The 144,179-nt window shown below is 39.8% G+C and overlaps 1 protein-coding gene across 7 annotated transcripts; it reads left to right on the plus strand.

Annotated features, from left to right (window-relative positions):
- The first annotated feature begins 629 nt into the window (after positions 1-629).
- Positions 630-64,037, plus strand: MACIR (macrophage immunometabolism regulator). Of its 7 annotated transcripts, none has more exons than XM_066381957.1 (4): positions 630-770; positions 53,193-53,282; positions 56,427-56,548; positions 61,566-64,037. In XM_066381957.1, exon 4 carries the CDS (start codon positions 61,589-61,591, stop codon positions 62,210-62,212), a length of 624 nt encoding a protein of 207 aa, XP_066238054.1. In that variant the 5' UTR covers positions 630-770; positions 53,193-53,282; positions 56,427-56,548; positions 61,566-61,588; the 3' UTR covers positions 62,213-64,037. The 7 variants fall into 7 exon arrangements, with proteins under 7 accessions (XP_066238054.1, XP_066238051.1, XP_066238049.1 ...); XM_066381952.1 differs by lacking the exon at positions 630-770 and adding an exon at positions 47,049-47,378; XM_066381956.1 differs by lacking the exon at positions 630-770 and adding an exon at positions 47,504-47,647.
- The last annotated feature ends 80,142 nt before the right edge of the window (positions 64,038-144,179 follow it).

A 144,179-nucleotide genomic window follows, 5' to 3' on the forward strand; every position in this document is an offset into this window, starting at 1 on the left:
TTTGTCTTTTTATTCTGTCCTTATTGTCTTTAGCTGTGCAGAAGCTTTTTAGTTTGATAAAGTCCCATTTGTTTATCCTGTCTTTTATTTCACTTGCCTGTGGGGACAAATCCGCAAATATATTGCTGTGAGAGATGTCGGTGAGCTTACTGCCTATGTTTTCTTCTAAGATGCTTATGGTTTCATGGCTTACATTTGAGTCTTTTATCCATTTTGAGTTTATTTTTGTGAATGGTGTAAGTTGGTGGTCTAGTTTCATTTTTTTGCAGGTAGCTGTCTAATTTTCCCAACACCATTTGTTGAAGAGGCTGTCTTTACTCCAATGTATGCTCTTACCTTCTTTGTCAAATATCAGTTGTCCATAAAAGTGTGGGTTTATTTCTGGGTTCTCAGTTCTGTTCCATTGATCTATATACCTGTTCTTATGCCAGTACCAGGCTGTTTTGAGTACAATGGCCTTATAGTATAACTTGATATCTCATTTGGTTTTTGTAATTCATGAAAACGTATGTTACAAATTAGAAGTATTTTAGTTAGTTCATGGAAATTCTGGTAGCTTGATTGGATTCCGGAAGTCTTCATTCAAAGAAAAATATATAGCTCAATTTGTCTTTTATTTATTCAGCCAATGTCACAACTCTTTATAGTATGTTTGTGGGAAGAGAAGTGCATGAGGATCTGGAAGGCCTGTCTGCCTTGGCCCTGTCCTCTACTGGTCCACAGCCCAGTGGGCAGATCAGCCACCCTCCTCTACCCACAGTTGCCTCAAGGTAAGACTGAGAATAACATCTACTTTTCTTGCTTTACCAATTTTTTGTTTATTTGTTTGTTTGATAAGCAAAAATAAGATGATACTCAGGAGAGTGCTTGGTAAATTGTAAAACACAACACCAAGGTAAGATACTATTATTTCATCAATACACAGAACAGGTGAAGTGATATCTCTCAGACTAATGTAAGGGAGAAAGTGAAACGACATTGAAGACACTTCAGCCTTACCTGATGTTAACGTTTATTTGCTTGAATGGGTGATACAAGTTGTTGACCTTATGTAAAAATTTCCACTACAAAAGCAACTGAAAGGTGTGCATTTACAATTAGCTAGGGGTGTGTTTCCAGAGTACAAAAGTACACCAGTTACAGCAAGGTCACATTTCTAATCCTCAAAGATAAGAGTAACAGGGAGCAAGCAGTAGGATTAATTCCAAATTCACTATAATTTGGTAATTTACTAGTTGTTTTTAGACTTTCTATCTTGTTTCTGGGTTTTCAAATTTTCTTACCAATGAACAGCATTTTTGGAAGAGAAATGACTAAACTCGTGTGTGTGTGTGTGTGTGTGTGTGTGTGTGTGTGTGTGTGTGTGTAAACACAGGCAAGAATGAAATGTTTAGAGAAAATTTTAATTGTTCCAGAGTTATCACTCATGGAAAATTCATGGAGCAAAGAATAGCATGTGGTGCCCAGCCTGAACTACTCATCTATAAGGCCTGACTAAAATGTGATACAATAGAAGTTTTAAAAAATTTAAGTTTTCTGCTCCACTTTGGTGCAGGGAGAAGGGAGCAGGCCACCAAAGTAACATGCATCTGTGTGATGGGGTCCTACTCATGGCTGTCCAAATGTCCCCCAGTGCTTTTGCAGTACTGAAGACAATGTCACCCTACCTATATATCTTTGGTCACCCTACCACCGTCCCTGGCTTTTGAAATTCTTTTACTTAATAGTTCTCAGATAAGAAATTTAGATCTATAAAAATAGATAGGAGTGAATAGAAAAGACAGAAAAAAGAAAAGAATTGATTTAAAAAAAATTTTTTTTTCTGAAGTTGGAAACGGGGAGGTAGTCAGACAGACTCCTGCATGCACCCAACCGGGATCCACCTGGCACGCCCACCAGGGCGCGATGCTCTGCCCACCAGGGGGCGATGCTCTGCCCATCTGGGGCGTCACTTTGTTGCATCCAGAGCCATTCTAGCGCCTGAGGCAGAGGCCACAGAGCCATCCTCAGTGCCCGGGCCAACTTTGCTCCAATGGAGCCTTGGTTGCGGGAGGGGAAGAGAGAGACAGAAAGGAAGGAGAGGGGGAGAGGTGGAGAAGCAGATGGGCGCTTTTCCTGTGTGCCCTGGCCGAGAATTGAACCTGGGACTCTTGCAAGAATTGATTTTTAAATTGAAATCGTACCATAGAAAACAATTATTCTTCCAATTGCAAGATAACTTTTTTTTTTTTTTTTTTTTTTTTTTACAGAAACAGAGAGAGAGAGTCAGAGAAAGGGATAGACAGGGACAGACAGACAGGAACGGAGAGATGAGAAGCATCAATCATTAGTTTTCTGTTGCACATTGCGACACCTTAGTTGTTCATTGATTGCTTTCTCATATGTGCCTTGACTGTGGGGCTGCAGCAGACCGAGCAACCCCTTGCTCGAGCCAGTGACCTTGGGTCCAAGTTGGTGAGCTTTTACTCAAACCAGATGAGCCTGCACTCAAGCTGGCGACCCCAGGGCCTCAAACCTGGGTCCTCAGCATCCCAGTCCAACGCTCTATCCACTGTGCCACTGCCTGGTCAGGTGCAAGATAACTTTTATTAATATATTTTTTATTTTTTTATTACAGTTGACATACAATATTATGTTAGTTTCAGGTGTACAGCATAGTGGTTAGACATTTATATAACTTACAAAGTGATTACTCACATCAGTCTAGTACCCACCTGACACTATACATATCAATACTTATTACAATATTATTGACTTCACTTCCTATGCATACAACTCTTTTTGTTCTTTCTTTTTTTTAGACAGAGAGAATTTGGGTTTTTTTTGTCATTATTATTTTTATTTATTTATTCATTTTAGAGAAGACAGAGAGAGAGAGAGAGAGAGAGAGAGAGAGAGAAGGGTGGGGAGGAACAGGAAGCATCAACTCCCATATGTGCCTTGACCGGGCAGGCCCAGGGTTTTGAACCGGCTACCTCAGCATTCCAGGTCAACGCTTTATCCACTGTGCCACCACAGGTTAGGCTCTTTTTGTTCTTTCAAGACCACCTTCTTACTTTAATTTTTTATTAAACACTCATCCAAAATACGGTCTCTTCACATGAAGTGTTGGTAGCACCTACTAGGCCTGTTTGAATAGTTGATAATAAACTGTTCATTTACAACAGTTATTAATGCAGCTCCTCTGGATGTTAGTAGCAATTACTTGGAAAAAATTTTCAATGATTAATTAAATCTTGGAATAAGCTTAGATTAAACAAAGTTAAATGGGCTTCCTTAATGTAGGAACCCTCACAGCCTTTAAAAATTATTACAAGTCTGTGATTCTTTCAATGGAGAATTTAATAGACAGTATTCTCCAAATATATTTGACCATAAAATACCTTTCTCTTGGGAAAGATAATTTAGTAATTGACATTAGCATGGTTATTTTCTAATGGCCTTTAAAATAGGCTGGATCTGAATTACAATCCAAGTTTTAGTCCTAGCTCTGCTATTATTACTATGTCCCTGGACATGCCACAAAAACCTTTCTGAGCCTCAATATCCTTATTGTAAATGAGAATAAGAATACTGTACTTAACTTCCAATAGTAATTATCAGATAATAATAAAAAAAAAAACCTCTGTGAAAGTGTCCTATAAATTGCAAGGCATTTTAAATATATAAGCATGGTGAAAATAATGGGCACAGCATTTTTTTTTTACCTATGCATTTTGGAGAGAGGAGAGAGAGAGAGAGAGAGAGAGAGAGAGAGAGAGAGAGAGAGAGAAGGGGGAGGAGGAGCAGGAAGCATCAGCTCCCATATGTGCCTTGACCAGGCAAGCCCAGGGTTTCAGACCAGCGACCACAGCGTTCCAGGTCGACACTTTATTCACTTGCCACCACAGGTCAGGACTGTACAGCATTAAAAGTCAGTCTCGCCAAGAAAGTTTGACCTACCCTCTCTTTTTAAAAAATGTTCTTTGACATTAGATTAATGCTGTATAATAATCAGATTTCCTGATTCAGCAAAGGAGAGTTGTTCTCTTCCAAACTATTCAGGTAATGAAGTATTAATTTTAGGAGAAATAACTATAAAGTAATGAGGCAAATGTTTCCATGTGGTTCACTTTTTTATAACAATATCAAATGTGAATTCTTGCATAGTGCTTGACTTAGAAATGATGAATATTAAAAAATAGGCTTCATCATTGTTGATTAAATACCAGACGATCATTTTCCTCACTTGGGTCAGCAGTCAAACATTAAGAAATGAAGGGAAATAATTATATGAGTAAATAATAAAATGATTTTAGGCTTCATCCTCCTAGCATCAACTAGTTGGAAAGTGGAGATATTATTAGCCCTGTAAAAGACCAATAAGCAGGTTGTAGAAGAGTGAAGAAGCAGAGGTCCTAAGACATTTAGTTAGCATTACTGAAATAGAGTGAGTTGGTTGATAATATTCCCTTAAACAAAATATAATTGATATCGGCTGATTTTTTCCCTTACTCTTGAATTCATCTGTTGAAGTACTAATCCTCAATATGTCAGAATGGGACTGTATTTGGAGAGAGGGTCTTTAAAGTGGTAATAAAGGTAGGCCCTGGCCGGTTGGCTCAGTGGTAAGAGTGTCGGCCTGGCGTGCAGGAGTCCCGGGTTCGATTCCCAGCCAGGGTACACAGGAGAAGCGCCCATCTGCTTCTCCACCCCCACCCTCCTTCTTTCTGTCTGTCTCTTCCCCTCCCGCAGCCAAGGCTCCATTGGAGCAAAGTTGGCCAAGGCACTGAGGATGGCTCCATGGCCTTTGCCTCAGGTGCTAGAATGGCTCTGGTTGCAACACAGCAATGCCCTGGATGGCCAGAGCATCACCCCCTGGTGGCATGCCGGGTGGATCCCGGTAGGGTGCATGCGGGAGTCAGACTGCCTTCCCATTTCCAACTTCAGAAAATACTAGAAAAAAAAAAGATAAAATGGTAATGAAGGTAAAATGAGATGATATAGGTGGGCCCTAGTCCAATATGACTGATGATCTTCTATGAAGAAGAGACATATGAATACAGACTCTACATAGACTAAGAGGAGAATCTCTGAGAACACAGTCAGAAGACAGCCATTTATAAGCCAAGGAGACAAGCCTTAGAAGAAAGCAAACTTGGCAAGAGTTTGATCTTGGAAGAACAAAAGAAAATAGTTATGAATAACTTCTGTATGGTTATACATGATTCATGTTTTAGGCAAATCTAATCTTTTACATACCATTGCTTTCTGTTCTTTTCTTTTTCAGGTGAGAGGAGGGGAGATAGCAAGGCAAACTCCTGCATGCACCCCAACCGGGATCTACCTGGCAACCCCATCTGGAGCCGATGCTTGAGCATCAAGCTATTTTTTAGCACCTGAGGCTGATGAGCTCCAGTGGAGCTATCCTCAGTGCCCAGGGTCACACTTGAACCAATAGAGCCACTGGCTGTAGGAGGGGAAGAAGGAGAGAAAGGGGAGACAGGAAGGGGGAGAAGCAGATGGTCACTTCTCCTATGTGTGCTGACCAGAAATTGAACCTGCGACATCTATACACTGGGCTGATGATCTATCCACTGAGCCACTGTCCAGGGCCTACCATGGCTTTCTATAAAAGTTTATGTGGCTACCTCTTAAGTGAGTTCCTGACTCTGAAAGTCTTAGTTGTTCCTTCATTAGAGACACAGTAGAATACAATAGTTAAGAAAAAGATTTGTAGCTAGAAAGCCTGGAATCCACTCCTGGTCCCGCTACTGTATCAATTCATTTTTTTTTATTTTTTATTTTTTTAATGAGAGAGAAAGGGACAGACATAGACAGATAGGAAGAGAGAGAGAGATGAGAAGCATCAGTTCTTCATTGTGGCTCCTTATTCTCCTTAGTTGTTCATTGATTGCTATCTCATGTGTGCCTTGGTGGGAGGGGGCTGGGGTAGTCTATAGCTGAGCCAGGGACCCCTTGTTCAGGTCAGCAAACTTGGGCTCAAGCCAGTGACCATGGGGTCATATCTATGATCCTTCGCTCAATCTAGTGACCCCACGCTCAAGCTGGTGAGCCTACACTCAAGCCAGATGAACCCACGCTCAAACCAGCAACCTCAGAGCGTTGAACCTGGATCCTCAGCATCCCAGGCCAACGCTCTATCCAGTGAGCCACCACCTGGTCAGGTTCTATCAATTCATTCTTAAGTTTCTATACAAATAGTTTCCATTTTGTAGTTGTTGTGAAAGTTAACTGAGTTAATGGATGTAAAGTTTGGCTATGGTCCTCAAGGACTATAATACAGACATTGAATTTGCAATTCATATATTGAACACCAGATGGCAGTGTGGTCATCCAAGGTTAGGTCGTTGTGTTGTCAGGTTGATGAGCTAATGTGAATGAATATCCCAACCAAATTCTAGAAGGGTAACCAAATTGTAGAAGATTTCTATGGAAGTCAGATAAATTTAAAACATCCATGAAAATAACTATATAGAAGCTCACAGAAATATGCATAAACAAAGCTTTAATAAAATACATCTAATTAACATTACTTGCTTTATATCACTAATTATTCAAATCATTGCTTCATGGTTTATTAGCTGAATAACCTAGGTCAAGTTACTTATTTTTTCTAAGCCTAAGTTTTCTTATCTGTAAAATAACATATATACTTAACCAAATTTTGTGGAGCTCCTACCATATGTCAGGCATTATTCTCAGAGCTGGGGATAGAGCACTTAGAAAAAGGACAGAAATTGTTGCCTTCATGATGCTTATACTCTAAGTTACTAGAATATAGTGAATAATCAGAGAACCTCTATTATATAAAATTATATACTGGTTGTTTACCAGGATGTTAAAGACTACCTTAGTCTTCACTGAATCCCCAAGGGAGGCCTGTAACAAAAAAATAGGTATCTTTACATTTTGTCGCAACGTATTTGATAGACTGTCGATGCAGCAGTATCTGCAGACAGAGGGGTCAAAGCTGCAAAGCTCAGCTCAGTGCTTCTCTGAAGCATGTAAGAGAACCTGGGTAGGTTGGGGGAAAAAGGATTGTTTTTAAAGAGCATTTATTTGGAGAAAGTTATTGAAGGACTGTGTATCCACACCTTTGTGAAGATTGGGTGATGTTTCTTGTCACCTGAGTGAGAAAGGGGTCTTCAAGAGAGTCACTGGGAAGGCTTGGCAGAAGTGCCCTGGAGTTGAGGCACATACGGACTGCAGGAGGGGCTGTGGCTGCGCAGGCCCGAGGACGCAGAGTGGAGGGGAAGGAGCTGCGTTGGAAACAAGGTGCCCTCCTACAGCTGACCGGCAAAAGGGACCAGAGCTGCTCACGGGCCGGATGTGACCTCTGGGGAATGCCTATCTGGAAGGACAATGTGATACCCACTGTTAAAAGATAAACTGAGGCACATTAATATTTTCAAGAGTTCATTTGAGCAAACCAATTGGAATCGAGCAGTGCCAAACTGGAAGTGGGTAGCAGTTCTCTGTGGACAGGCGCTAGGGGGGAGGCTATTCCTAGAATAGACCCAGAAGCAAAGCAAGGAAATTATTTGGAAAAACCTAGTCAGTTGCTTGTGATTGGTTAGTTTTCAATTTAATTTTCTCAATGAGTGCATTTATAGAAATTGAATCTGGCTTACATTTCTGTTTACTTACATAGGCTTCCAGGACATCAGAGCCACCTCTAAGGGCCTCCTTGTTTAATGCCACTAACACCGTAAAGAAGATGGACGGCCAGATAGCTGCCCAGAGCATGAGGGAGGAATGAGGACTACTCGGGGTGAGGCGCTGGGACATCAGAGTGTGGGGGCCCCAGCAGCCCTGTCTTTGAGGAGCTAGATTAGAGAAAGAATCAGCACTGGGGACCCCCCTCGCCAAGAGGGGCCAGAGGTTACGTCAGCCAAGTAGCGCTTTTCTGTCCTTTCTTCTGCCACTCACACTTCAGTTCTGAAGTGAGGGTGACAGGCGTTGCCCACAGAGGTCAGTGGGAAGAAGATAGCCCCCACTGGGGCAGGGATGGAGCACTGCCGGGAAAGGAAGTTTGGAATGTTAATCATTATACAGCACTCAACATATTAATGGTTAAAACGAGACTATTCATGTGCCTAGAAGGGATTACAACACTTACATTATTATTAAGATTCTAAACATTAATATAGGATTTGCCTGAGATTCCATGCCCAGATGGGGAAATACAATACTTAGGTCTCCGAGTGAAAGTAGACTTAACATATAAAGCGCTTACCACAGTCAATGTTTTTGATTTTCATCATTGTTTTAAAATCAACCCTTGTAATTTGTTTGACTCTAAGTGGTACAGCTTTTATACTGAAGACAGGAAGGTTGTCAAAATAGTGTCCCATGAAGAGTGGACCAAGCAGAACTCACACCATTCCTCAGTTCCTTCGCATCCATCCACAGCTAGACTGGCTCTGCTCTTTAGGCTCCAAAGGAGGGAAAGTTTCTTACCTGAATGTCTGGTTCAGACCTCCTGGTCCTCAGCACGTAGTCCTGTGAGCTGTGGGGATGATGGCTCACCTCCACACACCTGGCCGTCCGTGAGTATTGGTAGAATGAGTATACCCATGAAGTTCTCCAGCAATATGAGGGGGATTGTATTACTTCTAGGATTTGGGGCATGAACAAACTCGGGTCACGAAGGTAAAAATGGTGTGATCTGAATCATGCCTTCAGGACTGTTTCTTTCCCACAAGACTGTGGGGCGTTTTCACCAGAGTGTCAACACTTTCAGGGAAGGCAGCAGTTTTCAAAGCGGTGTTCTGCCAACTCTTCCAGTTCAGAGGAACAGAGAGAGAGAGAGAGAGAAACATGGCTTCACTAGTCAAATCACTTTGAGAAATGCTGCCCTTTGTCCTCCCCATTAAACTACACACATTAGCATAGTATAGTCTCCAAAGCTGCATAGGTTAATTTTGCTAAGCCCGGCATATTTACCAACTTTATAGGAGTTCAAAACACCTTTTCCCTCGGCACTCTAGTTGACATCTCTCGGACCAATGTGTCACACCATACTGGATGCACAGGGTGGAGGCATTGTTTCTAAAAAGGCTCTTGAAAAGGAACAATATGTAGATAAATTAGGGTAAATAAATAAGCCATGATTCTGAGAAGTAGAGAGCAGGGCTGCCAGGAAGTGGGAGTCAAAGGGAGAGAGATTTGATGATGTGATGGAGAAAGGATTGAAAAGCTCTAAGCTCTGTATCTGGAAGATTGGGAGGTCAAAGGGAGCAGGAACCTAATGGAGAAATGCAACATATTTCACACAATGTATGACAAGCTACAGAAATGGTGTTATGTTACTGTTGGTCAAATAAGTTTGTAAATATAGTATATATGTTTGCTTGCTTATAGTTTGCATTGGTGTGCGAGACAGGCTGTAAGCTAGCAAAGTCATTATAGCCTAAGGCTTAGTTTTAAAACTAAACCTTTCCCCACACCCTTGACTGTTGCATGATAGGGGTGGTGCACACTTATGAGGAATCCCATTATGGCTCAGATAAGTGACTTTGTATCAGAGACTTCTTTGTTTGTATATTGGATTAAAAGTTTTGATTTCTACACTATAAAATGGGGCAGAGGAGCCCATGCTGAAGGAGAGCAGAGAAAGGCCACGTGGAGGAAATAAGAGGCAGCCAAGATGGCGGAGTGCTGAAGGAGAAGCCAGTTTGTGCAGAGTTTGTGCAGAGAGAAGGAGATGGGGAACAGAGGTGAATAAGGCTAGTGAGGTAGATACCTTTGATTCTAGGAAACTCAGATAAGTCAGTGGCTTTGGGAGCCCTGAATGGAAAGGGAAGTGTTTTCCCACTGTGTGTATTTCTTGTCCGCTGGGTGCAAGCTAGGATTAAAGCTAATGGCTCACCAGTTCTTGGCTCTGTTGTTTCGTTACTGTCTGTCCATTAAATGCAAACCTGCACAGGCCAGGCAGCTGTGATGGTGGCCGTGGCTACTGGCTTTACAGTTACTAAAGGGGATAAAAGACTTGAGGCAGATAAAATGCCACAGCCTATAATTTAGAGTGAATTTTACCTATTTGATTAAGACTTCTATACCACTTCCTAAGTACTGGGCTGTGTTTCAGAACATGTTACAAATATTAGTTCATTAAATTCTCAAAATAACTTTAAGATAGGTGTTATTATCCTCCTCATTTTACAGATGAGGAATCTAAGGCACAAAGATATTTACCAACTTGCTCAAGGGCCTGGACTCAGGTCTAGATCTTCTGTGTCCAGAGTCCCACATTCTTAATTTCTGCTCCCCATCACCTTTGAGAGGCCATGAAATGGAACAGGATGCTGATGGAGGTGATCCTGAATCATTCAAGAGTACAAGCAAATGTACATGTAAAGGAACAATTCCCCATCTGAAAGGGGAGAAATGGCCCTGGCCAGTTGGCTCAGTGGTAGAGCATCGGCCTGGTGTGCAGGAGTCCCGGGTTCGATTCCCAGCCAGGGCACACAGGAGAAGCACCCATCTGCTTCTCCACCCCTCCCCCTCTCCTTCCTTTCTGTCTTTCTCTTCCCCTCCCGCAGCCGAAGCTCCATTGGAGCAAAAGTTGGCCTGGATGCTGAGGATGGCTCTGTGGCCTCTGCCTCAGGCACTAGAATGGCTCTGGTTGCAACAGAGCGATGCCCCAGATGGGCAGAGCATCGCCCCCCTGGTGGGCGTGCCAGGTGGATCCTGGTTGGGCACATACGGGAGTCTGTCTGACTCCCTCCCCGTTTCCAACTTCAGAAAAAAATACAAAAAAAAAAGGGGGGGGGATAAATTGCTCTACTTTAATCAAAACTGACATTAATATTTATTCCTGTAACTTCTTGACATGACCTTTTGTATACCCAAGATGAAACTAAAATTGATGTGAGGGATAGGATTTCAGGTAAAACAACTTACCATATTTTTTGCTCCATAAGATGCACTTTCCCCCCCCCCCCAAAGTGGAGGGAAAAATGCCCAGGCATCTTATGGGGTGAAAAATATGGTATTTTACTAAATATTTTAATACATCATTTGGTTTAGAATATTTTTTTTTCTTATTTTCCTCCTTAAAACCCTAGGTGTGTCTTATGGTCAGGTGCATCTTATGGAGAGAAAAATACAGTAAGTGATAAAACTTGTGTTGGTCAAATAAGTTTGTAAATATGATATATATCTTTGCTTGCTTACAGTTTGCACTGGGTATGGGGGACAGGCTGTAAGCAGGCAGGGTCCTTATAGCCTTTCCCACCTTTTTTTTCCCCCACCCTTTTAATACTAAGATCTTTTCAACACTAAGCTTGTCCCCACACCCTTGACTGTTGCATGATGTGGGGTGGTGCACTCTCATGAGGAATCCCATTATGGCTCAGATAAGTGACTTTGTATCAGAGACTTCCTTGTTTGTATATTGGATTAAAGGTTTTGATTTCTACGCTATAAAATGGGGCAGACCAGGGCTTGCTCTCTCTTCGGTTCCTAAAATTAGCATTGCAGGGAGAGCAGAGAAAGGCCACGTTGAGGAGAGGTGAAGCAGCCAAGATGATGGGGTGCTGAAGGAGAAGCCAGTTTGTGCAGAGAGAAGGAGATGGGGAAAAGAGGTGAATAAGGCTGGTGAGGAAGAAACCTTTGATTCTAGGAAACTCAGATAAGTCAGTGACTTTGGGAGCCCTGAATGGAAAGGGAAGTGTTTTCCCGCTGTGTGTATTTCTTGCCTGCCGGGTGCAAGCTAGGATTAAAGCTAATGGCCCACCAGTTCTTGACTCCGTTATTTCATTACCATCTGTCCAAATCAGATGCGAAGCTTCATGGGCCAGGTGGCTGTGATGGTGGATGTGGCTACTGGCTTACAACTTGTTACCACAGCAATGTTGCCCAAGGGGCAGACTTACATTTCTCATGAAAAATGTTAAGCAGAAGATCTTGATGTCATTTCATGCACAATTTAATAAGATTTAGCTCTAAAAACAAGGATAAATGGAAATTTATATTTTCCTTTTTTAAAAAATATAACTCATGCCTGACCAGGCAGTGGCGCTGTGGATAGAGCGTCGGACTGGGATGCGGAAGGACCCAGGTTCGAGATCCCGAGGTCACCAGCTTGAGCGCGGGCTCATCTGGCTTAAACCAAAAGCTCACCAGCTTGGACCCAAGGTCGCTGGCTCAAGCAAGGGGTTACTCGGTCTGCTGAAGGCCCGCGGTCATGGCACATATGAGAAAGCAATCAATGAACTAAAGTGTCGCCACGAAAAACTGATGATTGATGCTTCTCATCTCTCTCTGTTCCTGTCTGTCCCTATCTATCCCTCTCTCTGACTCTCTCTCTGTCCCTGTAAAAACAAAAAACAAAAAACAAAAAAAACACATAAAAAATATAACTCATATTTTGGTGGGAAAGTAATTCATACTCACATAAATTATAATGAAGAAAATACAAATCACTCATGATTCCACTGCCCAAAGACAAGCACTTCAATGTATTTGATTCCCTTTGTTTTCTATGTTGAATTTATGTGAGGTTATTCTGAATACATTTTACATCTTACATACCTTGCTTAACATTAGGTGTAAACATCATCCCTATCTCTAAAACTGTTTGTGTTAACTATCATGTCTGTTTTGTCTGTCATCTTGCTTTAAGGGTTTTATATTTCTGTATTGGTGCCCTGTCCTGTGTTCCCTCTTTCCATACAGGGAATATGGTTCTTTTGCTATCTCTTCTGTAGTAATTTATCTGGTTTTCACTTCTCCTTTTTATTATACTTCTGTTAAACAAAGAGGCCTCTAATTATGCAAATCAAGATTGAAACTGACTTTTTTCCACTCAGCCCACCTCAACAGATGAGAAGTTTTCTAAGTTTCTATTTCTTCATATCTGTCCTCCTCCACTTGTTAATCTTCATTAACAACATTTGGAGTTTATAATATACAGTAATGCCTCAGTTTTCGTTGACTTTGGTTATCATCAGTTTCGGTTTTCTTTGATTTTTTTAGCGAAAAATTTGTCTTGGTTTTTATTAGTTGTCTCGGATTTCGTTAGCATGCCCTAATGACCTCGCTGCTAATTTTGCAAAAACAAAAGGCAACCCATGCATTCTTCTGCTCAGTGTGGCTTTGTTTCTCGTTGTGTGAGCATAACCCTGCGTGTCTAGCCAAACAATTCCATTGCTTTCTAGTGTTTTGTGCTTTTTAAATTGATTGTGAGTGCTAATACAGTAATACATTTACACTGATTCATATGGAAATAATTGCCTTGGTTTTTGTCAGTTTCAGATTTCTTTTTTTTTTTTTTTTTTTTTTTTGTCAGTTTCAGATTTCACTGGTAGTTTTCGGACAGATTATAGACGAAAGGGTATTAATAATATAATATAATATAATATAATATAATATAATACAATACAAAACAACACAACATAACATAACATATCATAGGCCCTGGCTGGTTGGCTCAATAATAGAGCATTGGCCCAGCATGTGGATGTCCTGGGTTCAATTCCTGGCCAGAGCACACAGCAGAAGTGACCATCTGCATCTCTATCCCTTGCCCTCCTCTTTCTGTCGCCCCTTCTTCCCCTCTCGATTGATTTGAGTGCATCAGCCCTACGTGCTGAGGATGGTTCTAGGGAGCCTCCACCTCAGGCAATAAAAATAGCTCGGTTGCAATCATGGCCCCAGATGGGCAGAGCTTTGACCCAAACAGGGGTTGCTGCATGGATCCCAGTTAGGATACATGTGGTAGTCTGTCTCTCTGTTTCCTCTCCTCTGACTTGGAGAAAGAAGGAAAAGTTAATTAATTAAGAAAACATAGTATAACATGATAGATCACATATTACAATATGATATATTGTAATTATTAATATAATATATATTTAAAGATGATTTGACATTTATACTTCTGTGACCATATTTATAATATTATTTCTTTTTTACCTTTTTATTTAGAAATAATTTTAGACTTTTATTTTTTATTTATTTTAAAGTAATTTTATTTTTTTAATGGGGAGACATCAATAAATCAGGATACATATATTCAAAGATAACAAGTCCAGGTTATCTTGTCGTTCAATTATGTTGCATACCCATCACCCAAAGTCAGATTGTCCTCTGTCACCTTCTATCTAGTTTTCTTTGTGCCCCTCCCCTCCCCCTTTCCCTCTCCCTTTCCCCCTCCCCCCGTAACCACCACACTCTTATCAATGTCTCTTAGTTTCACTTTTATGTCCCACCTACGTATGGAATAATGCAGTTCCTGGTTTTTTCTGATTTACTTATTTCGCTTCGTATCATGTTATCAAGATCCCACCATTTTGCTGTAAATGAACCGATGTCATCATTTCTTATGGCTGAGTAGTATTCCATAGTGTATATGTGCCACATCTTCTTTATCCAGTCATCTATTAACGGGCTTTTTGGTTGTTTCCATGTCTTGGCCACTGTGAACAATGCTGCAATGAATATGGGGCTGCATGTGTCTTTACGTATCGATGTTTCTGAGTTTGGGGGGTATATACCCAGTAGAGGGATTGCTGGGTCATAAAGTAGTTCTATTTTCAGTTTTTTGAGGAAGCACCATACTTTCTTCCATAATGGTTGTACTACTTTACATTCCCACCAACAGTGGATAAGGGTTCCTTTTTCTCCACAGCCTCTCCAACATTTACTATTACCTGTATTGTTAATAATAGCTAATCTAACAGGTGTGAGGTGATATCTCATTGCAGTTTTGATTAGCATTTCTCTAATAGCTAAAGAAGATGAGCATCTTTTCATATATCTGTTGGCCATTTGTATTTCTTCCTGGGAGAAGTGTTTGTTCATGTCCTCTTCCCATTGTTTTATTGGATTGTTTGTTTGTTTATTGTTGAGTTTTATGAGTTCTTTGTATATTTTGGATATTAGGCCCTTATCTGAGCTGTTGTTTGAAAATATCATTTCCCATTTAGTTTATTTTGTTATCAGTTTCTCTTGCTGAGCAAAAACTTCTTAGTCTGATGTAGTCCCATTCATTAATTTTTGCCTTCACTTCTCTTGCTTGTGGAGTCAAATTCATAAAATGCTCTTTAAAACCCCGGTCCATCGGTTAAGTACCTATGTCTTCTTCTATGTACTTAATTGTTTCAGGTCTTATGTTTAGATCTTTGATCCATTTTGAGTTAATTTTAGTACAGGGGGACAGACTGTAGTCCAGTTTCATTCTTCTGCATGTGGCTTTCCAGTTTTCCCAGCACCATTTATTGAAGAGGCTTTCTTTTCTCCATTGTGTGTTGTTGGCCCCTTTATCAAAAATTATTTGACTATATATATGTGGTTTTATTTCTGGACTTTCTATTCTGTTCCATTGGTCTGAGTATCTATTTTTCTGCCAATACCATGCTGTTTTGATTGTCGTGGCCCTATAATAGAGTTTGAAGTCAGGTATTGTAATGCCCCCAGCTTCATTCTTTTTCTTTAGGATTGCTTTGGCTATTCGGGATTTTTTATAGTTCCATATAAATCTAATAATTTTTTGCTCTATTTCTTTAAAAAATGTCATTGGAATTTTGACCAATATTGCATTAAATTTGTATATTGCTTTGGGTAATATGGCCATGTTGATTATATTTATTCTTAGTAACCAAGAACAAGGTATATTCTTCCATCTCATTATATCTTTTTCGATTTCCCTTAACAATGGTTTATAGTTTTCATTATATAAGTCCTTTACATTCTTTGTTATGTTTATTCCTAAATATTTTATTTTTTTTGTTACAGTTGTGAAGGGGATTATTCTTTTGAGTTCGTTCTCAATTGTTTCATTGTTGGCATATAGAAAGGCTATTGACTTCTGTAAGTTAATTTTGTATCCTGCGACCTTACTGTATTGGCTTATTGTTTCTAGTAGTCTTTTTGTGGATTCTTTGGGGTTTTCGATGTATAGGATCATATCATCTGCAAAAAGTGATACCTTTACTTCTTCTTTTCCGATATGGATGCCTTTTATTTCTTTGTCTTGTCTGATTGCTCTGGCTAGACCCTCTAGTACCACATTAAATAAGAGTGGAGAGAGTGGACAACCCTGTCTTGTTCCTGATTTAAGGGGGAAAGCCTTCAGTTTAGTGCCATTTAATATGATGTTAGCTGATGGTTTATCATATATGGCCTTTATCATGTTGAGATATTTTCCTTCTATACCCATTATGTTGAGAGTCTTAAACATAAAATTGTGTTGTATTTTATCAAAAGCCTTTTCTGCGTCTATTGATAAGATCATGTGGTTTTTGTTCTTTGTTTTGTTGATATGGTGTATTACGTTAACCGTTTTACGTATGTTGAACCATCCTTGAGATTCTGGGATGAATCCCACTTGATCATGATGTATTATTTTTTTAATATGTTGTTGTATTCGATTTGCTAGTATTTTGTTTAGTATTTTAGCATCTGTATTCATTAGAGATATTGGTCTGTAGTTTTCTTTTTTTGTGCCATCCTTGCCTGGTTTTGGTATGAGGGTTATGTTGGCCTCATAAAATGTGTTTGGAAGTATTGCTTCTTCTTCAATTTTTTGGAAGACTTTGAGTAGAATAGGAACCAAGTCTTCTTTGAATGTTTGATAAAATTCGCTTGTATAGCCGTCAGGGCCTGGACTTTTATTTTTGGGGAGGTTTTTAATGGTTTTTTCTATTTCTTCTCTACTGATAGGTCTGTTTAGGCTTTCTGCTTCTTCTTGACTCAGTCTAGGAAGGTTGTATTGTTCTAGGAATTTATCCATTTCTTCTAGGTTGTTGAGTTTAGTGGCATAAAGTTTTTCATAGTATTCTACAATAATTCTTTGTATATCTACGGTGTCCGTGGTGATTTCTCCTCTTTCATTTTGGATTTTGTTTATATGAGTTCTTTCTCTTTTTTCCTTGGTAAGTCTTGCCAAGGGTTTGTCAATTTTGTTGATCTTTTCAAAGAACCAGATCCTTGTTCTATTAATTTTTTCTATAGTTTTTCTGTTCTCTATTTCATTTATTTCTGCTCTGATTTTTATTATCTCCTTTCTTCGGCTGGTTTTGGGTTGTCTTTGTTCTTCTTTTTCTAGTTCCTTAAGGTGTGAAGTTAAGTGGTTCACTTGGGCTCCCTCTTGTTTTTTCATATATGCCTGAAGTGATATGAACTTCCCTCTTATCACTGCTTTTGCTGCATCCCATAGATTCTGATATGTCATATTGTCATTTTCATTTGTCTGTATATATCTTTTGATCTCTGCACTTATTTCTTCCTTGACCCATTCATTCTTTAAAAGTATGTTGTTTAGTTTCCACATTTTTGTGGGATTTTTTCCCCTCTTTTTTGCAGTTGAATTCTAGTTTCAAGGCTTTATGATCAGAAAATATGCTTGGAACAACTTCGATTTTTCTGAATTTGCTGATGTTGTTTTTGTGGCCCAACATATGGACAATTCTTGAGAATGATCCATGTACACTGGAGAAAAAAGTATACTCAGTCACTTTGGGATGAAATGTCCTGTAGATGTCTATCATATCCAGGTGCTCTAGTGTTTTGTTTAAGGCCACTATATCTTTGTTGATTCTCTGTTTGGATGACCAATCTAGAGCCGTCAGTGGTGTATTGAGGTCTCCAAGTATGATTGTATTTTTGTCAGTTTTTGTTTTAAGGTCAATAAGTAGCTGTCTTATATATTTTGGTGCTCCTTGGTTTGGTGCATATATATTAAGAATTGTTATGTCTTCTTGATTCAGTGTCCCCTTAGCTATTATGAAATGGCCATTTTTGTCTCTGAGTACTTTTGCTGTCTTGTAGTCAGCATTATCAGATATGAGTATTGCTACGCCTGCTTTTTTTTGGATGTTATTTGCTTGGAGTATTGTTTTCCAGCCTTTCACTTTGAATTTGTTTTTATCCTTGTTACTTAGATGAGTTTCCTGTAGGCAGCATACAGTTGGATTTTCTTTTTTAATCCATTCTGCTACTCTGTGCCTTTTTATTGGTGAGTTTAATCCGTTTACATTTAGTGTAATTATTGACACTTGTGAGTTCCCTATTGCCATTTTATAGATTGCTTTCTGTTAGTTTTGTGTCTTGTTTGATCTTTCTCTTTTGTTTTTCTATCTTTTGTTTTTATTTGGTTGTATTCCATACATCTTTCCTCTGTTGCTATCTTTTTTATCTCATGTGCTTCTGTGGTGGTGTTTTCAATGGTGGTTACCTTTAAGTAATGAAAAGGGTTCCTACCCTGTTCATTGTAGTGAACTATTTTGTGAGTACTTTTGCACTCCACCGTCCTTTGCTACTGTTAATCTCCATCCTCTCTCTCCCTTTCTTTTTGTTGTTGTCACAGTTTAAATTTGGTTTTATTGTGTTCTTCTTGGAGCTTTGACTTGTGGCTTTGTTTTTTTTTGTTCTTTGTATCTGATTGGAGAACCCCCTTTAGTAATTCCTGGAGTGGGGGTTTTCTGATGATAAATTCCCTCATCTTTTCTGTATCTGTGAAGGTTTTTATTTCTCCTTCATATTTGAAGGATAGCTTTGATGGGTATAGTATTCGTGGCTGGAAGTTCTTCTCTTTCAGGACTTTAAATATTGGGGTCCACTCTCTTCTAGCTTGTAGAGTTTCTGCTGAGAAATCTGATGACAATCTAATGGGCCTTCTTTTATATGTTGTATTCTTCTTTTCCCTGGCTGCCTTGAGAATTTTGTCTTTGCCGTTGGTTTGTGCCAATTTCATTATGATATGCCTTGGAGTAGGATTGTTGGGGTTAAGAAAACTCGGAGTTCTGTTTGCTTCTTGAATTTGAGGCTTTAGTTCTTTCCACAGGCTTGGGAAGTTCTCATCTATTATTTGTTTGAGTATGTTCTCCATTCCATTTTCTCTCTCTTCTCCCTCTGATATACCTATTATTCTTATGTTATTGTTTTTGATGGAGTCAGACAATTCTTGTAGGGCTATCTCATTTTTTTAAATTTTTGAGTCTCTTTCTTCTTCTCTCTGTTGTGCCTCAAGTTGCTTGTCTTCTATTTCACTAATCCTCTCTTCTATCTGACCTGTTCTATTAGCTAAGCTTGTTACTTCTCTTTTCAACTCGTGAATTGAGTTTTTCATCTCTGTTTGATTTGTTTTTATAGTTTCAATTTCCTTGGACATATATTCTTTGTGTTCATTGAGTTGTTTTCTGAGCTCCCCAAATTGCCTTTCTGTGTTTTCTTGTATATCTCCGAGGATTTTTAGGATTTCTATCTTGAATTCTCTGTCATTTAGCTCCAAGGTTTCCAATTTATTAAATTTTTTCTCCATAGATTTTTCCTCATCTAGCTGTGTTACCTCTCTTTCTTTTGTATCTATGATATTCGATTTTCTCTTCCTTAATGGCATCTGAGGGTGGTTTTGTTGATAGTATTAATGAGATTTAATAAAGAATAAAAAGTTAAAAAAATAAAAAATCGAAAAGAGTTGGTTTTTTAAAAAAAATTAATAATGAAATAAAGAAAAATAAAATATAATAAAAATTTGAAAAAAAGGAAATTATTCCCCCCCTCCTTTTTTCCTCTCCTCTCCTCTCCCTTCTTTCTTGAGAAAATCTTGTGCTGAACTGTGAATTATAACAAACAATGCCTGTAATGGAGGGCCTGAATTGGGGAAAAGTAATAAAGGGGCAAAAAAAAAAAAAAAAAAGAAAAAAGAAGGGGGTATGGACCCACAAAAAGCAAATAAGGAAAAAATTTGGGTCAAGAATAAAATGATTTGTTTTTAGGTGTTGGTTGTCTAAGAGTTATGATGAGAGGAATAAGAGGGAAACAGGAAAATGGGGGGACAAATTAAAAAATTACTATTGTATTTAGTGGAACAAGAACTAGATAAAATGGAGAGCCAGGGATGGGAGCACTGCTAGTGAGTTAATAAGGTGAAGTAAAAAAACCCCAAAATGCCACAAACATAAGTTTGAGTCCCAGATAAGATAATTTGTTTGTTATTGAGGTTTGAATGAGAGGAGATGTAAAGGAGAAAGGAAGAAATTAATATAGAGGGAGAAAAGAAAGAGAGAGAGAGAAAAAAAGAGGGAACCACTAAAAGAAGAAAAAAGAAAAAAGAGGAGAGAGAGAGTTAAGGGTTTTGGAGTGCAACCCTCATAGAGAGAAAGGAAGAGGAAAGAAAAGATAATGGGAGATGTAACACTTATAGGTAGTTTCAAGGAGAGGAGAGAGTAAGACCGGCAGAGAGTTAATTGGCCAAATTGGAGGAGGAAAAAAAAAATATCAAGAATGAAGATAAGAGAAACAAACGAACAAATATAATAAAATGGGATAGGTTATAAAGTCTGCAGATTATTCTTGATTTTGAGAGGTTATCTTCTTGCTTTTTCTTTTCTCTCCCTCTTCCTGGTCGGTGACTCTGTACCCCGGGTTCTGCCCCTTTGGCACGCTCAGTTAGAGGTTTGCAGTTGATAAGTCTCTATGGTGATGTCATGTATTGTGCTTTAGTCTCGTTGGCAGACGAGGCTCATTAGCATTTATAGGCTCCGACAGTGAGAGAGTCCGTGTTCCTGGAGCCTTTCTCCTAGTCTTTCCTTCCTCAATTAGTAGCCTGATAATCCAGCTATGGGGTCGCTGCTGCCTCTGCCTGGATAGTAAGAGGCTCAAAGAGCTGGCAACTCCCCACTCTATTTCCACTCAGCACAGGGCTCTGGGTAAGGCTCAGTCAGTCAGAGCTGCTAGCATAATCAGGCGGGGCTTCCGCCCACTCAAAGACCTCTGGCTCTGCCACTCTGTCCGGTAACATGGGGGGGCGCCCACTCTGGGGCGCTTGGAGGAAACTCTCGCTCACTATCTGCGTGCGCAGACCAGGATATCAGGCCGGCAGTCTCACACTCTGAGTGAAACCCCCACCTGCATGGAAAAGTTCCAGCGTTGGAATTGGCTCTCGCTCCATCCCCGTGCGCAGCTTTTGCAAGGCGCTGGGGCGGCCCGAGATTCCGATTTTGGACCACACAAAGGCCCCTGACTCTGCCCCTCTGTGCGATAACACGGGCGCGCACTGCTGAGGCACTCGGAGGAATCTCTCGCTCACTATTTGCGCACAGAAACCAGGATATCAGGCCGGCCGCGTCTCCCTCTGAGTGAAACCCCCACCGGCATGGAAAAGTTCCACCGTTGGAATTAGTTCTCGCTCCCTCCTGTGCGCGGCTTTCCCAGGGTGCTGGGGCTGCCCGGAGATTCTGCTTTCAGCCCACACAAAGGCCTCTGACTCTGCCTCTCTGTGGGATAACACGGGCGCCCACTCCCAGGGCTTTGGAAGGAATCTCTTGCCCACTATCTGCACGCGCCGACCAGGGGATCGGGGAAAATGGCTGCCCCACTTGTCTTTCTTTGTCTGGGTTTGGCACGAGTGTTAGCTTGTATTGCCTGGGTTGCCACAGGAACAGTTTTTCCTCGGCTTGGATCTCCGTGCCACAGCCTGGTTCGGCCGTTTGTGCCGCGGTCTGGATTTATTCACCCCCTTTGCCCGCCTCAGTTTCTATATTCACAGTTCCCAGTGAAAGCCGCCTTGTTTAGGTTAGTGAGGAAGGCGGAGCATTTCTTACTCCCTATTTCCTTCGGGGTTTGGTTATATATTTAGCCAATTTTTCGCTCTACCATACGTTCAGGTGTATTGCAAAACATCTGGAGGCTCCAAGGATAGGTTTTTCTGTTTCTTGTTGAAGATCTTGTTGAGTTTTCGGGGAGATTTATCGGTATTGCTTCCTACCCCGCCATTACTCTGACGTCAATCAATTTTAGACTTTTAAAATATTGCAGAAACAGGCCCTGGCCAGTTGACTCAGCGGTAGAGCGTCGGCCTGGCGTGCGGGGGATCTGGGTTCGGTTCCCGGCCAGGGCACATTGGAGAGGCGCCCATTTGCTTCTCCACCCCCCCCTTCCTCTCTGTCTCTCTCTTCTCCTCCCGCAGCCAAGGCTCCATTGGAGCAAAGATGGCCTGGGCGCTGGGGATGGCTCCTTGGCCTCTGCCCCACACACTAGAGTAGCTCTGGTCGCAGCAGGGCAATGCCCCAGAGGGGCAGAGCATCGCCCCCTGGTGGGAAGAGCGTTGCCCCTGGTGGGCATGCTGGGTGGATCCCGGTTGGGCACATGCGGGGGACTGTCTGACTGTCTCTCCCCGTTTCCAGCTTCAGAAAAATACAAAAATAATATTGCAGAAACAAATACAGGGGTACCTTGAGATACGAATTTAATTCGTTCTGTAACTGAGCTCGTAAATCAGTCAACTTGTATATCAAACTGCTGATACTGGACCTGTGTGCCAATGCACCAACTAGAGGCAGCTTCCCGAATCATTACTCATATCTCGGAGTTTCGCTCGGATCTCAAACAAAAATTTGGACCGAGTCACAGCTCATACCTTAAAAAATTTGTATGTTGGTCTGTTCGTATCTTAAGGTACCACTGTAGTATAAAAAACAACCACTCCATAACCTTCACTCAGATTTGCAAAATATTTCAATGTATCTTAATATATCCTTCTCCAAAAAGATGTATGGGCAACAAATAAGCATATGAAAAATGCATAACATAATTAGTCATTAGAGAATGTATATATACAAATACATGTATATATATTCATACAGATATATTGCTTCACTCAGTTGTGTAGTTTTTGGTTGCTCTGCATGTGTGCCCTGACAGGGGATTGTCATACAGCTATATTGCACAGAGAGAAATGCAGACATGTAAATACATCTAAAGAGATTAGGTAGATTTTTAGGAATCTATTCTTTGGTACCTAAATGCCAGAAATACCAATTTATTAACAATATAAATATATAATATAACCCCAATTAATTCAATAAAAGTATTTTTAAAAAAGAAGTAAAATTTTGTAGTTGCAAAATAGTCATAAGGAAGATGATGCCAGAGTAATGGCAGTGTAAGAGATACTCCTGATTTTTACCCTTGAAATGTCAACTAATTGAACAACTATAATGCAGCAAAGGAATCCCAGCTGGGCTTGCAGGCACACCTGAAAGATCCACATACTGAATAGACTAAAGGGTTCTTAACAATACCACTCTGAAATGCCATCAAGGAAGAAGAAATGGAATACTATGACTATACAAGACAGAGATGTAGTTCAGAAAGAAAATTAAAAATCTCCAGAAAAAAATCTCAATCACATGGAAGCCTTGGAGTTAAATGCTAGAGAATTCAAAATTTATGTTCTGAAAATACTCAAAGAGATGCAAGAAGACACCAATAGACAACTTAATGAGCTCAGAAAACCAATTAATGAACAAAACAAACACCTCACCAAGGAGATTGAAACTTCAAAAACAGAGATGAAGAATTCAATACATGAATTGAAGACTGAGGTAGCAAGTTTAGCTAACAGAACAAGCCTGATAGAGGAAAGAATCAGTGACATTGAAGACATACAACTAGAGATGTTACAGAGACAAGAGGAGAGAGACTCACCAATTTAAAAAACTAAGAAAGCTATACAGAATTTTCTGACTCCATCAGAAAGAGCAATATAAAAATAATGAGTATATGAGAAGAAGAGAGGGAGAAGGGAATGGAGAGCCTATTCAAACAAATAATTTATGAGAATTTTCCAATCCTATGGAAAGAGTTAGAGCCTCGAATCCAAGAAGCAAACAGAATGCTGTTATTGTAACCCAAACAGACCTACTACAAGGCACAGTGTAATAAAATAGTCAAAAATCAATGACAAAGAAAGAATCCTCAAAGCAGCAAGGGAAAAGAACATAACATATAAAGAAAGACCATTAAGTTATCAGCAGAATTCTCAACAGAAATTTTACAAGCCAAAAGACAGTGGACCCAAACATTCAAAGAATTAAAAAAGAGGAATTATCAGCCAAGAATATTGTATCATTAAAGTTATCCTTCAAATATGAAGGAGAAATGAAAACTTTTACAGACATACAGAAGCTGAGGGAATTTATCACTAGAAAACCCCCACTGCAGGAAATACTCAAGGGGGTTATTCAACGAGGTACAAAGAATAAAACAAATCAAAACTACAAGTAAAAGCTCCAATAAGGTCACAATAAAAACAAGGATAATCAGTGACAACAATAACATAAAGATCTGCAGTAGCAGAGGAGGATGGAGTGCAGAAGCACTCATAAGACAAAGGACCCTTGTACACATGAACATTTTCTTTTTTTCTTTTTTTTTTTTTTTGTTGTATTTTTCCAAAGCTGGAAACTGCGAGGCAGTCAGACAGACTCCTGCATGCACCCCACTGGGATCCACCCGGCATGCCCACCAGGGGGCGATGCTCTGCCCATCTTGGGGCATCGCTCTGCCGCAATCAGAGCCATTCCAGCGCCCGAGGCAGAGGCCACAGAGCCATCCCCAGCACCCGGGCAAACTGCTCCAATGGAGCCTTGGATGCGGGAGGGGAAGAGAGAGACAGAGAGGAAAGAGAGGGGGAGCGGTAGAGAAGCAGATGGGCACTTCTCCTGTGTGCCCTGGCCAGGAATCGAACCCAGGACTCCCGCATGCCAGGTCGATGCTCTACCACTGAACCAACCGGCCAGGGCCAAACATTTTCTATTAATAACCTAATGGTAACTGCCCACAAAAAAAGCCACTACTGAAACACACAGCTTAAAAAAAGAAGGAACAAGAAAAAAGTATGGAATACCACCAAACAAAAAGAACTTACAGAAACAAAAAAAAAAAAAGAGAGAAGAATCAAAGAAGATACAAGTTACCAGAAAACAAAACATAAAAAGGCTATCGGAAATCCTCAAGTGTCAATAATTACCCTAAATGTAAATGGACTGAACTCACCAATAAAGAGGCACAGAGTAGCAGACTGGATCAAAAACCAAAGCCCAACCATATGCTGCCTTCAAGACACATCTACGCTGCAAGGACAAAAGTAGATTCAAAGTGAAAAGTTGGAAAATGATTCTCTAAGTAAATAATATCTAAACAAAAACAGGTGTAACCATACTCATATCTGACTATGCTAACTTCAAGATAACAAAGGTAACCAGAGACAAAGATGGAAATTTCATAATGATAAAGGGGACACTGTATCAAGAAAACATAACACTCCTTAATATATATGCACTTATCCAAGGAAAACCAAAATATATAAGACATCTACTAACTGATCTAAAAACAGAAGCAGACAAAAACACAATCGTACTTGGAGATTTCAACACACCATTGATGGCTTCAGATAGATCACCCAAACAGAAAATCAATAAAGAAATATCAGCCTCAAATGATACTCTGGACCAAATGGACATAATAAACATTCATAGAACATTTTATCCCAAAATGTCAGATTATACATTCTTCTCCAGTTTGCATGGAACATTCTAAAGAATAGACCATATATTGGGCAACAAAACTGACATCAACAAATTCAGGAAGACCAAAATTATACCACACACGTTTTTTCATCATATGGTTTTTAAAGTTCTATTTATTTATTTATTTATTTATTTATTTATTTATTTATTTATTTATTTATTTATAAAGACACAGAGAGAGAGCCAGAGAGAGGGATAGATAGGGACAGACAGACAGGAATGGAGAGAGATGAGAAGCATCAATCATCAGTTTTATGTTGCGACACCTTAGTTGTTCATTGATTACTTTCTCATATGTGCCTTGATCATGGGGCTACAGCAGACCGAGTAACCCCTTGCTCGAGCCAGCAACCTTGGGTCCAAGCTGGTGAGCTTTGCTCAAACCAGATGAGCCCGCATTCAAGCTGGTGACCTCAGGGTCTCGAACCTGGGTCCTCCGCATCTCAGTCCGACACTCTATCCACTGTGCCACCACCTGGTCAGGCTATGATATGGTTTTGAAATTAAAATTCAACTGTAAAAAGAAAGTAAAGAAACCCACAAAAAATGTGGAAATTAAACAACATACTTATAAAATATATGACTGGGTCAAGGAAGAAATAAAAGCAGAGATAAAAAAATATATACAGACAAATGAAAATGACACACAACATGTCAAAATCATACATTATGATCAAGTGGGATTTATTCTGAGGAGGCAAGGCTGGTACAATATTCGCAAAACAATCAATGTGATTCATCACATTAACAAAAAGAAGGAGAAAAATCACATGATAATATCAATAAATGCAGAAAAAGCATTTGATAAAATCAAGCACCCATTTATGATCAAAATCCTCAGCAAAGTGGAAATACATGATGAAAGCCATCTATGACAAACCCACAGCCAACATCATACCCAATGGGAAAAAATTAAAAGCAGTCCCCTTAAGATCAGGAACAAGGCAAGGTTGCCCCCTTTCACCACTCTTATTCAACATAGTTCTGGAAATCCTATCCACAGCCATCAGACAACAAGAAGAAATAAAAGGCATCCAAATTGGAAAATAAGAAGTAAAACTATCATTATTTGCTGATGATATGATAACTGTACATAGAAAACCCTAAAGACTCAGTCAAAAAACTACTGGAGCTAATAAGTGAATTCAGCAAAGTGGCAGGATATAAAATAATATTCAGAAATCAGAGGCATTTTTATATACCAACAATGAACTGTCTGAAAGAGAAATTAAGAAAACATCCCCTTCACTATTGCAACTAAAAAAATAAAGTACCTAGGAGTAAATTTAACCAAGGAGTTTAAAGACTTTACTCGGAAAATTATAAGATATTGATAAAAGAAATCAAGGAAGATACAAACAAGTGGAAATATATACCATATTCATGGATAGGAAGAATAAACATCATTAAAATGTCTATATTACCCAAAGCAATTTATAAATTCAATGCAATACCAATTAAAATACCAATGACATACTTTAAAGATATAGATAACATATTCCAAAAATTTAAATGAAACCAAAAGAGAACACGAATAGCCTCAGCAATCTTAAAAAGGAAGAACAAAGCGGGAGGTATCACACTTCCCGATATCAAGTTATACTACAAGGCTGTTGTACTTAAAACAGCCTGGTACTATAAGATCTATAAGAACAGGCATATAGAGGCCTGACCTGTGGTGGCGCAGTGGATAAAGCGTCAACCTGGAAACACTGAGGTTTTTGGTTCAAAACACTGGCTTGCCTGGTCAAGGCACATATGGGAGTTGATGCTTCCTGCTTCTCCCCCTTCTCTCTCTCTCTCCCCCCCTCTCTAAAATGAATAAATTAAAAAAAATTAAAAAAAAAAGAACAGGCATATAGATCAATGGAACAGAATAGAGAACCCAGAAATAAACCCACAGCTTTATGAACAACTGATATTTGACAAAGGAGGTAAGAGCATACAATGGAGTAAAGACAGCCTCTTTAATAAATGGTGTTGGGAAAACTGGACATCTACCTGCAAAAAAAATGAAACTAGACCACCGACTTATACCATTCACAAAAATAAACTCAAAATGGATAAAAGACTTAAATGTAAGCCGTGAAACCATAAGCATCTTAGAAGAAAACATAGGCAGTAAGCTCTCTGACATCTCTTGCAGCAATATATTTGCTGATTTATCTCCACGGGCAAGTGAAAAAGAAGACAGGATGAACAAATGGGACTATATCAAACTAAAAAGGTTTTGCACAGTTAAAGACAATAAGAACTGAATAAAAAGACAAACTACACAATGGGAGAACATATTCGACAATACATCTAATAAGGGGTTAACAACCAAAATTTATAAAGAACTTGTAAAACTCAACACCAGGAAGACAAACAATCCAATCCAAAAATGGGTAAAAGAAATGAATAGACACTTCTCCAAAGAGGACATACAGATGGCCAACAGGCAGATGAAAAAATGTTCAACATCACTAATCATTAGAGAAATGCAAATTAAAACTACAATGAGATATCACCTCATACCATTCAGAATGGTGCTCATTATCAAAACAACACATAATAATAATAAGTGCTGACGAGGATGTGAAGAAAAGGAAACCCTTTTGCATTGCTGGTGGGAATGCAGACTGGTGCAGCCACTGTGGAAAACAGTATGGAGATTCCTCAAAAAATTAAAAATGGAACTGCCTTTTGACCCAGCCATCTCACTTTTAGGAATATATCCTAAGATCACCATATCACTGATTCAAAAGAAGAAATGCACCCCCATGTTTATTGCAGCATTGTTTACAATAGCTAAGATCTGGAAACAGCCCAAGTGTTCATCAGTGGACGAGTGGATTAAAAAGCAGTGGTACATATACACAGTGAAATACTATGGGGCCATGAAAAAGAAGGAAATCTTACCTTTTGTGACAACATGAATGGATCTGGAAACTATTATGTTAAGTGAAATAAGCCAGGCAGAGAAAGGAAAATATCATATGATCTCATTCATTTGTGGAATCCAATGAACAATGTGAACTGAGAAATGGAATAGAGAGAGAGGCGGGATCAAAGGGACCAGAGGGAAAGTGGACAGAGGGGAAGGGGATGAGAGGATGGGATCAGAGAAGGGAAAGAGATTGGTGAAATTATATATATATATAACACAGTGTAACAGAGAGCAGAAAAGTAAATCCTGGAAAGAAGGGAGGAGGTCATTGGGGGGTGGGCTAGGGGGATGTTGAGGGAACACAGGGGTGGGGGGGAATGTATTCGGTGCTACACTTGAATCTATTGAATATGTAAATACAATAAATTTAAATCAATAAAAAAAAGGAGAGATCAAAAGATATATACAGACGAATGAAAATGACAACATGAAATATCAAAATTTCTGTGATGCAGTGAAAGCAGTAATAAGAGGGAAGTTTATATCATGTAGGCAGCATATAGTTGGATTTTCTTTTTTAATCCATTCTGCTACTCTGTGTCTTTTTATTGGTAAGTTTAATCCATTTACATTTAGTGTAATTATTGACACTTGTGGGTTCCCTACTGCCATTTTATAGATTGCTTTCTGTTAGTTTTGTATCTAGTTTGATTCTTCTCTTTTGTTGTTCTATCATTTGTTTCTGTTTGTTTGTGTTCCATACTTCTTTCCTCTGTTGCTACCTTTTTTAAGTCATGTGTTTTTGTGGTGGTTTTTTCTAGGGTGGTTACCATTAAGTAATGAAAAAGGTACCTACCATATTCATTGTAGTACCCTATCTTATAAGTATTTCTGCACTTCATCGTCCTTTGCTACTGTTAATCTCCATTCTCTCCCCCCTTTTTTTCCTTTGTTGTCACAGTTTAAGTTTGGTTTTATTGTGTTCTTGGTGGAGCTGTTACTTATGGTGTTGTTTTCTTTTGTTCTTTGAATCTGGTTGGAAAACCCCCTTTAGTATTTCCTGGAGTGGGGGCTTTCTGTTGATAAATTCTCTCATCTTTTCTGTATTTGTGAATGTTTTTATATCTCCTTCATACTTGAAGGATAGCTTTGATGGGTATAGTATTCTTGGCTGAAAGTTCCTCTCTTTCAGGGCTTTAAATATTGGGGTCCACTCTCTTCTAGCTTGTAGAGTTTCTGCTGAGAAATCTGATGATAATCTAATAGGCCTTCCTTTGTATGTTGTACTCTTCTTTTCCCTGGCTGCCTTGAGAATTTTTTCTTTGTCATTGGTTTGTGTCATTTTTATTATGATGTGCCTTGGAGTGGGTTTTTTGGGGTTAAGAAAACTCGGTGTTCTGTTTGCTTCTTGAATTTGAGGCTTTAGTTCTTTCCACAGGCTTGGGAAGTTCTCGTCTATTATTTGTTTGAGTATATTCTCCATTCCATTTTCTTTCTCTTCTCCCTCTGATATACCTATTATTCTTATGTTATTCTTTCTGATGGAGTCAGATAATTCCTGTAGGGCTTTCTCGTTTTTTATTACTTTTGAGTCTCTTTCTTCTTCTCTCTGTTGTGCCTCAAGTTGTTTGTCTTCTATTTCACTAATCCTATCTTCAATCTGGGCTGTTCTGCTAGCTAAGCTTGTTACCTCGTTTTTCAGCTTGTGAATTGAGTTTTTCATTTCTGTTTGATTTGTTTTTATAGTTTCAATTTCCTTGGTAATATATTCTTTGTGTTCATTGAGTTGTTTTCTGATCTCCCTATATTGCCTTTCTGTGTTTTCTTGTATATCTCTGAGTATTTTTAAGATTTCTATTTTAAATTCTCTGTCATTTAGCTCCAAGGCTTCCAATATGTTAAGTATTTTGTCCATAGATTTTTCCACATCTATTTGTGTTACCTCTCTTTCTTTTGTATCCATAATATTCGATTTCCTCTTTCTTATTGGCATCTGAGGGTGGTCTTGTTGATAGCACTAATTAGAATTAATAAAGAGTAAAAAGTAAAAAAAAAAAAAAAAAAAGGTAAAACACCCCACAAAAAAAAGCAGTAATAATTTATTATTTCCCCCTTTTTTTCTTTCTTCTCTTTCCCTCCTCTCCCCTCCTCAGGGAAATATCGTGCCTATAATGGAGGGCCTGATTTGCGGTGAAGAGTTCAAGGGGCAAAAAAAAAGGGGAGTAGGGACCTACTAAATGCAAAAAAAAAAAAAAAAAAAAAAAAAAAAAGGAAGAAAATCTTAGACAAGCATAAGATGATTTGCTTGTGGGTGATGGTCAACTAAGAGATATAATGAGAGGGATAAGAGGGAACCAGAAAAAAGGACAAAAAAAGGAATAATAAAGAAGAAAAAAATAAAAATAATAAGTAAAAATCTGTTGTATTAAGTGGAGCGAAGACTAAATACAATGGAGACCTTGGGTTGGGAGGACCCAAAATGCCACAAAAATAAACAAACAAGAAAAAAACAAAAACAAAAGCGAAAAAGAAAAATAAAGCCAAAAAAAGCCTTGAGTCCCAAACTAACTAATTTGTTCGTGATTGAGGATTAAATGGGAGGAAAGTAAAACGAGAAAAGAAAAAACGAATAGAAAGGAAAAAATAAGAAAAAGAGAAAAACGAAGGAAGAAATAAAAAAGGAAGAGAAAAAAAAACAAAATAAAGCAAAACAGCAACAACAAAAAAAAAAACAAAAGAGGAGAGAGTGAGAGTTAAGTGTTTTGGAGTATAACCTTAAAAGAGGGTGAGGATGAAGAAGAGAAATAAAATGTAACACTTATGGGTAGTGTAGTTCAAGAAAAGGGAAGCATAAGATGGGCAGAGAATAGAAGGACTGAGGTGGAGGAAATAAAGACAATAAGATAGAAGAAACAAACAACAACAACAACAACAAAAAAAATTAGTGGAACAAGTTGTAAAGTCTGTGGATTTTTCTTGATTTTGAGATGTTAACTTCTTCCTTTTTCTTTTCTCTCCCTCTTCCTGGTCGGTGACTCTGTACCCCAGGCTCTGCCCCTGTGTCACACTTAGGTAGGGATTTGCAGTTGATGGGATTCTATGGCAATGTCATATAATTGGCTTTAGTCTTGCTGGTAGTCAAGGCTTGTTGGCGTTTGCAGGGTCCAACGATGAGAGAGTTTGCTTTCCTGGATTCTCTCTCCTAGTCCCCCCTTCCTGAATTAGCAGCCTGGTGATCCAGCTATAAGGCTGCCACTGCTTCTGCCTGGGGAGTAAGAGGCTCAAAGAGCTGGGAAATCCCCACTCTATCCCCACTCAGTGCAAGGCTTTGGGAAAGGCTCTGGCAGTCAGGGCCTCCAGTGTAATTAGGCGGGGTTGGGAGTCAATTGTTGTCAAGGTGACTGTTCAGCGCCTAGCATTCAGTTGGACCTCTCAACCCAGGCTTTCCACACTTTGTAGCCTGTTTTGGCTGGGAAGAAGAGGCACTAGTCTCTGCTTGCGACCAGTGTAGTATAGATCTTATTATCTGCCAAGTCCTTCTTGTTAGCGTTTATCCCTGAATATGGAGGCTCTATCAATCAGAAGTTGCCCCCGCCCCTTTAGCGAGAGGCACTAAAAAATATCACGCCTCTTGTCTTGGGTCGGTGAACTGAGAGAGATCTTATCAATTAGAACCGAGGGTTCGCAGATTTCACTGGTTAAGTTAATTTCAGTAATTGGGTCGCAGCTGTGCTCCCGAAGGTATTTCAGGCTGCCTGCGCGCGCCCCTCCCCCAACGCTTGATTGTTAGCTTGAATGGCTGGGTGAGGTGCCCCGCCCGCGGAGAGAATCTCCCAAGTAGGGAATACCGCCCTGGGGCCTCTCCCGCTCCCCGTGCGCGGGCCGCTGGGAACGTTAGGGGTGCTCGGTCTGCAACTGGACCGGGCGCGCGCCAGCGGCTTCTCGCCGCTCTGGAGTGTGGGCGGTGCTCGCTCTGCAACCGACCCGGGCGCTGCTCGCGGCGGCTTGCGACTCGCGGCGGCGGCTCGCGGCTCCCCAGTGTGGGCTTACTCACCACCACCACAGGCGCACTTCCTCGCGGCTTGAATGAATGTCCCTGCAGTAGCTTCCTCCACACCCTCGTCTCTCAGATTCAAGTGATAACAGTCCTTTCGCTTTCAGTTTGTGTGGAACCCCGGAATGCTCCAAAGATAAATTTTCCTGTTTCTAGTTGATAAATTTGTTGTGATTTTGGGGAGATCTGTCGGACGCGCTGCTCACGGCACCATTTCCGTGACGTCACCCGAATCTGGAAGTTTATATCATTACAGGCTTATATCAAGAAATAAAAGCCATCCCAAGTAGACAACCTAACATCACACCTTAAGAAACTAGGAAAATAAGAACAAAGGCAACCCCAAGTTAGCAGAAGAAAGGAAATAATAAAAATTAGAGCAGAACTAAATGATATAGAGAACAAAAAAATAACTATAGAAGAAATTAATAAAACAAAGAGCTGGTTTTTTGAAAAGATCAATAAAATCAACAAACCACTGGGTAGAATCACTAAGGAAAAAAGAAGAAAGACTTATATAAACAAAATCCAAAATGAAAGAGGAGAAATTACCACAGACATCATAGATACACAAAAGATCATAGTAGAATATTATGAAAGATTTTATGCAACTAAATTCAACAACCTAGAGGAAATGGATAAATTCCTAGAACTATATAATCTTCCTAGACTAAGTCATGAAGAAATGGAAAACCTAAACAGACCTATAAGCAGGGAGGAAATAGAAACAACTATCAAAAACTTCCCCCAAAATAAAAGCCCAGAACCAGATGGCTACACTAGTGAATTCTATCAAACATTTGAAGATAATTTGGCTATTGAAGCAATATGGAAATACCAAGACAGCAAAGAAATGTCACTTGTATATTTGTAAGTTTGATTTGAAGAACACTATTTTAGTGTGATGGAACTACTGTTCTGTTGATGCCCTCTCAAGTAAGATGAATGCACGTGTAGCTATGACACATTACTGGTGTTCATTTGCTGGTTTAATAGGAACTCACCTGTTAAAACAGGCTCGGATTGATTTGTTGTCTTACTCGGTTAGGTGGCCATGTAGCTGACAGTGCTCTGACATTGGAAGTTTGCCTGTAATGCAAGAAAGTACCTGTGATAAGGAGAGAAGACTGGACTCTCTCTTTCTGAGGTTTGCCAAGGAGAAGATTCATTTCACATTTATTCCCGTGCCCTCAGTTTGGAAAGTGCTTTGCCACACTGCATTTCATCCACTGCTCCCAGCTCCACCACAGGCAACTACCTTTTAGAAGTCACAACTGTTCTGCATGCTAAGGTACAGTGCTGGCCTGCATGTTTCTGTGATGTGGAAATGCCACATTTTCTTTTGCTACTGTGTGGTCTAAGCCCCCAGAGAACCAGCAGTCAAATCACCCAGCAGGTTGTATGGGTGAAACAGTTTTCCCTGAAGAACTATAAGTAATTTAAGAAAATTAACTTCAACAGAGAAAAAATGTTTTAATATTATATACCCCAAATGTATCTGTTCCTAGTCCAAGGTAACACCCTCAAAAGTGGTCATTTAAGTGCACACATTGTTTCTGTCTTACTCTCCTGCCTTCTTTTTCCTTGCCTCCAATGTTCACCCCTCCATTTTTAGTAAAATGCTATCTATTGCTGGCTCCCACAGGGACTTGTCTTGCCCTAGTTTCCATCCTCCTCCTTCAAAGAGTTCAATCTGGAAAATGAAATCGTCTTCAACCACAGATTTTCAATGCAATATTCAATCATGAGCATCAGCCGACTGCAGCAGAAAGTCCAGGTGGGTTTTGGCACTCTTAAAATCAAGTATCCTTAAGATTTAAGGTAAAGCTATGCCTTTTTATCCTTCCAAGTGGTAACTGATGAATAACACACACATACACACACACACACACACACACACACACACACACACACACACACACACACGTCACGGATAAACAACAAATCTCAGAGCAAAAGCATTGTGGGAAAAAACAGCTGTGTTAGGCTTGCTTGCAGGCTTACTGGCTGCAAGCACTTTGCATGATTGGTGCATGGGTGCATGGCAGTGCCATGTGTATGCGGTCTGTGTAGGGCTGCGGGTGCTTTGGCCTGGGTGGCGATTCTCCCAGATCGCCCTCCGCCACCGTGACGGGTGGTTTTCCCTGCTCCCTTGCCCTTCAATTTGCTTACCTGTCTTTGGGAGCCTCCAATAAACGGGTATGACCCTAAGTTTTCCGGCTCCACAGTTCCTTTACCATCTTGAGCCCGAATCCAGTGGGAACCTACCTGGCCTCAACCACCAGCATTACAAGCATCTAAATTCATGTTGAGAATTAGAAACAGTTTCCTGACTGTAATATATATGGGCTGATGAAATACACTTTACATTGTTATGGAGCCATGTTAGTTCCCTCTAGCTTACTTCAACAGGTACATTACATAGATTCCTCATCCTTCAAGGTCCACTTCTTTGTACATAACAGTCTATCAACAGCTTTGAAATTATACTTTTATTTTTATCTACTGTACTTATTTTTTATTAAGTGAGAGGCAGGGAGGCAGAGAGAAAGACTGCTGCACACTCCCTGACCGAGACCCACCTGGCAAGCCCCCTACGGGGACTCTTCTGACCATCTGGAGCCACTGCTCTGTTGCTTAGCAACCGCTCTACTTCAGCACCTGAGGGGAGGCCATGGTGCCATCCTCAGCACCCAAGGCCAACTTGTTTGAACCATTTGAGCTGTGGCTGTGGGAGGAACAGAGAGAGAGAGAGAGAGAGAGAGAGAGAGAGAGAGAAAAGGGGGAGGTGGAGGGGTTGAGAAGCAGATGGTTGCTTTTCTTGTGTGCCCTGACTGAGAATCAAACCTGAGACTTACACATGCTCGGCTGACACTCTACCACTGAGCCAACTGGCCAGGGCCTTGATTTTTTTTTTAACCAGAGGTTATTTCAACTTCTGACCCAAGTTGGGGAAAGAAGGTTTGGTTTTTCTCTTACAATTAGATAATAGTTATACTGTAGCTCAAACTATTTTGACCAATAGAAGCACAATGATCTAATCAAAATACATTTCAAAATGGCCAGAAGATACTATAATAATTCAAAATGTTACATTTTTGTAACTGTGCTCTAGAAAGGTTACACAGAGTAGGTAATTATAGGAAGCAACTGTCATCCCTAGGAGTGAGATGACCAAGTGAGGAGGGTGGCTGGGATTCTTGCAACCTGGGAATTCAGAGAAGGGGACTTGTTGGTCTTGACTTATACCTTGGAGGTTGGTGGTGCTTGTGGTGGGAAGTGTGCTGGGAAAATTGGAACTGCAACTAACTGCTGCGAGGGGGGAGAGAGCTCCTGCTACAGAGATACTGACAGACACAAAATGCAAACAAGGAAGCAGGGAGTCCTTTCTTCCTGAAATTTTCCAGTTTCGTTCTAGTGCCCCCTACTGGCAGAGGTCACCAAAAAAAAGCAGAAATGTTTACAGTGCCCCAACCTTACAGCATGAATGGTGGGGTTTAGAGTTGAGACTCATATGTCTACCTACTATCATTAAATTGAAAAATAAAGTATAATTTTTAGTACAAATATGTGGAAATGATTTTTCATCAAATAGCCTGAGTTAACAAATAAAGTAAATGAAGAAAAGATTGAAGACCACAGTAGGACAACTCTGAAAGAAAATTTGAGAAGTAAAGCTAGAATTAATGGAATACATCACAACATGTGATTTCTAAAGGTCTGAGATATAGCTAAACAACAGAGGTTTCTGTTTATGATGAGTGAGAAAATGGAAGGTCCAGAGAATTTTTTAATCTAATCAATAAATATTTATCAAGAGCTTGTACCTATCTAGCTGTTTGTCTCAGTGGAAAGAGCATCGGCCTGGTGCATGGATGTCCTGGATTCAAATCCCGATCAGGGCACACAAAAGAAGTGACCATCTGCTTCTTTCCCTCTTCTTTCCCCCTTCTCTTCCTCTTCCCCTCCCACAGCCAGTGGCTTGATGGGTTTGAATGTAGGCCGTGGGAACTGAGGATAGCTTGTTTGGTATGAGTGTGTCAGCCTCAGGTGATAAAAATAGCTCAGTTAATTTGAACATCAGCCCCTGACAGAAATTGCCAGGTGGAACCTGGTTGGGGTGCATGCAGGAGTCTGTCTCACTATTTTCTTTCCTATCACTTAAAAAAAAAATCTTAATATGTGTCCAGAACATTTAAAGTGCTAGGAACTACAGCAGTGAATAAGTGGGATAAAGATCTGTGTCTTCACCAAGCTTACATTTTAGCTGTGGAATCAGATGCCAAACAAGATCCATTAAATTAATGAGTTGAATGCCATAAATACTTACATGACAAACAAAATAAAAAAGGGTATATAAAGAGGTTGGAGGGGGCAGAGAACTAAAGTTTTAAATATTGTACTGACGGGAAATGGTACATTTATAGATACTGTGAAAAAATGTTTATGAAAGAAGAGCCAGCAATGGCCATACATGGAAGCATGAGTATCTACATAAAACAATGTATCTGCTATAATGTAACAGAAAAGGTGACCTTACCTCATGTCTCAAATATTCTAGAGTCTCCCCTTTACAAGAAGAGTATCATCATTGTGTTACATAAAACATGGCTTCCTCAAGGTGAGATTAGGTTGTCCCTGCAACAGATTCCCATAGAACCTATGTTGCAGGAGCCTCTATCATATTGGCTTGAAGGGAAAGTTTAATGTAATCATGAGGCCTCTGACAGACAGGAAAGACATCTAAAGCTCTTGCTAACTTTTAAGTTGCCATAAAGTTAGTGGTACTTTGTTTCCTGCCCTTGTTTTCTGAGATCGGTGTCCATAAAATATTCACACCCTTAGTTATTTTGGTGGATTTATGTTTTTAGCAACTAAATGTTTCCTTCACTAATGTTAGCTCTTAAGCCACTATGACATCTCAGGTACTGGGTATAGGTTATATTAATACTAAGAGCAATCTGGAAAAATAGGTATCATGATTGTTTTGTAATTGAGGAAATGCACAGGGTTAGGTAGGTCAAATAATCTGAGGAAGGTCATATGGTTAGAATCTGGGGCTATATGATTTCAAAGTCTGTGCCATATCTTTTTAATCACATCGTGTCTTATAAAGTAATTCTGTCAGAAGGTAGGAGGATGTCAAGGCTGCTCCAACTGACCCATAAGTGTGTAAATCATTCACAGCAATAGTTACATACAGAGACAGTTTTCTTCCATAAACTGCTCTTTATTCTGGAAAAGAATGAGTATGTAGAAGTGAATCTTCAAAAATAAAGATAAGGATTTGGGCTAAGTGTTTGGGAATAACAGGAAATTATAATACTGCAGTAAGTTAATGATTAGAAAGGTAAAGTTGGCCATGTCAGAAAATGACTGAGAAGAGCCTGACCTGGCAGTGGTACAGTGGATAGATTTTCAGCCTAAGATTCAGAGGACCCAGGTTTGAAACCCCAAGGTTGCCAGCTTAAGTTTGGGCTCACAAGCTTGAGTGTGGAGTTGCCATCTTGAGCATAGGATCATAGACATGACTCCTGGTTGCTGGCTTGAGCCCAAGGTCACTAGCTTGAGCCCAAGGCCACTGGCTTGACCAAGGGGTCACTGGTACATCTGGAGCCCCTGGTCAAGGCACATATGAGAAAGCAATCAATGAACAACTAGGATGCCGCAATGAAGTATTGATGCTTCTCATCTCTCTCCCTTCCTGTCTGTCGTCCCTGTATGTCTCTCTGTCTCTGTCTCTGTGTCTCTCGCTAAAAAAAAAGTTACTGAAAAGAAATTAATAGACTAATGAAGACTGTCAACAATTGGAAAGCATCAAAATTCGATTGATGAATTTAAATATTGATAATTAAAATTTTATTTCTTGACTATGCATTCATTTTGCATAACTCAAAATTCAAAATATACAAAAGAATACCTAGTGAAAGGTCTACCTTGTACCTCTGTTCCTGGCCACCAATTTTCTTCCTAGGGCCAATTAATATTTTCCATTTCTTGGGTATGCTTCTAGATATATGTTCTAAATTATGTAAATGTTGCTTTTAAACTGCTTCAATTTTCAAAAACTTGTTATTTGGAGGTAATTGTATGTTCACATGCAGTTCTAGGAAATCACACAGAGAGATCCCATGTCCATGGGCAATATCACACTCCCATAATTACAGGATCCTTCATGTTGCCTACATGTCCCTTTTACTCTGTTTCCCGCATTGGTAACTTAGAGTGTAGTACTACAGAGTACTATGTGATGGGCATTATCTCACTCACATAATTATAGGATCCTTCATGTTGCCTACATCTACATCCTTTCCACCCCCATTCCCTTATTTGCCATTAATCCATTCTCCATTTCTATAATTTTACCATTTTAAGAATATTCTAGGCCCTGGCCAGTTGGCTCGGCGGTAGAGTGTCAGCCCAGCGTGTGGAAGTCCCGGGTTCGATTCCCAGCCAGGGCACACAGGAGAAGTGCCCATCTGCTTCTCCACCCCTTCCCCTCTCCTTCCCTCTCTGCCTCTCTCTTCCCCTCCGGCAGCTAAGGCTTCATTGGAGCAAAGTTGGCCTGGGCTCTGAGAATGACTTCATGGCCTCCACCTCAGGTGCTAGAATAGCTCCTGCTGCAACGGAGTATCGCCCCCTGGTGGGTATGCCAGGTGGATCCCGGTCGGGCGCATGCGGGAGTCTGTCTGACTGCATCTCTGCTTCTAACTTCAAAAAAATACCAAAAAAAAAAAAAAAAGAATATTCTATAAAGTAATAGAATCATGTAGTTTGTAGCCTTTTGATATTGGCATTTTTTTGTCTCAGCATAATTCTCTGGAGACTTATCCAAGTTGCAGCATGTATCAATAATTTTTTCCTTTATCCTGCTGATAAATATTTCATGAAATGGATGCAACACAGTTTAACCATTCACCCACTGATGGACATCTGGATTGTTTCTTGTTTTTGTTTTTGACAATGGTGAACAAAGCTGAACATAATCATTATGAAAGTTCCCAGCATTCACGTACAGGTGGGTGGGTGAAAATAAGTTTTATTTCTCTGGAAAAGTGTTCAGTAGTATAATTGATCGGTCATATAGAGTTGCATATTTAATTTTTTTTCTACAGTGTTTTTCCAAAATGTTTGTGACTGTGCCATTTTACATTTTTACTAGCAATGTATGAGTGATTCAGTTTCTCCACATTCTCATCAGCATTTGGTGTTCTCATTATTTTTTATTTAGCCAGTGGTATTTCATTATGATTTCACTTTGCATTCTTTTAATGGCTAATGATCTGGATCATCTTTTCATGTGTTAATTTGCCATCCATATATCTCCTTTACTGAAATTTTTCTTCCTATAATTTGCCCATTTTTGAATTAGATGAATAGATTTGTTTACTTTTGAGTTTTAAGACATTTATTATATATTCTAGATACTAGTTTGTTGTTAGCTGTTTGATCTGCAAATATTTTCTCCCAGTCTTCTGCTTGTCTTTTGATTTTATTTTATTGATTTTAAAGAGGAAGGGGAAGTGAGAGAAAGAGGAAGGGAGAGAGACACACACACATAAACATCGATCTCTTCCTGTATGTGCCCTGACTGGGAATCAAACCCATAACCTTTGTATACTGGAGTGATATTCTAACAAACCAAGCTATCCCCTAGGGCAGGGGTCGGGAACCTTTTTAGCTGAGGGAGCCATGAACACCACATATTTTAAAATGTAATTCTGTGAGAGCCATACAACGACCCATGTATGTTACGCAGTATCCAATAAAAATTTGGTGTTGCCTGACCAGGTGGTGGCGCAGTGGATAGAGTGTCAGACTGGGATGAGGAAGACCCAGGTTCAAGACCTCGAGGTCGCCAGCTTGGGCACAGGCTCATCTGGTTTGAGCAAAGCTCACCGGCTTGGACTCAAGGTTGCTGGCTCCAGCAAGGGGTTACTCGGTCTGCTGAAGGCCCATGGTCAAGGCACATATGAGAAAGCAATCAATGAACAACTGAGGTGTTGCAACGAAAAACTGATGATTGATGCTTCTCATCTCTCTTGTTCCTGTCTTTCTGTCCCTATCTATCCCTCTCTCTGACTCTGTCTCTGTAAAAAAAAAAAAAATTTGTGTTGTCCCGTAGGACAGCTGTGATTGGCTCCAGCCACCTGCAACCATGAACATGGGCAGTAAGAAATGAATGGTTTGTAATACATGAGAATGTTTTATATTTTTAACGTTATTATTTTTTTATTAAAGATTTGTCTGTGAGCCAGATGCAGCCATCAAAAGAGCCACATCTGGCTCATGAGCCATAGGTTCCCGACTCCTGCCCTAGGGCATTTTGATCTTAACAGAGTTTTTAGCAGAGGAAATGTTCTTAATTTTAAAGAAGTCCAATTTATCCATTCTTCCTTATATAAATCATGTTTTTCTTGTTGTATCCAAGAAAGTTTACCTTTTCTTTCTTTTTTTTCTTTATTTTTTTAAGTGACTAGTGGGGAGGTAGAGAGAGGTAGAGAGACAGATTCCTGCATGCACCTTACTGGGATTCACCCGGCAAGCCCACTAGGGGGCAATGCTCTGCCCATCTGGAGCTGTTGCTCCGTTGCAACTGGAGCCATTCTAGAGCCTGAGGTAGAGGCCATGGAGCCATCCTCAGCCCCTGGGCCAACTTTGATCCCATGGAGCCTTCACTGCGAGAGGAGAAGAGAGAGATAGGGAGAAGGGAGAGGAGAAGGGTGGAAAAGCAGATGGTGGCTTCTCCTTTATACCCTGACTGGGAATCAAACCCGGGACATCCAAACAATGGGCTGATGCTCTACCCCTGAGCCAACTGGCCAGGGTAGAAGTTTACCTTTTCTAAAAGGTTTTTAGTTTATGTTTTAAACTTAAGTCCATGATTCACTTTTAGTTGTTTGTGTAGAGTGTGAAACTAAGGTGGAGGATCAAAGAAATTTATTTTTGCCTGTATATTTCCAATTGTTCCAGTATTATTGTTGTAAAGGCATCTTCCTTCCATTGAATTGCTTTTGTTTCTGTGTCAAATATCAGTTTGGCATATGTCTGTAAGTCTATTTCTGTGTTCTCTATACTGTTCTACTGGTCTTGTTTATAAGATGCAATTGGATAGACTGATTCCTCACATTTTATTCTTGCTTTAAGTATTGATGAGGTCATATGCATTTTCTACTTTAGTCTATTACTGTGGTGGATAACATTGATTGATTTTTGAATATGAAACCGACCTTGCATCCCTGGAATAAACTAAGTCATAGTGTATATTTCTTTTTATATATGGCTGAAATTTATTTCCTTATATTTTGTTGGGCAGTTTTGCCATCTATATTTACCAAGAGATATTTGCCTGAAGGTTTCTTTTATAATAGTGCCTTTTTCTAGCTTTGTATCAGAGTGACATTAGCTTCATAAAATTAATTAAGAAGTATTCATTCTAGCTCCAGCTTCTGTAAAAGATTGTGCAGAAGTGGTGTTAATTCTCATTCAAATATATGTCAGAGTTCCTCAAGAGTTCCCCTGGCCCAGGTATTGTCTCTGTCTGGGGTAAAGTTTTAAAATTATGAATTAAATTCCCTTGATAGTTATATGGCTGTTTATATTATCTATTTCATGTTGGATGAGTTGTGGTAGTTTGTATTTTTCAAGGAATTGGCAATTTTTATTTGAGCTATAAAACTAATGTGTAGAGTTGTTCATAATAGTTCCTTATTGTCCTTTCTTAAAATGTCTGTAGGGTCTGCAGTGACATCTGTTTTATTCTGATATAGGTCATGAAGGTCTCCTCCGTTTTGTTGTTAGTTTTGTCAATTTTATTGATCCTTTCAAAGAACCAGCTTTCTGTTTCATTTATTTTCTCTATTATTTTTCTATTTCAATTTCATTGATTTCTGCTCTTATCTTTACTATTTCTTCCCTTCTGCTTGCTTTGGATTTATTTTGCTCTCCTTGTTTCAGGTTCTTGAGATAGGAACTTAGGTTATTGATCTGAGATCTTTCTCTTTTCTAATGTACCCATTCAATGGGATAAATTTCCTTCACAGCACTGCTTTACTTGTGTGCCACACATTTTGACATGTTGTATCTTGACCTTTGTTCAGTTAAATGTATATATTTTTTATTTTCCTTGAGACTTCTTCCTTGACTCATGAATTATTTAGAAGTTTGTTGTTTTATTCCAAGTGTTTGGGCATTTTCCTCTTATCTTTCTGTTATTCATTTGTAGTTTGATTCCATTGTAGTTGGAGAAGATACTGTATAATTTCAACTCTTAAATTTGCTGAGATTTGTTTTGTGAACCAGGATATGGTCTATCTTGGTATATATCCCACAAGCATTTCAAATATGGTGCATTCTTCTATTCTTGGAGGAAATATTCCAGAGATGTCAGATATACTGCTCACAAAAATTAGGGGATATTTCAAAATGAATATGAAGCAATAGAATATCCCCTAATTTTTGTGTATATCCTCTTGGTTGATGGTATTGTTGATCCTTGCTGACTTATTATCTAGGTATTCTATCAATTGTTAGTAGAGGGGTGTGGAAATCTTCAACTACAATTGTATATTTGCCCATTTCTCTGTTCAGTTCTATCAGCCTTTATTTTACATATTTTATAACTGCAGTTTTGTGTATATACATTTGTCTTCTGGGCATATGGACCATTTGATCATTATATAACATCCCTTTCTGTTTCTAGTAATTTTCTTTGCTCTGAAATCTAATTTATTTGATATTAATATAGCTACTCTTGCTTTGTTTACAACAGTGTTTGCATGACATATCTTTTTTCCATCCTTTCTCTTTGAACTTACCTATATCATTATATTTGATCTAGGACTCTATATATAAATGACTGACAGAGCTTATCAGGATGGCCCCAGACCATAGAGACATTCTTTAGTGTGGTGGTGGAGCAGGAGAGAGCTGAAGGGAGGAGCTAAGAACCACCCCATCCATGGACCTGTTGTGCACTGCAGCATTTAGCCATAGGTGGCAGCCCTGGGGAAGAACAGAAACCTCTGTCGACAGATGAGTATAAACCAGGGGTCAGGAACCTTTTTGGCTGAGAGAGCCATGAACGCCACATATTTTAAAATGTAATTCTGTGAGAGCCATACAACGACCCGTGTACGTTACGCATTATCCAATAAAAATATGGTGTTCTCCCGGAGGACAGCTGTGATTGGCTCCAGCCACCTGCAACCATGAATATGAGCGGTAGGAAATGAATGGATATACATGAGAATGTTTATATTTTTAACATTATTTTTTTATTAAAGATTTGTCTGCGAGCCAGATGCAGCCATCAAAAGAGCCACAACTGGCTTACGAGCCATAGGTTCCCGACCCCTGATATAAACCAAGACTTCTTCTTACTGCCTGTCTTCACCACCTACTCAGGGCCTGGCATGACATATGCTCTTGGAACTTTGACCCTACCCGAGAGAGTGTGGAAAAATCTTGGAAAGACGGATGTCTTGAAAGTGAAATAAAATGCTGTACTGGTCTGGGGCCAGTCTGCCCTCACATTCACATTCTCTGCCCTTCTTCTACTCGCCTCTATGTTGCAGGCTTGCAGGCTTTCTTCCTGGCTGTTATGGCAGCTGGTGTCCAGGTCTGGCTAACTGGAAGGCGCTGGCAGGATATTGGAGGGCAGGAGGAGAAGAGAGTCTATGGTATGTTTCGCCCTTTTCCGTGCCATAGACAAATCCTTCGGCATTGGCTGTCTCTCCTCTGCCCAGCGGCTCTCACCATGTGGGCCATACTGCCTGACCACGTGGGCCATACTGCCTGACCCCTGGTTTCCAGGAGCCCTGCCTCCTCCCTTTATTTCTCCAGCTATGCTAATTTCTGGACTACCTCACCAGCCCCTTTTTAGCTTCTGAGTTATTTCATTGCCTGTGTTATTAATTCCTTGCATTTAATTTTCTTTGTAAATACTTAGAGTAGTCTCTAATTTCCTGGTTAGTCCCAGCTTGAAACAAGTGGGTTTAGAGAAAAGGTAGAGATGTGGTATCTCTTGCACAACTGGCTTTGTAGTTTCTGTTTTATATTCACTATATTATCAAGTCTACTCAACCTGTTCTTCCTAGCTGACTGTTTGCTAGGTGACACTATTTACACTGATAGACAGAAAATCCGATTAGACATTTCTCCTAAGAGGACATACAAATGGCCAGAAGATATATGAAAAGATACTCGACATTACTAATCATCAAGGAAATGCAAGTCGAAACCACAATGAGATATCACCTCACACATCAGAGTAGCTTTCATCAATAAATCAACAACAAGTGCTGGCGACGAAGTGGAGAAAAGGGAATTCTTGTACATCGTCGGTATTGTAAATTAGTGCAGCCACTATGGAAAACAGTATGACGGTTCCTCAAAAAATTATAAATAGAGATGTCATACAATCCAGAAATTCTACTTCTAGGTATTTACCTAAAGAAAACAAAACCACTGATTTAGAAAGATATATGCACCCCTATGTTCACTGCGGCATTACTAGTAAGTGATGTCCAAGGTGTGTGTGTGTGTATGTGTGTGTGTGTGCGCACGCGCACATGAGTATAAAATGGAATATTTTGCAGCAGTAAAAAACAAAACAGAAACAAACCCATAAATATAGAAAATAAGCTGGTGGTCAGGGTCACTGGCTTGAGCATGGGATCATAGACATGACCCCATGGTCGCTGGCTTGAGCTCAAAGGTCGCTGGCTTGAGCAAGGCATCACTCGCTCTGCTGTAGCCCCCCTCCCTGTCAAGGCACATATGAGAAAGCAATCAATGAACGACTAAGGTGCTGCAACAAAGAGCAGATGCTTCTCATCTCTCTTCTTCCTGTCTGTCTATCCATCTCTCTGTCTCTGACACACACACACACACACACACACACACACACACACACACACACGGCATTAAAAAAATAAAAAGAAAGAAAATAAGCTGGTGATTGCCAAAGAGGAAGAAATGGGGAATGGGAAATTTAAAAAAGTATGATCCTTTCCAAAAAACCATCATTTTAAAATGATTTTGTGGGAAGGATGTCTTGAGACAAAGATGGAAGACAAAAATGGAACTTACACAGGGGCATTGGAGCTGGAGTATCTGACTCCCCTGACTCAGAAGGCCTTTCAGATCACAAGAATTGTTCTGTTTGTTCCTAATTCTTTATAAGCATGCCTTAAAAAAATAGATTGAATAGATCTTCACAGAACATACAAAAGCCCTGGGAAGGGCTTATGCTTGACTCTCGCCACCCATACACACCTCAGACGCAGCCTTTGCAAGCCACAACCTATCTGAATGAAGACAGTACTCATTCAGAGTCATTGTTGGCACAGATATGGAAGGCAGGGCCTGCACATAAAGCTGTTATCAGCCATTAACTGCCTGGTGAATTGGTTTATTAGGTGTTCTTTGTGACACTTCAGGACTGACTGAAGTTGTGCCTGGGTGAGTAGTCAGAGCTAGAATGCATGGAGCACCACCCAGAAGGAGATGCAATTTGGTGACAATGCCCTCTCAAGAGGGCTAACCCTGAGCCTAATAAACTTAAAGGCAAAGCAGAACTTTATTGCTTTTGGCCAAAGAACAATGCCAAACTTTCAGAGCAAAGTGCAAGTACAAGGCAGTCTTCTGAAAAGGTTACAAAATTCCAGACAGGGCAGAATAAAAGTAAATTTCTGAATATAATACATTCAGTGTTTTGGAGATGGTTTTATGAAAATGATCATTAGATTATAATCTGAAATAACTTTCAGTGTGTTCTCCTAAATTATAGATGCAAAACAAAGTCCATTCATTTATTCAACACATATTATGTAGTATCAGGTTCTAGGTTAGAGAAGTTATATACTTATTGATATTGGAAATAAAGTGATTTATGTTTTCTAAAATTATTCTTTAGAGAATATTAATCAAAATTTCCTTCTCCCTCTATATTCCCTTACTTATTTTAGGACACACATAGTACTATAAAATGTCTTCTAGATAAGAAGCCTTCAAGCACCATGTTGTTCAAGTAGGAGTGTTCAGATTTATTTATTTGCATATATATTATCAGGGGCATATATAGATTTTGGAACATGTTTGAATCAAGATTTGTCTAAATTTGTATTAATTTACACCAAATTTATGCCTTTTATTTTAGATAAATCATTTTATTAAAAAATAAAAAAGAACAACAAAGTCTCTTGGATTGAGAATGGTACATAAATTAGCAACATAACCAATTCTAAGGTTCCACTGCCTAGGTGTGTGACCTCAAGGAAGTTACTTCAGTTTTCTCTGTCTTTAAAATATGAATCAAAATTGGTCACTAACTTATAGAATCGTTGTGAGTTGTAAATTTGAAACCACAAGTAATAACTTCTGGCACACAGTGAGAGCTATATAGACATTAGTAAATATTCTTATTGCCGAGTTTATTTACTGGTTTGGCAGAGGAGATGTAAAGGAACTGGTAATAGAAAATCTGGATCAGAGAAAATAGTTTCTTATAAGAATGGAAAAAATCAAGTCTGAAGATTCAAGAATAGCTAATCCACTCGGTATCACTTTGAATTCCCTCCCCTTTCCCTACATATTTAGCACTTTCCTAAAATTGATTTTATAATTTGTAATTTCATGGGTCTCTAGTCTTCTCCACTTCTGCTCAGTGCTGAATTCTTTAAGTAGAAACCCATAAATGACAATCACCACACGACTTATCTGGGGAAAGCTGAGTGGTGCTGGGTCGGTGAGTTGATGAGTTGGTATGGCCATGCTCCGCAGTTGGATCGCCAGGTCTGGGCTGGGTAGGGGGTGTGACGACTCCGCCCCTCGAGCCAACTTCACCAGGCCTCCCGGGTGCCTGGGCCCGGCGCTGGAGGCGGGCTCGGCGCTGACGGGCTGAGCCTCTGCAGCCCGCGGGAGGAGGGCGGGAAGCGGGCGGAGGGGGAGAAGGAGGCGGGGACTGCGCCGGGCGGTAGCTGGCGCTGAGCGCTGTGGGAGAGGAGAGGGTACCCGGCTGGCTCCGCTGGCGGCCTCCGCCCGGATCTCGGCACCGTAGTCCTGCGCTTCTCCCGCCCTTGTCTCGGGCTCCGCGGCCCCGGGCACGGCGGGGCGGCGAAGCTGTGACCCCTCGGTAGGTTGCACGGGGACAGCGGTTCCGTCTGCAACCTTTTGTGCTGCAGAAAAGGTGGTGACGGGTGGGGTGGTGGTGGGGGGTGCCCCAGTAACCGATCCTCGGTGTCAGCCCCAGTCGCGGCGCCGCCCCTTCCTCCCAGCCTCGTGCCGCGGCCGGGCGCGCGGAGCCCGCGCCGTGCTGGTGCACCGCGGCCGGGCGGGCCTCCGGGATGGGCGGCCGCAGCGAGCCCTCGGCGGGCCGCTGCCTGGAGCCGTGGCTGGGGTCTGGTGAGCTGGGTGGGGTCCTGGCCGGGAGCGTGCGGGAGGGCAGCCCGCGGTGCCCCGCACAGGGGTGGGGCCGGAGACGCCGAGTGTGCGGCGGGCGTGAGTGCGGGGGCGTGCGCCCCGTGTGCGCGCGGCGTGCTCGCCGGAGCTCCGGGGACTCGGCGACCTGCCGTCTCCCGGGGTGCGGCGGCGCGGAAGTCGGGGCGCTCTGGCGCGCACGCTCGCCGTTTGACCGCCGTCCCCGCTCCGCAGGGGCAGCAAGCCTGGGGCCCCATTGAAAAGTAGCTCTTTCCCGGGCCTGCTGCTCGGTGGCCGCGTGCCCGGCCGCCCGCCCGGTGCGACTGCCCGGGCCAGATAGTCCCTGTGGGCGAGCCCTGCGGTCTTATCTCGCCGGCCCCTCGCGCGCAGCAATCTGGGCGGGGGGCGGCTGCCGCGGTCCGCGGGGGCGGCGGGGCGGGGTACCGGCCTGGGCCGGCGGCGCGCGTGGGGTTTGGCGTCGGTGCTGGCCTGAAGCGAAAGCGGCAGATGTCGCTGGGCATCGTCGCCCTCGCCCCACCTGTCGCGGTGGACCTCGGGGCGGGTGGGAAGCGGGGGAAAGGGATTTCCAGGCGAACGACAGTCAGACCTTGAGCAGGCGGCCCCATTGTGAAGCTGCCAAACTCTCTCTAGTGGTGGAATCTGCAAATTTCTGTCAGAAAGATGAGAACACTAAGGAAATGATGGCCCCGTCCTTTTCCCCTTGCAAGTGTTTGAGGTCCTTAGGATCTTCCTGCTTCTTTCCCCACGCCAGTTGGCCCCCAGTGGGTTAGTAATTTGTGTCGAGTCAAGATGCTGAGTGTGTATATGTATGGCGCTGGTGCACTGGCAAAACGGGCTGGGAAGTTTTTAGTCGTTTGAGGAATTGGAAGAATGGAGGCAGAAGCATTTCATAGCGTGCTTGTTACTCCTAGCTGAAGGAACAATTCTTGCACAATATTTTTGATGTTAGTAGACTCTTCATTTTATTTTATTTTCTCAGATGAGTTACACAACAATTTAGAGTTGTTACTTGGTTTGATTTTAAGGCTGTGTAGAGCATGTTAGACACTAGAGAGATAGAAATGACCTCTTCCTAAAGTTTATTTGTCCAGTTATGTTAAAATACAGTACTGGTTATTATTGCAGAAGCTTTTGGTACTTTAATTCAGGACCATGATTTATGCTTACATAATTATGTTTAATGAGTGTTTCACAGATTTCTTAGAGTTTATGTACCTGTGTATGCATTATAAACTTAATAAAATGACCAAAATGAAATGTAAGGCAGTAATCTCTTTATTTGACAAGAACTGATGAGTAGAATATGCTTCTGCCAACAGTTTAATTGCAGATGAGCCTGTTTAGTAGCAACAATTATTAGGTATAGGACATTTATTGACTTTACAGATATAGTCAGTTACTTTCTTTTTTCTGTGTAATTGTATATACCTGGAGAGGCATTGTACACATTAACTTTTAAGTATTTTGTGGGAATAACAAAACTGTATATACAGGATTTAAGTTTTCTTTGCTGATTTTTATCCTGGGAAGATGGGTGGTGATCAGGTCTTCTCTTCCAGAGACAACTCAGATTTTGTCACTGGTCTACAAAGATAAGTTCCCAGTTCTAAGCTTTCATCTGGAACTTTAGCCAATTCTACTGTGTACAACTGTCCCATTTTGGTCATACTTCCAAAGAGGCCAATTTCTTGGAAAGATTTCACGTAGACCTGCAGTTCTAGTTACCCTCAGCCATATTTGTAGTGAAATTGAGGATTTTCTAAAATAGGTAGAAGGATGATTTCATCTAATGATAAGACAGTGATAATCTAGCTTTAATTTCTACTAGCAGAAATAGAAAATGCATGTTGCACTTTAAGGGGTTGCTGTGAAAAGTACTGATATTAGAGAAACACGTTTTTGTCTTATTGAACTTGTTACAAGTTGTCTTACCCACCGTTGGAGGTTAATGATTTGTTTGTAAGGTCAAGAGTGGTTTCAGGAAGTTACACCCTACTTAACTCTTCTTAAAACATTACTGCTGATTTAGTTTTTATAAATTATAAATGAAAAAGTAAGAGTAATTTAAAGTAAACTTTAAGATGAGCATGTATGCAACAGCTCAACATTTTGTCTTCATTGCTCGTGTTGTTAAATCATTTTATTTCTGCTCAGTGTTTGTTACTTGAGAGTGTTTTGCTCCTTCTCCCTTTTAGTGTTTTAGAGTGCTCTTTGAGATGAGTGAGGACAAAATGTTTTCATTAGTCTCACTGGAACTTTTGAAAATTATCATTTTTTTTTTTCTAAGTGATTTTTCGTTATTGGTCTCTTTTCAAATAGCAACTCTGACAAGTACTACCTGTTTTCATTATTTTCACTGTGTGTTGTATGGGTTCTAGAACCAATAACTTCTCTATCAGTTTTCTTTGCCTGAAATTTATCTTACTTTTCATAATACGATTTTTAATGATTAGTGGGATTTATTTACCAAAATTCACAATGACTGTGTGCTGGGATTCCTTTGTAATTTGCAAATGATAGATTTTGTTAAAATATTTTCTCATTGCTGTTTCGTTAGTAGATCTATACTGAAGCCTGAGTTTTATGGCTTATTTTGTATGGGCTTAAACATTTCCATCTGGAACTTTCTATATTTTTGGGAAAATCACACCCTTCTCTGGGTTCCCAGCGCCATTTGGGTTTGCTGTGATCGCTGTTAGATTTGTGTATTCCTGTGTCTGTCTTCCCCTCTTGCCTAGTGTCCCCGTGCGTGTACAGTGCTGGGGCATAATAAGACTCAAAATATTGTTGAATGAGTAAGTGAATAATTAAATGGCTAAGTGAATACACCCAAACAAATACTCCTCAAACCTGTATGGGAAGCCATTATGCAAGCAGAGGGTCCTTCCTTCCTATTAAGGCATTGCTTTACCATTGTTATGTGTTACTTTTGAGTAGGATAGAAATGTAATTGCCAAACAGGGACACTTTTGTGACATAAAGGGGGTGCTGTAAATAAATTATGCCAGGGCCCTAGTATATGACCTGAGATAGGTGGCCACTTTACTTTGGAAGGGCATTCTTCTTTATTTACCTCTGGTGATATCTATCATCTTGCCTGAGAAATTTGACACACTTGCTAGTTAATGTTTGCAAACTTTTCTATTTGTGGAAGCCTCATTTACAGTCTAAGGTTGATGTCTTTTGCTGAGTCACATGGTTGTCCTATCCAGAGGCCTGTGGACAGCTCTTGACCATGCTTAATTTTCCCATTTTCATCGCTTACAGGATAAAGTCACAGGGCTTTCTGGTTTTTTTGTTTGCTTATAGCTGGAAGCATGATATAGTCTAGCCTTTGCTCTATTTGAATTTGGATTTCCATGCAGCATTTAGTTCATCTGGTGGGAATTTCCCATGAGTTCTTTTACTTTTCGCCGATTGTTTTTGAGAGGAGATCCGTTGATACCTTGCCAAGCCTTCACGTTCAAAACATTGCCCAGAATCAACTGCAAGTGTTAGAGATTTATAGATGTTTAAAGTGTTCTAAAAATGTTATTTCAAAAGTATATTTTGGGCACTTTCATAGTACAATATTTTGTTTCTGATGGGAGATGGGGTTACTGTAATTTTTTACTGGATTCTTTTATAGGCAGTCTCTTAAAGAAGGAATATTCTTTTATTAGTTTCTGGCCTTGTTCTTTTAATTTTCAAATTTTTTTCTTTATTTCACCATCACCATTTTCTTAGCGCCTGTGTACAGGTAGCAGGTAGTTACACACAAAACAGTGAGCAGAGTGAGAAATGAGTAAAAATGAGACGTGGAGTCGAGCTCCTGCACCTTGGTTTCGCCCAGCTGTGGCTCCCTTGGACTCTGTGTTTATGTTCTATTTTTGGCTTGGCACTGGCATAATAGGGATAATCAGTTACTATATTTTGTTTACTATGAAATTACCGACCATTGCCTAAGCTGCTACGTCAGCTCCAGTGCAAGAATTATTAGATAATTACTGTAAGACTTCTCTGCTTTCAAATCTGGAATGACCTTTCATATATAAAGCAATGTCAACAGGCTCTGGAGACAGACGGATTGGGGTTCAGATTCCTGCTCTGACTCTCAAATGGTAGTACTTGATCAAATACTTGGCAGTGGGGATAATATTTTTCTCATGGAGTAGTAGTTAAGATTAAATTGAGTACAACATTTGACATAGAGAAGGTGCTTGAAAATATTAGTTTGTTTTTATTTCCCTTCCTCATTAAAAATCCATTTACTTAAATAAGAAGCCAACTTGAACTTTATAATTTATAACATTAGTATTGGGAAAATTCTTTGGAAGTGATTATTTCAAATGAAAATTTTTATTGTTAGGGAACCATTATTGTCACATTACAGTTCACTTTATGTTTAAACCAGAGGCTTTGCTGATGAAGTAGAACCAAGTCTTAATATGTCAGATTCTTGAAATGACGGTTCCTGTCCCTTAGCTGTGATTGTGCGTTTCCTTTGAATAAAACTCTTCTGGGCTGGTAAGGAAAGGAATGAAATGGCAGACTCCTTGCCTTTCCCTTGCTATTTCTTTTCTTTTGGATTGTTGCCACTTCTGACTCTCTACACTGATGTAGGTAAAATATGTCCACTTGGTTGGAGGCCTAGCCCCCACCCCCATCCCCAACGTTAGACACAAAAGGAAACCCAACAACCAAAGAAACCTTTACAAGAGGAAAGGACTTGGGGGAGTTCTCTTGGTCTAAGAAACTAACCCAAACTAGGTGATAACGATAGAGTCTTTGCATTGTTATCTCCCTAGGTAAGGGGAAAAGCACAGGGAAGATGCTAAAAGCATCTAAAGAAGTGTTTTTTCAAGTTCTTTTTTCTTTTTAACGCCTTCCAAGAGCCTTCCGATCATTTGCCTCAGAGCAGTCTTATGAAGGATTTTTATTGCTATTTTGTGGCTAGAATGAGTAGACACCAAAAATTAATTGCACAATAACATCACACACCGTAAAGGGCTCTGTGACATGCGGAGTGCTTGCGTTCACCTGCTGCACCTCGTTTGGTCCACGTGACTGTACGATGGGGGAAGGGTGCTGTTGTCCTCATTTTGAGGATTGCTGTTTATGCGAGGTCGAGAGGCAGAGAGGCCTTAGCAAGGCTGTTCTTTTGACCCATGCTCAGGGCTATTTTTTCAGGGGACTGAGTCTGTTGAACCCATGAATATGACTAGGGCGAGTGGAACCAATATTTAAATCCCTAAGATTTAGCACAGTTAGCTGCTCTTACTCTCCAAGGAGAGCTTAAGCAACAGAACACAAAGGAAACAAGCTTGATAAAATGTTTGAGGTTTAATTTAGCTGAACAAATTCAAAAGTACTTTAAATGAATTAATTAATATTGTATCCTGTATAACCTGTAGCTGCTATTAGTATTTCCTGCTAGTTTCATCCTGGTTTGCAGTTAGAATTGATGTAATTGCTTTATAAGTTTTGTTATTTGTTAAATTAAAGGTTTATTTTTGTATCTCATGTTTAGTATCTGGAGTAGAACAGAAGAATTATTATGCCTGTGTTCCCTTGGGATTCATTGGAAATTGTACAGTGACATCTTCGGGGATTTAGTCTGGTAAGTTATGTTTTTATTTTGCTTTTTCTGTTTGTTAACCAGTTGTATGAATGTAATACCATAATGTGTTTTAAGGACTACATGAACAGATAAGTGTGAAATCTCAGTGTATTATTGCAAATATGCGTGCTACAGTTATGAAATTTTTAGTGGTGATAACTGAAATTGTTGCAAAACGCTTACCTTCATGTTTGAAATTTTTGACGTTTTGATTGAGTAGATTTCCATTTTTTTTCATTTTCATAAGATGAAAGTTTTATGGAATATTTCAAAATATAGTAGTTAAGAGGTATTTGCTCAAGTCTCAGGGAAATTTTAGTAAAAACATTAGTCTCCAAAGCTTGGCAAAGCAATTTGCAAAAGGTTCTAGTTGTATATTATTGTACATAATGAATGGCAAAGAGGTAACTGAAAGGAATATGATTTTCACTTAAGTCAAATAACCAAGTATAACATTCCTTTTATCACATCATGAATTTAAACTGTTAAAAATATGCAATGCTGGCCCTGGTTGGCTCACTGGTAGAGCGTTGGGCCAGCATGTGGATTTCCCAGCTTCTATTCCCGGTCAGGGCACACAGGAGAAGCGACCATCTGCTACTCCACCCCTTCCCCTTCTCTTTCTTTCTTTCTCTCTCTCTCTCTCTCTCTCTCTCTCTCTCTCTCTCTCCTGCTCCTACAGCCATGGCTCTGTTTGAGCAAGTTGGCCCGGGCGCTGAGGATAGCTCCATGGCCTCTGCCTCAGGTGCTGAAAAAATTACTGTTGCCGAGCAGCGGAGCAGGGCTCTACATGGGCAGAGTATCAGCTCCGAGTAGGCTTGCCGGGTAGATCCTGGTTGAGGAGCATGTGAGAGTCAGTCTTTCTGCCTCCCTTCCTCTCACTAAAATTGAAAAAAAGAAATATGCAATGCTATTGTTCTCCTTTAGTTGTCCTTTTTCAGTATGTCATCTGTATCTGTGCTGACATAATGGTTCATGTGGCTCCATATCTTTGAATGGCAAAAAACTTGATAATCTTTTAAATTCTTTAACATTTAGAAACTAGAGTGAGTTTATATTTTGTTATGTGATTCTAAATGGCCAATATCTTTGTAGGTACTTCCTTAGAACTATTTAGATGGCCATAATCCTTGAAAAAAGGCAGTTTTATAAAAGTGATTCCATATTATCAGTCAGAAGTAGAATGATTCAAAGGGATGATGGAGAAACACAGTTTTGTTTATTAAGTAGATGTAGCCTGGTAAATCTATGAAAATTCATCCTAAAACATTAAAGAATTGGAAACATTACTACAATTTTGTTTTGAAGAAAAGAGCAAGGAGTTTGAAAACCATAAGCACAAAGTACTTTTTTTTAGGGGATATTTAATGAGAATGTAACTGAGTCACTAACTCATACAACTGAAATAAAGCACAAAATTTGGCCCTCCAGTTTTTAAAATTCTTCAAATTGTATATTCTCAGAATCAGAAGGTATCTTAATGGTTATCCAGTCTAAGTTTGAATATGTTAAGTGACAAGTAAGTTACTATTTCAGGTTGGTTCATTTCCCCTTTTGTAGCTCTGTTAGACTGTCCTTTTATTTCTGTATCTAACTATATATGTATACCACATACATCTGTACACATATGCATATAGATACAAGCACGCACACACATTCCTGTAGCTACAGGAATAGAAAAATTCAAAAATTTGGAGAACCATTGAATACTTGGAAATATATGAAAGCTTCTTTTACTTTTAAAGTCAGAGTTATCAAAGTATAATTTATACACAGTAAAATTAACCCTTTTGAGGAATGGAGCTTGATGAGTTTTGACAAATATATCCAGTTGTGTGATAACCACTACAGTCAGTCAATATATAGAATGTTTTTATCACCTTCCAAAATTCCCTTGTACCCCTCTGGAATGCGTCCCCTTCCCCCAGCCTTAGTCCTTAGCAGCCATTGATTTCTGTCCCAATAGTCTTGCCTCCTCCAGAATGTCATGTAAGTGGAATCACTCAGTACGTAGCCTTTTCTGTCTGCTTCTTTCCCTCTCCGTGCTCCTGGTTTGCTCCTTTCCATTGCCGAGTGGCGTTGTAGTGTATGCATGGAGTACAGTTTATCCATTTTCCTGCTGGTGGACATTTCCATTGTTTCTCGTTTTTGGTAATTATGAAGGAAGCTGTTAAAAACATTTACATTCAGGTCTTCGTATGAACGTATATTTTCATGTTTCCTAGGTTACTATCTACAAGTCAGGTACGTGGGTAGTTTAAGCATTTATTTAAATTTTAAGAAATTGTCAAACTGTTTTCCAAAGGGGCTGTACCTGACAGAGGCTTCTAAAGAAGCTAAAATAACTACCAGCATGTATGCAGATGAAGGAACATGATTCTCATTCAGTACAGATTTAGTTTTATTTTATATCTAGTTTTAACAAGTTTGGTTGGCAATATTTTTAAAGCCCACAATGGTTTAGGAACAGTAAACTTGAAGGCCTTAGGGATAGGATAGGTTGTTAGCAAGTGGAAGCAGCAAAACTGCTGGTCACTAGCATGACTATAATTATTGATTTTTTTGTTTGTTTTAAGAAGGCAGTAACCTGGCCCTGGCTGGTTGGTTGGCCCAGAGGTAGAGCTTTGGCCCAGATTGTGTATGTCCTGGGTTCAATTCCCAGTCAGGGAAGACAGGAGAAATGACCATCTGCTTCTCCACCCCTTCCCCTCCCCCTTCCTCTTCTCCTCCTGCAGCCATGGCTCAGTTGGTTTGAACTCATTGGCCCCAAGTGCTGAGGATGGCTCTGTGGAGCCTCCACCTCAGGCACTAAAAATAGCTTGGTTGTGAGCATGGTCCTAGATGGGCAGAGCATTGGCCCCAGATGGGGGTTGCCAAGTGGAACCTGGTTGGGGCACATGTGGGAAGTCTGTCTATCTCCCCTTCTCTCACTTGGAAAAGAAGAAAAAAATAAAAATAAAAAAGGCAGGAACTTGCAGGGGTGAAATTCTTTTGTCAGGTAAGTTCTATCTGACAAGTTCCCAGTCATGTCTGCATCTTAGAATCACCTGAGGATCTTTTAATAATTTCTGAGCCCAGGCTACACCCCAGACAAATTATATCACAAAGCTGGGATAGAGCACAGACATCAGTATTTTCTTGCAGCTGCCTAGATGATGTCAGTGAGTAGACAAGTGTGGAACCATGTGGTAGAAGCCTAGCTGGATGAAATCAGAGGAGCACTCAGCCTGGAGCCAGGAGACCTGGAACTGCCCACAAGGCTCTGGGTAAGCCCTTGCCTTCCTGGCTTCGGGGTGGTTTTTTTCTATAACTGGAGGTTCCAGATAGATAAACTCCAGGATGATTCTGTACTAAAATTTGATGGTTCTTGATATCATTAAACTGATAATAGGCATGCTTAGGGGATTCCATTTCCCCAGGAATGGCTCTGTTCTTAATGGCTTGTTTTCAGGTACCTCTTGAAAAGAATTCTGTTCATGGGATGGCATTTTTGTTCTGTATATTTAGACAGTTATATCTGGTTTTTTTTCTTAAGTTTTATTGCTGTATGTTTCTAAAAACAGTTCAAGCATATGGAGCAGTATTTTGATTACTGAGGGTTGACTTTTTTTGATAAGTCTGATTTAAAAAAGAAACATTCAGTACTTCTCAGAAGGAATTCTTTATAAAGCAGTTGTGAAACTTATCAGCTATTTTCAGAGATGGTCTGAGGAGCTAGGGCATCTAGGTTGTATTTTCAAAGTGTTACTGCTTTTGCCAGCTGTGTAGGAAGTTTGGCCTCCTGGAGAATGTTCAGACCTGAGCAGCTCCATCCAGGTCCCAGTCTTAAATGTGTTCATCTTGGTGCATCAGGTCCCACTGTGTGTGTATTGAGATTCGGATCAGTTAGCTGTAGTTCCAGCCAAAAATCTCAATTGCATGATGCACCCCTTGTTTTTAAAGTGTGCACTGTGTACATTTATTCTGGTAAATTGTGAAGTGTTTGCTTGTCTCATGTCTAGTTTCAATCCTCATATATTTAAATATATGTATATATAGTGGTACTTATGAACATGGCCAAGTCTTTTTTATTTATACGTTTTATAAAAATACATCGGTGCCATTGTTACTGGTTGGATAGTGAGAGAATGTGATATTGAAAACCCTTAGGTGTCGTTTGAAAAACTACAATTGTTCCGGTACTTGTTTAAGAAACTCAGTTTTAAAAGCATTGTTCAACTACAAGTTGACTTTTTTATTCTTATTGAATTTTCTGGTTTAGACTCTTCTATCCACTGAAATTTTGCTACTTCTGTTATTATAACAACACTTTTTCTATTTTGTTTCCTGTCTTTGTTTTTGTTTTAAACTGTATATGAAAGGCATTGATGGAAACAATCAAGGTATTTCTGGTTTCTAATTTTTAGTACCCTGCAGTGCAGAACTTAGCATTGGACCTGAGTTAGCATTGGACCTGATTTCTCAGTTCACATGGATTCTTGTTGATGCAGTAGAAGTGGTGCCTGTTGCACACATCTGCTTTGTATACCAGAGTGCTTTGTAGTCATTTATCTTGGAAGCATGCTTTTTGGTACAAGGTTATTTTAGAATATGAAACAAAATGCTTAGTCATGGATAAGTATGTTAAACACAGCAAACGCAGGAGCAGATTTTTTATGGTAAAATATGAAGAATTACTTCTAAATACAGGTAATCTCCAATTGTCATTCATTACTAATGAGTGATTTTTAATAATAAAGTTTTCAGAGTATAATATTGGACAGCCATATATCTAGCAAGATACGCTGACGTTGAGACCATTCAATCTTTATTGCTTATAGCATCACCCCTCCCCCCCTTTTTTGCTTTTTTATGGACTTCCAGAATTAGATAGTACCTAGACGATCTGTTGGACAGTATTTACACCACTTTGGCCAAGTTGAAAAGACAACCTGAGAAAGTTGATTGTGTAATGCTCTCAGGATCTTGTTTTAATATTTAAATTCAATCAGGAAATTCTCAGGAATTTAACAGCATAAAAATGTTGTTTTGAGTCACATTGAAGACTGGAAAACATGCTGCTTAGTCAGCATTCCACCCAGCCAGCTAAAAATGAAATATTTGCCAATCTTTGCTCCCGTGTTTGAAACCCAACCTCCACCTAGCTTTCTTAGTGCCACACAATAGATGTTCTTAGAAAGGCAGTATTTAAGTAGAAAAGGACCTTAAAAAAATCTAAGCAATTTGTAGGAGTCCTGGTTGCCCCATTCACATTCCTACTTTAGTATCAAGATCTGAAGATGTTCTTATACATATGACAGTACACTGCAGAGACCTGTGAAACCATGGAAAAGACCTGTTAATTTCAAGACTGTGCTGTTGCTTGGAGCAGCAGAAGTATTGATGTTTTATAGCTAAAAAATACAACAGTTTTCCTACCCTTAGAATTATTTATTAGAGAAGTTTATCAGGAAACTGCTATAGATGTAATATGTTTAAAATAAGAGTTTTTGTGTTTCAGTGCAGCAAGACTGATTGAGAGATTTTACATATTGGCTTTAGTTATTTAGTTAAGTATTTGTTAGAAGATATTAGAAATGCTTATTTCTTTAACTTTCAGGTTAAGTAGTGTTTTCTACCAACAGTATGTTCATGTCATAAAAACGTGTATAGGTTTTTTACACTAGGCTGCTTGGTAGAAATTTTCAGAGCTCTTAAATCACATGCAGTTAAGTCTGTAGGTTACTATCAGGTTGCCTGAAGGCCATGTTGGTTAGTTTTACCCATGCCCAGGTGATATTTTTATGGTTTATTGGCTGCTGAAAACTTAATCTGTGATAGTCACTCATCTAACAGTCATGTCTATTTCCTGTCACATCAGAATTTGACCTTTATACATTGTATCATCACTCCACTTTTTTAATTTTCTAGGTACTTATTTTCTAGCTAATATATAATTTTCACATTTTCCTCTCAAACCTTTAGATCCTACCGTCCTTTATCCTGAACCCCTTGAGTTTCTAAGAATTCTGGATGTTCTGCTTTCATGCAGCAGGATTGGCTTAGAGTGGGAGCCAATTTTTGATGATCCTGTTGACCACGGAAGCCAGTGCCCACCCCTCTTGGCTGTGACTTTGTACACCGTTAACTTGCTTGGCAGTTTTTATCCCTCATAGGCAAAAAAAAACCAAAACAAAACCCCGACTTTCAGCCTTTGTTTGAATGATTACCTAATTTAGAATGGATGGGGTGTGCGTCGTGGATTTTAGAAAGTTCATAGTATGCCAGAGGCAGGTTCTGTACAGGGGCTGGTGGGAATCCCTGGGCTGTCATGGACTGCCAGATTCGGAAGAGCCCTGGACCAGGGTGGCACTTGCTGTGACGAACTGCATGAGTGTCACCACCTGGGTACCTCTGCCTGGTGGGGCCCACTCTGTGTGTGTGCTGGGTTTCCTCCACAGCGCTGGTTACTTGGGCTTCACTGACCCTCCTCCACTTGTCCTTTCAGAGTCAAGTATCAGAATCACTTCCTGTCTGTCAGGTTATGTAGGTTAGAGGCCTTTCCTAACCCTTCCTCTTGTGCTCTTTTGGACAACAGAATTAGTGAGAAAGGAGGGATTAGTTTGTCATTCGGCTTAGTGTAAACATTCGTTTCTTCAGCATCCAGTTTGATGAAGCTTCACAGAGCCCTGCAAAGTTGATTAGATGGGAAATCTTGAGGTTTTGGTATGCATATCAAAGTAGCCAGTAGTCACCTACTTCCAGCCTCTTCACAGAGAAATAAATTACGCAACCCCATACAGACTTATTTTTACATTAATAAAATAGAATTAAGCCAGGAACCTGAAATCTAGAAGGGTTGAGGAGCTAAGGTATTTTGGTTAAGTTAAAATTAGAAATAGTCTTATGATTTAGAATAAAAAGTAAGTGAAACAGTATTGATCCCTTCAGCGTTTGTTTTATCTCAGGAATTGTTATTAATGTTAGTTTTCAGTTGTGCAGAGATGTGGATCCTCGTGAGGACAGGGTGGCACCTGGGATCTTTATTTCCCAGCGCAGGAAGGGTAACATGCAGACAAAGGCACAGGCTGTGGTTTTAACTGTCTAATTGCTTGGATTTAACACTCAAATTTTAGGAAATGTATCAATTAGGAGAAGATATTGTTTTACAGAATTCATAAGAATTCATAAAAATTGTCAGTATTCATAAGAATTATTTAATATAATAGCCCTCCTCAATAAATATTTAATCTTAAAATCAGTTATTACTTGACATTATTTTGGTTAGCGATCTGAGATACCTAAAACTGTTATCTACTTCTAATTGAGGATCAAGTAGAAATAAATTTCCTCAAAAATGGCATTGTCATTCAGGTCCCCTTAGTATATTATTTCCCAAAATTTGACTTATCAGCAGTTTTCTAAGAATCCGGCCATTATTTGTGGTACTTCTTGTCAGTGAGGTTTTCCAAACAATGTAATGCAATTATGGTAATGAATAATATTATTCATTATTAATTCTCTGCCATTTACTAAACTGTTTAAAAAAGTGTAATCTTAGATGGTATATTTTATGATTAAAGGGTCAAATAAAATAACATCTGATATTTTATATATGCTTAATATTAAAAATGATTTATTGGATTTAGGATTAACTTTTAAACTACAAAGTGGTTATCTTTAAACAAGTCATTGGGGATATGGAAGGAAAACCATTAACAAGGATTGGGGGAGCCTTCCCTTAAGACGTATCCATATTGTAAGAAAACATTTTTAGGCCTGAATTGGAGTCTTTGCAGAAATGGAGCAGCTTTTATCTTCTTTAGTGGGTACCCCTTCACCACAGCTGGAAAGATGTGCTGGTGGGGAGAGCTCAGCACTTACTCTAAATCAAATGGGGAAAAATGTGAAGATGTTGGAAAGATATTACGGATTCTTGTGAAACTATGTATGATTATTTTTATTTGCTTAATGTTCTGTATTTGATTCGCTTAATATTTCATCAAGGACTAAACTGTGCCTGATTGAAGGGAGCTCTGTATTTGGAGAAGTCGTGTGTTCTATGGGTTTCTCCGTCTGAACCGTTTGCTAGCGCTTCAGACTTGAACCTGCCTTTGGGTTCCTGAAGACAGAGAAGGTGTGGTCCTCTCGTGCTCCATTTAGGAGCCAGATGAAAACTGTCAGTTGTACATTGGCATTTGTTCAGGCCAGGGTGATTTCATGCTCCTTGAGCCTTCTCAGATGATCTAGCTTGGCTCAAGGTTCTGTGCGTTCCATTCTTCTAATCTGTCTGTCTCCTTTTAGGAGTGTGCAGACTGGTGCCTAAAATGGAAGTAGATGTTAATGGAGAGCCCAGAAGTACCCTGAGCACCCTGCCGTTGCCTGTGGCCGAGGTGGGCTCCCCAGGAAAGGCAGAGGCAGAGAAGCCCCGCTGCTCCAGCACGCCGTGCTCGCCGATGCGCCGGACTGTGTCAGGCTACCAGATCCTCCACATGGACTCTAACTATTTGGTTGGCTTTACAACTGGTGAGGAACTGCTGAAGTTAGCCCAGAAGTGCACAGGAGGTGAGGAGAGTAAGGGAGAAGCCATGCCTTCCTTACGTTCCAAACAGCTGGATGCAGGACTTGCTCGTTCCTCTCGCTTGTATAAAACCCGAAGTAGGTACTACCAGCCATACGAGATTCCGGCTGTCAATGGCCGGAGGCGAAGGCGGATGCCCAGCTCAGGAGACAAGTGCACTAAATCTCTACCTTATGAACCTTATAAGGCCCTCCATGGGCCTCTGCCTCTCTGTCTTCTCAAAGGTAAGAGGGCTCACTCCAAATCTCTGGACTACCTCAATCTAGATAAAATGAACATCAAGGAGCCAGCTGACACAGAAGTGCTACAGTACCAGCTTCAACACCTAACCCTCAGAGGGGACCGCGTGTTTGCTAGGAATAATACATGAAGGGCCTGCAGAGTGTGCAAACCAGTTTAGGGCAGCCTGCACGTGGCTAGAAAAACCCACTGTTGTACTCTGTACAGGACTCTTCACATTATAGATGGTTATATCAGCTAAGTGTTCCAGGAACATACAAATAGTTTGGATCAAATTTCCAATACAGAAATAAAATCACAGGTACTTGGGGAGAAATCGTTCTAGAGCACGCAACTACAAAGAATCAGAATGTTGACCGTTAGTTTGTATAGCTTCTTAGCTAGGAAAAAAGGCTTTGGTACAGTAACATCTTCACGATTCTGTCGCTTGAATTGGGAATGCTATCTGCTTGAGTTGTTGCTGACTTGGTATGATTCATTAGAAATTTATATCTTAAGTACTCAAGTACTTCTTTAATCTCTGTATTTTACTATAAAATGTATGTAATGATTTGTTTTAAGAAATTTAGAACTTGAACATTGCTGAATTGGACCACTTTTTATTTTTAAATATTGAGTTTAAATATTTTATAACTGGTTTTGCACTGAAAAAAATTAACATTTCAGATTGACAAGAGAGTAATCTTTCTTCACTTGCCTCAATAATATGATTGAGCAATGAACTTTTTATTTCCGCATGGAAAGTTATTGATCTCTATGGCTGTAAAATATTTCTTTATAGCGTTATTAACGTGTGTCTTAATAAAATAAAATTTGGAATACAAAGTATTTATTTTACAATAGGTGGGAGGGAAGCTTTTCCAGAAAGTTTCCAATACAAAGTTTTCATAAATTGAAAAAGTTTTCTTCTAGTTTATTTTCTAATTTAAAACTCATCTGGAACTTTAACATGGAAAGGGTTCTTTTAGTTGTGGATTATAGGCATAATACTGTTTGCATCTGCGTGTTCTGTAAGTGAATGGAACTTTAATAGAGGAGCTCATGATTTCCACTATTGAATGCTTAATCTCAGTAAGAAGTGATACTATTCAGCATGGCGCTGGGTCATTCCAGTTTTAGTTTTTTGCAGCACAAGCACTCATTGAAATTCTAGTTTCTAGGATTTGTGTAGGAGCCTAAAGTGCTTCTACAGTTTTAATGGGTTAATCCTGGATTACTTAACAATTTATGTCAGTTGCACTGGTTTAATTTGTTGCTAAAGAAATATTGCCCAGGCTTTAGTAACAAATGCGGCTCAACTATTCTTGAATATATTTTGGGGGAAAAAATGTATGTAACTTACCTTTTGTAAAAGTTTATATTTCTTTTCTTTTTAGACTCTTGAAGGTGCAATTTATTACTGAATTGGCATTTCTGGCAGCATAGAGCTGCTTATTTTAAATTTTATTTTAGGGGTTGTGAGTTTCTTAGGTGTTAGCAGTCTTGCTTATAAAATAAGAACATCTTCTAATTAATTAATGGGCCGTTCCTGGTGCAGTTGCGACTTTTCTTTAGCCAGAATGAATGGCAAACTATTTAGAGCAGAATAAATATTAGAGAAACCTAGGAACTCTTAATTAACGTTTATTATGCTTTCACTGCGGCAGACCCTGTGAAAGAACCTTGGTAAAGCTGGCCCATATCTTACTGAGTTGATTAAATTTCTTGGTAGGCTGAAAATTTCAGCTGTTGATACTTTAACGTAAATTGCACCTTTGTAACATATTGTATTGACAAATGATCACTAAGATGAACTATATCTATACAGTCATTAGTTTGACAAGAAATAGAATCCTGTCAGATGCCAAAGAGTTGGGATTTTTACGTTTAATGATTAAACATCGTTATTTATTGATGATTTACCCTGTGGAACTGTATTATTTCTAACTATGAAATAAAAGGGTGATGTAAACACACATTGTTGTGTGATGCTTTAAGCGAGATCCACCATCCAAAGGCTGGTTACTGTTCAAGAATTCCACCTAAGCACTTATTTTTAGGCTCCTTTTTATTTAAAAAAATTATTTTTGGTGCTCATTCACAGTTCAAGGTAAAGGATGTATTCATTGCAATGACTCTGTTCCATCCATTAGGAAACACAACTGTGTACCTGCCTATACAACTAAATAATTTCTCGAGCTAGATAAGAATATGTAGCCTTTCTTTTTGTTTTTAGTTAGAGACAGGTAAAGCTATGGCAAAAATGAAAGGGTTAAAAGTTGGCGATGCAGTACATTTGTTATGTCTAATTAATAAAGATACATAATGTTAAGGTTTGTTTCCTAGAAAGAGAATTTTAAAACTTGAGGTCAGTGGTTTTTAAAACGTGTTTGCAGAGCCTTTCATTAATTCATTCTTGCTTTCTCTGCACCCCACGGACTGGACTCCTATGTAGCAGGTGCTGTCCTGTAGAGAAACGAGGACGAGGTTAGGCTGGATCTCTCGGCTGAAAAGGATGCATTTCCTTCAGTCTTTTTGAATTTTGTTCGCCCATTTTTATTCGATTTAATATTCCAAATGAAACGGCACACTTTTGGCCATATACCTGATGATGTTATCTTGTCCTTAAATACATTGCAGCACCGCATAACTTCATAAATCTTTTTTTCCAAAAATATGTTTTAGAGGCTCAGCTGATGCATGAGGTAACAATAGAATGTCAGTCCTTGTCTCGGCCCAAGGTGAGCTGCTTTTGCTTTTCTGACTTGTGTCAGCTGCAGTTGTACCTCTGGTTCCTGGGCCCCTGTAGTCTGAAGTCAGGGAAGAAGGGATTATGGGGATGGATTAAAATGTTAACTCATTCAGAATCCCCAGACACTCTGGACTCGGGTTCAGCCGGACTACCGATTCAGGCCCGTCGAGAACTGTCAGTCAGTTGCCCCATATGCCCTGTAATGCCCATGTGTGGTTCACTGTCCTTTCCGCCTCCTTGAGATGTTTATTTAAATTATTTCAGTATTTGTCAGTATTTGGGGCATGGGGACCTTTTAGAAGATTCTACATTAACTTTGGCCTTTCACTAAATAAAGACTATTTCTTGAGATCTTAAGAAAAGCAGCCCATTTTTACTTATTTTTTTATTTTAACATACTTTTATCTCAAAAGCTTTTATTCCATTATAACCACTGAAACTTTTTAAAGGGAACTTTGAAGTGACCCTGACCTAAGTGGCTGTTCGCAGTCACAGGACAGAAGAGAGACTGTCAAGCAGTTTATTAATGGCACGAACGCTGTGGAAGAGTTGGGGTGGAGAGAAAACAGGGATGTGTGTGAGTGTGGTGCAGCAGGGCCAGCAAGTATTAAGTAAAATTGGCTTTTAAACAATATAATTTGATTAGAGAAATGGAAATTGGTGATGATTGCCTTGGAAATATAATAAATGTGATTAGAAAGCTAGAAGTGGAGGTTGTCAGCACTTAATGATGCGCTTCACTTTGCACTGTGCGTCTTTCAATACAAGTGGTGAGATGGATTCTTTGATCATTTACATTAGAAGAAAATGAGGGATATTTCTGGCTGAGGAGAATAGTACTAGGAAAAGATCTCAAGAAGAATGGATTTGATGTGTTATTTTGAGTGTGCTAAGCCCCGAGGACACTTGGTTACTCTAGCATAGTGAGAGGTTGAATTTGTCTTCTCACCGTTGTTGTAAAATGTCTTTTTTTTTTTTTTTTTGGCAAGAGAAAATGTCTGAAACCCAATCTTCTAAATATTGTCACCCCTGTTCTCGGGGTTGTCATTGATGTACAGATTTTTGGGAGAGCACAGGATGAGGAAAGGGAAATATAGACAGAAGAATGCAGTGTCCACTGGAACGAATAAGCATAGCTACACAGTCAGTGGAGTCCTTCAGTGGTTCTGGCCAGGCCGCCTCTGGAGCAAAGAGCTTTCCTGCGTTTGCTTTTGTGGAAGCTAGCAGCACTTTCAAGGTTCCTGCTGAATGCTCTTGAGAACAGTCTTAACTGTGTGCCTGGAGGAAGAGCAAGGAACATGGGTCGCGTGAGGTTGACCTGGAAGTCTGATTCACCAAGGAAGAGTATTCTTTACCAAACTTTTCTATAAAAGGATTACACATGGATAGATACTTGGAAAACTTTGAATCCTGTATCTTTGGCCTAATGTTTCAATTAGGAAAAAGAACTTACCCAGTAAGATGTTCTTTTTTTTTTTTTATAAATAAATTTTTATTTTTAATGGGGTGACATCAATAAATCAGGGTACATATATTCAAAGAAAACATTTCCAGGTTATCTTGTCATTTAGTTCTGTTGCATACCCATCACCCAAAGAGAGATCGTCCTCCGTCACCCTCTATCCAGTTTTCTTTGTACCCCCCCCCCTCCCCCTCTCCCTCATTCCCTCCCCCCACCCCAGTAAGATGTTCTTGATCTAACTGGAATCCAGATTTTGGCTAAGTGGTTAGAGTAAAGATGGCAGATACTCAGCATGTATACCACCCCACACCTCACCAGTGCCTGTGGCAGACATCTCTAATCCGTTAGTGCACAGTCTCTTGAGTCCAGATGTGGCCTCATTATCTTCCCTAAACCAGACATTTAGAGCAGCTGCTACTGAATTGATCAGCATTACACTGGAGATAAAACCTTTTTGCCCACCACATACACCCCACAATGGATTATAGTGTGAGTTGAAAAATGATCTGAACATTATTGAGTTGGAAACCATTCTGGGCCCTGTCTTCTAATCAGAGAACAGAGGAAAATAGTCCCTATTACCATCATCCACAAAGCACCTACTAAGTACTTGCAGGCACTCTGGGGACATAAGGACTTTTAAGATCGATTTTACTTTCAAGGATAGGGCTCTTGAAAAAGCACTGGGAGAGGAAGGGCAAGGTGGCATAAGATCAAGGCCAACGCGTGCTTGGTAGAATAAGTAGTAATTTGGGGGTGGGGGATCTTAAATCCTCTGGGACTGAAATCTGAGAAATCTTGTTCATTTTTCTTTCAGTAGACTAGCCAACTTATTGGATGTGTTTGCTTATACTACTGATCTGTGTACAGGGTGAAAAAAAGTGCCTTCATAGGGAGGTGCAGGAGATGAAAAATATGGGCAGGCAAAATCTTAACAAAATAATGGAGTCTGAGAAGGTGCAGGGCATGCCGACAATGTTCAGTGGTTACCTCCACTGTTCTTTTTGGTGGCTGGCTAAATGGGCCGACCCACTTTCTAGAAGAGTTATGGTGGAGGCTTAGTCAAGGAACTGGAATATTGGAGTTGGGTGTGAGAGGTGGTGAGAACTAGGAGGGAATAGATAAATGACTATTTTAGTGATTTTATTTTTCCCTTGCACTGTCCTTCATCCTGGGGTGCAGGAGGAATGACAGGTTTGCTTTAATTATTTAGGGTCCTAAGTACATTTAAAAATGTGTATTGTTGACATAATGTGTATAAGAACTTAAACTACATGGAAAGCATTTTGCGCAAGAAATTTTTAAATATAATATGAAATGGCCAAATAGAACCCTGCATTAGTTGGTAGATTTCTGAATTTTACTTTCTATTATTTATAATAAAGTTTGAGTTTTGTTATTTTTTTATGAATGTTTCTCATATTTTTAGTGTCATGTCATCTAATGTGCTTATAAGGAAAAAATTGTTTAAGGGATTAGGATAGTTATAGGTTTGACTACTGTTTTGTGTTTGGCCACATTAGATAATCCACTTACAGTTTAAAAGATACTCATTACATGTGACAAAGTGACTTTTTTTTAAAGAGGAAAAGGGTGTGTCATGTTATATTAGATATAAATTTCACTCCCCCAGAATTCATTTTTTAAATGCTTGCTGGATCAAGCCATCAAAAATGAAGTAGATGGGGATTGTTTTTTTCTTAATATTTAAAAAACTAGTTACTTGCTTTTTTTTTGAGGATCCTTTTGATTAGAGTAGAGATACCAGAAAATAAATAATTAACAGCATGACTTTCCCCCACTGGGCCAGGATACTCTGTATGGAAATTATAGGAAATGCTACAAATGATAATAATTCCTAATCTGTGATATAGAAAAGTTGTGAGAGCTACCTCATTTGTGTTACCCTAGATTTATAGTGTGATCAGTAATGAAAGAGGGGTCCTTTGTGTATTGACAACAGTTGTATGATCTTAGGAAGTTACAAACAGAGTGCTTGGGGAACAATGGTGGATTTTATATAAAGAATATAAAGACAAATTCATTTTTGTTGAAATAGAACCACCCACTAAACCAAACGGCTGTATTTGTAGAAATTGATGCTCCTTCAAATTCATGATTCAACCTTTATTCACCCACCAGATGTTTATTGTGATTATATTATGTGCCAGCTCAGTGATAAGTCATGAAAATACAAGGTGAGTGAACACAGGAGCTAAAGTCAAGACAAACAGTTGCATTTTAAAATGAGTGCTACTAATAAACATAGATTTAAGCTATTTTGAGCACAGAGAACAGAAAGTTCCTGATTCCACCTTAAGTGTGGGGAGAGCTTCCCCAGAGAAACTGTGCTTGGGCCTGGCAGGTGCCAAGGAGTTTGCCAGGTGGGTGGAGAGGTGAGGGCTTCCAGGCAGAAGAGAATGCTGTGTGGGAATATAAGACTGGAAAAGGCCTCAGGGTTCATGCATTCTACTTTTCCTGCTATCCAAGCCAAGCTGATCAGAAGTATGTCATACATCTTTCTAAAAATAAAAATCTCTAGCAAAGGAAATCATTAAATTTGACCCACGTTTTTTGGTGATGAATTTAGCAGTGAAATGTCAAATCATGGTAGTTAAACTGCCAAGTAATATTTTACAGTCAGCATTTCTCCTAATTCAACAACCTTCTTACCTCTCTAGCCTTAACAACCCTCTCAGTTTTTGTGGGTCTCTGGCGTCCAGAGTTCGTACAGCTAGCTATTCGCTGCATCTACACCGGGGTGAGGAATAAGCTTCTGGTACTAAGTAGTCAGTTTCAGACCCTATTTGGGGACATAGCTGGGAACTCTGGGCACTGAGAAAAAGTCCTAGCTGCTCCTGATGCACATTCATCCGTTAAGATGAGTGGGGAGGGGATTGAGCTTGCTCTCCCTGCACTGTTCTTGTTCTTCTGCAGGCAGAACAGAATGCCCGGCTCTGCAAGCTGCCAAACTTAACCTTCACAAGTTCTCTTTTAAGACTGGAGGGTGTTGTTTCTGCAAACAGCGCACATGGGGCTCTGTGCTTTCAGAAAACTCCATCAGCAGAAACACCCTGGGCTGAGTTTGTCCAACCATGATAATCACACCCAGAATTCTCTTCTGCAGGCCTCTTTGTAGGATTTAAAAATCTTTGCTGGGGGAGATGGGTGAGAAGCAGGTGGAAAGGTCTGGGGGTTGTGACTATTATTTAATCCAAAGAAGTTTTAATCGTCAACAGCTTATTTCTCTGTTCCCTTCTCTCTTCTCTGAGGAGCCAGCTATAAATTAAAAATGATATATTGAAAAATGTAAAATGCTTGGCTTTTCACATGTTTTATGATTGTGACAATCTTGATTTTGTGTGATTTAAAGATAAAGCCTCACCCACCCTGGCCTCACCATTTATTTGTAGGATACGGTTGATCATGTGCCTTTGTTTTATTTTTTTATAAAATGGGAAACATAATTTGTGCTTTACAGTTGTGAGAATGAGACATACTGTATGTAAGATGAAACGCCTGTCACACAGTAGTCACTGAACAAAGTACAGCCTCTGGCAGTAATAAAAACAATCTTTGAAATCCCTGGTTTGCTGTGTCTTGATTCACTAACAACTGCTTTTAAAAAGTTCTAAATAAAAAACAGTGCTTTTATTTTTAATATTTAAAATATAAGTATTTTGGATAAAATATTGCAAAATCTCGAAATGTGTGTTCTATGGGTTAATATATATTGCCCCTAACATCCAATCAATGAACTGATAAACTTGTGTTTTCTGAAGTGGACTGTGACATTTCCAGTGGCGCAAACATGATCCACTTGGGTTGGGAAGAAAGTATTAACCTACTTTAAAATATTTTTATTTGATCCTTTTAAATTTTTTACTTGTTGTATACATCAAATACATAGCTTGTCAGTAGCAGTAAATTCATAAAATATATAAGTATGTGTATATTGGAGATATAAACCCAATTTCTTAAAACTTTTTTTTTAAAATAAAAAACAGCACAGTGGATAGAGTGTTGGCCAGGGACATAGAGAAACAGGGTTCGAAACCTGAGGTCACAGGCTTGGGCCCAGGCTCATCCAGCTTGAGCGTGGGCTCGCCAGTTTGAGTGTGGGGTCGCTGGCTTGAGTGTGGGATCATAGACATGACCCCATGGTTGCTGGCTTGAGCCCAAAGGTCGCTAACTTGAAGCCCAATTTCACTGGCTTAAGCCCAAGGTCGCTGGCTTGAGCAAGGGGTCACTTGCTCTGCTGTAGCCTCCCCCTGTCAAGACACATAGGAGAAAGCAATCAATGAACAACTAAGGTGCCACATTGAATAATTGACACTTCTCATCTTTCTCCCTTCCTGTTCCTATCTATCCTTCTCTCTGTCTCTCTAGAGTTTGGGAACGTTTCATCTATTACATCTATTATAACATGAAACATTTTCTCTTTGAGTGCAGTTTTCCTCCTTGGAATTTTGTCTTCGTATATATTTGAACATGGGCTTGAAAGTTAGCATGATTAAAAAATAAAGAGCATTTTTAGATATGTGCGTGACATCTCATTTTGATTCTTAGTCTACATCTCTGTAATTTTTATCCATTGCAGTAGTTTTAAAATTTCTTGAATTTGCTTTCTGGTTCCTAATATAAGGACTTAATACAATTTGGGAAATAAAAGATACCCTAACAGAACTCACCTGTCTCATTAGGTTTCTGAAATTGGCATTGTGAATCTTGTGTACACAACATATTTCTGGTTAGGTGCTTCTGAACTAAGTGATGAAATATTTGCTGACCATCCCATTTGCAGAATCCATTATTTGTGCCTCGCATGAGGATGTGTCTGTCTGTGGCTTTGGTTATCAGTGTCCTGTCTTGTAAGAACATGATAACTGTTTACCCTGCTGAACTTTCTACTTCTTATCCCACAGTTGTTTCAGGCAGCCATATCTGACCATTTGAAAACCCTTTAAAAAAATAGAGGTTCTAATCTCATTCTTTGGCCTATGTCACTGTTACAGAATATGCCTCTCTGGAGCTTGATTTCTCTCACAATAACAGGTAAATTGTATCCTGGAAAAAGAAAAGGTAAAACTAGAGATTGTGTTCTGGTACACTTTGTTCCCAGAAACAACAAAGGGATAAATACCAACTACCAAAAGTGTCTAGAAAGTAACATCTTCCCCTTTTCTTCTCCCTCTCCTTTCCTTCTCTGATGCTGATGCAGCTGCTAAGAGCCAAATCTGACCCTACTTCCTCTAGGGACAGGGTTTGTGGTCCAAGGGGCTTCTCTCTGGGAATCCTACATATTGTTCTCTCCATCTTTAGGACCAGCTGTCTCTCATCAAATTACACAGCACAATTCACCCTCAGAAACAAATATTTGCTGTAGTTAACTTTGCTACAGTAACTACGCTTAACATCCTTTAAGGCAGCGGTCCCCAACCTTTTTTGGGCCACGGACCAGTTTAATGTCAGAAAATATTTTCACAGACGGGCCTTTAGGATGGGACGGATAAATGTATCATGTGACCAAGACAAGCAGCAAGAGTGAGTCTTAGACGGATGTAACAGAGGGAATCTGGTCATTTTTTAAAAATAAAACATCGTTCAGACTTAAATATAAATAAAACAGAAATAATGTAGGTTATTTATTCTTTCTCTGCGCACCGGTACCAAATGACCCACGGACCGGTAGCGGTCCGTGGCCCCGGGGTTGGGGACCACTGCTATAAGGTATACATGTTACTTTTATTTAATATGTAACCCTCATTTACAGCCTGCATTCATTTTCATCACTTCTGTATTGTCCTTATGGAAAAAAGTACATGTTCCAATAACTGCATATCAACAGCCGTTTGATAGACTTGTTTTGCTGTCATCTCAACGCCTGGCCTGGTTTCTAGTGTGTGTTTTTGTTTTAAGAGTTGTTTCTGTTTTGCCTGGGGTAAGTTGAGAGCCCAGAGGGGAAATTTTCAATTATTTCTGCTGGAATTTTCTGGAGTCGCTAACAATGCCCTCGTTTGTCGTCATCGAGCCACTGTGCAAACTGAATTTGACAAGGACTATGGGAATTCAGCTTGTCTTCCTTTTCCATAAAGAATTTATTAGCCATCTGTTGATCTTTTCTCCCAAGAATGTCTTACGATTGGTACAGTTTAGTTTTTCATAGCTTCTGAAGTAAAAACAAGTTTGCCTTTTTTATGTATAACTAGAATCCTTCATTCTGTAACAAAGCCACAAATGGTATTAATTGTTCCCTTTAAGGATTTGTGATACATATATCTAGGAGACAGATTGGCAAAAATAAAAAAGTTCATTTTTATTTTGTTGCAAGTGGAAAAGGCAAAATGGCCGGTCTGGCTCAAATCCGGCTTCTGTAGCTGCTGGTTTTAATAATATCAGCTGAAGCAATGGAAAATTGAGGTGGAAGAAGGCTCTGTGAGTGTGTGATTGGATCTTTTGAAATTAAAGAAATGCTCAAGACATTTTATTTTTAAAGGCTTTTCAAAGCAGTCTTTCATTCATATGAATTTAAATAGACAATCAGATTTTATAACAACTCTGTGTGTATGTTGCACCATTAAAAATCTGTGCTAACCAGCCCCTTTCTGTGGGCCCCACTCGCAGCCTGCATTCATTATACCTGAGTAGTTCTGTGGCCCCTTCTCAAGGCCTGCCTTGTATGGGCCATGCCTCATACTCATTCTGTGTTTTGCATGAAATCAGTCACTATTAGAGAGTATGTATTTTTGTCCTCTGACCACTTCCTAGATTAAAAGTGCTTAGGTTTATTCAGACTCTTGGTATTGAGAACCTACTGTGTGCACACACTGCTTTGGCTCTAAACCAAATTAGGTTGTAGCTGGTTCTTAAGGAGAACAGTAAATGTTCAGGAAGCCTGTGAGTTTTGCTTAAGTTAAATATTGCATGTTCTTTATTTGTGTACATATAACCAAGAGTATCTGGAGTTGGCTTGTCCTGACAGTTTCACCGTCAATTAGACAACTTGGAAGTAGTCACGTGCTATCGCTAATGTAGTAGTAAAGGAAGTTTGGAATTACTGTTCTAAAAAGGAGATAAAGTACCTTTACACATATATAATTTCATTTAGTATTTGAAGAAACGTGGTTAAAAGGCCTCAGGATGCTCAAGCCAACCTATGTGTGAGGGTTTCAGGATAATTGCTCTAGATCTGTTCAAACCCTTAGTAAACCTACCTCGTCCAAGCTGGTTCAGTAACAGTCACCTCCTCCTTTTAAAAAAAAAAACCTCACCTGGTTCAGGCTTCAAAATCACTTTTCAATTGCACACTTCAACTTTTCCCCAAAGTTCTCAGTGCCATGAGCTGTACGTGGAAGAAGAGTGTGTGATAACAGTACTTTTGTAATCTCGGGATTTTTTAAATGATTTATTTCTGTGAAGCCGTGCACACGCACGCACGCGCACACACACACACACACACACACAGCGTGACTGCTGAAATATGCAAGAATTAGAGCAAGGTGATAGAATCTGGAACACCTCATAAAAGCCTGTCCTTAGGCTTTAATTCATTTCACTCCCACACAGTCTTTTTTTTTTCTCTCTCTCTCAAAAGTTTGATTGAGCTGTCTGTAGTTGGGTTTTGTTGATTAGGAAAATTATGGCAAAATGATTTTAAAATCTCTTTGCATGCACTGTTTATCTTGGGCTCTTGTGATCATTTGCAGAGGGACTGAGAGTCCTATTTAGAATTCCCAGGGAAAGAGCAAGGTGAACTTAGGGAGGCAGTTTGCTTTGCTCTGCATGCAGTTTAGTTCTTCAGCATTGCCGAGGTCGGTCACTGAATTGGAGAGTGCACAACTGGCAGGAGCCAGGTCAACCTGAACCAAGCTGCAGAACCTGCAATGGAAAGAACGCAGGCCTTGAAATTGGACAAAACCTGGATTTGAATTCTGGGCTTAGCGTGGTGTCTGGTGCAATAGTAATGACTCCCTCCCCCCCCCCCCCCCAGATTACTGATGAAATAAAAACAGATTTTATTCACCTTTGGCATATAATCAAGGATGTTTGCATCGTTCGGTTTTACTTACTTTTATTCCTGGATCGTTAAAATAATTCCATGGCATGTCACACACCATGAAAATACTCAGTTTTAAAACAATTCTGGGCATTTTCTTCTGCTATGAAGAACAAGTTATTTTCTCAAGACGTCTTCTACACTGGATGTTGGGCAATGGCTGATGTCAAGTCTGAATCGAGTTTCTGAGATTGCCAAGCAATTGTGTATTTGCTCCTAGCTGAATTCTGAAGTGATTTTCCTCTTATTATATACCTCATTTTAGTGATGAAGACAATTTATAAAAACAATGCATAATCAAACTTGCCTATCAAAATGAAACAGTCAGTAGCCACTGATGTAATTATCTTTAAGAACAAACAGGTAAAGAAAACAACTCTGCCCATCCATGACTAAACTATGAAGTATACATTATATAGATTGTAAAATTAGTAGAATAATTTATACATAAGTATTAAAACATTTCTAAATTGCTTCTAAGCCTATACCTGTAGGTTATTTACAACAGGTTAGAGTTCCTAAATATGTTCTGATTTGGAGTGATAATTAAATGTGTGTCCTCTTGGAATTAGATGCTATAGTGTAGCTAAACAAATTAAAGTGAAAATAAATTTAGAAGCTAAGTGCTGAGGTGGAAATGTCGGCTGACCTTGGTTTCAGACAAAATGGCCTTTTAAATAAGGTATAATAAAGCTTTAATCCTGAGTCTCTTTTTTGTTATTAAATCTGTTTCATGTTTGGTGTAATTCTAGGGTAATACCTTCCAACCTCTCTCACTTCTAAATCATTAAATGAATGTTGGATGGGATCCTAGAGATTGCAGTTCCATAGTTATTTCAATTTATAATTTATTTTTAGAAATAAAAAACAATTGCTAATTTAAGACTGACATCATAATAAGTACCTTTCCTCAGTTATTTTTTATTGACTCTGTTGAGGGAGGGCATCTGTTTTCCAGGTGACTCCCTAATCCGCTTAATATGTGATGACAGCAGTTTTATGGGTTTATATCCTGAAATTGCTTATTTTGAGAGCAACAGGTTTCTCTAAGGAATATTTACTCAGGACTTCTTTCTTTTTTCCTTAGTGATGCAAGTTAGGAACTTTTTAGACCAAACAAGAATATTCTGATAAATATAGCCTCATTTACACATTAAAAAATGTTCTCCAGTCTGTCACAAAGGAACTAATTTTCAACAAACAAATGAAAACCAAATTAAATATAATAGACAATTTTCATGCAGGTGAACATGCTGAGGACCCATAAGTATATCTGTTTTTCCATTTGAGTTCCCTAAATGGGGGCACTAAGCATGGGAGCTGTGGTCAGTCGGAATGAATGAGAAAGAACAGCGCTGACCTTTGCATCAGGGGAAAGACATCATTCTGCTTCTGGCTTTTCACAGTTAATGTGTTTGTGTTTTTATGTATGACCGAACCTGAAAGTTCATCCCTAATCTTGATCCACAGGGAAATGGCAGAAATTCTAACCAGCCAAATTATAAAAACGTAAATTTCTTCTGGAGGAAAGGTTAATCATGTTCTGTTCATGGGGGAGATCTCAGCACAGCAAGCAATCCTGATTAAAATTCCTGTGGAGAGCTGGTGATTTGTCTGACTGGAAAACTAAACAGGTCCCTAGTCACCTAGATAAGATGACATCATGGGGGCACCACAAACTGACCAACAGATGAATACTCTCTCTCAAATATCAACTTTATTTTTAAGTAGAAAAACAAAAAGGGCTGCATTTAACAGCAACTATTTATAGTTCTGTGATGTGAGGCCACCAGTTTCCTATAATTCCCATTGTTCTCTAAAAATAAAGATCCATTTAACTGAGGAGGACTGACAAGTGATCTTGTGATGGATATGAGTTCTTGTTTGTTCAATGTGTGATACTAGGGAGAGTAGCACTATGCATGTCAACACTGCTGGAAACCTCTGGCTTGAAGGGGACCCGCTGCCTTTGCCTGATTGTAGATACCTGCATGTACTGCTGAGAAAAGAACTCTCTATGGCTGGTTTCTGCTTTTCCTGTGGAAAACACAGCCCTTTTATACGAGGAGCACACAGCCAGCATATTTAATTGGTACCAAGTGACTAACCTAATGAATAAGGTTGGTCTGTGGGGAGGATTCAGTTCCCCTCCCGCACCCTTCAAGTTCTTATTTCTTGACCATGGGAGTTTTGCAACTGGTATCACCCACATCAACTAGGACCTTCCTATGATATCTCAAGATAATTTGTCTCCTGAATTTAAAATAACCCGAGATGCACCCTTTTAACTAGAGGCCAACAAAATGATGCTACCTCTTTGTTAATGTTTCCAATATTAGATTTTACTGGACAGTTCCTACTTATAGTTTCTTCATTTTCCTTCTCAATTTTTATCTACACTGCAGTGCCTGTTGTTCCCCCCCCCCCCCCCTTGTAATACAGAAGAAAAAAGTTAAAAAAAAAGAAGAGTTAAGGAAAGAAAGAACTGCAGATTCGGTGCTTTTCCAGTCCCACTTTGAAAGCACCTAAGACAGTTGCTGTCTCCCCGCTGTCCGTCAGCCGGGAGCCCCAGGAGAACCAGGGACTGTGCCGGCTTTCACAGAGGCCTTGGGAATCCTTGTTTGAAGCTTCTCATCTTGTCAGTGCCAAAGGGTGAAGGAGAATGGAGCGGTTTCTCACCATCAGTAAGTCCTGACGTTTTGTCTTTAATCCCTTTTTCATTGTGAGCTATGTTAGATGCGCTGAGAAGACACCCAATTACATTCTGAGCTGCTATCCAGGATCTAAAACTGCTCAAGAAAAGGGCTTTCTGTTCAGGAATCTGCTAGCATATGTGTGTTCTGCGCTCTTAGCTTTTCATATGAAATTAAAATAAATTGTGCGTGAAGGTGAAACAGCGAGGATGATGCGGCCTTATGAAATTGAATTTAGTGGATGGTTAATTCTGATGTCTCTGAAATATTGCTTGTTCTGAAGAAGTCATTCCAATGCCAGGAAAGTCCTTGATGTGTTTGGCATGGAACTGTGACATTTAGCTGTTAGGCTGGATGACACATTTTGTAAAGAGCTGACAGGGCTAAGGCTAAGTACTTGAGTGGTCTCGCTTCTAATGCATGTGTGTAGTTCTCTGTGTGACTAATTATAACTAAGAACTTTATAGACTTCCTAAGTAGTAAATATATGGTCTCTTTTTTTTTCAAAGGAATTTAGAAGGCTTCATGGTCAGATAAGCAAATTTGGGATATCTGTATTTTTAAATGTGTAAGTTGCACATTTTCTATTATCAGAATGCAGCTATGTATTGTGTGTGAAAATCAATTTAAATCAGAAAAACAACTAAAATTCATGACAAAGGGGGAAATATTGACTGATGCTTAGTAGGTTTAAAAAAGCAACATAATTTCAAATATTTCTTTATTTTAAAAATGGACACATTTAGGAAGCAATGCACAAATGAAGACAAGTTCATGGATTGAAAACTTGATAACAGTTTGTAGACAAATAAATGATACTAAAAATTGAAAAAATAAAATGCCTTAAACATTTTTACTGAGCCCAAAGTGCAGTTTCACACTACTAATTACAGGCATACCTTATTGTATTGCATTTTATGTTTTTAACAAATTAAAGGTAATTTGTTATTAACAAATTAAAGGTAACAGATATTATGTTTTTAACAAATTAAAGGTAAGACCATCCACCAGCAAAAAGATTACAACTTGCTTTTTTTTTTTTTTTTTTACAGGGACAGAGAGAGAGAGTCAGAGAGAGGGATAGACAGGGACAGACAGACAGGAACGGAGAGAGATGAGAAGCATCAATCATCAATTTTTCATTGCAACACCTTAGTTGTTCATTGACTGCTTTCTCATATGTGCCTTGACCCCGGGCCTTCAGCAGACCGAGTAACCCCTTGCTCGAGCCAGCAACCTTGGGTTCAAGCTGGTGAGCTTTTGCTCAAACCAGACGAGCCCACACTCAAGCTGGTAGCCTCGGGGTCTCAAACCTGGGTCCTCAGCATTCCAGTCCGATGTTCTATTCATTGCGCCACCGCCTGGTCAGGTACGACTTGCTTTATCATGATACTTGCTTTATTGGAGTGGTCTGGAACTGAATCCACAATATTGCCAAAGTTTGTCTGTACCATAAGGCTGATGAACCCTGTAAAAGTGAATAGGGCTTTTTCACATCATTCATTTAGAATTAGCTACAGATGGCTGGCTTCAGTGATAATCTGAATGTTAACCCCAATTTCATAGTATCCACTTTCAAGGCCTTGATATTGTGAAATTATTTTGTTTTAGTACTCAGTGGGTTTTCATTAGTGAATGTTCACAGCTTTGAGAGAGAGGGGAAAAAAACTGAAGCCACTTTATCTGCTTGGTGGTCATAAGTCCTTTGCATCACGATTTGCTTTGCTGGAACTAGGGAGGGTTGTGTGTAGGTGACAGAATATATCATCAAGTCTACCCTCAAATGCTACTTAGGCTGCCCAGGGGCCACACAGGACAGCAGGAATCTGCAAAAGTGGATTATTTTCTTTCTTTTAAAAATTTTTTTATTTATTGATTTTAGCGTGAGGAACAGGGAGAGTGAAAGTGAAAGAGAGAGAGAGAGAAAGAGAGAGAGAGAGAGAGAAAGAGAGAGAGAAATATTAACCTGTTTCTGTATGTGCCCTGACTGGGGATCAAACTGGCAACTTCTGCACTTTCAGATGATGCTCTAACCCACCAAGCTATCTGGCCGGGGCAGAAGAGGATTATCAAGAAAGCTACAGATGGAACTGTGCTTATTGATATAGACTTTATTTGGAGTTACATTCAGTTTTGATATATTAAACATTGATATAAAGCAGCAAAACAATGATCTAGACTTGTCTTTGGTTATTTGAAAAATGTATACTATTTTTCTAGCATCGTTTGTGAGTTTTAAAATTTCATTTTGGAATAGTCCAGAAAAATCACATTTCAAAAATACCAAGCATAAAAAAATACCCCCAAATATTAATTGAATATATTTGGCTAAATTTACTGCACATATAGGGGAACTATAATTTTAAATGTTTAATAGTGAGTGAAAAAATCTTTGCCAAGGTCAATGACACTTTTTTTCAGGGATGCCATCCTTTCTAAAATTGCAAAACTGTATCCAGTTCTCCCAATATAATTTCGTTATTTTTTCTTAGTTTTTATGACTTTCTTGCATATTAAGTATCTTAACTTATCCTGTTTATTTTCTGTTTCTGTCATAATGTAAAGTCCACGAGGGCAGGCATTTTGTCTGTTTTGCACAGTGTTGTCTTTATCTCCCTGTTGCTTAGATCAGTGCCTGGTGCATAGTTGGTACCAAGTATTTGTTGAATAAATAAGTAAATTTTAAGAGATACAGATATTTATTAAGCAGACATTGTGTGGCTATACCTCACATAAAAGTACCTGTCTTGGTTTCTGAGTATACTGATTTAGTTAATACTTTATTAAATGTGGAACCCAAGCCCCTTCATGTCCATAGAGTCTGTAATTTTAATTTTCAGTGTTTGTGTTAATAGGGCCCTATCAATCTGTAAGAATTAATACACATTCAGGAGATTTCTGCAGGTACAGCTTAAATTCTAAACACATCCATTTGAATCACTCTAAGTGAATCATGTGCTTTTAGAGAATGGGAAAATTTTAGAGAAGAGAAATCTTTACATTTTACTATTATGATATAATTGCCAAATTAGACCAGCTTTCTGTCACTTGGCAATTTAAGAGGCTGTTGAGGCCCTGGCCGGTTGGCTCAGCGGTAGAGCGTCAGCCTAGCGTGCGGAGGACCTGGGTTCCATTCCCGGCCAGGGCACACAGGAGAAGCGCCCATTTGCTTCTCCACCCCTCCGCTGCGCCTTCCTCTCTCTCTCTCTTCCCCTCCTGCAGTCAAGGCTCCATTGGAGCAAAGATGACCCGGGCGCTGGGGATGGCTCTGTGGCCTCTGCCTCAGGCACTAGAGTGGCTCTGGTCGCAACATGGCAACGCCCAGGATGGGCAGAGTATCGCCCCCTGGTGGGCAGAGCGTCACCCCCTGGTGGGCGTGCCGGGTGGATCCCGGTCGGGCGCATGCGGGAGTCTGTCTGACTGTCTCTCCCTGTTTCCAGCTTCAGAAAGGTGCAAAAAAAAAAAAAAAAAAAAGAGGCTGTTGAGGTGTTGGGAACACACACCTGGGCTTGAATGCTGGCTCCATCACTCACTAACCGTGCCACTGTAGGCACATCCTTTAGCCATTTTCTTCCTCAGTGTCTGCGTCTGAAAAGATGGATGGATGTGGGGATGGAATGAGATAATACCTTCAAGTGCTTAGGACAGTACCTGGCACATGGTATGTGCTCGTTGGTGTCAGTATTGGTGTGTGCTCGACTTAGCTCAAAACAGTTCCTATACTTAGTTTGTTTTGCATTTTGTTTGTACTTGGAAATAATGTCTACAATATTTACCTCACTTGGGAAGCAAGGAGCATACCGAATAGAAATATATTCAATGCACTAGCACTCTTTGTTTGTTTTTTAAAAAAGGACTGTGTCTTTCACAGTCACTAAGATTTTTGCTTTATTGGAGAAGGAGCAACAATGATTATTAAATGCCTCTAATTATCTTAGCTCTGTGTTGCTTTCACTCTCTAGGGGAGCCAGTGGCTGTGTGCACTGGGGCTACTGTGTTCCAGAAAGGAGAACTAGAGGGTAGAAGTTTGTGGACTCACGAAGACTGCAGGGGACATCCACATGTTGCTACAGGGAGACAGAGCAGCAAAGCACCCAGAGGCTTTGAGGACCAAAGTTGCCGTGGAACGTTGACTCTACTGCGTCCTGGCAATGGGATCTTGATCAGCCCCCTGACTTTTTAGAGAGGTGGAAAAGAGTGAGAAGTGAGCGCTGTGTAGACAGAATTTGAATCCCACTGCTGTACATTTTGGGTCAAACTTCTCAAACTCAAAGTCTTAATTTTCTCATCTTTATATTGGCCATAAAGGGATCTCTATCACAGTGCTGGTAAGATTCGACACAGTGAAGTCACTTTGAGCTGAGCCTGGAACACGAAAATGCATAATCCATTGTGTCACTCTAATGGTGGACACACCAGCATCTTCCTTAAGGATTTAGGGACTAAATAACATCTATAAAGCACCTAGTACAAAGCATGTTTTAAACATATTTTTACCTCCTTCCATCTTGACTTTCCAGGGAATGGGCACGATTCTCCTGCTTCCCTGCAGAGTATCTCCACCTTCTGCTTGCTTGTTTCTCCCCAGCAGCCTCTCCTCAGTCTGGGAGTGACGCCCACGCAGCGCACGGGCCCACGTCTCGCGGCCTCTCCTCAGTCTGGGAGTGACGCTCACGCAGCGCACGGGCCCACAGCTCTTGCTTCGTGCTCATCAAGTGCAAGGTTCAGAGGAGGATGTCAAAATGGGCCACTTTGCAAATGCTACACATTTCATCTTTCTGAGCTTTTCCACTGAAAACATACCCACCTGTGTCCCTCTCTTCTTCGCAAAGATAATTGTGTCTCCTCAGTACTTAAAATCACAGAATCCTAATGCTAAATAGAATTTAGTCCAGATACAGAAAACAGGGCCAATCCAACCCAGAGACATTTCGTTTCACTTCCCAGACTGGGCTTCTGTGGGGCTTTAAGATTTTTTTGAATTAGTGTTAATATTTTAAAGAGTCAGACATTTTGAATGAAAACACACAGGCTCATATGTATTTTAGGCTACTCTGGTAGAGCGGGACAGTCTGGCAACTCTCAGCCCAGATTCCCCCAGGTGACAACAGTCGGGAGCGAAGCAGAATCTGCCCCTGTCTTTCCTGTCCTTTGTTTAGACCTAGCCCATACCCGTGTCCCTGGATCTACATTACCTGCATGGCTATTGCCATCAGTAGTCCATTCTTTCATTTACAGACGTGCCACCGGAATCCAAGCAAGGCTTGCTTGCTGCTAATTACAGATCGAAAGGGGAGTCTGTAACTGAGGATGAACATTCATTTTGGTTTTCAGATTCTCAGCCCTGCTTGTTGTATCTTCTCATCTGAAATACATTACTCTGCTGAGCTCACGTTTAAACACTTTTTATGACAAATTTTCAAACATCTGGGCCCATTATCTTCCTTGGTTAGGGAATGAATAAGTCCAAATGAATACACAGGTTCAGGCTGACTCTTCAGTCCCGTTTCCTTCATTCGGTTTCCCGGCTTTCAGCTGCACCCACCGTGCCTGTTCCCGACTTGTACGGCACTGCCCTGCTTGTACACAACAGTCATGAACATGAGGTGACTTGACTCCACTTGAGACTGTTCATCCAGGGGTGGCAAGCTCAGGTGCGCATGGAGCCAGGCTGTTCACTGTGTGTGACAGGCTGGGGTGACCTGGACACATCACCCTTGAAGAAAGAGCACAGCTATCCCTCAGCTGTACTTGTTAGTTGCCATCAGGGATTCCTGGAGCTGTCACACCTTTTTATGCTCTGTTTTTTAGGGGAAACCCAAGTCATAATTTTATCTGAAAACTTCTGGCTTTGAATTGGGCAATTAATTCACATTTGTAAATAAAACTGTTTTGTCTAAAAAGAACAAAGGCTCAACAGTTTGTGACCCCTGCCAAGGAGAGGTCCAGGTGAAAAGATGGACAGCTGATAATACCCTGCTCCAGGAGGGGTAAAGAGAGATACGCAGAAAGAGCAGAGGCTTTGGTTGTAGACAGAGTTGGGTTTGAAGCTCAATTCTACCACTGTTCCTATGAGATGCTGCCCAAATTATTTTTATGTTTGAGTTTCAAACCTCTCATCTCCGAACACCTTTAATACCTTCGGGGGTTGATATGAGGATCAAAGAGAGATGCTGGTCCAACACCCAGCACAGAACAGGTACCGAGACCATCTCAGCTCCTTCCTTTGCTGATCTCAAATTAGTTTTTGCAGGATAGCGTATTTGAATTTAAATCTATATACGTACTTGCTGCTTATTGGGCAAAGGAGTTTGTAAAAAAGGAGTTTGCTCACTTTTATTGTTAAAAATGGCACTGGGGCCTGACCAGGCGGTGGCGCAGTGGATAGAGCGTCGGACTGGGATGCTGAGGACCCAGGTTCGAGACCCCGAGGTCACCAGCTTGAGCGCAGGCTCATCTGGTTTGAGCAAAAAGCTCACCAGCTTGAACCCAAGGTCGCTGGCTCGAGCAAGGGGTTACTCGGTCTGCTGAAGGCCTGTGGTCAAGGCACATATGAGAAAGCAATCAATGAACAACTAAGGTGTTGCAATGCGGTGCAATGGAAAACTAATGATTGATGCTTCTCATCTCTCTCCATTTCTGTCTGTCTGTCCCTGTCTATCCCTCTTTCTGACTCACTCCCTGTGTCTGTAAAAAATAAATTAAAAAAAAAAAGAATGGTAAAAAAAAAATGGCACTGGGCAGCCACGTATGTGCTTGCCCTCAGAGCAGGGCAGTTGTTTGAAAATTGCAGATTGTATTCCTGCTTGGGAAGGGCCATTGTCTTGCTAATATTTGCTGGAGGAGAGGTTTTCAGGCCAGAAAGTTTTGAAAAGACCAGAAAGGAGAAAGAAGCCTTGTTTGCAGAGAGTGAGAGCAGAGAGAGAAGCCATGTTTGCAGAGAGAGCAGAGAGAATGCAGAGTGCTGAAGAAGTCAGTCTGTGCAGAGCGGAGAAGGTGTGCAGATGGGGAACCAGAGCTGAGGGGCTTTGCTAGCTCCGCTAACGCTGGTGGGGCCTTTGATTCTAGGAGAAACTGAGGAAGATTCTCTGGTTGTGGAACTGGATAATGTGTCAGGGCTTTGTGAGCTCTGAATGAATGAAGAGAGAAGTGTTTTCCCTGTGTGTTTGCTCGTCGGCCGGGGTGAGACTTTAGTAAAGGAATGGCTCATCATTTTTTGGCTCTACTGTTTCTTTAACATCTGCCTGAACCCAGTGAGAACCTGCATGTTGCATGGCCACGATGGCGGCCACGACTACTGGCCCTACATCTGGGGTAGGATTCGGATCAATTGGTATGGAGCCACTACCACCCTTGAGTGGTGGGGTAGAGGACTGGTTGTTGTTATGGTTCCCCATGGCTGTTCTTTTGGGGACCGTGCCTGGCTGTTTTTTACAGCCCAGCAAAGGAAACTGAGAGCTCTGTGCAAGAGGCTGCCTGAGGCCTGCAAACCGAGCAGCGGAAGGAGTTGGAATGGCCACAGGAGAAAAAAATGCAGATCCTGGAGCTGGAGCAGTCTCTGGAGAAGGAGGCCACACAGGTTCGTGAGTTGCAGTTTTCCCTGGAAGTTGCCGAGAACCAGCAGTCACAGGAGCCTAAGATGGAGCTGTGCTGGCGGAGTGACTCTGAGTCAGCGAGATCAGGTGTTTCCGGCTCCTCTTCTGAGGGTGAGGAAACTTGGGCTGAAGCTGCCGTCTGCAAACTCCAGAAGATAAAAGCCCAGCAGCAAAGAGTACCTACTAAGCCCCTGGTAGGTTTGCTGTGATTGCGGGACAAAGGGGTGGATGGCAGCACGCTGTCTGGAACAGAGGTGGAAATGTTGGCCACCGTTGCCACGTGCCCTTCCTGGGACAGTGTCTTTAGAGCTGCCAGGATGGCAGGGATAAGGGGGAGATCTGAGGCCCCATGTGCATGGACTGGCTCTTGGACTGCCATCAGAGGGGGCACCAGCTCCCTTGTTGGATGGACATGCAGCTTTTGGATAACATGAGAGACCCTGATGGGGGGCGGCTCTGCTGGAGGCCCCCTGCACCGGAAGCTTTTCATCCAGTTGGAGAGAAGCTCCAGGACACTTTGCACTTTGGGCAGAGTACACAGAGAGACATTGTGAAGGGCACCTTTGTAATTGTTGAAAGTGTATGACTTGTGCTGTCGTGATTTGTTTGTATAATGTACCTCGTTCCTTGCACAAGAATGCCTGTGGTGTGGATTGCAAAGTGAGCAAAGGGGTGGAATGTTGGGAAAATGAGTTTGTAACATTTGTGTTTTTTGAGTTTGCACCTGCATGGCTGCGATGGCTGCGACTACTGGCCGTACGTTGCTTTATTTCTTTTTTTCCGCCCCAGAGTAGTAGGTTGAAGACTGCTCCTACTATTTTGGCGCCCTCCTGCTTGCTCCCTCAGATCCATGACTAAAAATGAGCCTTTAGGAAGAGATGAGCTGTATTAAATGTGACCTGGTGCAATTAAAAGACATTTCAAACAAGCTATTATTTATGGCATTAAAACACGTATCAACAATTAAATACATTCAAATATAGTATTGCAAGGTAATAATTCACTGCCAGAAAATATGCTATAATTTCCAAGCAATATTTCAGTTATGACAATATATACATATGACAACAATCCAGATATGCTGGCAAATTCAGACATTCCACTTTATTTTTAGATATATTTTCCTACTCATAGCAAAAAATCATATTTTATACTTTTCCTTTTTTTCTGAAAAATTTAAGGTGTTTCCTACTGAATTTGGGTGAACTTTGAGAGAATCCTAAATGCTTTTTTTTTTTTGGAATGAAAGCTTTTAGGCAGAGCTATGACAAAAGAAAGGACCACCTCCTCCCTTGATGTTACTTCTGGCAGTTGGGGGTGGGGAGTGAGATCAACAATAAGGAGAATTAGGGAATTAGAAGTTTGACCATTTGACTCTGGTTATCATCCAATTAGACATTCTTTGATCTGTAACTACTCTTTAGTTAAGGAAGAAAATAAGAAAAGCCACAAAGGAAAGAGTGGAGTCAGGGGTCCCCAAACTAACCGTACCCCATGCTGAGACGGTGCCTCAGGTAGGGAATCCCCTCCCCATCCATTTCCCTGTTTTTACTTATCCTCTCTCTCTCTCACTCTCTCCCACTCCTGACCCCCATCTGATCATATGGAATGGCTTTAAATTTAGGGGTAATATCCCATGGCAAAGATAAAAAATATTTGATAAAAAAATATTTTTATATATTTTTCTATAATTACTCTCATAGCTTAGAAATGGTCTATGAGTTGGGTGATGTAGCTGTTGCTAGGGAAACTTGCTTTTTAGTGAGCAGCAATTTTCCAAAGCAGATGCGTTTCCTCTTTTACTAATGAGTTGTGTAAATGGTACCTCTATTGCTTTTTGCTTTCATATTTTGGAAACAACTTGAACTATTTGCAGGCATCTGCTGACAATGGAAGCAGATAGGCTCCTAGAATGTCTTATTTATGTGCCACTTGTGCGGCATATTTCAAAAGCACATTTGCTGTTTTACATTTTCTTGTTAGAAGACATTTTACACCTGTTAACACCAGAAATAATTGCTTAGACTTAAAAAAAATATCTCTCTAAAAAGTTTAAGTATGTTTGGATGCACTGTACGTTTCATCCCCACCAATCGGATGGTAAAGGGGGCAGCCCCCTGATTTGGGCTGGGAAGCAGACTAGAAGTCCTACTCCGTAATAGCAAACTGAGTATTGTTATGCAAAGTTGAGTGGGTGCAAGGCTATTTCAGAGGCAATAACGTTTTCTTCCAGTCCACTGATCCACTAATTTCTATTCACTTTAAACAGCTCTTGTACTTTTCAGAGAAAAAAAAAAAAAGCAGCTATTTTCTACCATTGGTGCTGTTCTCATCTTTGGCTGTGAACAAAATCTGCCTGGATAACAAGGAGGACTGGTCACCCTCTTGCTTTTATGGACAGCTGGTAATGGGTCCAAACACATGCAAATAAGGAGTGTAACTATTTCCATAGAAGGTGGAACCACACACCCTCTAATTAAGCTCTCAGATTTTACATGGAGGAAAAAGATGGATTGAAGGATTTAGGAAAGGAAGAGTCTGGAGAAGGGCAGTGGCAGTTTAGATAGCATGAAGGATTATGTGAGGAAAAGAAAAGGTACTCACTTTCTTCCCCCCAGTATCTCCCTGAACATCCTCAGAAAGTTTTTAAATTTGGTGGCTTTTCACAGTATCACTGAAAGGAAAGAATATTACGCTGCTTATAAGTTTAAATTTACAAGAAGTCCTCCCCTAATATGATTATACAAGATTATACATGACCTTTTTCTTTGTGTTAAATCATTTGCTCCTTTTTTTCTCAGAAGTTTTGTCCTCTTGATAATCTTCCTTAGAAAGATTTAAGCTGCATTAGCAGTGGATATATTAAGTGCATAATTTTAGATCTCAGTTAATTCAACTTGAATCTTTAAAAAAAAAGTAAATAGGATACTTTCTTAATATAACATAGTTTCAAGCTGAATGGCATTCTGGCTGTGACATGTGTAAGAGAGAAAGGAATGCAGTATTTTAAAAATATGTCGTATGCAAGATTACCAAGAGGATTCTAATGTACACAGAACAAGAGCCACATTTTCCAGGTTACTCTGCGTTGTATTAGGGACTTCCTCTGTGGGTTTGGTGAAGTTTGCCCCCTTTTCCCATTTGTGTATTGAGAATATGGATTCCTTCCCCTCGGGAGTTTTCTGACAGCGTATTTTCCCATTATATATCAGAATACAGTTTCTATTTTGGAAAATATTTTAAAATATTTTTCTTTTTAAATTAAACTCCAGACTGTATTTGGAGTTCATCAATTTTTCCATTAATGTCCTCTTCTGTGCAGATTTGCTTCTTTTACCTAATTTCTTTTTTTATTCAATAATTTTTTATAGCAGCATGGATTTGTATATATTAATTTTATACTTTGCGTTATAATCCAATACTGCTTTATTTAGCTCCTCAGAATGTTCCACCTGTGGCAATTTGGAGCCCTTTCTGATCGATTTCTGTGCCCCTTTGACAAAACCCCATCCTTTTGTTTTGGGTTGTCTATTTGTTAGCACTCCTTACTTTCTGATACTAGTAGGAGATGCTCCGCCTTAGAGTCGGTTGAAAGGCAGGTCCTTGTGGCAAGCCTCACAAAGGAATACAGTGATGTTTATATTTTTAAATCACTTTAAAATGAGCAATCTTGTACGGGAGAAAGGTATTAACATAATAATCAAATGATGGTGATAAACAGTAGGAAAAACTTATAAAGGGTGTGAATGCATCAAACAAGGGGACCTGGTACCACTGGGTTAGGATGAGAGGAAGAAAGGGAGCAGCAAGGAAGTTTTCACTGATGAAGTAACATTTGAGGCGAGAGCTGATCAAACCTGAGGCCAGAGCACTGATGACGAGGGCCGAGAATCTCAGGGGCAGGTAGAGAGGCAGACAAGCGTGTCATTAAAAAGGGGTCTTGTGCTTTCAGCAACCTGCTTATTTCAGTCAGCATATTGATTCACATGTCATTAAAGATTCTTAGAACAGTGGCTTTAACGTTGTGTTCCCAGAATGCTAGCTGTCCTTGGAGTATAGCACTGCCAGGGCCTGCCTCTGGGAAGCTGCACCTCCCTCAACCTGAGCATCAACCTGAGACTGTTCTTATGGTGTAAGCTCTCCTTAACATTTTAACTTAAAAGATTCTAACCAGAAAAAATTTGAAAACCACTCATTCTACAATATGATTTTTATGTTCTGCAGCAGGTTACATGCTCATCCGTTATATAGATGTGTTTTATGTTATTTAACCAATCCCTCGGAGCTCAATATTTAGGTTGGTTTTTAGGTTTCAGTAATACACGAGTGTGATGAACTTCTCTATTCAGAATATTTGGTGCATGTAACTTTTTTGTGCAATTCTTTACTGGTTCTTTTTTCAGAATTCATTCCACATATATCTGACCTCCATTTCTAGGAGAGGGTTGCAGGTGTATTAGTTATAGTGATACATAATATATTCACCCCAAAATTTAGAGGCATAAAATGAAAATTCTTTATTATCTGGTCAGGGATTCAGGAAAGGCTAGGCAGGGTCTCTCATGTGATTGTAGTCAGTTGTTGGCTGAGGTTGTGATCATTGGAAGGTTTGACCAAGACTGCGGGATGGTGGCTCATGCACATGGCTAGTAAGTTGATGCTTATTGTGGGTAGGAAGGCTTTGTTATTCTCCACATGGATCTCTCTACAGGGTTGTTTGAGTGTCCTCATACATGGCATCTGACTTCCCCAGTACGAAACATTGCAGAAAGGCTGACAGAAGTTGCAGTGTCTTTTATGATCACACAAAGGAAAGCACATACTGTTATTTTCACTATTTTCTGTTGGTCACTGTGGTAAGCAGAGTAATGATCCTTTGAAGTTGTCCTAAAACAACGGAACTTTTGAGTGTGGTATCTTTTATAGTAAAAGGGATGTTACTGCAGACATTGGAGTAAGATTTTGAGATAGGTAGATTATCTTGAATTATCTAGTTGGGTCCAATGTAATCACCAAAGTCTTTATGCATAAAACAGGGAGGCTGGAGAATTAGAGTCAGAGATGGTGATAGGTCTACAGAAGTAGATGTCTACAGAATGAGATGTGATTGGTAGAGGAGGCCATGAGACAAGGAATGTAGGCAGCCTCTAGAAGATGGAAAAGGTGAGGAAAGAGATTTTTCCTTAGCGCTTACTGCTGACACCTTGATATTAGCCCAGTGTGACCCATTTTGAACCTCTGACCTCCAGAATTCTAAGATAATAAATTTTTGTTGTTTGAAGGCACTAGATCTATAGTGATTTGTTGCAGAAGCAATAGGATAGTAATGCAGCCCCACATCCACGATTCACTGTGAGAGGGGACTATAAAGGGGGTAAGGATAATTTAGAGCCACCTTTGATGCTACAAAAGGTATGCCTAGTTTTAAGGTTTGGAAATCTAAATTATTTTTATTTACTTATTCATTTTAGAGGGGAGAGACAGAGAGAGAGAGAGAGAGAGAGAAGGGGGGAAGAGCAGGAAGCTTCAACTCCCATATATGCCTTGACCGGGCAAGCCCAGGGTTTTGAACCGGCGACCTCAGTATTTCAGGTCGACGCTTTTATCCACTGCGCCACCACAGGTCAGGCTAAGGTTTGGAAATCTATATTGTCAAACTGCCCCTTAGAAACAGTCTATGAATCTGTAACCAGAAATTTGAATAAATATGATTAAGTGAGATCAGAGAAGTTGTCTTTCAAATGACCAATCTTTCCAGCTCATGAATCTTCTTGTGAAAGAGAATATAATGGAGGAAATGGGTTCTTTAATTGTCTAGGTGTCTTTCCTTGTGACATCGTGGGGGAGTAGGTAGCAAATGGGAGAGCTATGGCTGAAGGAGCTATCTCTATGCTTCCTGAGGCTGTATTTCCCACCAATTTACTGTATTTACCCATGTATAAGATGCAGCTTAATTTTGGGGCCCGAAATTTGAAAAAAAAATGTATTACATAAAGTTATTGAACTCAAGTTTTATTCATCATAAAATTCATACAACTCCTCATCCATGCAAAAAAGCAGGAAATGCAAGTTAAAAAAATATCTATAACCCTGTATAAGATGCACTCAATTTTTAGACCCCAAATTTTTCAAAAAAGTGTGTGTCTTATACACGGTGAAGTACGGTATTCTGATCCTCAGTATAAGTAAATTCCTAAGTGCAATTCTACAAATACATTTTCACCTGGTAAAATTTAAGAACCATGTCACACTTTAAAGCCACTAGATTGTTCAATATAGCTGAATTTTTGTTTTTAGTATTATCCTGAGAATTGTCTCTCAAGGTGAACATTTGCCTACTGTTCCAACAAGAGGAGCTTGAAATAAAGTCACGTGTGTGTTTAAGAGGAGACAACTGATTTCCAGAGAAGCTAAGATGAGCTTATTTTTTGCAGAAAGCAAGGTTTCTGCTGGAGAAAATTTAAGAATGCTTATCTCTGGTTCCCTGTTGATCATGCCTAATATCTGAATGTGTTTTCCTAATGCTGACATTACAACCTTGGGCCACCGTGAATGAGGAAAGATTTATTTTTCCTACAGAGTATCTACTGCCCAACAGAGAAATGCTGAGCAGGGATCTTTCTCATTTTAGAAGTTATTATTTTCTTTTCTGGAAGATATAAAATGCTTCAAAATTAATTAAACCAAAAATGGAGATATGCCGGTAAGCAGATGCTATTGCCAGCGAGGAAGTCAGTCCCTGTGTGCTTTCCTAGGCTTTCCCCACAAAACACATAGCATTCAGAGACCGTTAGGTTCCCTTTATTTTATAAATGAGGGATCTGAGGTCTAGGCTTGATCTGCCATGTGAACACAGGAACCTGTGAGTACCAGACAAGTAACATCTAAAAAGAATGTATTTTATTCATCATTGAAGCAGGGGTGGGGTTTCTTTTTACTGTTTTTATTTTCCTGCTTCCCTTGTAATCAGGCAGGAACTTTCAGTTGAAAATCTTGGTAAATGTCACCCAAGCTTTTTTAAGCCAGCAGGGCACTAATTAACATAGCTTTAAAATTCCACAGGTAGGCGGGGCTCTGTGAGATTTGACTCAGGCATTCAAGCGCTTTCTCCAGGCCCTCATTTCTATCGCCATCTCTCGGTTCTGTATCCTCTGTGTCAGAACCGTTTTCAAATACACTACGTCTGTGCAGTGACATTAACCTTTCGTTCTCCAGTTTCACGTTCAGTAGGAGAGAGTGCGTGCCTCTTCCCTAACCGCACACCACGCTTCCCAGCGCCGTGTGTTTCAGTCGGGTCCCGTGCTCATCACTAAACCAATTTTCCTCGCTTCGTCAGACATGAGCCATGTTCCATAGCCCTGCAGTGGAGGGGAGCCAACACTTTTTGAATCACAGGGACTGAGATTTGAGGGAAAGTCTGGGTATGGTTATCCAAAGAAGGGGAATGGGTGCTGGCTGGTCTCCAAGTTGCAAATGGTTTTCTCTATTCCCTTTTAAAATTTCTTTCTTTACATTTATCAAGCATCTGCCATGTACCAGGTATGGAGTCGGGATAAAGCAGACAAGGTCTCTGATACATGGAGTTTGTAATCCAAAGGAAGAAGTGAGTGCGTGTAGAAATAATCATTAAAATATATAATCCCACAAATGGGTTAAGTATAAAAACAAACAGATTAGTGCTTATCTATTAGAGATATTTACAGATAAAATGATGTGAGGTCTGGGATATTTTCTTTAAACTTCTCTGGGTTTGTGAAGGATTCTGGAGGTATAGCTGAAACAAAATTGGGTAGATAATTGATAAAGCTGATTGATGAGTATGTGGGGATCTATTATACCATATTTACTATTTCAGTATATGTTTGAAATATTCTTTAATAAAAAGTTTAAGAATGTAGTCTTATAGTCAAATATACTCTTGGGTAAGTACTATGAAGGAAAAAAATCAATCTATCTATATCTATCTATCATCTATCTGTCTATCTATCTATCTATCTATCTATCTATCTATCTATCTATCTATCTATCATCTATTTATCTATAATCTATAGGAGGACCTAATAAATTTTCAGTGGTCAGAGAAAATTTTCCAAGGAAATGGTATGTTTGTTATCATTTGAAGTATAACTACTATTGAGATATTATTGTAAGGACAGTACATAACACCATTCTCCCTTTTCAGTATGGAAACAATTGAAAGAAAGATAAAGGGATTGAGAGATGGAGATCAAAATGTCAAGTTTATTACTGATACAACTTAGAGGTAGCTTATATATGTAGGCAAGTAAGCTTGCTAATGCTTCTCTGAATTGAATTTATACTTGAAAACTGTAGGCAAGATTACAGACAAGAATCCACTCTTATGAAAGCTGAAATAATGATAAGATAAGGGCTGGAATGGTCATACTCAATCTCTTTTTGAAAACACTCCAATCAAATGGCACTCCTTGTCTTAGGCCAGAAGGAGTGAGTCAGAATGGTACAAAAGGTCATAATGTCACTATGGGTGTTTCTCACAAATGGATGCATGAAAAGTAGGAGATAAATGTTCCCTTCTTAACAAGTAGGAGTAAGCTAAATTAAAGGGTGAATGGGTGGGTGGAGAATAGGGAAGTGTTTCCTGGGCAAATGGAACAGCATGTGCAAAGGCCCTGTCTATCACTATGTACAAGACATTGTGCCAAGTGCTGGGGTATATAGGGATGAATGAAATTTGGTCCCTACCCTCAATTTGTTTATGGTTTATGTGGAAGACAGAAAGAATGAAACACAATAAACAAGATATACCTAAATACTGATAAAGAGGAACAAATTCAAAATAGGTTAAAATTAGAGAGGTAGTCAAGATGAATTTTGAGCATGTACTAGTGGAGGAGAGGGAGAAGGAGGAGAAAGAGGAGAAGAGGAAGATTAGGAGGAGCAGTTACTTAACTGGTCTTTAACAGTGGGCAGAATTCCCATAAGAGGAAGAACAGGGAAGAATACTCTACACAGAGGGAACTGCATTGTACCTCTCATGGCCTATTTTTGTCCTGTGTTTCCACCTATATAATTGTTTCCACATTGTTGCGGCTTCTGCTGGAGAGAAGGCTCCTCCCATCACCTGCCCTTGGTGCCGTGACGCCTCAGAGCACAGGCCTGGCATTCAGTGCTCTTGCCTGCTGTCCTCCCATTGTCCCCCGCAAAGTGACCCTATCTTCAGGCTTCCTGTGGCTGCTGCTTACCTGGATTGTGTGGGAGGTAGGCTACACGCAAGCCAGGATGCAAGTCTGTAATTATTTTATAGTTTTATTGGTGGTTTGAGGTCAAGATCGCAGAGAATCAGAATTTGTATCAGCAGAATGTAATACACTTAGGGGAGTGGCAGAGAAACTCTCATTGCTGTAGCTGTCACATGAGATGAAAGTGTCATCCTTTTATCTCCCCCTCCCCTGACTTTCTAAAGCTTTTAAAGAAACAAGCTTGAGAGAGTACCTTTTTAAAAGTGGGAGGAGTAGTGGGAAAAATTTCCCTCGTGGGAGCACATGTGACAAGTCTTTATGATGTCTTTTGCATAAACAGTAGGATTCCCACTTAAGGCTCTGTTATTCTTAAATAAAACAATAGATTGAAAATATGTCTACTTTCAAAGATTCATAAAAAATTATTTATGTTTTATACTTAAAGGTATTTTTCTTGTCCTAAAATAATTTATGCATAGTGAAAGCACAGGTGGGGACTTGCCACACGGAAAGTTTTTGAACCTGTTAGCACTTATAGCCCATCTACACGCAGGCAGTTTTAAAGGATCATACCTACTAGGGAAAAGAAGGAGAGACGCCCTTGCCCAAAGGGTTTACCATGAGGCCATTGATCAGAGCAGACAATTTGGAACAGTCCTCTAGATATTCTGTTACAACCCTTCAGATTTATAGCTATGTAAAATCAATTTTAAACTGTCATTAAAAAACACATCTAGCCTGACCAGGCGGTGGCGCAATGGATAGAGTGTCGGACTGGGATGCGGAGGACCCAGGTTCGAGACCCTGAGGTCGCCAGCTTGAGCACGGGCTCATCTGGTTTGAACAAAGCTCATCAGCTTGGACCCAAGATCACTGGCTTGAGCAAGGGGTTACTCGGTCTGCTAAAGGCCTGCGGTCAAGGCATATATGAGAAAGCAATCAATGAACAACTAAGGTCTTGCAACGAAAAACTGATGATTGATGCTTCTCATCTCTCTCCGTTCCTGTCTGTCTCTCCCTGTCTATCCCTCTCTCTGACTCTCTCTCTGTCCCTGTAGCCAGGAGATACAGAGTCAGGTCATCACCCATATTTGTTCTACTGAGACAAAGGGGTCCTCCCTTCATAGTGAAAGTTTCTCTCCAGATTCCCACTGAAGTCCACTTTATGTAAATGAGGTGTCCAATTGTGTAGTTCTGACTGGACTGGGCAGGTCTCAGTCCATTGGTAGAAAGAGGACGGCAGGGTTCCTCTGCAGCTGTTGACTCAGCACAGACAGCCAGGGCCATTGTACAGGAACCCTGGAGTTCAATGTGGGGTTCTTCCTGGTGGATAGAGTAGTACATGGCGGCACCCTGTCAACAACTGCCTGTTAGGCTCTTTTTATTCCTACAGTTTGGGTCCTTGGTTAGTTGAACATGGGGAGTCCATCTCAATACATAAATTCTGTCTAGGGGTTCACATCAAGTGAATCTTTCTTCTCAGGGTCCACAGCTACTCAGCAAATTTTAAAAAGGCACCTGCCTCCAGGTGGGGCTGCTGCAGACCAACCTGGTAGTAGAGGTCAGTGGGCAGAGCACCTGTGGGGTTTCAGTGCCTACTTTTCCCCCGCCAGGGCCTGTGGTTAGTGATTCAACTGCAGACTTGTGGCTGTGTTCAATAACAGACTAATGCGATATTACTGTGTCTGGGTTGTTAAATTTTCTTATTTTTGCCCAAATTACATGCTTTTAGACTTGAGAGTTGTGATGATTAATTTTATGTGTCAACTCAACTGGGTCATGGAGTGCCCAGATATTTGACTAACATGATTTCTAGGTGTGTCTGTGATTGTTTCTGGGTGAGATTAGCATTTGAATCAGTAGACTGAATAAAGCAGATTGTCTTCCTCAATGCAGAAGGGAGAATTCTCTCTCTGTGTGTGTAATTGAAGTAGGACATCAGTGTTCCATTGCTCTCAGGCTGGGACTTATATTATGGGCTCTCCCGGTAGAGCCTGACATGAGGAGCACCTGCTGGTTCTCAGGCCTTCAGGCTGGGAATGGAACTCCACCATAGACTCTCCTAGGACTCCAGATCACAGATGGCAGATTGTGGGGCTTCTTCACCTCTTGGTTCTATTTCTCTAGAGAACCAAATAATATAAGAGTCAATAATGATATAAAATTATTTGATTTCTTACAAATACATCAAGACATTTTCTTGACCAAAAGATGTTCATTCTCATTTGAAGCACTTTTATTTCCATCTGATTTTCCACATCACTTCTCTCTTGTAGGTCAGACCATTGCCAGTCTTCCCGTTCTCTTTGCTTCAAGCTACATTGCTACAGTGTGCCTGAGCGCGCCGGAGCCTCCTCTGGAAATTCCACTCTATTCATATCCTTCCTGGTAGGGAAGTTTTCTGAGGAAGGGCCAAGGAGTAGAATTTATGATTTAGTCACTTTAGAAATGGGTCATATTCCTGAAACTGTTAACTCAAAAGAGTTTTTGCACATTTTAAATTAAGAGATTTGAAACTATTAAAGAAAGAATGTAGGTTTCATAAAAATTTTATTAATATATTTGATTTAGTCATCTATTTATTGAGTGCCAGGTACTAAGCTGGGTGCTGTGGAGAAAACGGAGATTAGAGTATCGTCCTTACAGTTTAGTAGGCAAAAATAAGCATATTATGACACAAGGTACAGCGTTCTAATAAGCGAGTTCCAAGTGCTGCAGCAGATAAAGGAGAGGTCCTTCCTGGTTATAGGACCTGGGAAAGTGACTTTCGGCTAAGATTGATGAATGAACTGGATGACAATGTGATGGTGAGAGAATTGTAGAACAGTGATGTGGCAAAGCGCAGCAGTATTGGGGGCATGTGGTCTGATTTAACTGAAACACAGGGTATAATGATGAAAATGATAATGAGAGAAATTGTTTACTGAGTACCTACTATGGGCATGCAATGTTTCTAATCTGCAAACCCTGAAGAAAGGCATCATTACTCTCTTAACATATGGAAAGATCTCTGACTCAGAGAAGTCAAGTAACTTGCTCACAGTTACTGAGCTGTTAAGTGGTAGTGTTGGGAGTCAAATGCAGATCTAGCTGACTCAAAAGTCAGAGTTCTTTCTAGTGTACTACTACTCCCCTGAACTTGTGTATGTGGAGAAAATGAGGACTATTCCAGTCACACAGTGGATTGTGTAGGGTGTGAGAGGAGGCAGAGGCAAGGAAAGCATATGTTTTGATTGAAAATGACTTCTTATAAGGTGTTACTCTGGCAAAAAAATGCTCAGAGTCAAGTGACATATAAAAATGATAATGATGACAGTAAGTCAGTATCATTTACTGAATGCCAGAAACAGGGAAAAAGTGATCTAATCTCTGATGCTTACAACTACATGTAGCACATGTACTTTGCTACATGATGTAGTAGAAAGAGCAGAAGTGTAGAGTCAAAAAGAACTTGGTTCAAATCCTGCCTTTATCCCTTTCTAGTTATTGAACTCTAAGCAAATTCTTTAATATTTATGAACCTCAATATTTTCTTCTATAAAACAGGCATATATGCATATGTCATAGAGTTCTTGTGAATGTCAGAAAAAAATCTTTAAACAGTTATAATGCACTTTATAACAAAAACAGAAGAATTAGGTAATAGAACTAAAATCCTAGTATAGAGGCAATGGTATCTCTGAGCATGTCTAAATGAAAAACATAATAGTATAATGAAGATGTGAATAGTCATAGTATCAAAATTTAACCTACCTTAAAAAGGTTTTTCTTTTCTTTACAAAAAGAATTATGTACCAGAACAGGCAACAGAGGTTATTAGTATGAATTTAAGTATTGTAGCAACCAAGAGGGTTTATATTGGTATATATAACCACAAAATATACCTAAAGTTATTGGTTGTAGAACCTCATGATAAATGTAACTCATTCTTACTTATGTTGAAATATGTTTTTACTTTCATTGTATTAATGCAATGCTGTCGGGATTTATAATGACAGTTTTTAATTCTTTTTTGGGAAAAAATTAGTATATCAAAAGTAGGTCATGCTGTGCATAGATTTTTTTTCTTAGCTTGATGTGTGCTTACATAGTAGATTGAGAATTAAATCCTCAGCATGAAATTTGGATAATTCTGACATTTATTTTGCATGTCAGAAATATGACAAACATTTATGGGAAGTCTGTTTACTTCTAATTCTTATTCATTGATGAGAGAGAGAGAGAGAGAGAGAGAGAGAAATCAGTTTGTTATTCTACTTATGCATTCCCTGGTTGATCCTTTCATGTGCCTTGACAGGGGATCAAATACACAATTGTGGTGTATCTGGACGATGCTTTAACCAACTGAGCTATGAGGCCAGGGCTATTTATTAAAAGTCTTGCTCTGGTTGTTTTGAATGTAATATTTTTGCAAGAAAACCCCTCACTTGTTTAGAAGACTTTATTTTTGTTCATAGACTCTTTTAATTGAGACTCTTGTGTGGAAAACTTCAAGAGGGAAACCCTGTAATGAGTGAAAGCAGGGAGGGAGTATATAGCATGCCAGGTAATTTCACCTCACTGAAACCCTAGCCTCTAATGCTTTAATTGATCTTTGTTCTATCCTGGGATACTGGACTGCAATTAACTTAACCAAAAACAAAACAAAACATTTTGAACAACTTTTAAGCATATACAATTGTCAAACTCTTTAGAACATATTTATGTTAATTTTCTTTTCTTTTTTTTTTTAATTTTAATTTTTATTTTATTTATTCATTTTAGAGAGGAGAGAGAAGGGGAGAGAGAGACAGAGAGAGAGGAGAGAGAGACGGGGGAGGAGCTGGAAGCGTCAACTCCCACATGTGCCTTGACCAGGCAAGCCCAGGGTTTCAAACCGGCGACCTCAGCATTTCTAGGTCGACGCTTTATCCACTGCGCCACCACAGGTCAGGCTTATGTTAATTTTCTAAAGGTTCTAATAACTATGTACTCCTGGAGCATATTGTGAATAATCCTACTGAACTATCAATAGTGTTACCAGTTCGTAAAGCAGGAAGAAAAAAAAACCGACCAAAATTGCTAAAATGTATTTTCTCAAAAGGGTTCCTTTTAGTACAATAAGGTAAAGTGTTGAAAAATATGTCCATCTTGCAAAATATTTTCTCAGTCTTGCCCTGGCATACCCTAGGACAAGGTATAATTTCAAACATTGAATAAATGCTTGCATTAAGTTGGTTTCTCCTTGCCCTGCAATCTAAATCTGAGTAATTTGATTCAACCTAGACACATGTAAATGTTATAATATTATTTTTGTTTTTATATTCATTCATTGCTCTTATATTAGTGTTCAGGTATTATCAACTCTTAAAAAATATATTTTAAATTTATTTTTAAAATCTATTTTAAAAATAATTTTAACCCTGGAATTTATCCTAGTTTATAAATTTGTTCCATTAAGTAGTCATCTAATTTAGATGCATAAAATGTGCAAAAATGGTGTGGTAACATTATTATTATTATTATTATTTTTTTTTTTCTGAAGCTGGAAACGGGGAGAGACAGACAGACTCCCGCATGCGCCCGACCGGGATCCACCCAGCACGTCCACCAGGGGCGATGCTCTGCCCACCAGGGGGCGATGCTCTGCCCCTCCGGGGCGTCGCTCTGCCGCGACCAGAGCCACTCTAGCGCCTGGGGCAGAGGCCAAGGAGCCATCCCCAGCGCCCGGGCCATCTTTGCTCCAATGGAGCCTTGGCTGTGGGAGGGGAAGAGAGAGACAGAGAGGAAGGAGGGGGAGGGGGTGGAGAAGCAAATGGGCGCTTCCCCTATGTGCCCTGGCCGGGAATCGAACCCGGGTCCCCCACATGCCAGGCCGACGCTCTACCGCTGAGCCAACCAGCCAGGGCCGGTAACATTATTTTTAACAGTAAAAATATGGAAAAAATCCTAAGTATTTAATACTAGGACACTACTTACATACATTAGACTAGACTCATAAGTTGAAATATTTGCAGCCATTAAAATGAAATTTTTAAAGAGTAGTTCACAATATCAGAAAATTCTTAGAGTTTGATATGGAGATTATAATTAAAATTATATGTACAGTATTTGCACAAATTGTAAAAAATGTCAGAATATATTTGCATCAAAATTATTGGAAGAAAATATATCAAAATGTAACTGCCTATTTTGAGGCAATGAGGTTTTGAGTACTTTGTTTTCGTCCTCTTTCATTCATTCATATAACCAGTCTTTACTGAAAAACCTAACATGCAGTAGGCACTACACCAGAGCTGTGCAGTCAATGGTGAGCAAAAAATAGAATAGCTTCTGTCATCGTTATGGAGAAGACATATGTTAATTTTAAAAAATACACAAATTAATGTAAAATTACAACTGTGATAACTGATAAAAAGAAAGACAACTATAAGAGTATATCAAAGGGAAGCCAGCATAATTTGTAGGTTAGCTCACGGAAGCACTGACAAGGCTTCTGATACTTGAGGTGTAAGCAGGAGATGTCAGCAGGTGCATGAAGAGTGTTCCTTTACAAAGAAACAGCACCACAAAGTCCCTGCAGGAGGATGAAAGACGGTGTGTTTAAGTGAAGGGGGGCTGAGTGTGGTGGGTGGAAAAGGGGCTTTAGATAATGTAAGATCTGTGTTTTTAAAATTTCACCTCTTCTGCAGTGTACAAAAGAGATGGAAGGAAAGAAGAAGCAGAATCAGGGAACCAGCTGGGGGATTGTAGCAGTGGTACAGGTAAGTGATGCTGCTGCTTAGGATTAAGGAGATGAAGTGAAGACCGAGAGTCAGTGGGATGGAATCAAGATATATTTAGGAGGTGACAATGGAATGGGCTTGATGAGACATTGTATGTGGGGGTGAAGAATTAGGAAAAACTGAAGAGGACTCCTAGGTTTCTAGTTTGAGCCAGTGGTTGGTAGTGCCAGTCACTGAGGTCAGTACTTGGGAAGAGGGTTAGACCTGAGGGGAGAGTATAGGTTTAAGACATATTAATATCAGATGGCTTTGAGACATTTAAGTGGAATAAATAGTATGCAGTTGGCTATATAGGTCTTAAACTTAGAAAAGTCTGAGTTCACCCACTCTCTTATACCTAGTCACTGACATATTGTAAGTATTTAATAAATATTTATACAATGAGGGAATGGGCTGGAAAAGGTAAATTTGGGAGTCATTGGCTTATGGTTGATAACTGGAGTCCTGTTGGATAAAATTCCTAAGAGCAGAGCATAGAATGAGAAGAAAAGATGACTTTGAAAAAGCTCATAGAAAATCCTCCATTTAATGACTTTGAAGAAGGAGAAAGAACATAGGGAAAGTAGAGAGGTTGCAAGAAAACTAGATGATGTGCTATCGTGAAAATCAGGAGGGAGAGACCAACCATGTCACAACTGCTAATAAGGCAAGCATGAGGAGGACATGAACATCCTTTGGGTTTAGATATTGAAAGCCATTGTTGAATTTAGCAAGAGGTATTTTGGTAAAGAGAAAATGGGTGCTAAGGGGAGGGGATAAGAATGGTATCTAAATGGTGATGTGGGGTCAAGGGAGGTTATTTTTGCTTGTTTGTTTGTTTACTTATTTATTTATTGCTGATAAATTGACTTTGGTTAAATCTCACTGGGAAAGGTGGATTCAGTGTATGTGTGTGCGTACACACACGATTTGAAAATATAAGAATGATAAAAAATAATCTATTATATAAATTTCCTGTGAAGGCCAGAGGAGACGAAATTCAATGCTATCTGATTCCGCTCGCTGGCCCCACGAACTCACCTTTTCTTTTGTTCACATGATGCCTTGTCTTACTAGTCAGTATTTCACATGCTTTCAGGTTTTTTACCTACAAGACTATAAGCTTCTTATCGCCTGGCCATATGCTTAAAGAGTATTTGTTGCATTAAAGGAAACATCACACTTTCCAAATGATATATGCAGCCTATTTAAGACTTTTAAAGGATAGAACAAATACAATCAATTTTAAAGCAAGGAGTGCTTGATGTTTACGTATTTTTTCTTATTAAGGAACAATAACCTATCTAGCTGAGTAACAAAAAAATTAAATACCTATCAATGCTGCTGTTATTTGGTGTTATTAGAACTATCACATTGCTATTCAGTTTACTATTCTATACAAAGCAAACTAATATACACTGAAAATGAGCAGTCTTGTGTGAAGAAAAGGTGTGTGTGGATGTGTGTAGCTACTCTCACACTCGCAAACAAATCAACATTGTGATAGAATTAACCAATTTCCAACAAGCAATATAGTGTATTTTAAAATATTAAACAAATTTAACTTGTCAAATAGCTTGTGCTTCTCAAAGTTGTCATATTTTCATTATGGGGAAATTTTTATATTGGCAAAAATTTGAAGATCTCATACTCTTAGAGTGATATATATGGTTTAGTAACTATTAAATGAGAAGATACTTTGAAAGATATTGGACCACATAAAAATCTAATAGAAAAGTTAGAGAATTTGTAACTAACATAAATTTGAGGGTATGTGCATTTGAGGTGTATACATTAGGTGGATACTAATTGGTTAGACTGGGAAAAGTAGCTGCTGAACTCTAGTATCAAGGGTGAAGAATAGCAGAGTCAGCTTTCCAATGATCAATTTTAAATGGATTAATGGGGGAAATGACACTTTAGGAGATTTGAAACTAATGGCAAACTATAGCTTGTTGGTTGTGAGGGAGAAGTGTGTTATATATAGGTTCTTGATGTTTCATTGGAAAAGGTTTAGTGTTGGGCAGAGGGTGATGAATGACTGGGGTGTGCGCAGGTATGTCTGAGATAAGATTGAGGTGGCATGAGTCATCCAAAGGGAAAGAAAATAAGACTGTAAACTTCCTGACTCCACTTTCCTTTCCATTTTCTTGACCAAGTCAGAGTTATTTAACTTTAATTCCCCAGTTTGATTTGGCTTTTACAAGGTGATTTTTTACCTTGCACCATGATCCTGTGCACTCATATATATACTGTTTTCCGATTTATATAAAAAAATTGTGCTCTAGATGTGAGAAGAGTTAGGAAATTCAGAAGGTGATATATATCACCTGTGCTTTTTGAAACTCGGAAGTATGGAGGGAAAAAAACTGTGTAATGGTATGCTAAGAATTTGTCCTTTTGTTGGTAATCCAAAACAGTTTCAGGCAAGAATATGTAGAGATGTGATTTATAATTCAGTTTATAGGCTATATAACATATTAGTTTAAAATAGGGCCTCTGGAGTAAAAATGCTTCCATTCAGTTCCTATCTACTTCTTAATAACTGTGTGATCTTGAACATGCTACTCGATTTCTAATATATCTCAATTTTACAACATGGAGTTGTTTGAAGATTTAATGAGATACTTGGGATAGTATTTCTGTGGTGTCAGTTGTTACTTCTCCATTTTCATTTCTAATTTTATTTATCTGAGTCCTCTCTCTCTTTTTCTTGATGAGTCTGGTTAAATGTTCATCAATCTTGTTTACCTTTTCAAAGAACCAGCTGTTGGTTTTATTGATCTTTTGTATTTTTTTTTAGCCTCTATGTCATTTATTTCAGCTCTGATCTTTATTATTTCCTTTCTTCTACTTCCTCTAGGCTTTATTTGTTGTTCTTTTTCTAGTTTTTTTTTTTGATTCAGGGTTGTTCATTTGAGCTTTTTCTCGCTTCTTAAAATATGCCTGTAATGCTATGAACTTCCTTCTCAGGACTGCTTTTGCTATGTTCCATAAATTTTGAGTTGTTGTATTTCATTTTCATTAGTTTCAAGGAAACTTTTTATTGCTTTTTTTTATAGCAGGCCCCTTAACATTTCTTGCAGTATTGGTATGGTTGTAATAAATTCCTTTAGTTTTTTTTTTGTTTTGTTTTTTTGTCTATGGAGCTCTTTATTTCTCCTTCAATTTTAAATGATATCCTTGCTGGATAAAGAAGTCTTGGCTATAGGTTCTTGTTTTGCATCACTTTGAAAAAGGCCATCCCTTCTGGCCTCAAGTGTTTCCTTTGAGAAATCAGATGTCATTGTTATGGGGGCTCCTCTGTAGGTAATTAACTGCTTTCTCTTGCAGCTTTTAGTATTCTTCCTTTGTCTCTTAACTTTAGCACTTTAATTATGATGTGTCTTGGTGTAGGCATCCTTGGGTTCCTATTATGGGACTCTCTGTGCTTCTTGAACTTATGTGACATTTTCCTTCATCAATTTAGGGAAGTTTTTAGCTATAATTTCTTCAAACAGGTTCCCTATCCCTTGTTTGTTCTCCTCTCCTTCAGGAATCCCTATGATGTGGATGTTGTTTCTCTTCATGTTGTCACAGAGCTCTCTTAGAGTTTTCTCAGTCTTTTTGAGCCTCTTTTCTTTTTGCTGCTCTGCTTCTGTGCTTTCATTTATCTTGTCCTCTAAATCACTGATTCAATCCTCTGCTTCACCTAACCTGCTGTTGATCCCTCCTAGTGCAGTCTTCATTTCTGATATTGTATTTGTCATTTCTGACTGGTTCATTTTTATGATTTCAATGTCCTTTTTGATGCTTGCTATCTCTTTATTTAGGTGCTCATTATGTCCATCCATTGTTGCCCTAAGATCCTTGAGCATCCTAAAAATCATTATTTTAAACTCTGCATCTGGTAGTTTGGTTACTTCCATCTCATTCAGTTCTTTTTCTGGAGATTTCTCTTGTTGATTCATTTGAGTTGCATTTCTCTGTTTGCCCATTTTTGTCTGTGTATTAGGTAGTTGCTGTCTGACTTTGCAATTTTTGTGGTGTCTTTATGAAGAAGCTGGGCTTGGTGTTACTGACCTCCAAGCCACTTGTTTTCCTTGTTCTAGGAATGCTTTTTCAGCGTACTATTTTCCCTTTTGTTGTATGTGAGTATTAAATGCAGTTGGTCCTTTCATGTGTATGGTTATCCCTTCAGGCTGGCTGACTCTAAGAGTCAACCTTGATCATATGTATTACATACTGTGCAATGTCTGTCCCGTTGGGCGTATTTATTCTCCACAGTGTCTGGTGCCTTCTAGGCTCCACATTTGGGTGTGCTGCTTGTGCCGGTAACTGAGTCTAGTGTTGGTGCTATCTGCAACCCACACTAGTTGTGTTGGCTCTAGATCCTCTTGGGTTGGCATCAGCTGTTGTTTGTAACCCCCTGTGGGCTACCTGTCTGCACTACTGCACATTTTTCTGTTTGTGCCTGTGTTTTCTGTGCCTGGGTAGTATGGGAGTGGCCAAGCTTTGTATAAGGATCAGCTTCCTCCTGCTTAGAGATGACAGCAGCTCCATAAAAGCCCCAAGCTCTGTAAGATTTGTCTCCACTTTTCAGCTGCTCCTCCTCCTCTTGCAGCTGCGTGATCTTCCCATAGAGTCTTCTGTAGTAAGACTGTAGTGTGGGCTCAGACTGGCCTTACCTAACCTACCCCTCTACAGTTTGCACGCTTGGTGGTTTAGGGAAGCTGAGGTTGTGCATACAACGTTAGTGGGACCCTCTGCTTCAGGGGTCTCTTGGTCAGGAGCTCAGATTGGGGAATGTGGCCCCTACTCCAGAGCTTGATCCCTCAGCCACTGCTGGATACTTAAATTATTTTTCTCCTCAACAAGGTGAGCAGCAGGTTCAAACTGAATGTGGCTAACAGTCCCCTCTACAGAAGTTCTTCTCAGTTGGTGAGAACCTGGTCTCAGGGAGGAAGACTGAGAGAGTCCTCTCCTGGGGCTGACTGTGCCTCCCCAACCCCAAAGGTGGCTAAACCCCTTGACCAGATCCAACAATAGACTCACAGAGACCCATATGTTTAATGTCCATGCTCCAAGCCTCTCTCCCTTCCCCCTGTGGAATCTAGCCCAGCAGGATAGAATATCCAGTGTCCAGGCCGGCTGATTGTGAAGCTCCACCCTATCCAAAGCACATGAGCTGCTGTGCTGGTGCTGATCACAGACAGCGGAACTCGCCTCAGCTGGGCCAGGTGTGAGAAGCCTTTTTTTAGGATACCACTCTAGCAAGGGTTGTTAGGTCCTGAACTGATGCTCTTCGCAGCTGACCACTGGATGTGCAGCTGACCACTGGATGTTCCGGCCTACTTGGCAGGAACCTGGTGCAGACCAGTGAGAGACACTGCCCATGACTGGCCTTCAGCAACCTTCTTGGAGCTACAAGCAATCCAGAGTTTGTGGCTGCCTCTGTTGGGTCCAGGTGTACATGGAAATACCAAGCAGCTCTCCTAGACTGGCTTTTACCCACACTGAGCCTAGGGAAGGTCCACTTAAAAGGCCAAGTTTCCCTGAGTCCTGCCTCCTGCAACCTCTGTCTGTTGGCTGCTTTTTGGGCTCAGCCACTGAAAAAACCTCTGCTATAGTCTAGTGCCTGCAGCAATTCAGGGATTAGGAAGGGTGGTGGTCAGCCCCAAGAGTTAGTCTGTCCAGAGTTGTTTTACAGACTTCAGTAGGGTGTGGCCTCTGAGACCCAAAGGTGTGGTCTGCCTGCCCTCAGGACAGTTTCTACTGAGTCTTCCGGGAGGTGGAAGCACCAGTCCTAGAGCCGGGAGCTTGTGGGGGAACACTCTGGTCTCAACACCAGAAAACTGAGTCATGACGTGCCCCCTGCTTCTTGGCCTCTCAGAGCAACCTGTCGCCATGACTGGAGTAGGAGAGACTCCCGAGGGCAGAGCAGTTGCTTCTCCCCAAGTTGATGCTGCACAGAGGGGACCCTCCGCCCAAGAAAGATGGCGACTGCAGTACTGGAGAATGACTCAGCACGGGTTCTGGTTTCTGTTCCCCACAGTGTCTCTCCCTGGGCCTCCAACTTTATGCTGTCCTCATGCAACTCCAGTCCTCTCAGCCCTCCCTCCCCCGGAGCCCTGGGTAAGTGTCTGTGAATGAGGTTTTCTGCACGGGTCCTTTAAGACAGAGCTTGTGTCTCTGAGAGCTGCATCTCCGAGAGCTCTGTCACTTTCTCGCAGACACCCTGCTCTTTTCACTGCCGAATGCTGTGTGGGCGTCTCTTCTAGGCCCTGGGGCTCTAGGTTGGGGCTCTGGGCCTGGGGCTGAGCACTCACACCTCTCAGGGTGACCTTCCCTGCAGTGATAGTCCCTCCGGACCCTCAGCCTTACCTCACTCCTGGAAGCGGAGCAACCCTTTTCATGTCTCCACCCTTCTTATCAGTCTCAGTGTGGCTTCTTCTGTGATCCTTGGTTATAGACTCTTCTTCCTTTAGTCCAAAGTTGGTTTTTCAAGACGATTGTTCTTAAATTAAGTTGTAATCCACTTTGGTCCTGGGAGGTGGCAGTTGGAATGTCCACCTACTCTGTCACCGTCTTAGAATCCTCCTGAACTTTCCACTAGCATTAATTGTTGATAAATCTAACCAGTGGCTCTTCATACACATTTAATTACTCCTATGAGTGGATAAAAATCTAACTTCAGACATTGACCTAGTACATGAAGTAAGTCTGTTCATTTAAAGCTGTCATACTTTCCCTCCTCAATACTTAGCTAGAATCATCAGAATCAGAACGTAGTCTTACAAAAAGCACAGCTCCCTTCTGCATCCTCCTAAACCCTGAATTGCCAAACCATTTTGCATTTAGAGTGAAGTCATTATACCACAACCAACAACAATTACTCATAAATGAATGACAATATAGTGGCCTTAGAAAATTAAGTAAATGATAACATTTTGTTTTTTAAGAATTGTAGGTGAATTAGAGTCAATATTCTTGGTCAAGCTTGAAATGGTTTCCAAAGTATTGCAATATAGAATAAGCAAATATTGATTGAAACAAAGAGCACAGCTTCAGGAAATTTTGCAGTGATTAGTTTGAATGCTTTATTTTTAAACAATGGAATAAATACCATTAAAGTTAATTAGCAATCATACATTCTATGCAATACAACCCGATTCTTTATGTACCTGGCAATGAACTAATTGCATAAGTGCAAAGTATCCTCCATTAACATTATGCCCAGTCACTCTGTTTATATATACTTTATACAATGTGTCATATAGTAATGATTGTATTAATTGTACTGATTGTATTAGTCATTAATTATTTATTGCTCTAAAACAACAGAATGTTAAAATTCTCCTTGAGCAGTTTAAAAAGCCTTTACGTACAACTCACAATCATGTCATTATGAATTTGGGCAATGGATCTATTGTAGATGGGTTTACAGTACTGAAGTTCATAAATTTTAGGTGTCTTTCTTTATGTCAAGTAGAGCTTATCAGTGGCCAGAGATCCAGAGATGACAACAGTTTTCTGTGCAATCATGGTATTACAGAGTCATATATCCAATTCAAATGCAATTCTCTTTTATGTCAAATCTTACCAGAGACTCTGAGCTTAGAGAACTTTTGGTGTAGATGACCTAGAAGGTGGCAGAAGAGTGTGGTACAAACATCATAGTTTGGGTTGGCAAGTCCTTTGTAGTGGCTCTAATTGATCGCTTTCATTTGCTAAGTTGCTTGTTGGAGCATTTCTTGTACTGAGGCAAAAATGGACAGATAGAAACACAGTTATATCATGCAAAAAACTCTAAACTGTACAAATGGGGAAGTGGGTTAAAAAGCAAAGAAATAATTAATATCCTCAGGTGAGCCTTAGATTTCATATGTGTTTCAGCTTAATCTTCCTCCAAATCTTTTGCAGAGCTATAAAATAAAACAAAAGAGATTGACTTATATAAATCACCATGACCTTTCTGTCTACACATTGATGAAGATGGTAATGAGCAGTGAAACCGAGAAAGAGTCGGCAACAGAAAGGAAAAACAAGCTCAGGTATGTTAGGTTTAGTATAATCATGAGCTGACTAATTTTGAATTATTTCTTTCCAAATTAGATGAAGTGAGCTTTTATTTCTGAAAAACCTAAACAAACCCCATAACACAGATGATACACACCCTTCTTTTCCACTAGTAAAGGAGATTTTGTTGCTTTGGGGCAAAGAGGCAGACATGATGAGAACATATAGTCTGGTACTGAGTTATAAAATGCAGCTTAAGACCCTGACCAGGCAGTGGTGCAGCAGATAGAGCATTGACCTGGGATGCTGAGGACCCAGGTTAAAACAAGCTGAGAACCCTGAGATCACTGGCTTGAGAGTGGACTCATCAGCTTGAGGGCAGGCTCACCAGCTTGAGCACAGGGTTGCTGGCTTGAGCATGGGATCATAGACATGACCCCATGGTCGCAGCTTGAGCCTAAATGTTGCTGACTTGAAGCCCAAGGTTGCTGGCTTAAGCAAGAGGTCACTGGGCAGCTGAAGCACACCACCTCCCCCATCAAGGCACATGAGAGAAAGCAATCAGTAAACAACTAAAAGTGCCGCAGTGAAGAATTGATGCTTCTCATCTCTCTCCCTTCCTGTCTGTCTGTCTCTCTCTGTCGCTAAAAAAAAAAAAAAAAAAAATGCAACTTAAGAAATACTGAGCAAAGAATACTACAACGTGCCTAAAGGTACAGACACTTCCTTTTAAAAGTCAATGTTAAAATCTGGGTTAGTATAAAACAAAGGTGAAATTTCTGAAACAATGAGAAGAATAGAGAATATTTTGTTGATTTCTTGTTTTTCATATTCCTTTTAACTCATTTATGAAGGCAGCATTTTTGTAACGGGTTTTTGTAATGTGACTGTTATGAAACCTTGTGTACTTGGGCGGAGGTTGTGTGAGTAGTGGCTGATGATGTGTGTGGGTGTGGCAGTTGGTGGTGTATGGGCTTGTTATTGTGGTAGGTGAGAATGGCGGTTAGTGTGGGTACTTGGGCAGGGCTGTTGTTTTGCATATGTGTGTGTGGTGGGAAGTATGGGTTTAGCTTCTGTCCAGGCAGGGCACTGGATTACTATTAGGTCGTTTGAACAAATGAACTTTTGGTATCCTCAGTTTATGGAGAAGCACAGATCAATGCTGAGATGCTGACTATTTGCTTTAAAGCCTTTATTTGCTAACTAGTTCTTGTGCCTGGAGGTTCTATAGCAAGTCCTAAACCTCCTCCAAAAGCAGCCACCCTTGGCCCTGGCCGGTTGGCTCAGTGGTAGAGCGTCGGCCTGGCATGCAGAAGTCCCGGGTTAGATTCCCGGCCAGGGCACACAGGAGAAGTGCCAATCTGCTTCTCCACCCCTCCCCCTCCCCTTCCTCTCTGTCTCTCCCTTCCCCTCCCGCAGCCGAGGCTCCATTGGAGCAAAGATGGCCCGGGCGCTGGGGATGGCTCCTTGGCCTCTGCCCCAGGCGCTAGAGTGGCTCTGGTCGCGACAGAGCGACGCCCCAGAGGGGCAGAGCATCGCCCCCTGGTGGGCAGAGCGTCGCCCCTGGTGGGCATGCCGGGTGGATCCCGGTCGGGGGCAGGCGAGAGTCTGTCTGACTGTCTTTCCCCATTTCCAGCTTCAGAAAAATACAAAAAAAAAAAAGCAGCCACCCTTGAACTTACTATTGGAAGCCGCTGTCCACCCCCTCCACTGGAAGTATTTTCAGTCTGCTTTAGGAGAACAGAGTGAATGAATGAGATTGGATTGAGAGGGAGAGAACATGAGAGGGAGGGAGAGAGAGAGAGAATGTTAGGGGAGACAGAAAATGAGAGATCCCTCTGCTTTTGAACTCCATAGCCCTGACATCCCTAGCCATCTTGGCTTTTGTCCTAGGGGACTCACCTTGACCATGGGGCTACAGGGCTAGCACAGTATCTCTGGAGGCCTTTCCTGGTTATTTACAACTTCTAGAAATTAACCGAGGACTAACGAAATGTGGTGCTGGGTGGCATCACAAACCAGCCAAGAGCAACCCTTCAACCAACCTTACCCGGGACAGATTAATCTTCAACTCTTTTTTTTTTTTTTTTTTTTAAATAATTTTATTTTTTTAATGGGGTGACATCAATAAATCAGGATACATATATTCAAAGATAACAAGTCCAGGTTATCTTGTCGTTCAATTATGTTGCATACCCACCACCCAAAGTCAGATTGTCCTCTGTCACCTTCTATCTTGTTTTCTTTGTGCCCCTCCCCACCCCCTATCCCTCTCCCATTCCCCCCTCCCCCCCCCCGTAACCACCACACTCTTATCAATGTCTCTTAGTTTCACTATTATGTCCCACCTACGTATGGAATAATACAGTTCCTGTTTTTTTCTGATTTACTTATTTCGCTTCGTATCATGTTATCAAGATCCCACCATTTTGCTGTAAATGTTCCGATGTCATCATTTCTTATGGCTGAGTAGTATTCCATAGTGTATATGTGCCACATCTTCTTTATCCAGTCATCTATTGATGGGCTTTTTGGTTGTTTCCATGTCCTGGCCACTGTGAACAATGCTGCAATAAACATGGGGCTGCATGTGTCTTTACGTATCAATGTTTCTGAGTTTTTGGGATATATACCCAGTAGAGGGATTGCTGGGTCATAAGGTAGTTCTATTTTCAGTTTTTTGAGGAACCACCATACTTTCTTCCATAATGGTTGTACTACTTTACATTCCCACCAACAGTGTATGAGGGTTCCTTTTTCTCCACAGCCTCTCCAACATTTGCTGTTACCTGACTTGCTAATAACAGCTAATCGAACAGGTGTGAGGTGGTATCTCATTGCCGTTTTGATTTGCATTTCTCTAATAGCTAAAGAAGATGAGCATCTTTTCATATATCTGTTGGCCATTTGTATTTCTTCCTGGGAGAAGTGTCTATTCATATCCTCTTCCCATTTTTTTATTGGATTGTTTGTTTGTTTGTTGTTGAGTTTTATGAGTTCTTTGTATATTTTGGATATTAGGCCCTTATCTGAGCTGTCGTTTGAAAAAATCATTTCCCATTTAGTTGGCTTTCTGTTTATTTTGTTATCAGTTTCTCTTGCTGAGCAAAAACTTCTTAGTCTGATGTAGTCCCATTCATTAATTTTTGCCTTCACTTCTCTTGCCTGTGGAGTCAAATTCATAAAATACTCTTTAAAACCCAGGTCCCTGAGTTGAGTACCTATGTCTTTTTCTATGTACTTAATTGTTTCAGGTCTTATGTTTAGATCTTTGATCCATTTTGAGTTAATTTTTGTACAGGGGGAGAGACTGTAGTCCAGTTTCATTCTTTTGCATGTGGCTTTCCAGTTTTCCCAGCACCATTTATTGAAGAGGCTTTCTTTTCTCCATTGTGTGTTGTTGGCCCCTTTATCAAAAATTATTTGACTATATATATGTGGTTTTATTTCTGGACTTTCTATTCTGTTCCATTGGTCTGAGTGTCTATTTTTCTGCCAATACCATGCTGTTTTGATTGTCGTGGCCCTATAATAGAGTTTGAAGTCAGGTATTGAAATGCCCCCAGCTTCATTCTTTTTCTTTAGGATTGCTTTGGCTATTCGGGGTTTTTTATAGTTCCATATAAATCTGATGATTTTTTGCTCTATTTCTTTAAAAAATGTCATTGGAAGTTTGATGGGAATTGCATTAAATTTGTATATTGCTTTGGGTAATATAGCCATCTTGATTATATTTATTCTTCCTAGCCAAGAACAAGGTATATTCTTCCATCTCATTATATCTTTTTTGATTTCCCTTAACAATGGTTTATAGTTTTCATTATATAAGTCCTTTACATTCTTTGTTATGTTTATTCCTAAGTATTTTATTTTTTTTGTTGCAATGGTGAAGGGGATTGTTCTTTTGAGTTCCTTCTCAGTTGTTTCATTGTTGGCATATAGAAAGGCTATTGACTTCTGTATGTTAATTTTGTATCCTGCGACCTTACTGTATTGGCTTATTGTTTCTAGTAGTCTTTTTGTGAATTCTTTGGGGTTTTCGATGTATAGTATCATATCATCAGCAAAAAGTGATACCTTTACTTCTTCTTTTCCGATATGGATGCCTTTTATTTCTTTGTCTTGTCTGATTGCTCTGGCTAGAACCTCTAGTACCACATTAAATAAGAGTGGAGAGAGTGGACAACCCTGTCTTGTTCCTGATTTAAGGGGGAAAGCCTTCAGTTTAGTGGCATTTAATATGATGTTAGCTGATGGTTTATCATATATGGCCTTTATCATGTTGAGATATTTTCCTTCTATACCCATTTTGTTGAGAGTCTTAAACATAAAATTGTGTTGTATTTTATCGAAAGCCTTTTCTGCGTCTATTGATAAGATCATGTGGTTTTTGTTCTTTGTTTTGTTGATATGGTGTATTACATTAACCGTTTTACGTATGTTGAACCATCCTTGAGATTCTGGGATGAATCCCACTTGATCATGATGTATTATTTTTTTAATATGTTGTTGTATTCGATTTGCTAGTATTTTGTTTAGTATTTTAGCATCTGTATTCATTAGAGATATTGGTCTGTAGTTTTCTTTTTTTGTGCCATCCTTGCCTGGTTTTGGTATGAGGGTTATGTTGGCTTTGTAAAATGTGTTTGGAAGTATTGCTTCTTCTTCAATTTTTTGGAAGACTTTGAGTAGAATAGGAACCAAGTCTTCTTTGAATGTTTGATAAAATTCGCTTGTATAGCCGTCAGGGCCTGGACTTTTATTTTTGGGGAGGTTTTTAATGGTTTTTTCTCTTTCTTCTCTACTGATAGGTCTGTTTAGGCTTTCTGCTTCTTCTTGACTCAGTCTAGGAAGGTTGTATTTTTCTAGAAATTTATCCATTTCTTCTAGGTTGTTGAATTTAGTGGCATAAAGTTTTTCATAGTATTCTACAATAATTCTTTGTATATCTACGGTGTCCGTGGTGATTTCTCCTCTTTCATTTTGGATTTTGTTTATATGAGTTCTTTCTCTTTTTTCCTTGGTAAGTCTTGCCAAGGGTTTGTCAATTTTGTTGATCTTTTCAAAGAACCAGCTCCTTGTTCTATTAATTTTTTCTATAGTTTTTCTGTTCTCTAATTCATTTATTTCTGCTCTGATTTTTATTATCTCCTTTCTTCGGCTGGTTTTGGGTTGTCTTTGTTCTTCTTTTTCTAGTTCCTTAAGGTGGGAAGTTAAGTGGTTCACTTGGGCTCTCTCTTGTTTGTTCATATATGCCTGAAGTGATATGAACTTCCCTCTTATCACTGCTTTTGCTGCATCCCATAGATTCTGATATGTCGTATTGTCATTTTCATTAGTCTGTATATATCTTTTGATCTCTGCACTTATTTCTTCTTTGACCCATTCATTTTTTAAAAGTATGTTGTTTAGTTTCCACATTTTTGTGGGATTTTTTTCCTCTTTTTTGCAGTTGAATTCTAGTTTCAAGGCTTTATGATCAGAAAATATGCTTGGTACAAGTTCGATTTTTCTGAATTTGCTGATGTTGTTTTTGTGGCCCAACATATGGTCAATTCTTGAGAATGATCCATGTACACTGGAGAAAAATGTATACTCAGTCACTTTGGGATGAAATGTCCTGTAGATGTCTATCATATCCAGGTGCTCTAGTGTTTTGTTTAAGGCCACTATGTCTTTGTTGATTCTCTGTTTGGATGACCGATCTAGAGCCATCAGCGGTGTATTGAGGTCTCCAAGTATGATTGTGTTTTTGTCAGTTTTTGTTTTAAGGTCAATAAGTAGCTGTCTTATATATTTTGGTGCTCCTTGGTTTGGTGCATATATATTAAGAATTGTTATGTCTTCTTGATTCAGTGTCCCCTTAGCCATTATGAAATGGCCATTTTTGTCTCTGAGTACTTTTCCTGTCTTGTAGTCAGCATTATCCGATATGAGTATTGCTACACCTGCTTTTTTTTGGATGTTATTTGCTTGGAGTATTGTTTTCCAGCCTTTCACTTTGAATTTGTTTTTATCCTTGTTACTTAGATGAGTTTCCTGTAGGCAGCATACAGTTGGCTTTTCTTTTTTAATTCATTCTGCTACTCTGTGCCTTTTTATTGGTGAGTTTAATCCGTTTACATTTAGTGTAATTATTGATACTTGTGGGTTCCCTATTGCCATTTTATATCTTGCTTTCTGTTAGTTTTGTGTCTTGTTTGATCCTTCTCTTTTGTTTTTTTATCTTTTGTTTTTATTTGGTTGTATTCCATACATCTTTCCACTGTTGCTATCTTTTTTATCTCATGTGCTTCTGTGGTGGTTTTTTCAATGGTGGTTACCTTTGAGTAATGAAAAGGGTCCCTACCCTGTTCATTGTAGCGAACTATTTTGTGAGTACTTTTGCACTCCATCGTCCTTTGCTACTGTTAATCTCCATCTTCTCCCCCTCTTTCTTTTTGTTGTTGTCACAGTTTAAATTTGGTTTTATTGTGTTCTTCTTGGAGCTTTTACTTGTGGCTCTGTTTTTTTTGTTCTTTGTATCTGATTGGAGAACCCCCTTTAGTAATTCCTGGAGTGGGGATTTTCTGATGATAAATTCCCTCATCTTTTCTGTATCTGTGAATGTTTTTATTTCTCCTTCATATTTGAAGGATAGCTTTGATGGGTATAGTATTCGTGGCTGAAAGTTCCTCTCTTTCAGGACTTTAAATATTGGGGTCCATTCTCTTCTAGCTTGTAGAGTTTCTGCTGAGAAATCTGATGATAATCTAATGGGCCTTCCTTTATATGTTGTATTCTTCTTTTCCCTGGCTGCCTTGAGAATTTTTTCTTTGCTGTTGGTTTGTGTCAATTTCATTATGATGTGCCTTGGAGTAGGTTTGTTGGGGTTAAGAAAACTTGGAGTTCTGTTTGCTTCTTGAACTTGAGGCTTTAGTTCTTTCCACAGGCTTGTGAAGTTCTCATCTATTATTTGTTTGAGTATGTTCTCCATTCCATTTTCTCTCTCTTCTCCCTCTGATATACCTATTATTCTTATGTTATTCTTTTTGATGGAGTCAGATAATTCTTGTAGGGCTATCTCATTTTTTTTAATTTTTGAGTCTCTTTCTTCTTCTCTCTGTTGTGCCTCAAGTTGCTTGTCTTCTATTTCACTAATCCTCTCTTCTATCTGACCTGTTCTATTAGCTAAGCTTGTTACTTCGTTTTTCAGCTCGTGAATTGAGTTTTTCATCTCAGTTTGATTTGTTTTTATAGTTTCAATTTCCTTGGACATATATTCTTTATGTTCATTGAGTTGTTTTCTGAGCTCCCTAAATTGCCTTTCTGTGTTTTCTTGTATATCTCGGAGGATTTTTAGGATTTCTATCTTGAATTCTCTGTCATTTAGCTCCAAGGTTTCCAATATATTAAATTTTTTCTCCATAGATTTTTCCTCATCTAGCTGTGTTACCTCTCTTTCTTTTGTATCCATGATATTCGATTTTCTCTTCCTTAATGGCATCTGAGGGTGGTTTTGTTGATAGTATTAATGAGATTTAATAAAGAATAAAAAGTTTAAAAAAATAATTTAAAAAAATCGAAAAAAGTTGTTTTTTTTTAAAAAAAATTAATAATGAAATAAAGAAAAATAAAATAAAATAAAAATTAAAAAAAAAAAAAAAAGGAAATTATTCCCCCCCTCCTTTTTTCCTCTCCTCTCCTCTCCCCTCTTTCTTGATAAAATCTTGTGGTGGACTGTGAATTATAACAAACAATGCCTGTGATGGAGGGCCTGAATTGGGGAAAAGTAATAAAGGGGCAAACAAAAAAACAAAAAAAAAAAAAAAAAGAAAAAAGAAGAAAAAAAAAGAGCGTATGGACCCACAAAAAGCAAATAAGGAAAAAATTTGGGTCAAGAATAAAATGATTTGCTTTTAGGTGTTGGTTGTCTAAGAGTTATGATGAGAGGATTAAGAGGAAAACGGAGAAATGGGGGGACAAATTAAAAAATTAGTATTGTATTTAGTGGAACAAGAACTAGATAATATGGAGAGCCAGGGATGGGAGCACTGCTAGTGAGTTAAAAAGGTGAAGTAAAAACCCCCCAGAATGCCACAAACATAAGTTTGAGTCCCAGATAAGATAATTTGTTTGTTATTGAGGTTTGAGTGAGAGGAGATGTAAAGGAGAAAGGAAGAAACTAATATAGAGGGAGAAAAGAAAGAGAGAGAGAGAGAAAAAAAGAGGGAACCACTAAAAGAAGAAAAAAGAAAGGAGAGAGAGAGAGAGTTAAGGGTTTTGGAGTGCAACCCTCATAGAGAGAAAGGAAGAGAAGAGAAAAGATAATGGGAGATGTAACACTTATGGGTAGTGTAGTTCAAGGAGAGGAGAGAGTAAGACTGGTAGAGAGTTAATCGGCCAAATTGGAGGAGGAAAAAAAAAGTATCAAGAATGAAGATAAGAGAAACAAACGAACAAATATAATAAAATGGGATAGGTTATAAAGTCTGCAGATTATTCTTGATTTTGAGAGGTTATCTTCTTGCTTTTTCTTTTCTCTCCCTCTTCCTGGTCGGTGACTCTGTACCCCGGGTTTTGCCCCTTTGCCACGCTCAGGTGGAGGTTTGCAGTTGATAAGTCTCTATGGCAATGTCATGTATTGTGCTTTAGTCTCGTTGGCAGTCTAGGCTATTAGCATTTATAGGCTCCGACAGTGAGAGAGTCCATGTACCTAGAGCCTTTCTCCTAGTCTTTCCTTCTTCAATTAGTAGCCTGATAATCCAGCTATGGGGTTGCTGCTGCCTCTGCCTGGATAGTAAGAGGCTCAAAGAGCTGGCAACTCCCCACTCTATTTCCACTCAGCACAGGGCTCTGGGTAAGGCTCAGTCAGTCAGAGCTGCTAGCATAATCAGGCGGGCTTTCCGGCCATTCAAAGACCTCTGGCTCTGCCACTCTGTCCGGTAACACAAGCGGGTGCCCACTTCCGGGGCGCTTGGAGGAAACTCTCACTCACTGGCTGGGCGCGCAGACCAGGATATCTGGCCAGCAGTCTCACGCTCTGAGTGAAACCCCCAACCGCAGGGAAAAATTGCGGCGTTGGAATTGAGTCTCGCTCCGTCCCTGTGCGCGAATTTTGCAAGGCGCTGGGGCGGCCCGAGATTCCGCTTTGGCCCACACAAAGGCCCCTGACTCTGCCCCTCTGTGCGATAACACAGGCGCGCACTGCCGAGGCACTCGGAGGAATCGCTCACTCCTTATCTGCGCGCGCAAACCAGGATATGAGGCCGGCCGCTTTCCCTCTGAGTGAAACACCCTCCGGCACGGAAAATCTCCACCGTTGGAATTAGTTCTCACTCCCTCCCGTGCGTGGCTTTCCCAGGGCGCTGGGGCTGCCCAGAGACTCTGCCCTCGGCCCACAGAAAGGCCTCTGACCCTGCCTCTCCGTGAGGCAACACGGGCACTGACTCCCGGGGCCTAGGAAGAAATCTCTCGCCCACTAACTGCGCACCAGCCAGGAGACCGGGTAAAATGGCCGCGCCGCTTGTCTTTCTTTGTTTGGGTTTGGCGCGAGTGTTAGCTTGTATTGCCCGGGTTGCCACAGGTTCAGATTTTCCTCGGCTTGGATCTCCGTGCCACAGCCTGGTTCGGCTGTTTGTTTCGCGGCCTGGATGTATTCACCCCCTTTGCCCGCCTCAGTTTCTATATTCACAGTTACCAGAGAAAGCCGCCCTGTTTAGGTTAGTGAGGAAGGCGGAGCATTTCTTACTCCCTATTTCCTTCGGGGTTTGGTTATATATTTAGCCAATTTTTCACTCAATCATACCTTTGGGTGTATTGCGAAGCATCTGGAAGCTCCAAGTATAGGTTTTTCTGTTTCTGGTTGAAGATCTTGTTGAGTTTTGGGGGAGATTTATCGGTATCGCTTCCTACCCCGCCATTACTCTGACGTCATCTCCCCAATCTTCAACTCTTAACTAAAAAGTCCTGCAACAACTTAAACCTCTGATTTATACTAGACTGTAATATCTCCCTTTGGACACAAAATAACCTTTTTTCCTTTGATAACAATTTTTTTTTTAAGTTGGGCATTTTAATATCAAAGTAGAGCATTTGTTTTCCAGTGCTGGTTCCACAGTTATGTGACCAGCTGGTTTCTATGGTCTGATAGGGAGTGAGCACAGCCCCTCCCCCTTTTCTTCCATGACATCTTTTTGTTGTTATTCTTTTTTTTTTTTCTGGGAGAAATTTTTTTAAATTTTATTTATTTTTTTATTTATTCATTTTTTAGAGAGGAGAGAGAGAGGTAGAGAGACAGAGAGAGAGAGAGAGAAGGGGGGAGGAGCTGGAAACATCAACTCCCATATGTGCCTTGACCAGGCAAGCCCAGGGTTTTTGAACCGGAGACCTCAGCATTTCCAGGTCGACACTTTATCCACTGCGCCACCACAGGTCAGGCTTTTTGTTGTTATTCTTGAGCTTTGGGTTTTGTCCTCTTTTTCTTTTTTCTAATTGAATTTATTGGGATAAAGGTGTCAAATGTATATAACTCAATAAAACATCATCTGCACACTGGGGGTGGTAAGAAAATTTTAACTAAGCCAGTGGAAAAGAGGAGGATAGCTCTACTTTTTGTTATCTGGTTGGTTTACAAGGTGCCTCCACTTCAATAATTGCAATGGCTAGAGAAAAATGATTGCTTCTTTGATTCTGTGACTGTCTTTTGTCCTCAAAGGTATAGCTAAGAAAAAAAAAAAAGAAGAAGAAAAGAGAAGTCAATGTCAACTGACTTCAGAGGAAGTGTTTGAGGTGGGCGTGCCTGCTGCCAAGTCTCCCTGGATGTTTGAGCATTGTCTCCACCTTAGTCATGGAAACACTGTGACTTGAGCAGCTTGGTTCTAAGCAGACCATCTCAGACCTCTCTTAAATGCTTAGAGAGGTAAGGGAGATACTGTTAACAGGTGGAGCAATTCTGTGTATGACAGTAGGCAGTCTGGGGGCTGTGTGGAACTGCTCCATAGAAAGGAGGCAGCTGCTACATGTACCCATCAGTAGTTGCCATGAGGGAATGGCAGCCCTCCATTGTGCAAACACCTCTTTGGTTTCTCTCCATATCTAGTAGAAGAAATAGACTAAGTTGGGGTTACATTCAGTTAAACTTGTGAATCAGTCAGCCTGAAGAAAAGTATTAGGGAATCCTCTGATATGAAAGTCTCTCACAGAGGATCATATTAGTTTGCTAGGACTGCCATAACATTAGTTTCAGACTGGGAGGCTTAACCAGCAGACACTTTTTAACCATTCTGGGGGCTCATAGTCAAGATCATGGTGTTGACGGGTTTAGTTTCTTCTGAGGCTTCTCCTTTTCCTTGTAGAAGGCTGACTCACTGTGGCATCATATGGTCCTTTCTCTGTACTCAAGGATCTTTGGGACTCAAACTTCTCTGTGTGTCCAACTTTCTTTTTTAAATAAGAACATCAGTCGCAATGGATTAGGGTCCACTCTAGTGACCTTATTTTAACTTAATAACCTCTTTAAAGACATTTTATCCTCAGAGGTATCTCAAAGATAGGACCACCCTTGAACTCTTACTGCTGGAAACTGCTGTCCCCTTCCACTGAAAATCTTTTCAATCTGCTTTAGGAGGAGAGAGTGAATGAATGAGATTGGAGTGAGAGGGAGAGGAAATGAGAAGGAGGGGGAGAGAAAGAGAATGTTAGTTGAAGATAGTTGAAATTATCTTCAAACACAGTCACATGCTGAGGTACTGGGGTTAGGGCTTCAACATATGAATTTGGGATGGGGACAATTCAACCCATGATTCAACCCCTCTGCAGTCTGGGCAATTCAACCCTTCTGCAGAGGCAGAAGCTTGGGCATCTGCACCCTGTTCTCCTCATGCAATCCAGTAGACAAGTATGTATTATAAACAAGAAAGGAACAATGCCAGCGTCACATATGCAGTGACTTAATTAGTGGTTTAAGTTTATCCCTAGACAAGAAGCCCTAAAGAACCTTGTGATTAAATATAGATTATAAAAGTGTGCTAAAGAGAGTGTGGAAATACTCGACTCCTGCAACAGAATCAGCTTTTTCATCATTGTGAGTCTTATTCCATTCTAGAGATGGCATTGCCCTTAAATAGTCAGTAATCAGCACCTCCTGCCTCTCAGCGCTTGTTACCAAGCACAACCCCGTATTCTCTAAGACAGAGCATCCGTGGTGAGAAGTGAGTTTATGCTCTCTGTGTTACAACAGCCTTGGAAGCCAGTGCGTGCTTAGCCTTTCACGCAGAAGCCCCCGTGTTGATGAAAGCAACTGCACAGACTGCTTTCTCCAGTGAGTAAAAGAAGAGCTTGCCTCTTGTGGAAAAAAAAAAAAAAGTGTAGTATAAATTGAATATCCTAAGGATGTGCTGCTTGCAACTCTTCACTTAGGAAAAAGTGCAGTTTTTTGCACTTTTGGTTGGGTGGTATAAAAACTCAACAATATCGATCTGTTAATTTAAGTATTGAGCACAGAATGTTCTCACTTCAAATTTCTATAACTTCTCTTGGTTACTGATGAATCAAAATGCTGTTGTAAATGCAATTTTGCAATCCTATGGGTAGATTATCAAAATATGGTATCACATCTAGCATCCTAGGAAAGTAGAGCCTCTGGGAAAGTTATAGGTAATAGATACCTGAGGGTGGATACTTGATCTAAGCTCTCCTCATCAGTTTCTCCACTTAAGAATTTGGAATTAGGTCTCTGGGGTTTTAGTGTACCCCTATTGGATGTGAGGGGATAGAAGAACAGGGCTTTGGGGGTGGTGGAGGAGTAGGGAGGGAGGTTTCATATTTGGGCCATGTGCATCCCCCGGTAGAGAAAGTCTGTCTGAAGAGGAAATGAAAGGAGACAGAGAAGTGGAAATGGAAACACCTTACCTGATAGGGCGATCATGCGGGTAATCAAGCTCCTTTCTCCCGATTCCGTGTTTCCTTCCCTGGCATGGCCCAGGTGCATTTTCTGCCCTTTGGGTTCAATGAAATATCCACATATCTTTCTAGTAAATACCACTCTTTGCTTAAGAGAGCTTGAAACCCTCGGTTTCTTACAGTAAATATACAGTATAGCCTACACCAAGAAAAGTAATCAAGTTTGTGAAAATCATCATCATCTAATTCTAAGCAACCATTTCAAATCTTTCAGTTTTTTTCTCTCTAGGACATGGCCTTTGATGTCAATTGTAGGTTTTTCTATCACTTTATATTCTCTCCAAGTTTTGAAAAAGCAAATATAATCATTTTTACAGAGTCAAAGAGAGGGATAGATAGGGACAGACAGACAGGAAGGGAGAAGTGAGAAGCACCAATTTTTTGTTGCGGCTCCTTAGTTGTTCATTTATTGATTTCTCACATGTGCCTTGACTGGGGGGGGGGGCTATAGCAGACCAAGTGACCCCTTGCTTAAGCCCGTGACTTTGGGTCCAAGCTGGTGACCTTGGGGTCTCGAAGCTGGGTCCTTCGTGTCTCAGTCCGATGCTCTATCCACTGCACCACTGCCTGGTCAGGCCTGGTAGTATAACTTTTAATAAGCTTTTCTATATTTTGGAAGTTTTATTTCTGAAATTTGGGAGCAACATTTGCTAATTTTAGTGCTTTAGTATTTAACGCATTGCTGGTCTGTATTAGAGCCTCAATAAATAGCTGTAGAAAAAATTATTTTGACTTCTTTTCTAAGTCCTTCAAGTGACATTTGAAGCTTTGTATTATTGGATAAAACACGCTGCTCTGGCTTCCAAGTGGGCCTTGACCTGCTCTGGGCTGTGAATGTTAGAATTCATGCAAAGAATCTATCAACTACCTGAATTCAGATGCTGTCAATATGTTTCATAATTTTAATCTCTTTTTAAAAATTTATTTATCTGCTGTGGGAAATTGCCAAATGCTCTAGTCCAGAGAAATTGAGGGATAGATGAAGAAGCATTTTTTGGGGTAAAAGGGGGGATGAGGTGCTGTTTAATAAATGGTGCATTTGGATCTGTATTGCTTCTCTAAAATCACTCAGTTTTGGTTTGCTGGATAATCAGGGCCGGGTCTCAGGTAGACTGGCTGTCACTGTCAGGTTCAAGCCCAAGGGATTTTAGCACCAGAAACGTGGTCTGATGCATTTGTCCTTTGGAAGAAAACCCTCCTCAGTCGCTGTGATTTCAGAGGCAGCCCCGGAAGCTGCTGCCAGGTAATTAGTGGTGCACCATTAGGACAGCCCCTGCATAGCTGCTACATGGACTTTAGGCAGGAATCTAGCTTCTCTGAATCAAAGCTTTATAGTACCTTTGTTTGTCCTTTTTATGAAAAGAAGACATAACCTTATTTTATAGAATTAAAAGTGGCTTGCATACCACAATATGAATACATTTAAAATACATTTAATGTGACTCAGCTGTACACTTAAAAATGTTAATATGGTAAATTTTATGTTATATGCATTTACCACAGTTAAAAATAAAAAAAATTAAAGAATGGCTCATGATCTTATTCTTACCCATGGTTTGATGAGGCCATAGGCAAGTGCCTATATATTTAGGCTAAAGTGGTCCCTTTGGTTTTAAATTTATATTAAATGTTTCTTTGAATTAACTCTGTTGCAGCATTCACTGTGAATGTTAAATATTCTCAAACATTTTGCAAATACTCCTGCCTTCCTCATGTCTGCTTTTCTTTCATGAACATTTATTGAGCAGTTAGGTATCGGGAAGCTGAGTGAGGGATGGGAAGTGGGATTTCCTCTCTGCCCCGCAGACTGGTTGGCACGATTGACAAGCAAACACTGGGGCAGACATTCTAAGACAGATGTGTGTACATGATGTTTAGGAGGGGAGGATGGGTGTGAGTGAGTTCCTTTTCTTGGGGGCAGAGGGAAGAGGGCAAGCAGGAAGGTGAAGAAGCTCTAATGACTGGCACATTATTTTCTCTGTGATCTACAATATGACATCATCATGTATAAGTGATAATGACAGCGGTAGGGTCAGGGACTTATGAAGATGGTTTGGAACAACGAATATGGAATTGTGAGCAGGAGCAGAATCGAGACACAGAGAGAAATGCCAGGCCATCAGAAGGCAAGTTTGGGTAGTCTTCTTCAGGTGCTCTTACTTAGCTGCTAAGATGTAGGGTCTCCTACATCTCTCCTCTCCAGCTAGTTCCGTTCTGAGCTGCTCATCAGCTCCCAGCTGGCTTCTGGGCTTAAACCTCAGAATAAATAGAATGTACCTGAGGCTGCTACCTTTCCTTTTGTAAAAAATAGAACATTTTCTACCTGCATGACTTACAACAAATAAAAACAAAAAATGAGTTCAAACATGTTTTCCCCAGAAATGAAATTTAAATATAGTCCTTTTTACTATTGGTATCATAATTAGATTAACCAGCATGACCAAAAAAGCTGGACATGACCTAGCATTTCTACTGTATTTTAGCTTTTCTTCTTGGATAGTAGCATATTCTGCTTCTGCAAGACTGACTGTTCTTTTATAACAAGACAGAAGTCACCCAGTTTAATCCTACTTCCTACCTATTCAGACAAGAGGCAAGATTTCACAGCTTTAAACAAAGATGGCTGGTTCACGTTTTAGATTCCCACTGACCAGCTATTGTCCCATTGTTGTTCTTTCTGGGAAAAATCACTTCCAATCCCAATCTAAAGTACAGATGCAGGGTAGGGGTCAGCATGAAGATCGGGTCAGCTCTGGTGTGTGGGGCTTCCTTTGTGAGTCCAAGGTGCTTCATTCTGACCAACACTGCTCTCATGTGGCTTTTGACTCAACCTCAGATTGCAGCTGCAGATCCTTCCTGCCCTCCTCAGGAGCGAGGAGCTTCCAGGCTTCCTCGCTGACTGTCTTTCCTGCCGGTCCTCACTGGCATCCAGAGGTGCCACCGCTGTCTTGCCTAAGTCACTGCTTTCAGGTGACAGGACTCCTTGGAGTCTCAACTAACCCTCACTTGGTTTCCCACAGAGCATAATTAGTAAATATTTCAAAAATAGTTTGTGAAGTATTGAGTCAATTCTGAATCAGAACCCAACATAATTTCTTGCTTATTTCATCTTCATTTTGAAGATTGAATGGCTTCTTTAGACTCAGTCAGTCATTTTGTGGGTTCCACTTCCCCGCCTTTGGCTTACTAGGAGGTGCTTTGCAGTGACCCAGTTAGTGTGGTTTCATCAAGGACCTACTCGAGCTTGTCATTTGATACAGAGGTGGATAAATAGCAGTACCTGTCACCAAAGGCACTCACATTTTGGTGTGATAAGCTAATAGTTAACATACAGCAGTATTTCTCAAAATGTTGTGTACAGAATAGTCAACTGGATAACATGCAGATTCCTGAGTCCATTCTTAGAGCAATGTCTTCTACAGAGCTGCCAGCGAATCTACATTTTTAATGAGAACGTAAGGGGGGGCGGGCTGGGTGTCAGTGGAGGGGAGTCTGATGCAGATGGTGTGAAAACCACCTGCAAGGCAATGTGTAAGGGTTGCAGTAAAGGTGTCTGTCTACCCTGGGTGCTTCGGGAGCTAAGGAAGGGCTGATTGACTGGGCAGAGGGAAGCCACTGTTGGGTGGGGAGACCCAGGAGAGGAGGTTTTATTGCGTGACTCTATTATATTCTCTCACATGATCTGTCAGTTTGAAGTCACGTAATTCTCCTTATCCTTTGCCCTTTGTCTCTAAAACCTCTTCTAAAGTATTTCCTATTTGATCTATAGTGCAGAACCTTTCTCTCCTATTTTTTATGAGTTTTTTGTTTGTTTGTTTTTAACCAAATTATACTATCTGCCGCTTCCTGGATCTTATGCATCTCTTCCCATTTCTAGACATGCTGTAATTTAAGTAGCAGTTTCCTCCAAAACCAAGTTTCTATTCTCAGCTCCTTATTTCTGAACTTCAATTACTTCATATGCTTTTCGTGTTTTAGCAAATGAGCTCTTTTCCTTAACCCTGAACTGAAAATATAATAACCCTTACCTCACCCAGACATTGAATGTATTATTTGCTTCTGTTGGTTTGAGAGGAAGACGTGGAGTTTTGTTTCACGAAACTGAACTGCAAAGGAAATGTTCAACCAAGAGCAAAACATTTTCTTCCTAGAAATCCATTAGCTGTAATGGATATAAGTCTGTAGTTATTACTCTTGGGGATTTTGTTGAGAGAAGACTACACAAGCAGACCAGGAGAGAGCAGCTGATAAGTGTATAGGAAAGGCTGTCACAGGATAACTTAGCACCTTTACATTTGTGTCTGAATTTACATGAGAAAGTGCAAACTATATCCCATGCAAATCTTTATGCAATTAGTCTCTTAAGTCATCACTGAGAAATGAGAATGTCAAGCTGTGGAATTGTTTCCTTTTTTATATTCAAGTATTATTTTCTCATTTGAAATGTTGGAATATAGAGACAAAAGCTGTTGTGTTGGCAGGGAAGAGAGATGTCAAAAAGTTTTGTCATCCATTTTATGAAAGAAAATGCTGTGGACTGAATTGTATTTCCTTCACATTCATATATTGAAGCTCCAACTTCCAATGTGACTATTTTTAGAGATAGGGCTTTTAGAAGGTAATTAAGGTTACATGAGGTCACAGGGTAGGGTCCTAATCTGATATGATCAGTGGCCTTAAATGAAGAGGAAGAAAAAGAGATTTCCTTCATGTACATGCACCTGGGAGAAGCCATGTGATAGTCTATAAAATATATGTTACCAGAAATGTCCATGTAAACATGTCTGCCTGTTTACTACATTCTTTATTACCTACGCCACACCATGTTTTCTGCAGTTCTGCCTGCCTGCCTGCCACAGACTCTGAAAATGCCTCTGAAATTTCTCATGGGGACAAGGCCCTTGAATTTTATTTATTTATAATATAAATTCACTATTTTCATAATAAAGGCAAAATAGCTGAATTACAAAAAGAATTATTTATTTATTTATTTATTTACAGAGACAGAGAGAGAGTCAAAGAGAGGGATAGACAGGGACAGACAGACAGGAACAGAGAGAGATGAGAAGCATCAATCATTAGTTTTTCATTGTGTGTTGCAACACCTTAGTTGTTCATTTATTGCTTTCTCATATGTGCTTTGACCACGGGCCTTCAGCAGACCGAGTAACCCCTTGCTCGAGCCAGCGACCTTGGGCTTAAGCTGGTGAGCCTTGCTCAAACCAGATGAGCCCGCGCTCAAGCTGGCGACCTCGAGGTCTCGAACCTGGGTCCTTCTGCATCCCGGTCTGATGCTCTATCCACTGCGCCACCGTCTGGTTAGGCCAAAAAGAATTTTTTAAAAACCATATACACAGTAAATAATTAGGTAGTACAGATGAGTTTATGATGACAAGTAACAGTTTCTCACCCATACTTCTCCATTCCTAAGTAATCTCCCCAAAGACAAGGTTTTTTAGCTATTACTTTCAAAATTTCTTTTGAAGATGACCTTGAAAACTTTAGATAATAAACTTATTCCGACACTCTTCCATAAACCAGTAAACCACACCTATAGAATTTATATTATAAAAGTTGAGATAATAACTCACTTCATTACTTTCCCATTCTCATCTCCCATACTAAAGGTTTATATTAGTATTTTTAGTGTTTCTAAGCTTTTGTAATTTTTAAATAATATCATAGAACTCATTTTGGTGCACAGGATTTTTTGATTCCTTGCTTTGTAAAATGAATACATTTAAGTAGTAGGACCCTTATGTTTTTCTCATTTCCCCCCTATTTCTACATGCTCCTCCTATTAGCTGCATATTTGATTTCATGTGGACAAGGTTAACATTTACATTTCATTCTGCAACCACAAATGTGTCTTGTATGCTTGTCCAGACTTTGACTCTAAAAAAGGCAATTTTTTTTTTTTTTGTATTTTTCTGAAGCTGGAAACGGAGAGGCAGTCAGACAGACTCCCGCATGCGCCTGACTGGGATCCACCCGGCACACCCACCAGGGGGCGATGCTCTGCCCATCCGGGGGTCGCTCTGTTGCGACCAGAGCCACTCTAGCGCCTGGGGCAAAGGCCACTGAGCCATCCCCAGCGGCCGGGCCATCTTTTGCTCCAATGGAGCCTCGGCTGCAGAAGGGGAAGAGAGAGACAGAGAGGAAGGAGAGGGGGAGGGGTGGAGAAGCAGATGGGTGCTTCTCCTGTGTGTCCTGGCCGGGAATCGAACCCAGGACTTCCGCATGCCAGGCCAACGCTCTACCACTGAGCCAACTGGCCAGGGCCAAAAAGGCAATTTTTAATATTTTGTTTTTAAAGATTAGGACCCGGGATATTCTGTACAAATGGGTTTTCTACAAGAATGGAATTTGGAAATTTGCCACTGGGCAATTCTGTATTAAAAATTATATTTGTTTGAATTATGATGTAAGATAAATGTGCCATTATTCTCTTAAAAAGTGACAGCATACACAAAATATCAGAAATAATGTTATAACTATCATTTCAATAATTTTTTTAAATTGTGTTAATTTTTTATAATTTTTTTTTTTTTTTTTGTATTTTTCTGAAGCTGGAAACGGGGAGAGACAGTCAGACAGACTCCCGCATGCGCCCGACCGGGATCCACCCGGCACGCCCACCAGGGGCGATGCTCTGCCCACCAGGGGGCGATGCTCTGCCCCTCTGGGGCGTCGCTCTGCTGCGACCAGAGCCACTCTAGCGCCTGGGGCAGAGGCCAAGGAGCCATTCCCCAGCGCCCGGGCCATCTTTGCTCCAATGGAGCCTTGGCTGCGGGAGGGGAAGAGAGAGACAGAGAGGAAGGAGGAGGGGGGATGGAGAAGCAAATGGGTGCTTCTCCTATGTGCCCTGGCCGGGAATCGAACCCTGGTCCCCCGCATGCCAGGCCGACACTCTACCGCTGAGCCAACCGGCCAGGGCCTAATTTTTTATAAAATTTAATGCAGTGTCTAATCAGATTTTTCGGTTCAAAAGTTCTTAATTAGACACTGCATTAAATGTATAGCTTTAGAAGTCATGATAGTGATTCTTTACAACTATTTTACTCATTGAATTCAGTAAAACTCTATCTTTAATATGCTTCTGCCATGTGATGTTTAAAAATATTTTATATAACTAAGTCAGAATCTCACTATAAATCAACCTTAGAATCACACCAAAAAGGATTCATTATTGTTAAAAGTGTAATTATGGTCACTGGTTTGGATAAAGACAAGGTCTTATCTTTAATAATCTCCCTTGTACTGAACTCTACTATGTCCAATGAAGTTTGTGGAAGGTTTCAGTGGGTCAAGTGTGTCTGTGTATTTAATCATATTAACAGTGCTAATACATTGCCTTTTTTGTGTGGTCATATTTCCAGTATGGTTGTTAGGGAATTATCTGTATATCAGGGACTACAAGTTTCTATGTCTTTTTGATGAAAATATGTTCTTGAGCTTTCTTGCCTACTTAGCATTTCATATCTTGCAGACATAAATTCTGGAGGTAAGCTTAACTCACATAGCTCCGTATTTTTTCACTTCCCCAAAGATAGTTATATCACTTCTGAGGTAAGAGGATCAATATGGAATAGAGTTTTCTAAGTAAGGGCAAACCAGAACCAAATATAACACTGACGAAACAGTTAGTGGCTTCCTGTTTGTGATGTTCGTAAAAGATATAAAGCTGACTAATACCAGGATTTGAGTTCTGCAGAAGATCATATGGTCAGAAAATACCTGAGACAATCTTTCTACTAGTCCTGAAGCTTTCTATTTTACAATAGATTGCAATGGAAATTCCCTTTTAAGGCCCTTAACTTCTGATTAAATCATATATATATAATTATGAAAAAATTTATTTTGAACTAATGTCAGAATATTTCCTTAGTTTCTATTAAATTATGAACTTCTGGAGAGCATTTTTATGCTTTTTCTTCTTTATATCTTCTAGAGTGTACTGAAGAATGCTTCTCACTCATGGGATTGTTGGCAAGTGCCTGTTCTGTGTGGTACTACTGCATTAATCAATTTGTGTGCATTACTTTCTTTAATTCTTCTTTTTTCTTATCAATAATTACTTTATTTATTTTTTAAATTAATTTTAATGGGGTGACATTGATAAATCAAGGTACATATGTTCAGAGAAAACATCTCCAGGTTATTTTGACATTTAATTATGTTGCGTACCACTCACCCAAAGTCAAATTGTCTTCCGTCACCTTCTATCTGGTTTTCTTTGTGCCCCTCCCCTCACCCCACTCTCTCTCCCTCTCCTTCCCTCCCCCCCCCACCCTCCCTCTGCTTCCTCACCCACCTCCGGTAAGCACCACACTCTTGTCCATGTCTCTGAGTCTCATTTTTATGTTCATCTATGTATGGAATCATACAGTTCTTAGTTTTTTCTGATTTGCTTATTTCACTCAGTATAATGTTATCAAGGTCCATCCATGTTGTTGTAAATGATTCAATGTCATCATTTCTTATGGCTGAGTAGTATTCCATAGTATATATATACCAAAGTTTTTTTTTTCTCAGTTTACTTTTTTTTGTTATTTAATTAATTTTAATGGGGTGACATTGATAAATCAGGGTACATATGTTCAGAGAAAACATCTATAGGTTATTTTGACATTTTTTTTAATAACTTCTTTTTTTTAATTATTTAATTATTTATTTATTTATTCATTTTAGAAAGGAGGGAGAGAGAGAGAGAGAGAGAGAGAGAGAGAGAGGAGAGAGACAGAAAGAGAAGGGGGGGAGGAGCAGGAAGCATCAACTCCCATATGTGCCTTGACCAGGCAAGCCCAGGGTTTTGAACCGGCGACCTCAGCATTTCCAGGTTGACGCTTTACCCACTGCGCCACCACAGGTCAGGCAGTTATTTTGACATTTGATTATGTTGCATCCCCATCACCCAAAGTCCAATTGTCTTCCATCACCTTCTAACTGGATTTCTTTGTGCCCCTCCCCTCCTCCAACCCCTTCCTCTCCTCCCCCACACCCCATAACCCCCACACTCTTGTCCATGTCTCTGAGTATCATTTTTATGTCCCACCTGTGTATGGAATCATATAGTTCTTACTTTTTTCTGATTTACTTATTTCACTCAGTATAATGTTGTCAAGGTCCATCCATGTTGATGTAAATGATCTGATGTCATCATTTCTTATGGCTGAGTAGTATTCCATAATATATATGTACCAAAGCTTTTTAATCCACTTGTCCACTGATGGACACTTGGGCTGTTTCCAGATCTTTGCTATTGTGAACAATGCTGCCATAAACATGGGGGTGCAGTGCATTTCTTCTTTTGAAGCAGTGCTATGGTGTTCTTGGGGTATATTCCTAACAGTGGTATAGCTGGGTCAAAAGGCAGTTCCATTTTTAATTTTTTGAGGAATCTTCATACTGTTTTCCACAGTGGCTGCACCAGTCTGCATTCCAACCAGCAGTGCATACAGGAGGGTTCCCTTTTCTCCACATCCTTGCCAGCACTTATTCTGTGTTGTTTTGTTGATGAGCGCCATTCTGGCTGGTGTGAGGTGATATCTCATTGTGGCTTTAATTTGCATTTCTCTAATGATTAGTGATGTTGAGCATTTTTTCATATGCCTATTGACCATCTGTATGTCCTCTTTGGTGAAGTGTCTATTCATTTCTTTTGCCTATTTTTTGATTGGATTGTTTGTCTTCCTGGTGTTGAGTTTTACAAGTTCTTTATAAATTTTGGTTATTAACCCCTTATTAGACATATTGTTGAATATGTTCTCCCATTGTGTAGTTTGTCTTTTTATTCTGTTCTTATTGTCTTTAGCTGTGCAAAAGCTTTTTAGTTTGATATAGTCCCATTTATTTATCCTGTCTTTTATTTCACTTGCCCGTGGAGATAAATCAACAAATACATTGCTGCGAGAGATGTCAGAGAGCTTACTGCTTATGTTTTCTTCTAAAATGCTTATGGTTTCACGGCTTACATTTAAGTCTTTTATCCATTTTGAGTTTATTTTTGTGAATGGTGTAAATTGGTGGTCTAGTTTCATTTTTTTTGCAGGTAGATGTCCAATTTTCCCAACACCATTTATTAAAGAGTCTGTCTTTACTCCATTGTATACTCTTGTCTCCTTTGTCAAATATCAGTTGTCCATAAAGCTGTGGGTTTATTTCTGGGTTCTCTGTTCCATTGGTCTATATTCGTGATAGTGAACCTATGACACACGTGTCAGCACTGACATGCATAGCCATTTTTGATGACACATGGCTGCATACCAGAGAAGTATGGGGCCACATGCCGAAAAGGATGTTTCATCCTCCGCTCCTGCACGGCCAGGTGCAGTAGCCAAGGATAAAACATTTGCTGTAGTGTAGACACTCTGTGCTGGAGGTCTGTAGGCCAAAACAACAGAACTCTGGCACAGAGCATCTAGTTCTGGGACGTCCAGTTAGATTGTTAGGGTATCTTTGACCTCACTTCCAGCCGACAGAGCAGGGAGCAGTGGAATGCCGTGAGGGATGCATCTCTGGGGGCCCTCTGATAGCCATTACCTGCAACCACATAACCATAGCAAGCATCATCCAATCTACTGTTCTGGGTGTCGTGGATTTCTTTTTTTTTTTTTTTTTTCTGAAGCTGGAAACGGGGAGTGACAGTCAGACAGACTCCCGCATGCGCCCGACCAGGATCCACCCGGCACGCCCACCAGGGGGCGATGCTCTGCCCATCCCCTCCGGGGCGTCGCTCTGCCGTGACCAGAGCCACTCTAGTGCCTGGGGCAGAGGCCAAGGAGCCATCCCCAGTGCCCGGGCCATCTTTGCTCCAATGGAGCCTTGGCTGTGGAAGGGGAAGAAAGAGACAGAGAGGAAGGAGGGGGGAGGTGGAGAAGCAAATGGGCGCTTCTCCTATGTGCCCTGGCCGGGAATCGAACCCGGGTCCCCTGCATGCCAGGCCAACGCTCTACCGCTGAGCCAACCGGCCAGGGCCGTGGATTTCTAATTGACCATCATTACTGAGATAATTGAGGGGGAGGTTGGGAGAGGCGAGGGCCTGTGCTATGGGGGCTGTTTCCCGCCATTAGAAATAGTGGCAGCCATCTTAATTTACATAAGATGCAACTTGCAGAATTTCAAGACAGCATCTGGGCTCAGGTGTTTGTCCACTTGAGGTCAAAGCTTGAGAATCTGGAAAGGTGCCGCTTGGAGAATCAAGAGAAGTGTCACTTCGAACCGGAAGTTTAGAGTGCATAGAACTGATTACCTGACACTTTTAGCACCCTGAAAAATATCGCAATGGCTTTACTCACAATTTTTCCCTCTAAGCACTTTTGTGAGACCTTATTCTCAGCATTAAATAATATCAAAACCAACAAAAGAAACAGATTGACAGATGAAGTTAGTAGCGTTTGCTTGGGCTTGAAGTGTACAAAATACCAACCTTCAATTGAAGATTTAGCCAATAAAATTCAGCAACAAAAAAGTCACTAATAGGCAGGTTAGTTAAAGAATTCCCCCCCTCTCTCACTTATCTTAGTTCACGGCACCCCACACAAGTGAAATAATATCAAGACCAACAAAAGAAACCGACTGACAGATGAACGAAGAAGTCACTAAGCAGGTAAGTTAAATAATTGTTTTTGGTTTCTTAAATACAGTTATATATTGCAATTATACATTTTTGTTATTTAAACTCTAAATATTGCAAAATTATGGTTTTTTTCTCGAAGTGACACACCACCCGAATTATACTTGTTTTTTTGCCGAATTTTGACACACCAAGCTCAAAAGATTGCCTATCACTGTTCTATATGCCTGTTCTTATGCCAGTACCAGGCTGTTTTGAGTACAATGGCCTTGTAGCATAACTTGATTTAGGGAAGTGTGATACCTCCTGCTTTGCTTTATTCTTCCTTTTCAAGATTGCTGAGGCTATTCTTGTTTTTTTTTTTTGGTTCTATATAAATTTTTGGAATATGTGTTCTATATCTTTGAAGAATGTCATTGGTATTTTAATTGGTATTGCATTAAATTTATAAATTGCTTTGGGTAATATAGACATTTTAATGATGTTTATTCTTCCTAACCATAAGCATGGCATATGCTTCCACTTGTTTGTATATTCCCTGATTTCTTTTATCAATGTTTTATAATTTTCCGAGTACAAGTCTCTAATCTCCTTGGTTAAATTTACTCCTAGATACTTTATTTTTTGGTTGCAATAGTGAAGGGGATTGTTTCCTTAATTTCTCTTTCTGACCGTTCATTGTTGGTATATAAAAATGCCTCTGATTTCTGAGTATTAATTTTGTATCTTGCTATCTTGCTGAATTCATTTCTCAGGTCCAGTAGTTTTTTACTGAAACTTTAGGGTTTTCTATATACAATATCATATCATCTACAAATAATGATAGTTTTACTTCTTCTCTTCCAATTTGGGTGTCTTTTATTTCTTCTTCTTGTCTAACTGCTGTGGCGAGGACTTCCAGAACTATGTTGAATAAGAGTGGTGAAAGGGGTCACCCTGCCTTGTTGCTGATCTTAAGGGGATTGCTTTTAATTTTTTCCCATTGAATATAATGTTGGCTGTGGGTTTGTCATAGATAGCCTTTATCATGTTGAGTTCCACTTTGCTGAGAGTTTTGATCATAAATGGGTGCTGGATTTTATCAAATGCTTTTTCTGCATCTATTGAAATTATCATATGGTTTTTCTCCTTCCTTTTGTTTATGTGATGAATCACATTGATTTGCAAATATAGCACCAGCCTTGCCTCCCCATTATAAACTCCACTGATCATGGTGTATGATTTTTTTCATATATTGTTGGATCTGATTTGCTAATATTTTGTTGAGGATTTTGGCATCTATATTCATCAGGGATATTGGCCTATAATTTTCTTTCTTTGTGTTGTCTTTGCCTGGTTTTGGAATCAGAATTATGCTCGCCTCATAAAAGGAGCTTGGAAGTCTTCCTTCCTCTTAATTTTTTGAAATAGCTTGAGAAGGATAGGAGTTTTCTTCTTTGAATATTTGGTAGAATTGACTTGTGAAGCCATCAGGCCCAGGACTTTTCATTGTTGGGAGTTTTTTGATAACTGTTTCTATCTCATTTGTTATAATCAGTCTGTTTAGGTTTTCTGATTCTTCCAGATTGATTTTTGGAAGATTGTATGTTTCAAGGAATTTGTCCATTTCATCTTGGTTGTCTAGTTTTTTGGCATACAGTTCTTCATATTATTTTCTTACAATATTTTGTATTTCTGTTGTGTCAGTTGTTATTTCTCCACTCTCATTTCTGATTTTATTTATTTGAGTCCCCTCTCTTTTTTTTCTTGGTGAGTCTAGTTAAAGGTTTATCGATCTTGTTTACCTTTTCAAAGAACCAGCTCATGGTTTCATTGATCCTCTGTATTGTTTCTTTAGCCTCTATGTCATTTTTTTTTACTCCAATCTTTATTATTTCCTTCCTTCTACTATGTCTGGGCTTTACTTGCTGTTCTTTTTCTAGTTCTTTTAGATGCAGGGTCAAGTTGCTTATTTGAGCTTTTTCCAGCTTCTTAAAGTATGCCTATAGTGCTATGAACTTCCCTCTCAGTACTGCTTTTGCTGTGCCCCTTTAATTTTGAGTTGTTGTATGCTCATTATCATTCGTTTTTAGGAGTTTTTAAATTTCTTCTTTGATCTCATTGTTAATCCATTCATTACTTAACAACCTGCTATTTAGTTTTCATGTGTTTGAGAATTTTTGAGTTTTTCTGTTGTGGTTGATTTCTAGTTTCATGCCATTGTGATCTGAGAAAGTGCTTGATATGATTTCAATCTTCTTAAATTTGTTCAGACCACTTTTGTGCCCTAACATGTGGTCTATCCTAGAGAATGTACCATGAGCACTTGAAAAGAATGTATATTCTGCTGCTTTAGGGTGAAAGGTTCTGTAGATATCTATTAAATCAAGTTGATCTAATGTGTCCCTTAAGTCTGCTGTTTCTTGTTAATTTTCTTTCTTGAGGATCTATCTAGTGATGTTAGTGGGGTATTAAAATCCCCTACTATTATAGTATTGCTGTTGATCTCACCCTTCATATCCATCAAAGTCTGCTTTATATATTTAGGTGCTCCTATATTAGGTGCATAGATATTTATAATGGTTATATCTTCCTGTTGGATTTCTCCCTTTATCATTATGTAGTATCCCTCTTTATCTCTTACTATAGCCTTTGTTTTAAAGTCCATTTTGTCTGATATAAGTATTGCTACCCCAGTTTTCTTTTATTTCCATTTGCATGAAATGTTTTTTTCCATCCTTTTACCTTCAACCTATGTGCATCTTTTGTTTTAAGGTGTGTCTCTTATAGACAGCATATGTATGGGTCCTGTTTTATTATCCATTCAGCTACCCTATGTCTTTGATTGGATCATTTAACCATTTACATTTAAGCTTCTTATTGATATGTAGTTGTTTATTGCCATTTTATTCTTTAAAGCTATATTCCTCTTTTGCTATGTTCTTTTCCCACTTTGATCTGTTTACAACAGGCCCCTTAACATTTCCTGCAGCATGGTTTGGTTGTAATGAATTCCTTTGGTTTGTTTTTTTTTTTTTTGTCTGGGAAGCTTTTTATTTCTCCTTCAGTTTTAAACAATGACCTTGCTGGATAAAGGATTCTTGGTTGTATTTTTCTGCATTACTTTGAATATTTCTTGTCATTCTTTTTCTGTCCTCATGTGTTTCTGTTGAGAAGTTGGATGTCATCCTTATGGGGGCTCCTTTTTAGGTGATAGCCTTTTTTTATCTAGCAGCTTTTAATACTTTTTCTTTATCGCTCAGCTTTGGTATTTTAATTATGATATGTCTTGGTGTAGATTTCTTTGGGTTTCTCTTTAATGGAGTTCTCTGTGCTTCTTGAACTTGTGAGACCCTTCCCTGCATCAAATTAGGGAAGTTCTCAGATATGATTTGATTGAATAAAGTTTCTATTCCTTGTTTTTTCTTGTCTTCTTCAGGAATCCCTTCATGTTGTCAAAAGGCTCTCTTAGAGTTTCCTCAGACTTTTTAAGTCTCTTTTCTTTTTTATGTTCTGCTTCCATACCTTCATTCAACTTGTCCTCCAACTCTCTGATTCTATCCTCAGCTTCATCCATTCTGTTTTTAATTTCCTCCATTGTGGTCTTCATTTCTGATATTGTATTTGTCATCTTCGACTGATTCTTTTTTAATATTTCAATATCCTTTTTTATACTTGCTATTTCTTTATTTAGGTGTTTGTAATGACCATCCATTGTTGTTCTAAGATCCCTAAGCATCCTAACAATCATTATTTTAAACTCTGCCTCCGGAAGTTTGGTTATTTCCGGATATATTACTCAGTTCATTTCCTGGAGGTTTCTCTTGTGATTTCATTTGGATTGCACTTTTCTGTCTTCTCATTATCTCTGTGTGTTTGGGTGTGTTGTTTGTAGAGCTGGTTGCGTCTAGGCTTGGTATTGTCTGTCTCCAATTTTCAGTTATGTTATTTCTAGGTCTTCTTGGGTTGTCATCAGCTGTTTGTTTGTTTTTTATTTTTTTTAATTCTTGATAAATTCCACGAGGGAGGCACACTTTAGTCCCATTTCATGAATGAGTGATTTAAGAAGAGAAGAGATTAAGTCACTTGATTTGTGTCAAATATCTGGTTAAATGATAAAGCCAGCATTGCTCTGTGTGACTGAACTATTTCAGAATGTCTTGTAGTTGGAATCACAAGTTAATAGCCTTTTTAGATTGCCTTCTTTCACTTAGTGATATGCATTTAGGTTCCAGGTCTTTTTATGGCTTCATAGCTCATTTCTTTTGAGTGCTGAACTGCATTACATTGTCTGGATGTATCAGTTTATGTATCCATTCACTTACTGAAGGACATCTTGGTTGTGACCAAGTTTTGGCAGTTATGAATAAAATTGCTATAAATATTCATATGGAGATTTAAAAAATATGTATAAATTTTCAACACCTTTTGGTAAATACCAGGGAGTGCAATTGCCAGATCAAATGATAAAAGTATGTTCAGTAAGAAATCATCAAATTGTTTTCCAAAATGACTGTTTCATTTCGCATTCCCAACAGCAATGAATGAGAGTTCCTGTTGCTCCATATCCTCACTCCATATTGTCACCTTTCCAGATTTGAGCCATCCTAGTATGTATGCAGTGGAATCTTAGTATTTTAATTTTTAGTTCTCTAATGACATATGTTATTGGACATCTTTTCTTATGCTTATCTTTTTGAGTGGTGTCTGTTAAGATCTTTGGCACAATTTAAAATATGGTTGTTTCTTTTATTGTTGACTTTTAAGAGTTCTTTGTGTGCTTTATATAATAGTTCTTCATTAAGCATCTTCTGCAAACATTTTCTAATCTGTGGCATGGCTTGACTTTCTCTTGACATTCATTTTTGCAGAGCAGACATTTTTTATTTTAATGAAATCTAGTTTATCAGTTATTTCTTCAATGAATCACACCTTTGGTATTCTACCTAAAAGGTCGTTGTCATACAGGTTTTCTCCTATGTTATCATCTAGGAATTTTAGAGTTTTGTGGTTTGCATTTAGATCTATGATTAATTTTGAGTTAAATTTTGTGAAGGGTGTAAGGTCTAGATTCATTTTTTTTGCAAATGGATGTCCTGTTGTTTCAGCACCATTTATAGAAAAGACTCTTTGCTCCATTGTATTGCTTGTGCATCATTGTTGAAGATAAACATATTTACATGTGTATATTTTTGGGATTTCTATTCTGAGGAAAACCAAAGCATGTTAGTTTATGGCCAGCACCACTCTCAGATGTGAGTAAGGCCTCTGTGGATCTTCCAGCTTGGCCACCTCTCTAGCTCAGTGAAATCACATAAGTCTAGGAAAAAGCAAATGGGACTTCCCTGCCAAGCACTGGATGACAAGAAATACTAAATCATTGTCATGTTAAGACATTAAGTTTGGGGAGGTCTGTTAGATTGCAACAGTTGACTATAATATAACATGACGAAAATACTAGTAGTCTTTGGAAACATTTTTATACTTCAACTGAATAGCTGACTAAATCAAATGATGTGTTAATTAGTTTGCAAATACGAATACAATTTTATAGTGAGTTTTGGAGACTTCAGCTTCTGTATTCAACCAATAAAGAAACCACAGATGAGGAGTGCTGTTTTATTCCAGAAAGTACACTTATGAAAGTTACACCTCAGTAAAATAAAGGGCAAATAGGACCTTAAGTAGTCTGTGTAACTACAAAGAACAGTTTATACAATTCTTGGCTTCTGGAAAAAGAATATCATCAGTTTAATAACTGTCAGGATTTCTGTGGATGGTGCAATTTTGAACTGTGGTCTGATTTTAAATGCTTTTGTCGATCATAGTAGTTGCTAATAGTTTTTGAGAGGCTCTGTTAGCTGAATAGAGACTGGGTTGTGCTGGTGGTCAAGGATGATTTCAGTTTTTCTGCTTGGGTAATTGCTTGTTTGACTGATCATTCACAACATTAATGGGACAAGATGGAGGAGTAGACTTTAGTAGACTCGTGACCAATGAATCATTGGACTTGTTGACTTTGAGAGGTCAATGGAACATTCAAAATAAGGATTCCAGTTAGCATTTGTATATATGGGTCTAGACAACATGGAAATAGCTGGGCTAGAAATAAATATTTTGGAGTTCTCAGCATATAAAGGATAGCTCTAACTCTGTGGATGAATGAAGTCATCCAGGGAGTGTTTGTAAAGGGAAAAGAGAAGAATCCGATTGCAGATTTATGGGGCACACTGACTTCTAAAGGATTGTCATGGGAAGAGGAGTATGCAAAACACTCTGAAAACAAGTAACTAGAAAAATAAGAAGAAAAATAAGAAGGTACAATATGGGGGCAAATAGAGGAAAGGAGAGAGAGAGAGAGAATGAAAAAGAAAAAGAGAGAGATTTCTACCTAGACTTAAGATTTCAAGGCCTAAATATAGGTGCTCATATATTTAGATTTGTTATTCAAACCCAATTAATTAAAATACATGGAAAGCCCATTATGAAAAAAATGCAAATGCCAAAGAAATTGGAAAGTGACCTATGAAAATAATTAGTGAAAACAATTACAGTTTTACTTAATGATTAAAAAGGGAAGCAAACAAGAAAACCATTTGCAAATTTGTTCAGATAGAGATATTAGGATATGAGTTTAAATGTTTTTTAATAAATTGCTTATTCCTCTTGTTTTTTACTATTCCTTTTGCTGCATCTGAAATTAAAATTAATGGAAATCTATTTTGAGTAGCCTAAAGACGACCCAGCATATCTGCTTCACAGCTAAACAAAAATAGCAATTGTGAAATTTGCAAATGCATTAACTAAAGCCAAAATCAGTTTGTTAGAGCTTTGCTGATAAAGTACCACAGAATGAATGACTTAAACAATAGAAATTTATTTTCTCACAACTCTAGAAGCTAGAAGTCTGAGGTCAAGATGTTAGCAAGGTTGATTTCTTCTGAATTTCTCTCCTTGGCTTGTAGATGGACATCCTCTCCCTGTGTTTTAATGGTCTCTCCTCTGTACATGTCTGTGTCCTGATCTCTTTTTCCTATAAGGACACCAGTCATATCAAATTGGGGCCTGGCCTAGTGACTTTAACTTAACTACCTCTGGAAAGACCCTATCTCCAAATATACTCACATTGGGATTTCAGCATAGGAATTTGGAGGGGAGCACAATTCAGCTCATAAGAATCACACACACACACAAAATCTGCTTAAAATTTTAACTTCTATTTATTGGCAGAAAAATAACTTCTTTTATCATCATGTTATCTATTTAATTTTAAGTTTCACATGTCTATATTTCATCATAGGCATATGTTTTATTATTAATAAAGTATGTAAATAATTATGTTTCACTATTGCTGTATAGTTATTTTTTAAACCATGGAATTGATAGATATATGAAATTCCAACTGCCTTTTGTTGTTCTATCTGGCTGTCTGACCTCATCCTTATTTACTGGATAATCGCCCCTGAGGCAGAAGAATTCCAGAAAGCTAGTCAACCTGTCCCAAGAAGGAGCATTCCAGAAAGCTGAAATCGTAAAACCATAAAAGGGAACATACCAGAACTTTTGACTCAGTATCCCCTCAGGCTCTCCAAAACCCTATAAAATTTGCCCCTAGTTTGTAAGCGGTGCCCTTCTCCCAGAGAAGTGCCCTGACAGGTCTTTCTCCTCTAATAAAGCCTGCACATCTGGTATTCAAGTGCCATCTCATTCTTACAGGAATGATTGGGGGATTAAAAATAGCCACATATTCTTTGACATTGTCTCATTGAGAGGTTGGAGTCTAATGTCAATATCCCCTTCCTTTGAATCTGGGAATCTATTCGATTTGACCAATGGAATATTGCAAAATGATGCTGTTCTGGGCTTCAGTCTTAAGATACTGGCAGCTTTCATTCATGTCTCTTGACATACTCCTTCTATGAACCATGAGCTCTCATGTAAAAAGTCTACTGCCCTGAGACTGCCAGGCTGGAAAGGCCGTGTATAGGTGATCTGGTCAACAGTCTTCTTTCAGCTGTCTTTGCCATGACATCAGATATGTGAGTGAATCCGTCTGGGATCTTTCATCTGCCAACTGAACACCACCAAATGACCTTAGTCAATCCCATATGAAAAGTGATGCTTGTAAAAATATTTTCTAAATTTGGTTTTTTGCAACTGAAAGCTTACCAAATATGTTAATGCCTCAGTAATTTCAACATATTGAACTTGGTATACTCAATCTGAAAATGCTCTATGTAGATTAACAAACTAGATCTCGCTTGGTTGTAACAGTTGTCATGGAATAATTATATGTCTGAGTCCAAGGCCAAAGATTCTCTTTTATGATACCCCTTAGTATCATAGAAAAGGAAGCGAACTTGTTGCAGATAGAAAATACAAGGCACCTGTGGGTACTGAAAAGTCACCAAATACCTTCAGTTGTGACTACTATGTGTAGAAATCTTCACATTTAATAGGACATTTACTCATCTGTTTTTCAATTAATTAAAGATAAACAACCCAGTTGAATATCAGAATAATATAGTTTCACTTTAGAGTGTACATTTTTATTTCTAGAATAACATTCTGAGAACAAGGGGTGAAAGCTGAAATAACCATTCTTTCAAACATCTTTTCCATTTGTCCAATAACGTCATCTAACTGGAACTTAACAGTGATGGTTGACAGCTGTTACGGTTCTGATTCCTATGATTGGAGCACTGATACTTTACAAGAGCAGCAGGATGATGCTGAGGGGGATGTTTGCTGCATGCATTGCTTTCTTTGTGCAAGGTGGTGAGAAATGAATTGGCAGTAGGAATGTTTTGCCGTGAATATTGCAGATTGGAAAGAGAAGTAGAAATAGAAATGGGTGAAAAATGTATGAGGAAGTCAGCAAATAAAGGAGTAAACAAATAAAAAATTTAAAGTGATAACTTCAGATAGTTTTATATCTATAAAAAAATAGCAAGGTGACATAACAGAGTGACAGGAGTTACCTGAGATGGGGTCCAGCATGGTAGGTAAGAACTGCTGCTTTCCCTAGTAAGGGGGCAACTTCTCCCTGTCGTAGGTGTATGTGTAGACCTCTAGTTTACTAATCCTTGTAGATTAGTGGTCAGGTTCCACGGCAGTGTTAGTGACACACATTCCAGAAGTAACATAATTGTACTGTTTGCTGACTCACTCTATTTATCATTTTAAAAAATTTTTGAATCCTGAAAAGATCAAATCAGGATAACGTGACAATTTAAATATGTAGAAGGTAATAGTATTTACAAGCATTACTAAGTTTAGCAGTGGTATAAACATTCTATGTATTAGTTAACTTAATTTTTTACAATGGTTCTCAAAACTGGTTAACATGTTCATGTTAGAGATGACGCCAGTTAGGCTACGGGAAGGAAATAATCTCCCTCTTGTCACACAGCTAGGAAATGGCAGAGCTGGGATACCAACTCAACAGTCAAGACTACTTTCCATTACACTACACCAGTGGTTCTCAAACTTTTTGGAGTCAGGGCACATTTAAAATCTTACAAATAATTGTAGGCGCACTATATACAAATTTCTGAGAAATATGTTATAATAATTAAGTCAGATATTAAAGAAGAAATATATAAAGTCCAAGGGTGCTTTTATGTTAATTAAACAAAATAAATACAACAAAATTAAATTTATTCTGACATTAAAATAATTTTTTGTTACATTTTTTGAGTTATGCTTTTTAGAATTCATAAAAAAGAGAGATTAAAAAATAACAAAAATGTTATCTTTATACACACACACACACACACACACACACATTCTTAGTAAGATTTAGTAAATTCAGTGGGTTCCGGCATGTGTTTTTCATTCTTGTGTTTATGAGAAACATGAGCCTGATGTGTTCTAGCGATTTCTTCAATGTTTGGGCATATATTTGAAAGGCAAACTCTCATTTCCTCGTCAAGACATTGAAGTATTCCTCTTTTTACTCTTAATTGTGTTGAGTGCAGAAAACCACACATATCATCTTAACTTTACACCAAACAAAGGATAGAAGAAACTTGCCTCCAGTCTTTCCGGGGAACATGGGGGGTGGTGTAAACAATCCACCACAGCTAACAGCCTTTTGGAACCTAATCAGGCAAGTGGGGGGGGGGGGCTTGGGCAGACTGTCAGTTTATGGTCAATTCCCCAGATCTCTGTCCCCCCAAAAACCTAAACTCCAACAACCCTGTTGGTTTTTTGGTCCCCAACAGGCACATATTTCTGTGGAATGCCATAGGGCACACCTGGAAATCTTCCTGGACACCCCAGTGCACCCTGGCGCACACTTTGAGAACCACTGCATTACACTGTCTTCATAGAATATCTTCCACTTTTGTATTCAAGACTTTGATGGGATAGTATCAGGTGAGAAATTTTTGTATATGATGTGCAGTTTTTGAGGATGGTACTCTACTTTTTTCAAGGCCACTGACAATCCTTAACTTGACCTTGGGGAGTCAAAAGAAAATAAAGACTTGCTTTTTCATAGAAACACTGCACTAAGGAAAATGTGTTATAGCCAAGCAATATTCTGTGTAAACAGCTAATAAATCAGGAAAAAAAGGAAAAATGTTAACAGTGATTTAGCAGCAAATGGGGCATTTGACCTGCAGTTCCCAGATGAATTCCCAAACGACATGAATAATTTATTTTAGGAAGATGAAATGATAGGGGTTATGTAATGCTTGATGAGAAATCGCAGTCGTAATCGGGGAAATTGCTTCTACTTAGCAGGGTCACCCGCAGAGGAAGGAGTGGTCCCAGGATATCATTTTCCACCTTGAGAATCTTGGCTGAAGCAGTGTGGCTTTCTGTCCAGCTGCAGTCCAGCTAGTGCAGCTGAAGTCAACTTCTTTTCCAGAGACCTCAAAAGCCCTTTGAGTAGCTACCATCCAAATGGCCTCTCTGCTATTTTCTGAGAGGTTGTGCTCTAATCACAGCTCCTTATCTTAGAGTTGCAGTTACATTTCCTAGATTTGCACAGATGCAAAGCTCTCCCAGAACTAGGATAAACTGTCAAGTTGTAGGGCAGCTCAGTTGCTCCTTGGATTTTATGCCCTAAGGGACAAGCATGCCAAAAAGCGTCT

This window comes from Saccopteryx leptura, chromosome 4 (assembly GCF_036850995.1).
Source record: "Saccopteryx leptura isolate mSacLep1 chromosome 4, mSacLep1_pri_phased_curated, whole genome shotgun sequence".
In the NCBI taxonomy this organism is placed as follows: domain Eukaryota; kingdom Metazoa; phylum Chordata; class Mammalia; order Chiroptera; family Emballonuridae; genus Saccopteryx; species Saccopteryx leptura.

Coding starts and splice junctions, on each gene's coding strand:
- MACIR (XM_066381957.1), top strand. CDS start 61,589: ATGGAAGTAGATGTTAATGGAGAGCCCAGAAGTACCCTGAGCACCCTG.